General features: G+C 39.2%; 1 protein-coding gene across 2 annotated transcripts; it reads right to left on the bottom strand.

The window, feature by feature from the left end:
- Positions 1-46,125: 46,125 nt before the first annotated feature.
- si:ch211-153b23.7 (TNFAIP3-interacting protein 3) lies at positions 46,126-102,845 on the bottom strand. 2 transcript variants are annotated; one of them, XM_028816017.2, is made up of 8 exons: positions 102,739-102,845; positions 102,084-102,226; positions 78,087-78,249; positions 75,509-75,652; positions 63,688-63,819; positions 60,452-60,709; positions 53,432-53,557; positions 46,126-49,890 (listed from the first exon to the last, which is right to left on the bottom strand). In XM_028816017.2, the coding sequence occupies exons 2-8, from the start codon at positions 102,206-102,208 to the stop codon at positions 49,630-49,632; spliced, it is 1,209 nt and encodes a 402-aa protein (XP_028671850.1). In that variant the 5' UTR covers positions 102,209-102,226; positions 102,739-102,845; the 3' UTR covers positions 46,126-49,629. The 2 variants fall into 2 exon arrangements, with proteins under 2 accessions (XP_028671850.1, XP_028671848.1); XM_028816015.2 differs by lacking the exon at positions 102,739-102,845 and having other exon boundaries at positions 102,084-102,291.
- Between the last annotated feature and the right edge of the window lie 41,334 nt (positions 102,846-144,179).

The raw sequence follows: 144,179 nt of genomic DNA, 5'->3' as shown, positions 1-144,179 counted from the left end.
ACTTCGCAGATTTTCTTATTTCGCGGGTGGCTCTGGAATGCAACCCCCGCGATGGAGGAGGGATTACTGTATGCCTTAATTAAATGACCACAACAGATTTCTCTCTTATAGAATGAAATGTGAAGAATATTCTTTTGTGGTATTGTGTCTTGCATATATTTGGGTAAATTCACACTGCATTCTGTAATCATGTGCTACAGTACTAACCATATTATATTTTTTATTTTCATAAAGAATTGTGGCACAGTAGTACATTTTTTAGCACCACTACATCAAATATACAAAAGATTTGATGCAAATCTTTATCAGTGTGAAGCTTGCACATGTCCTCTGTGTCCATATACACTTTTCTCCAGGTATTTTGTTTTTCTTCCCACAAAGATTAGGTCTGCTAAGTGTGGTTGTTTCCCAGTATAAGGAGACCTTTTATGACCTAACACCCTATCCTTCTATGTCTCCTGTCTTGTACTTGATGCTAACAGTATAAGCTTCAGCTATATTGCAGAGAAAAAAGTGGGTTCAGAAAATTAATACATGAATGGATTTTCGGAAATTTGACCAGTGCATCTCTGCATTTAGGTTGGAAGGGGTAGTGCTTAGCAGCAAATGACACTGTTGTAAAGGAATGAAATAAGTAGTATACTTGCCTCACTAATTTTATATATTGTAATGATGATTCTTTATCTTTCACAAATTATTTTATTTTCATCATCTGTCCATAACTTTGCCCCCTATCCACAAAAAGATGAAATTACTCACAGAAAGTTGAAATTTATAGATATGCAATTACATTCTGTTTTTGGAGTTGAATATTTGATATTGAGATTGGTGATGGTAATTTAATACATTGCAAAAAGCATTGTCTCTCGCTTGCTCCTCCATCCAAGATTTACTGGAGACCATTTCCTTCCTCATTTTCCCTCCAATGCTTCTACTGCCATTCTTGTCTTTCACTGCTTCATGTAGCTCTGTTCCAATGATCTTTTATGTGCCTTGTCCTCTGACCACACATTCACACTGCCTATTCTGCCTCATACTGCTCCACCGGGGGTCAAGAGGCATCACCATCTGCACTCCATTTCCATAACTCAGTCAGCTGATCTAAGCCAGGATCCTACACAAGACTTGCTGGTGGCCATCTTCCCATGTCAACAGGTTTAAGCTGATGACTGGGTCTCACAAGTGTTGTTCCATCATCTTTCTTCCTATCATTCACACACACACATATGCTCTGCACAGCTTCTCAGGATGATTCTACTGCTTCTGGCTGTGTTTTTACCAGGTCCATGGTAGCCCAACCAGAACCCAACTATGCTGACAGTTTTTTCCACAGTGGCATTTAATCAAAGATGACTCTAGCTATGTCCAGACACATTACAGAATTTCCGAGATACAAGTGTAATTTTTGGTATTTGGCTTTAAAACTTGTTAGGACTAAAATCTTAAATTATGTCATTTTATTTTTCACTGTGTCTGTGTGGAATTTCAATGTTTCCTGCCTTTTACCGCAGTCAAGAATAACTCCTAATTTATGGTTGCATCAGAAAAGATTGGCCATTAGTCTTCAAACTAATAATTAACAGAACTTCAAAATGCTATACATATTAGTAATGAAAGCCTAATTACTATGTGAAGGCTTCACATTTTACATCAGATTTATTTTCTATGCAAAGTTATTGAAGGCTCTATTTCATTTTGGTAAATAAAGCAAGATAGAATCACATGGACACTAAGATGTTGTGATCTATTTCTAAGCAATAATAGAAACATCTTCAAATTACTAATAATGCAGTATTCCACCCATCCATCCATCCATTTTCCAACCCGCTGAATCTGAACACAGGGTCACGGGGGTCTGCTGGAGCCAATCCCAGCCAACACAGGGCACAAGGCAGGAATCAATCCCGGGCAGGGTGCCAACCCAACGCAGTAGTGCAGTATTGTTTCTCTGAATTAGAGAAAGAATGTAATGAGATCTATTAAAGTAAACAGTGCTTCTAGTCTTATTGGCAAACAAGAAGATAAATTCAGTGGGCACGACAACTTGAAGGAGACATAGCTTAGATTTTGAATATTAATTTTTTAAAAAGCATCTATCTTTAAGTAATATAATTTCACCTATATGTTTTGTTGAATATTACTCTTGGCTAATGTACTGTTGAATTAGAGGTAATCTTTTTATAGAAAACAAGTTAAGAACAAATAGCTGCTTTCCTTGTGTAAAACCCAAGTTACTGTGGCAACTTGGTGGCAGTAACAATTTCCTTCCCTTTCCACCATTGCTATTTCATACATTCGAAAAATCATATTTCCATTTTTAACAAATTAACAACCTAGTGATTGTGCCCAAGGAAAACTGTCTTTTGCAGTGTTGTTCATACTATCATCATTGTCCAATATGTCACTCTAAGATTTTTCAACACTATTCCTTTTTGTATTGTGCTTTTTACAGATTACAGACTCAGTGCACTGGCACGAATTTACAACTACGATCCAATAACAGTAAAATGTCATACAGCATACAATATTGACACACATGAACTGTTAAAGTACATTTAACACACAGTAAAACCGAGTAATTTCAATTTGATTAACATAAACAAATAATGACAAATTAAGATCCATTGTAAATGGATCAATGAAACATGTTTGATTTTCTGTTTGGTCGCGTTTGAGAGCCGAATGCTAATAAGTGTTCAGCAGGCAGTTCAATGGATAAAATGTAGGAGCTGTGAACCTCATAAACTGAAGAGAAGCTTGTCTGTTTGATGTCTCATATTTTACATACCATAACAAAATAGAAAAAAAGAAATAAAGGGCAAAGATAAACTCACTGCACCTGTTAACGCTCTGGCTCTGTCAAGCGACACGCTATTAGCTATCAGAAAAAGGGGCGAGCATAACTGTGCTGGAAGATTGGAGCTCAGTTGGTAAATGTGACATGGGCCCACGATTTTCAGTTGTGTAATTTGACATGGTGCAACGAAGAGATCAGCGACCACGTTAGGTCTGACATGTCAAAATGTCACGTAATGTAACACAGGCTTTATGCTAAAAAGAGATACAGTATTGTTAAAAGATGGAGATGAGAACAAAGGAAAGAAAATCACAAGTTGACACTGTAACAAGTGCATCTCGTAACATGTGTGGTAAAAGACAGACTGGGGTCAAACATAATCCCAGAGCTGGTGCTGATTCAGGAAAACTAACATTTAGATCCACTAACATAAAAAGATTGCAGGACTATTACTGCCATAACTATAACAGTTATACAAGTTATTCAATAATGCTCTTTTAAACTGATAACACAATTAAGGACATAACGAGAAATATAATCTGTACTAAAAATTATAGCTTAATATCACCTGCATACAAGTCAAAATGAACTTGTTCTAACTATCTACTGCCACTGGGAGACACCAAATGAAACAGTAATGGTCTGCTACGGATTCCTTTAAGACACAATGTTTATTTTCAGAATATGATAATGGAGTACTATCATAATATTTCTGTACATAATGAAATAGATTTGATAAAAATGAAATTAACTTACAATGGCAGTGCCTAAGAGCCCAACATAATTTTCAAACCTGTGTAACAGGATGGTGTGGTCAGTAGTGTCAAAGGCTGTATTTAAAACTAACAATATAATAATATTCCACCATCAAAAGTCAGTAGAAAATAATTGACAGCACCAATCAATTTCGTTCCTGTAGTGTGACCAGACTGGATCTTTATCATGTAAACTGTCATGAAGCCAGACTGAAGCTGTAAGACTGCTACGATTTTAAATAATTTAAAATGAAAAGGTACATTTGAAATCAATCATCAAAGGTAATAAACATACAGAATGGGTTCTGCAAGAAAATGGATTGAGCATATTGCTAGTTTTGTTAGGACACAGTCCAAGCCTCGTTTCTTGTTTCCCAATTTTGTACCCAATGCGGCAAGTAAAAGTGAGCATCAGGTTCTGACTGCCAGGTATGTCAAGTTGTTAAGGAAAAACTGTACCACACATCACTGATTATTACAGGTACTTGTGCAAGGAGATGCAGTTATTTTGTTTCTCAGCTGAAACTCTGAAATCAGTGCTAAAACTGTCTCCTTAAGAGTGATACTGACTTTTGCTCTATTGATCAAGGTTTTTCCAGAATGTATATGAAACCCTTTCTACCTGTGTACTGTTTGTTATAATTATAATTTCACATTTATTAAGATTAATAGCTTAAAATCTTGGAAGCCAACTGTACTGGTTTGAGACCAAATTGAAATGAGATTTGTTTTCTGTTGGCAGAAGGATCCATGCTGTTGGCAGTACTTGAACATTATGAACAATGATCCTGCTTTGAGAGATAATTACTAAGCCTGTTTTTGGAGATCATAGTGGTCTGCATAAGCACTTGAAAATAGAAGATGCATCTTTTCTCTTAGTCATTGTCTAATTGTAGAAATGAACAGGTTACCGAAAAATGTTTTGAAAATCGTTTAGAAGTTGACCATTCTGAATAGAATGCTCCTTCTCTTTCTTTTGTTACAGCTTTTTTAGTGTTTTAGTGCGGTGTTATTGTTGTTGTATTGCCCTCTCAATCTCACTGATCTCTCTCCAAAACTCTGTGGTCATTTGTATTTGAATTGCACAAAGGTCATTGAGAAAAAGAAGTGAAAGATAAGGAAAATATAGCTGGCTCCAAGACATATAGCTGGCTTGTCATTTTCTATATCAATATAATCAAAACTGTATTTATAAATGTAACAACCAGTTATAATTAGTTTAAAATACACCACAAAGCATAGTTAGAAAATGTATATAAAAAACAGAAAAATATTTGTGGGTTTCTTTGATTGATATTTTTAAAATTTAATCACAGCAAACAAGATAATCTGTTAATTGGCACAAATTAATCAGACTACTTCTTCTAAACAACATAGCAAGCAAAATGGAGTTCACAGGACTAATTGTTAAATTTTAGCAGGCAGTGGTCAAGCTGTTAGGTTATATATCAACATTCACGAGGTTCGGAGAAGATTACAAAACTACTCTAAAGACTGTCAACTTTGTTTGTGTCAAGCACTCAAGCACGGGTAATTATATCTCAATATAATGTACGGTGCTGTATAGTATCTCTATAACATGAGGTGGCACAGTAGTGGATAAATAATGTATATAGTTAACAGAATTTCAATCTTCTTAGAAAAAGAAAACATTTTTGATAAATTGGTTTAAATATTGTGTTACTACAGTACAATACCAATGCAAACACTTGCAATGACAATGCAGTATGTGATAGAAGATATACAGTATCAACAATATGAAACAGCCACATGAGGCCCTTTGTGTTTTCTGGGGCAGTATGTTGCATTAACATAAAAAAAAATGCCTAAAGAAAACATTACTGCATGAACACTGGAATTTCATTGTATTTTTGTATAAATTATAATGTCAGAGTTAACCAAATGCTCTAGGTGTGCCTTACTGAACTGACATAACATCAATATATTGTTTTGTTTCTTTATAGTAAATACTGATGAACAAACATCATTGTGTTGGGGGTGCTATGATAACTTGTCTGTTATAACACCAAAGATCAGTTTCACTTTCAGAAGAATTAAGGAATTCATTACAGGAATCTGCAATTCTCAAGGCGCCTTGGAGATTATACACAAACATTCTGATTACCTCTATACAATACAATAACTTGTCACCACAAAGTTTGTCCTTTTTTTAAATAAAGCATCCAATGGCACTTCAACATTAAAACAAAGTTTTCCAAAGGTGTTTGTTTTATATATTGTTTTTTGTGATACACTCAGAAAACCCCAGATAATAAACTATATATTCAAATCAATTTATTTTTATTTTTATCCAGTTTATTTAATCTTATTTTTTTGAGCAATTGCATAAATGTGCAGATATAACACAGCAATAGAAAATTATTAAATCTTATAACATTAACATACATAAAGACTCAGGTTGCACTAAGCACACAGTAAAGCAAAGATATTTCAATTTGATTAATATTCAATTAAAAAATCATACCAATATTAACTCCCTTATAAATGCAACATGGCCAGTTGGCAATGGATGTCAGTAGCACAAAAACTCCAGCCAGCAACATTTCTACTTCTGTGGGGGTCCACACTCAGGAACAATAAAATTTACAGTCCCACTGACCAAAAACTACAGGCATCTCACCCAGTGATGGTCATTTTACTGTATTGTTATGTACATGTTGACCAATGTAGAAAGAAGATAACTTTTTGTCACTGGTCCCAAGATTCCACATAACACTTTTAAGTCCCATTTAGCTGGAATAGTAGCTTAGCAATTCGCCTAAACTGAATGGTACATTTTAATTACATTAACCAAATTGATCTGGTTTTTAATGAGTGCTTGAAGAATTTAATATGTGTAGGTTGATGTTCTGTTATTATTGTGTTTCTTTCCACCACTTTTGCACTTGTTTTTAACATTTATCGTCATGCTTGTGAAGTTTACCACTTCCATTTGGTATCACAACTGGGATAGTTGGTGCCATTTTGTGTGTGTTTTGGATGGTTGCAGCCATTTCCTTTCCGAACAATATGCCCATTGATGGTCACGTGACATATCACCATCACCCAATGATTCCCACCTGCATTAGTGGTGACACGCTATTTTCCATGACCAAGTTTCTGTTCATTCTAAAATAAGTTGTGGTCATTTAGTTCTTTCAAAAATCACTTTAAGGGGTCTGAACTATTCATGTTTATTTTGGGCTTTGGTGTCTGGTTTACAGTATCCATCAATGCTCTGAACTCTTCATCTTGCTGGCTTGTTTGATCATGCTTTTTCTCTGTCATCTTCCAGTCCTTGTGAAAACTTCATTTTTTGTTACCTCCCTGATTGCGCCAGGACACTTTTATTTTTCAATAGATATATAATTGCTAGACCACAATATTTATTTTATTGATGTGATTTACAACGTTTAATATTCTGTTATGCACTCCACTTAACAGTCATATGTCAACTCTCTAAATAAGATTGAGAAACCGTGCAAAAAGTACAGTTTTAGATTCTTATACTTAGGAAGAATAATGCAGCAAGTAAGTAGTGTACTGTATGTTAATGAAGAAGGAATGATGCCTAAGCTGTGGTATTCCATTCATTGTTAACCCAAAAAGGCTACTAATGAATGAGGATCTATGGTAGTCTCAAGGCTGTGTGATAGTTAGGTGAAAATTGTAAACTAATAGAATTTAAATAGATAACATTTCTCAAGAGTAGCAACAAACATCTGTTAGCACAGTAATATGGACATGGAGGAGAAGGTGCTACATATGGTGAAATGGTACGATACTTTAATACTGAAGAAAAGAAGGTGAGGCCTGAGTAGAAATATGCTATGTACCACCACGACTCTAGAGGACAGACAAAATAGAAGTGGACAAGGTTGTACGATCCTTTAGTACAATGAGATTATTTCCTTTTAAAATTTATGCAAACATCAATTTCCATTGGGAAGACCTCTTGCCTGGTTTCCATTCAGAAAATACAGAGCAACCCTTAACCCCATAGATTGCTCTGGGATGGACTGAAAGTGGAACCTGAACCTGGAACCTGAGTAAGTTTATTAGGTAAGCTTTGACTTTTTTGTCACAACCAAGTGAATGTAACAAATATATAAATATAACTCATCTAATTTTAGTCATCAACAGGAAGCAAAAAAATATGGTGAAAAATCACACAGGGTATAACCAAAACAGGTCCTTATGCCAGTTTAAAAATGGGCAATTAATGGTGGTATTATTTTAAGCTTAAAAGGGCTTCACATTGCTATTCTGTGAATGGTAGTGGCCATGTTGTTTAACTGTAGCTAGGCTGGTTGTTCTCACACGATAGTGCACCATGTGATGCCATCACCAATTCACTGTTTAGGACTACAGTGCAGAATGCTCTCTGTCCTTGTCTTGGTATAATTTAAAAGAACCAAACTTCTCTACATGACTTTGAGTTTATTTTTCTTAGGACTCTGTTCTTATTAACTTCTGAATCTCTACTTGAACCATTTAACTTAAGCTCTATTTTTCCCAAAGAACTTATTCGCTAGGTTCATTTGCTTTCTGGTTCCTGACCTCAGCTCATTTTTTGACTCTGAGATTGCCTAGCCCTGTAAAATCTCTGTTTCTTCTCCTGGTTCTTATTATTTTACAGTAATCAAGTGTAGACTTTCATTTGTAACGGACAGCCAGGACTTCTACCTGACTGAGATGCCGTCATAAGGGAAGGACCAGGGGAAAGACCTTACACAGGGCAGTACCTCTCATGGGATGATAGAGGGCAGTCCCCCTGGCTTGCTACGGTGCCATGGGTTTGAAGCATGGAAGCTCAACCCTGTTGGGGCACATTATCACAACCAGGGATCACATGGGGAATGGAGGAGCTCTTCTCTTCAGGATTGCTACCACACCTGGAAGTATGTCCAGAAGGAGATCACGGGACACCAGGAACACTTCTGAGTGTTCTATAAAAGGAGCCACCACACTCTGCACTGGAAGCCAGAGTCGGGAGATGGAGGATGTGGAAACAAAAAAAGATGTAATTGAACAAAATGTATGTGTGTATAGAAAATAGGACAGAGTGATGAAACTTGTTTGTGTTTGGCGTGCGTGACAAAAAGCATGTATACTTTCTAGAAGTTTCTTTTGATGATGTGTGTGACAAGAAAATATACCTTTAGGGTAATGACTTTACAAAAACTGGAAAAGTACAATGAGTCAGGATGCTATTTTTTGCTTACATGGTCAACGATCAGGAGATTAGAAAGGTATAAAAGAACAAGGACATCTGCGCTCGAGGCAGATGAAGTGCGGTGTCCTAGGACTGTGTTTCTCTGACATTTTACCCTTGCTTGGTATGTATTAATAAAAGGTTTTGACTAATTTTAATTTTCTTCTCTGTCTTCAGTCACAAAAAATCGTCCACAGTTTTGGCGCCCGGACGTGGGGCAAGAGACGGCCGGTTGACTCCTCCAGCGAGACCATTTCAGTGATCCGTCTTACCAGCGGACTGCCGTTAACTTGAGATATCCGGCAGCAGAGCATGCAGCTCCGGCAAAAGTTAGGACTGCCCTGTCCTGAAACAGTTCTTGCGTGAGGAGCCCCTGGTCTCCTCTTTGCTACATCCACGGTGACTGAACGGATTTCCAGACAGAGCTTGCACACTTCCAGGCTGGGGTAAGCACCGGGGGATTTCCGAATATTTTTTATTTTCTAAATAACGGGAGGGCGAGTTTCCTGTTGACCGTCTAGTCATACTCATATCTCAACGGGTTGCTTAAGGTGATGGAGACTTGACCCAAGCAGTTTGACGCATACGAAAGGTCTGACGAAAGGATACTGGCCTCACCCATATCCTAGACTCGGCTGGACGTATTGATGTAGTATTCTGCTGAACCGAATCGGACACGAAGTCACCTGAGCTGGAATCCAGGGATGTGAGCGGACAGGCTAACGGGACGAGTAACGGGGGTGGTATGGAAATATAAACCGAAAAGAGCACAGATTACAGGATTGCTGTTAGGACGAAATAAATAAATCTACATACGAAATAAGCAACAAAACCGTGTTCTCCTGGGAACTGGATCAGTTGGATAGTTAGGTGTCTCCCCTTGGAACTAAGAAGGGAACAGTTTAGGTTTAGTGAGTGGCACACTTAATGCCTTGCTGATTCATACGTACAAGGGATTAGGCGAATCAGTATATAGTTGGAAAATTAAATACAGAACCCGGGAGGGCAAGGGAACATAATGGGATCACTAATAAGTAAGCCTGTTAATCGCCGCACAGGGGGATCAAAATCATTAGTGCTGGAGGGATTATTTTCGGAGGATCAACAGACGCCCCGTAAAAATGGGTCTCCTAGAAAATTTATAGAAAAGAAGACAGGTTTAGATTTATCCTATTATTTTTTTCCCCTCCTCAGAACCGACCTCAGACACCTCTATTATCCCCTCCTCTATTCCCCATTCCGACTGTCCCCCCCTGCACTACAACTAGCAGAAGTTTCCCCTGATGAATCCCCAGGCACAGATCACTATGACTCACCCTATACTACACAAACCCCCGTCTCCAAATGCACTCGAAGTCAAACCTCCACTCACAAACCAGCTCCAACTTTTTTCTCCTCTAATCCTTCACTTACTTGCCCTTTAATAGAAGTTCCCAATCCCCATTATAACCCTGCCCATCCAGCTGGACCCCAAAATCCCACAACAGTTATGATAAATCGGAATTGGGACATCCAAGAACTAAAAGATGTCGTGAATGCACTTCCAGATCCAAAGGAAGTAGGAGGACTAAAATTTGTTGAACAACTTGATCAGTTAGATAGCATGTATAAGCCTAATGCTGCTGAATGGACCCAGGTACTTCGTCGAAAGTTTGGGACCACATGGGCCACTGTTAGCAGGGGTGTCCGCAATGACATTCCATGGGTATGGAACCCAGCTTTAACTCGAGGACAGGGGATAGGTGGAGAAGGCGAATTTAACTCACAATGGGAGGCGTTGAGACAAAATATTGCAGAAACATATAAAAAAGGAACGGACTGGTCCCTTATTTCTGCTGCAAAACAAAAGAGAGACGAAACAGTTGATGAATGGGCACATAGGATTCAAGACCTTATGGCTAATCACTCGGGCTTGGGAAATGCTGATGACCGCACCCGAGCTGCAGTTCCACCTTTTGTTTCCGGCTTGCGCCTTGATATACAAAACAAAGTCCGCACTTCCTGTATTGAGTGGGAAAGTGCCACGTTTGATGAAGTCAAACGACATGCTGAACAGGCCGAATCGGACTCTCATGCCAAATTATTGGTAGCACAGATGAACTATTATACCAGGAATGCTCCTGACCAAGGTCGAGGATATGGCTTTAGAGGAAGGGGACGAGGACGAGGAAGAGGACGAGGTGGTTTTAGAGCTCCTCCTGTTGACCACACTAAGAATCCTTTTATTCCCTCTCCCTTTAATTCCAATGCTAATTCCTTCTCTTGCTACGCTTGTGGTGAAACTGGACATTTTCGTCGAGAGTGCCCTTACAAACAGCAACAGCCCCCACCTCCCCTTATTCCACCTGTTTCCTCTGACACCCCTGACTAACAATACTGGCCATAGGACAACACTGGGACCTCCAGCCACTCTTTTCAACTACCTTTGCTCACTCATAATTCAGAGACTGATCCTTTACTGACATTGTTCGTTGATGGCACTGAGACTGTTTTCTTAATCGATACTGGTGCCACTCGCTTGCTGGCAAAGGTCCCTGCTTCAAACGAAAACTGTTACTGTACTTACTGCTTCTGGACAACCTCACCTTCTTCAAGTATCAAAACCTCTTCAAGTCCAGTCACGTCCTGGCGGACATACCTTACTGCATCGTTTTCTTTTGAATCAGCTTTGTTTTTTCTGTTCAACCCCCAAGTTGTTGTGTCAAATTACCCCTTATCCCAAACCCTCTTTTGCAGCATGGACTTTAGATAATTCCCCACACACCATTCTCCTCAAAGCCCTACACTCTTTTTCCCCTTGTTTTTTCCCAATTTACAGGCCCCTGACATTTTACACTGTCCTTACTTCTGGTACTTGCCCCGAAACCCTTCACATCTACTGTGTTTTTATTTTCATCCACAAAGGCAGCTGCTTCTGTTCATCTTACATGCTCACAGCACATATATTATCTTGGCAGCATAGTGCCTCATATTTCCTTAGCTAAATCACACACTGTTAAATGGGGGGAAATAGGACCATGGGTGGAAAAATGCCTTGAAAGAACAGACTGGTTACAAGTTACTCCAGGTATTTTTGATACTCCTGACCATTTAATAACTAAAGTAGTGTTTCAAAGGATAGCCCATTGTGAGCCTCTGGTGATCCACCCGAAATCCTCCTTCCGCCCGCACCGTGCCCAATATCCTTTGTCTCCCCGAAGCAGAGGCTGGCATCTCCGCCGTACATCCCGATCTCGTCAAACGCGGTACCGCCGATGGACATGGACCGTCATGCCTCAGGGATACAGAGAAGCCCTTTGTGTTTCTGGTTAAGCTCTTGCCCAAAAATTTAAACGGCGTTTGGCCGGAAAAACAGTATGTAGATGGAAATCGCGACGGAAGAAAATTGTACAATAGACACCCAGAAATTGTTGCTGTTTCTGTGGGAAAATGGCCATAAAGTTTCTAAGGTTAAGCTGCAGCTAAACAAAACAACAGGTTATGTCTGTTTTAGGTATTCTGGGCTACTGCAGACAGTGGGTTCTAAATTTTACTGAAAGAGCACAGCCGTTGCAACAACTGGCTGAGAAGGCTCTGTAACCTCAAAATTTACTCTTTTATCTGCGCCTGCGCTAGGTTTGCCTGATCATTCTCGTCCATTCACTTTGTTCGTGGACGAAAAGCAGGGATTTATGAATTCAGTACTGACGCAACAACATGGAGATAAACAAAGACCGGTGACTTATTTTTTCTAAAAAACTGGATCCAGTGGCCGCAGCACTTCCTCCGTGTCTTTGTGCTATGGCTGCAACAACAGAAGCTGTATTAGCAAGCACGGATGTAGTTCTCATGAAATTTCTTCTGTCCTTTTCTTTTTTCTTATGTTTGTTTGTCCTGAAGAGTTGAACTTGCTTTTCTTCAGAGTCCATTTGTTTCTGTTTCCTTTGCTGCATTGTTTCCAAATATAGTGTAAATATAGAATAATACTGGGGTGAAGTGTGTTGAAAATGGTTTGGGTGATTTTGTGTGTTATAGAGTGTATTAAAAGGGATCCCTATGAGTATCAGAATGTACTCTGTACTTTGTCAAATGCTACAATTGAAAAATGGAGCGCCCTCAACCAGTTACGCAGTGGTCCAAGGGGACCGCCTGCTGGAAGCAAATCAAATTTCATAAAGCTAAGTGCACAAAACAGCTGAACTCGTAGCACTCACTTAAGCATGTCAGCTGTCCGAAGGGAAGATCGTAACAATTTATACAGATTCCAGGTATGCTTTTGGAGTCTGCCATGATCATGGAACACTATGGAAACTAAGGGAATTTAAGACCAGTCCTGGAGAGCTCTAACTAAAAAACTGAAAAAGATAATTATCGATTTGTGTAATTGGTTTAGCGCAAATGAATTGTCTCCACTTTTGTTTAAGGCTTGTAAATATACAAAAGTATTTTTCCTTTTAAACCCTGATCAAGTTTGAAGGGAAAATGCTCTTTTAATAATATTACATGAGAAGGGAGACAAGTTTTTTGGCGATAAGCGGAATGTGTCTAATTGTGATATGAATGTGTGTGTCTAATTGTGATATGAATGTGTGTGTCTAGTTGTAATATGAATGGAAGTTGTGTATTTTAGGTACTATAAAGGAAGAGCATGGTGACGCAGTGGTCAGCACACTTGATACGAATAAAGGTTCAAGCACGTATGTTTTCCTTGTTAATAATAAGCATGAAGGAAAAGACGCGTTTAAATATATTGCATAGATAACCTTTAAGCACAACTTAAGACCAGTACTGGCAAACCCATCCAACATCAGAAATTGATCGAATCCCTTTTAGAAGTTATAACCAAACCATCGGAGCTAGCGATTGTTAAATGTCAAGCTCACACAGGAAAACAGGATCCTGCTAGCAAAGGGAATGATTTAGCTGACCACTTTGCTAAAGAGGCTGCATATAATAACACACCAATTTCTTTATTCCAACAGAGAAATGACCAGGACCCTGATAATCAAATTATTTCTTTACAGAATGCAGCCACGGATATCGAAAGGAGAAAATGGTCCAAAGAAGGGTCCCTCTCTGATGGAGTCTGGACTCATAAACACACTAACAAACCTTTTCTCCCAATGATTTTCTCTCTAGTCTTGCAGGTTTGCGAACCTCGTTGAAGGAAATCCACCAGCAGGTTGATCAAGCCTGGAGGACCAGTTCCTTTTCCAAGGATTTATCAATTCCTTTGGGCACCTGGATCCTGGTTCGAGATACTCGGAGGAAACACTGGCACCAGCCTAGGTGGAGAGGACCATTCCAAATTCTTCTATCCACACCACACGCCGTGAAAGTTGAAGGACTGCCGGCCTGGATTCACGCCTCACATTGCAAGAGATGGCACCCTTGATTGCTGTGCTACTATGCTTTCCTTTTCCTTTGTCTACTGCCCTGGTCACTTTGACTTTCCCGTTGGGAATTACCACATCAGTGCAGTTTGATTTCTGCTCTATTATCAACTGTGGGACTGGTCGACAAGCCCAGTGGACCGGATCTGACAAATACGTGTGTATGAGGGGAAGTGACTGCGACAACTGGCAATGGGTTTTTGCTAACACTGGAACTGAGGACTGGGGTTATCAACCTTTTGAGGCCCAAAAATACGGTTTGAAAAATCGGTTTTCTATCATAAAAGGACATGCCTCTCATTGTATGTGCTGACAACCATTGTAACTCAGGTATTTATGTATTAGGGGTATATGTATCTGGAACAGACCCTTTAGGGAGATTTCTAATTAAGATTGACGATCCTGTTACTAACACCCCTCATTCTCTGGCACACACACCCATCTCCCCAACTTTTGGTTCAGATTTTTCTCCTGTTAAGATTATGAATATTTCCACCTTTTCATCCATTTTTTCAGTAGAAACTGGTTATGAGGATCAGAATAGATGGTTGCAGTGGGTTCTCTATTCAGCTAAGCAAGTTAATCGTTCTCATTGTTATGCGTGCGCTGCAGCCCGTCCCCATTTAGCTACAGTCCCTTTCCCATTATCTAACATTTCTGACCCCGTGGGGTTGCCCTGCCTTCTGTATTTATTCACTAATCTATCTATTCTTTTTCCCCCCACCCGTCACATGGATACCCCTATGTTTCAAACTCACGAAGGAGCGACATGGGTAGGTGAATTACCATTTTCTTTCTATTCTCAAACTTTTCAGGTTAACTTTTCTCTGAACACCGTTCTGTCTTCCTTTCTTCTCTCCCAAACCACTCCTAGATCAGATATTTGGTGGATGTGTCGTAGGTCCAAATTATTTGCCACTTTTCCCCCTAATTGGTCTGGTACCTGTGCTCCAATCCAATTAGTTATGCCTTTTAGACTTCTATGCCTTTTAGACTTCTATCCTTACCTCCCTCTCCTTACATGGCCCTGGAGTATACATAGATGCTATTGGAGTCCCTAGGGGTGTCCCAGACAGATTTAAAGCTAGGGATCAAGTCGCAGCTGGTTTTGAATCTATCATACCCCAAATTACTATTAATAAGAATGTAGACTGGATTAATTATCTTTATTATAACCAACAACGTTTCCTTAACTTCACCAAAGACGCTATTGAAGACTTGGCAAAATCGTCTAGCCCTGGACATGTTACTTGCAGAAAAGGGAGGTGTCTGTGCTATGTTTGGTGATGCTTGTTGTACATATATTCCAAATAATACCGCGCCAGATGGATCAATAACTCGTGCATTGGCAGGCCTCACTGCTCTCTCTAAAGAACTTTCCACTAATTCTGGCATTACAAATCCCTGGGATCAGTGGTTTGCATCCTCCTTTGGGTCCTGGGGACAATGGATAAGATCTGTTTTCATTTCTTTGGTTGTGACATTTTGTCTCCTCCTCCTGGTTGGTTGTTGTATTATCCCTTTGTTTCGCTATATAATATCTAAGTACTTTACCGCCTCTATGGAAAGGGCATATGTGCTACATGATGAGCGCATGTCTCGTATAGCTTCTTCCATTTTCTCTCCCCTTTCCCTTTCATCAACCATTTCAAAATAGAATTTATAGGCCCACATCATTTTTGTTCAAAAAGGGAGGAGTGTGGAAACAAAAAAAGATGTAATTGAACAAAATGTATGTGTGTATAGAAAATAGGACAGAGTGATGAAACTTGTTTGTGTTTGGCGTGCGTGACAAAAAGCATGTATACTTTCTAGAAGTTTCTTTTGATGATGTGTGTGACAAGAAAATATACCTTTAGGGTAATGACTTTACAAAAACTGGAAAAGTACAATGAGTCAGGATGCTATTTTTTGCTTACATGGTCAACGATCAGGAGATTAGAAAGGTATAAAAGAACAAGGACATCTGCGCTCGAGGCAGATGAAGTGCGGTGTCCTAGGACTGTGTTTCTCTGACATTTTACCCTTGCTTGGTATGTATTAATAAAAGGTTTTGACTAATTTTAATTTTCTTCTCTGTCTTCAGTCACAAAAAATCGTCCACAAGGACAAATTTTGCTGGAAGAGTAGAGGAAGCAGAACGGATAGAGAGAGACACACAGAGAAGGCAAAGTGCCATGTTGGTTATTAGTGCTTACTGAATACTGTATATTGTGCATTAGTGGAAAACTGTTGGAAGGAGTTTCCCACCACTGAATAAAGTCTTGTGTGTATTGCTTGACTTGTGCCAGTGTCTGCTTATGTCAGGTGTTGGAGAGCTGGGGCCCCCAGGTGGTCAGTCTATTCATAGCAAAAACAAAAAAAGGAGTTGAAGGTGAAAATGACAATAGAGTGGCTCCTTCAAACCAGACTCAATGAGATGACAATCTGATCTGTTTCTACTTAAGCTTTTACAGTTACTCAGAAATAGATGCAAACACCTTATGACTACAACCCAATAACATCAGAAATCTAACTTAGTATAATATAACCTACCATGGTATATCAAATTACCAACCTTGGCATAACATAACACGTATGCTTCCCTGGCATCATGAAGTACTAGGCTATCCTACCTGCCAGGGATCAATGGGGGATATCAAACAAATGACAAAAGCATTGCAAAAAAAACCAATGTTTTTTAATAACCTGAAACTAATAGGACAGTCATTGCCAAGACTTCAACTGGAGGAAGTAAAAGAAGTTAGAAGTTTGGAGAACAGGAGGAGAGGAGGGGAATGCTTTTGTGGAGCAGTAAGGTGGGTAGTGGACCAGGCATCTCCATTTGTTGTATTCTTTTTTAGTTTGTATGTTTGTCACTCATTGTGTTTATTTCCACCCTACTCCCTCTTATAGTTTGTTGTTAATGAATTAAATATTAATAATAATAAAAAAAACATGTTTAAAAGCTTTGGCCTTCTAGGTGTACAGTTTGTATTTTTAAATTGCTTGAGAATAGACAAAAATTATTCACAAACAAACTGTTTTTTTCTAAAAAAAAAAAAAGTGCTGTTCTAGACATATGCAATTATTTTAGTTGGGTATGTTTCTTGAATTCATGAAAATAACCCTAACATTAACATAGAACAGCTGAGACCTATTTGAATCTTCAGCTCTCCTACTGTATAATGACTAACAAGATATCTGGGAGTGTTACAGTTTTTACAACTATACATGAAACGTGAGGATATATATATCTTATCTAGATTTCCCAATGTGAGACGATACAGAATTCTATTGCAGGTTGTAGCAAACAATTTGCACAGGTGTCACAACTTTTGTTGATTACTACCCTGATGCAGTGTTCATTATCGCAGAGGACTTTAATCATGTGGATTTAAAAGTAGTGCTCCCCAAACTCCACCAGCACGTAAAGTGTGCTACTAGAGGAGCCAACACGCTAGACAAGGTCTACTCAAACATCGAGCTGGGCTACAGAGCTAAATAGCTTCCACACCTGGCCCAGTCTGTCCACATGTCACTGCTGATGATTCCTGCATACACACCTCTCCGCAAATCTGCTCTTACCACCAAAAGACCCATCACAACCTGGCCTGATGACGCCTCTCTGCAGCTGGAGGACTGCTTCAACAGGACTAACTGGGACATTTTTGAAAGTCCAGACCTGGAACTCTACACTGACAGTGTATTGTGCTACATCAAAACCTGCATTGACACTGTCACAGTGGAGAAACATATCTGTGTCTATCCAAACCAGAAGCCCTGGATGACAAGAGTGGTTCAGCGGCTTCTAAAGGAAAGGAACACTGTCTTTAGGTGTGGTGACAAGGTTCTCTACAGCATGACACAGTCCAACCTGAAGAGAGGTATCAGAAAGGCTAAGGGGGACTACAGGAGAAGGATTGAGGAGCACCTGGACAGCAATAACAGTAGGCAGGTTTGGCAGGGAGTCCTGCACTTCACCAACTACAGGACCAGCCATGGAGCTGCTAAAGGTGATGCCTCAATGGCAGAGGAACTGAACCACTTCTTTGCTCGCTTTGAGATGGAGCTACCAGAGGCAGCAATTACACATGCAGCAGCAACTCACAAGAACATCACCCCCCTCCCTTAGGGTGGAGGAACACGAAGTGAGACGCTCGTTCCAGGCTGCCCCTGGATGTGTGTTGAGGAGCTGTGCAGAGCAGCTGGCTGGGGTCTTTACAAAGATCTTTAACCTGTCACTGTCCCAGGCCTCAATTCCTCCCTGTCTGAAATCCTCCATCTTACTCTCTTTACCAAAAAAATCACCCATAACCTGCTTGAATGACTGTCGGCCAGTAGCACTCACCCCGGTGTTGATGAAGTGTTTTGAGAGACTGCTCCGGAGTCATATTATGTCCTTCATCCCTCCCACCTTTGATGCATACCAATTTGCTTACGGGGCTAACAGGTCTACTGAGGATGCTGTTGCTGCTGCTCTCCATGCTACCTTGTCCCATCTGGAGCTCCAGGGCAGCTACGCACATCTCCTCTTTATTGATTTTAGTTCTGCTTTTAACACCATTATCCCTCACAGATTGGTGGGCAAGCTGCTAGCCCTCCCATATTCCATCAGTATATGGATTAAAGACTTCCTGACAGACCACACACAAAGGGTTAGGGTGGGCCCTCGCATCTCCTCGGTCATCAGCATCAGCACTGGCTCTCCCCAGGAGTGTGTACTGAGCCCCCTGCTCTTCACGCTGTACACACATGATTACGCCCCCTCCCACCACAGTAACACTATTGTCAAATTTGCAGACGACACCACTGTGGTGGGGCTCATCTCTTGTGAGGATGAATCCACCTACAGGGACGAAGTGGAGCGGCTGACAGCATGGTGCACTGACAACAACCTGCTCCTGAACACAAGTAAGACCAAGGAGCTCGTTGTGGACTTCAGGAAAAAGAAAACAGACATCAAACCACTCTACATCGGAGGGGACTGTGTGAAGAGGGTGTCAGACTTCCGCTTCCTGGGAGTCCACATCATGGAAGACCTGTCCTGGGGTGTGAACACAGCTGAGCTGGCAAAGAAGGCTCAGCAAACACTTTATTTCCTGAAAGTCCTCAGGAAAAATAACATCCCCCAAAAACTGCTGGTGTCCTTCTATCGCTGCTCTATCGAGAGTATCCTGTGCTACTGCCTCTGCGTGTGGTTTTCCAGCTGCACAACAGCGCAGAGGAAAACACTTCAGTGGATCGTAAAGACTGCCCAGCAGATCATCGGCTGTTCTTTACCCTCTATGGATGAACTGCACAGCTGTTGCTGCCTCAGGAAGGCAGAAAATATCTTAAAAGACTCCTCACACCCCGCTCATGACATGTTCCAACTGTTGCCATCAGGCAAAAGATATAGGAGCATCAAAACAAAAACTAATAGACTGAAAAACAGTTTCTACCCTGTTGTTATTAGGGCACTGAATGCCACCTAATCACCTCCAAAGCAGCAGTGCAATAGATGACATCTTGTGCAATTGTATTCATGTGCAATTAAGGTCTTATGTTGAATGTTTGTGTTCTACCTTATTTCTTCTTATCCTTTATCCTTTTTTAATTATATTTTATTTATATTTTGACAATGACAATAAAGATATTCTGATTCTGATACTTAAAATCCCTCTGTCTGTCTTAAAGCAGAGCTGGAACAGACTTTAATTGTAACGTATTAGTTGTTCTCTGAAGAAAGACCTTTAGTAATATTCTGAAATTTCTTTTTTTTCAGTGTTTGCTACCTTTTCACCAGTTTAGGTCATTCATTGCAATTCAACTGATAAAATTTGAAGGAATACTGAAAAAACTGAGGTGTTCTAAAACTTCTGACCGCCAGCATACACAACTGTGCATCACTTCTTAGACTGGAAAAGCAAAAAAAAAGAAAGAAACAAAAAACTATTCTTCATAAAAATAATAATGAACTAAATCATAACAAGTGAATATTATAAGAATGTGGGTAAAAAGGATGGATTTTCCTGCATGCTTCATTTAAAGAGTTAAGTTGAACACTATTCTCTATGATGAATCTATTGACAAGTATAGTATATAGCATCTCAAAATATTCAGCATATAATACTGTCATCACTACAACTTTTTTCCATTATAACAACAACGTGAAAATCTCTTGGCTTCTTTCCAAATTAACATGAAGGGACTTGATTAACTGCTCTATTGTTTGTCCTTGTCTAAACCCAAGATCAAAAATGTGTTGTTATTCACAGCCCTGATAAGGACTAATACCTGCTGCACTAGCATTCAAGTGGTTTGCTAAACTACATCTATTATGATTGCTCCTGAGAGAAGAATATAATGGATGCAGGCTGGTCTCAGAGCCACTGCTCAGTGTCTAATGAAAGTAAAATGAAATAAAAATCAGGATCATCAGACAATTTGCGATATCTTTAGGAAAGGACAATGGCCAGTCCTGATCCAACAGGGCTGCAGTGGCTGCAGGATTTGCCCCTGCCAGGTTCTTAACTTGATATCAGTTTTTGTTGTTAACCAAACTTCTTTCTCAATCATTTAATCAAATGGCTCCATTAGCTGTATTAGGAAAGTAATAATAATAATAATAAAAAAAGTGAGATTTTTTTTATCACTGCTTTGAATTTTACACACTGAATTGTATTCATTTTGTACATTTTTAAAAAATGCATTCACTTGCTTATTAATAATTTTAACATCTGTAACCATCCATTCATCCATCCATCCATTATCCACCGCTTATCCGAGGTCCGGCCACCTCCTCCAGCTCCTCTGGGAGGACCCCGAGGCGTTCCCAAGCCAGCCGGGACATATAATCCCTCCAGCGTGTCCTGGGTCTGCCCCATGGCCTTCTTCCAGTGGGACATGCCCGGAACACACCCCCAGGGAGTCGCCCAGGGGGCATCCTGACAAGATGCCCGAACCACCTCAACTGACTCCTCTCAATGCGGAGGAGCAGCGACTCTACTCCGAGTCTCTCCTGGATAACTGAACTCCTCACCCTAGCTCTAAGGGAAAGTCCAGCCACCCTCATTTCGGCCTCTTGTATCTGCGATTTTGCTCTTTCGGTCACTACCCAAAGCTCGTGGCCATAGGTGAGGGTAAGAACATAGATCGACTGGTAAATCGACAGCCTCGCCTTTTTGGCTCAGCTCTCTCTTTACCACGATGGACCGTTGCAGAGCCTGCATTACTGCAGATGCCGCACCGATCTGTCTGTCAACCTTCCGCTCCATTCTTCCCTCACTCGTGAACAAGACCCTGAGATACTTGAACTCCTCCACTTGAGGCAGTAATGTGTTCCCAACCCGGAGAGAGCATTCCACCCTTTTCCGGCTGAGAACCATGGCCTCGGATTTAGAGGTGCTGACTCTCATCCCCGCCGCTTCACACTCAGTTGTGAACCGCTCCAGTGAGAGCTGGAGGTCACTGTCTGATGAAGCCAACAGAACCACGTCATCCGCAAATAGCAGAGATGAAATTCTTGGCCGAAGGCGGGAACTCTGGCGTTCCAACCCTCGGTTGCTGAAACTGGCTCTTGGCACATGGAATGTTACCTCTCTGGCAGGGAAGGAGCCCGAACTGGTGCGTGAGGTTGAGAGGTACCGGCTAGATATAGTTGACTGTTGTTTGCGCTTATGTGCCGAATGATAGTTCGGAGTACCCGGCCTTCTTGGAGTCCCTGGAATAAGCACTGCGAGGTGCAGCTCCTGGGGACTCTATTGTCCTGCTGGGAGACAGTGAAACCTGGAGAGGTGTGATTGGGAGGAACGGCATCCCTGATCTAAACTCGAGTGGTGTTTATTTGTTGGACTTCTGTGCTGGCCATGGATTGTCCATAACGAACACCATGTTTGAGCATAAGGGTGTTCACAAGTGCACTTGGCGCCAGGATACCCGAGGTCACAGCTCGATGATCAACTTTGTAATCGTGTCATCGGATCTGTGACCATATGTCTTGGACACTCGGGTGAAGAGAGGGGCTGAGCTGTCAACGGATCACCACCTGGTGGTAAGTTGGATCAGATGGCAGGAGAGGCTGCCGGACAGACCAGGCAGACCCAAACGTATAATGAGGGTCTGCTGGGAACGTCTGGTGGAGGAACCGGTCAGAAAGATCTTTAACTGCCACCTTCGGCAGAGCTTCAACCTTATTCCGAGGGAGGCGAAAGACATTGAGTCTGAATGGGCCATGTTCCGAGTCTCCATTGTTGAAGCAGCAGAACGGAGCTGTAGCCGCAAGGTTGTTGGTGCCTCGCGTGGCGGCAGTCTACGAACCCGATGGTGAACACCTAAGGTTCGTGAGGCCGTCAAGTTGAAGAAAGAGTCCTACCAGGTCTGGTTGACCAGTGGGACAACAGAAGCAGCTGAGAGGTACCGGCAGGTCAAGCGTGTGGCGGCATTGGCTGTTGCTGAGGCAAAAACCCGGGCATGGGAGGAGTTTGGGGAAGCCATGGAAAACGACTTTCAGTTGGCACCGAGAAGGTTCTGGCAAACCGTCAGGCACCTCAGGAGGGGAAAGCAGTGCTCCACCTACACTGTGTACAGTGGAGATGGGGGCCTGCTGACTTCAACTGCAGACGTTATTGACTGGTGGAAGGAATACTTTGAGGATCTTCTCAATCCCACCAGCATGTCTTCTTTAGAGGAGGCAGAGCTGGAGGACTCCAGGGGGGGCCCGTCCATATCAGGGGCCGAGGTCGCCAAGAGAGTTAAAAAGCTCAGAGGTAGCGGGGCCCCTGGGATGGACAAGGTTCACCCTGGGTTCCTCAAGGCTCTGGATGTTGTGGGGCTGTCCTGGTTGACATGTCTCTGCAACATCGCATGGACATCGGGGGCAGTGCCTCTGGATTGGCAAACCGGGGTGGTGGTCCCCCTTTATAAGAAGGGTGACCAGAGGATTTGCTCCAACTATATGGGGATCACACTCCTCAGCCTCCCCGGTAAGGTCTATTGAGGGGTGATGGAGAAGAAGAGAGTTTAGTCGATGGTCGAATCTCGGATTCAAGAGGAACAATGCAGATTCCGTTCCGACCATGGAACACTGGACCAGCTCTACACCCTAGCCAGGATCCTGGTGAGGGCATGGGAGTTTGCCCAACCAGTCCACATGTGTTTTGTGGATTTGGAGAAGGCATTCAACCGTGTCCCTCGAAGCATCCTGTGGGGTGTGCTCCGAGAGTACGGGGTACAAGACTCGTTGTTACGGGCCATTCAGTCCCTGTACAGGAGGAGCAGGAGCTTGGTCCGCATTGCCAGGAATAAGTCGGACTTGTTTTCTGTTGAGGTTGGACTCCGCCAGGGCTGCCCTTTGTCACCGATTCTGTTCATAAGTTTTATGGACAGAATTTCTAGGTGCAGCCAAGGAGTGGAGGGGGTATGGTTCGGTGACCTCAGAACATCTGTAACAGTTTCTTTTATTTCTTAACCAATAGGCAATTGCCATTGATTCTCAATAAACTTTGTTTTCTCTTGGTAGAGTTCTATTGTACTCTACTTTCCCCTTTTTGTATTATTAATGTATAGCCTTTGTCAGAATGCCTCAAATCCCATAGACTTCCCACTGTTTATAAGGTATTGTACTTTAAAACTTCTCCACACCTTCCCTTCTACATCTATAACCTCAGGCAATTACATAGAGTAAAAGACGAGCAGGAGTTAAGTTATAACTTTAAATAATGTATTATTGATAATATTCATAAAATAATAACAATAAGCAAAGTACATTTGAATATTGGCAACCATACAACCTGTTAAATGTTGATGTGAAGTTCCAGGCAGCACACAGACTTGAAGTTACTTTAAATGTCTCTAGTTAAGTCATCATTTTATGGCTTTCTTCAGGACAGGCCACATGCCTCTCTCAATATGGCTGCTGAGTGGTGGTCTTTTCAATTCATGGTGTGTGAGATGCTCCTTCATCATGATGGTGAGAGAGCGATAAGGAGGGGTAAAGCAATTGAATGTATACATTCTTTGTCCAAATCCTTACACCAATAGGGCATTGTGCTACAGAACAATGATTCAAACCAATCCCAAACAGCCATACTTCAGGCCAATGAGGACACACAATACCTTTCATACTTACCCCCAAAACCATTTGTTGAGCTGATGCTTGCTAGCCAGGTAATTTGGCTTTCTTTGTGGAGGTTGATTGAGAGAGTCTTGCAGAGAATCACTTACCAAACTGGTTTTAGGCACTTCCCCCGACCCTGTCATAAAATTACAAAGAGTAAGTCCTTAAAAGGGGTGGGTGATTTGTGGTTAGACAAATATCAAACCACCGCTGTTCCTATCAATGATATAACTCTATTATTACATAGCTTTGCCTAAGTTAGAAATAAAGACATACAAAATATTTATCAATTTATATACAAAATTTCACACCACAACAACCTTAAACTGATAAATTAAGGGACTGAGATATCCGAGGTTGAATATTTTGATGTTACAGTCACTTTTTTGTAATCAACACTTACTTGCCTCTTGCCCTGTGTAAAGATATGAGAGTAAAAACATCATTGGGGTCATAAGGTGGACACCCTCCTTCCTTGATGTTTTATGGATAGACCCACTCTCTTCAGGGTAACCTAGGTACTGGAGACTATAAGTATGACACCCTATTGGAATCTTTTCTCCTTAGCCATAACCAGTTACACTGTTACTGTTTTGTTAGTCTGCCTTAAATCAGGACCTAACAGCTTGTCAGACAGCTTGTCCTTATTAATAGCCCTGTGGCAGTTGTGGCTACAAATTCTTAGCAGTCAATCTCCATGGGGATCACCTTTGTCTTTCAGCCCTATTGTACTGTTTCTGCTCAAAGATCTCAATATTATACTACAGCATTCCTATATTGTTTTAAATGTGCTATATAAATAAATTGACATTGACATTAATGTGCTTCACCAGCTTCACAGTTTACAGGCATGTTTGCGAGGATAATTATAAGATCAGCTCTGGCCAGTGAAATGTAAGCATCTAACCAGTATCATCCATAATCTTTCAGTCCTGCAATGTATCAAGCTAGTTTAAAGACCTTTTTATAGATTGTTTACTTTGACTTTTCCCTGCCAGTAAAATGGCAGCAGGGAAGGTGAAGCCAGATGCTAGGGCAGGGAACATTGATGATAGTCCTCCTTCCTTCTAGGAATAATGGCATTTGTTGGAGGATAGCGTGTCACCCTTGGTATAAGCTTGTTTTGCAGTTAGTAGCAATGTGCCTTAGTGTTGCTAGTAGCTGGATAAGTGGACAAGTTTGATATTTTCTACGCCACTGATTTAGACCTTTAGGAGTACTCATTGTAGATGGCTCCAAGGATGAAGCTAATTCTGCTTCCTGCCATTTCCCAAATATCCTAAGTGAGTTTTCAATGCTTTAGGTTTTCCCATCTTGTCTACTGACTCTGCCTGGCCTGTAAGATGACCTTTGTGCATCTCTTCCTCCTCCTGGTGATGTACCTCTGTTATTACTAGTGTTTTCCTTTGATTAAGGTTTTTCTATGCCTATAAGTCTGCTTGTTCCTAGGCCAAAGACACTTCTTCTTATCTATACCATACCTGACCAACTATGCCTCCATGCCTCAGGAGTGATTTTGCTTGTTGCACATCTTCAGCCAGGCCCCACTTCTTCCATTTTTGTCATACTGAGACCAGCCATATTGTTGACTTACTGGATCACTTAAGGATTATGTTCAAATTATACATTTGTACTCAATAGTATTTGTACTGTTAAGCTTCAGATGTACAGGTTCAGAGCACCATTTCCATAAGCTGATGTTACAAAGACAACTGGGTATTCCAAGCCATTTCTTTTTATATGCACTGACTACAACATCAGCTTGGGGAACAGCCCACACTGCAAACACCATACTGTATCTTCAATTTGTCAGGAGGTAGGGTTTTGTCTTCGCTTATAAAGACTTTGATGGTTTTTTCTTGGAGTTACTCACTTTGATTTGTGTCCTTGAGGCTTACATCCTACCTCAGCCCCAAGGTTTTGACTGACCACTGCAACACCATTGGAATGGGTATTTCATTAATACTGCAATTTTAGATATGAGTTTTTCTTTAAAAATGGATTGAATGGATTAATTTGAATCCAGCTTTTCCAGTAGTTGCTTAATATATGCAAATAGTTGTGTTTAGGGTGGTCATATCATCCATGTACGCACATATCGGAGGTAGCAGTTCTCCTGTCTTTTAGTGCTTTCTTCCTTCTACCCACCAAGATGTTTTAATGATCAGCTCCATTGCCATAGTGAAGGCTAACAGGAAGATGATACACCCTGCTATTATTCCCATTTCCAAAGACTGACAGCATGTAATATACTGTTGTGTTGTGACACATAACTGTATATCCTGTAAATAATTTTTCAGCAGATTTGTAATGGTTTTTGGCAAGTGGAAGAACTCAATGGTAGTCTAAAGGAGAGAATAAGGTATAGACACAAATACATTGGTCAGGTTGAGGAATAAGACACTCCATGAAATACTCCAAAAGTACTGTATAGTACTGTTGCTACTATCGCTGTATACTAATGTATATAATGTAGAACGAAACAGTGTAAGAGAAATTAAGAGCAGAATCTCTGCTTTTTTGACTTAATTAACCACAAAAATTGTTTGTAGTGAAATCCTGTATACCCCTGACTTATAAAATCATAAACAGCTCACTTAGCATTGAGGAAAACTAATAAAAAATATTCCACCTATGATGCTTAAAATATTATTAAATATTAAGCCAAGGCTTGCAACAGTCACAACAGAATTCAAAGAGCTAATCTACCAGCAACATCTGTTGTATCTTCTGAAATAGCATTACCTGCCTGCAGCTCTAACATACCTGTATATGTCTTAGCATTTAGAAACATTTTGATAAACTCTAAAATATGAGCTGAAATATGAAAAGTAATGTTTGCGGGTTAGTAATCTTTTTAGATTCATTTTTTCTGCTAAATCAGTTTAAAGGCCTCCACATTCTTTTCTTTTGAACCCGTGTGTTAATGGATTCAGATGAGTGCATCAGCTGGCCAGGCATGATAGTAGTCTTTCACGTGCTGTATATCAATCCATCACATATATTTAAACTGATTGTAAGTACTCACAAATGCCTGTCTCCACTCCTCTTCCGATCCTGCCATTTCCTCTTGCTTTTGCTTTAACCTCCAATCCATTCGCCTCTCATCTTTCCTCCATTGTCTCTCCTTCCTATTGCTCTTTTAGTTCTCTGCTCAGGCTTCTTTTTATCGTAGTAGGGATGCAGGTGTGTTGGTGCTGATTACTGTTAACAAGGCAATCAACCGAACTGCACATTTCTACACAAGAATGCATGATCGGCCGATCGCCCCTATAAAAACCTCCCGAGTAGCTGTGCTATGCTACCATGCACACCTGCACCCCCTCTGAAGCAGAGTACTTAATATATTTTCATTTTCTTTTAAAAATTCAAGCCATCATGAACCTCTCCTATCATACATTGTGTCAGGGGGTCAGTACAACTTGATTGTGTACTGAGTGTCTTGGAAGAAACAACAACAGAGATGAGAGAGTGAAGCAGCTCGGAGGAGAGCGTTAATGAATAATAAAATAGTCAAAATAATATTAACCTGCATGTAACAATTAAGTGCAGAAATGAATTCTACATGTTGAAATCCTTCCAAATCATAATGTTATGAACTTTGGAAGTGGTAGAAATCTTCAGTCTACACTTTCAGAAACAAAATCAGACTCTTATGGATGTCTTAGTGTATTGCAGCCTGCCACTTTAGTGTATACGGACATCTAGTTAAGGTGGATTTAACAAATATGTATGCTACAAACAGAAATAATAAAGGTTACTTGCCAGCTGTAGCTATGTGGATTATGTGCCTTTATGATTAAGAATGGAGCTTTTCTCCCATTCCATTCAGAGTTTCTGGGCAGAACAATCTTTGTAAAGGCAGGATCAGAGAAGTTACAATAGAATTTGTGACAAGGAAACAAGTAGCTTTTGCAGTAAGTTTAGCTGAAATAGCTTGGAGCATACAAAACAAAGTTCATGTGTCCTGAAAGGCCGTAAGAGAACTATTAAAAAGGTAGTCATCTTTGAAATAATACTGTACTGTTTCAAACTAAAATACGGAGAACAAAACTATAATGTTAATACTGTTGATGACATTTTGCCTGAGCTTAGTATTAATAATAATAACATATTAATGGAATTGAATTTGCCAAATATTATTCTTTACCGAAACAAATTTCTTACTGCCACGAAAAGAATGTGTAGGTGCTCTGTCAGTAAGATAAATTTAAGATCTTATCAGTCTCATTAGTTGTGTATCAAATGTATTTGAATTCCATTCATCACTTTTAGTCTACTGTAGATGGAAATGTAAGACCATAGCACTTTCCTGACTTAAACAGTCGCTGTTTAATTCTGTTAGATGACACGTTATTTTGAGATTTGAGAGCTGATACAGTATTTAGTTAACACTCTCACAATAGCATAATTTTAACATTTTTATATCTTTCAGGTGGGTGCTCTGAATGATAGTGAAGGGTCTTATATAGCATATTCTTTATTATATTCGGTAGCATCTTTTCTATTGTTCGGATGAAGAGGTTGCCTCAAGTGTCCAGGACTCTTATAATTATTTTTATAAAGTAAATTTCTGTTTTTGCACTATTTCTGTTCAGTGATAACTCAAGTGTTCCCTCTGTTGAGCATAATATATTTCATTTGGAAAAATGTACACACTGCACAGAAATTAGGTTCTGATTTTGACTTTTAAAACTTTTTCCTTTAAAGCTAGTGACAAATTAATTTATGGATGTCATACCCCACACAATTATATGAGACACAACTGAGGAAAAATTTATTTCTTGGTCAATAATAATGGAAAGTGGTTGGAGAAGTAACCACAATGAAGCGTAAAGCTTCTATATTGGTATTATTTAAAAAAAAAATAGCTTGTGGAGGCCAGCAGTTCTTGTGTGAATTCCTAAAAGACAAAATTACCATAAGAACATGTAAAAGGTTTTGTTTATTAAAGTAGTTAATTTATCCTTTCTCAACAATAGCAACAAACTTAGATATGGTAATGTTACATTTCCCATCTCATTCCATTTTCTGAAACTGCTTTTGCTGGCAAGTGTCATGGTGGCGGCAGCCCAGGTTGGTCAGACCAGACTTCCCTGTCCCCAGTTATAGATTCCAGCTGTTCCTGGAGAATTCCCAGGCCTTTCCAAAGCAGCCAAGAAGGTATGTTCCAAAATATACATTCCTCAGTGTCCCAAGGTAAAACAAAAGGTGTTGGTGGGAAGTCTCTGTCCGATGGATGAACCAGAAATAGAATCTACATAGTTCCTTCTCATCCATCCATCCATCCATCCATCCATCCATCCATCCATCCATCCATGCAAGCATGCATGCATGCATGCATGCAGTAAGCACTGTTTAAGTGTAAAATTATGCAAACATTTCCTTATCTTTATTTTTGTATGTTTGAGTGCAAACACTTTAACATCCACATGCTTCCCACCTAACAGTATATATACTAATAAGTTATACTCTGCACCTAAGTTTGAATTTTTTTTTTCTTTTTACTTACATTGATATTTAAATAGCTATGCCCTGTTTCAGAGGTCTTATTTCTCGCATGATGGTGAATCAATATCTGTCTAAATTGCACTCCTAGTATCATATTTCTTGATGGATTAGCACATTATTATAAAATTGTAGTTTTTATTGCTTTGTCCAGTGTTAGCACAGATCTGACAATCATCATTTTTTTGTCATTGCCATATTAAAGAATGCAATGACAAAAGGGCACTGCTGGTTGACTGACAGCAATTTACTATTTATCTTAAAATTTCTCCAGGTTTTGATTTGCCCATTCATTTTGAATGTTGGTCTCAGGTTGGTACTCTGAGAATAAATTCACTTTAATACTAGGTTATGCACAGAAATCTGTCTGAAAGTGAAAACATTAACTGTAGCTCTTGATCTGAAATGTGTACTGACACAATAAAAGGGGCAGAAAGAAATTATTTTTTGTTAAATTGTCATGTTGTAAGACACTAATCTTTGTCAGAAATGGGTCAAGGTCAAAACCTAAAGAAGAACCTGAAACTAAACTTCACCAAAGCCCAAAATTCTAACCAAAGAAGAGTTTACAGTATATCTACAGTTCTTTCAAAGGTACTAACTACATTTGTGAAAATTGTTTTGTTTTTACTCAGAAATCGGGATGATTAATGCCATCTTAAATAATAACAACTCAATAAACTCATGCATTGTTGAGGGCAGTGGCCATCTTTGCCAACAACAATAGACTCACAAAATGAAAAGGCCCATTTTTGAAAATTGAATACAGACTGTAGCATGGTAAACATAAAATATAATGATTAAAAATCAACAAGCACAAAATGAAAATAATAATCCAAAGTAAGACACAAATTGAGAATTTTTTACTCCCAAAAGCATAAATTCCTAACATTACTAGAGATTTCAGAAAACTATGGAAATCATTTTTTTCAAAATTTAATATAGTAGGGTAACGTTTCAGATGTGCAAAATGAAGATGTTTTGAGAAACAGCCAACAACAACAAAACTGTGGCATTGCTTTGTGATAAAATTGAAGGACAGTTCCTTCCACGACTGGCTTTTGGTTCTCGATCAAGTTATATGATGTAGTAGAATTGAAATTTGAAATATACAGTATATTAAAGAAAGAAATCTTGTTCTCAACTAGGACCTTTTTGAGTCAGAAACCAGACAGGATGAAGCTTGTCCATTGCATTGTTTTTTTTCTCTTCAGCAAATGCTTGAACAGGGAGCATTCCTGTTACAGCCACCTACTAAAGGACAGTGCCCTGGGCAGAAGGCAAGCAAGTGGTCGAAGAATAAGAGCAGAGATCTCTCTCTCTCTCTGTGTATGTATGTATGCTTATATATATACAGTATATATATATGAGTCACACAATTGAGTAAGGGCAATTCTGAATCAGACCAGAATGTGGCAGAGTTCAATGACTCTTTTCTTCCGGGAGATTCCACCTGGCCCTCTTGACGTCACTTCCACCTTTTCCCTATTCCCTCAGTTCTGGTTTGGACTCAATTTTGTGCACAGCAGTGCTATCATATACATCAATTTGCAGCCAGGAAACCAAATATACGGGTGGCTGCTCCAAACCTTGCTATGGCTCTTTGTAGAGTTTGTGACAGTATATATACTGAGACTGCATTGCTTTCTGTCACTAATGCTCTTAGATCTGTTCAAGCAGCTTCTCTCAACTTGTCCTTATCCTCTTTAACCTTTCATCAGCTTTCAATACCATTAACCACTCCCTATTTATCCCTTTTCTTGAGAAACCTGGAATTAGTGGTTCAGCTTTAGACTGATTTAAGTCATATAGTACATTTTGGATCAATCCTTTTGTCTCTCCTGGTCTAACTCCTTGTGTTCTTCACAGAAACTTTCTACAAATGTGCCTCATGGATCAGTGTTATGTCCACTTCTCTTGTCTCTCTATATTCATAATTTAGTCAATGTCACAGCATTTCCCTTGAAGTTGTCACCCTTATACAATTCAGGAATCGCGGTGTGACACTGGACTCATAACTTTCATTCATTGAAAATCTATTTTCAACAACCCAGTCATGTCTTTTCTTTCTTAATATTATCCAGAGGATTTCACTCCTCCTCTAATTATGCCGTGCAACTCCATTTTCTGGCATTGTTTCTCTTTCATTTGGGACTATTGCACCTCTATTGGATGGACTTTCTACAGCTGCTATCAAACTTCTCCTGCTCAATTGGTGCTCTCTGCTCCTCATTTCCCTCCTACTGCTCCCCTTTTCATTTTTTTCCACAGGCTTCCTGTTGCTTCAAGGATCCTGTTCAACACACTTATCTTGACCAGAAATCAAATCCAGTGCTTGTTCTCTACTTACTAGTAAGCCCGTGATTCGCTAGCAAATCGGAAATCCAAGAATGGCAGTCATTTTCTGTTCCGTCCAATATCTGGATGGATGACATATCATGGAGGGTGGGTGTGTCTGGGGAAATGTCATTTAACTACATAAGCATATCTGTAATAAAGTGGTCTCGTTTTGTGGAGACGTGATTCCGTTGCCTGTGCTGACACTGACTGCTGGCAGAGTTTTGCACAGCAAGTTCAGTTTACAGGTTGTGGTGTTCGTGTGCCAGCCACTGAGTGTGGGAAGCCGCTGGGTTAGAGTCTGTGACCGTTATGTGATCTATATTACTGGCACAGTGGATTAGAGCAAGTGTAGCTCACAGGTTGTGTTGTTTGGGCACCACGTACTGACTCTGGGAAGCCGCTGCGTTTTGGGAAGCTGCCACATTTAACTCTGGGGCGGGCGCCACGGCGCATTACGTTGTGTTATTTGGGCGCCACCTACTGACTCCAGGAAGCCGCCACGGTTTGGGAAGTCGCTGCGTTTGACTCTGGAGCAGGCGCCAAATCGTTGTGGGACGCCACTGCGTTTGACTCTGGACTCTGGGGCAGGCGCCAAAGTGAATGATCGTTATGTCATCTACATTACTGGCACAGTGGATTAGAGCAAGTCTAGTGTACAGGTGGCGGGCTCGTTGCAGTGCAGCAGTGCGCATGAGTCTGTTGCCTTCGCTGACACCGACTGCTTGAACAAGTTTGTTTTGTTTGGGGGCCACCTACTGACTCTGGGAAGCTGCTGCGTACATATCATGGAAGGTATTTGCGGTGGTGTGGGTGGTCGCGTCCGGGCAGCTGTACAACCCGGTGTGCACACTTTACCCCAGTTGTAGTTCACAGGTCGTAGTCTTGTTTCTGTGTTTTGTTTGGTTTGAGCCGTGACTCCTTTCGCAAGCGCGTTGTAGGCGTGCGCGTAGTCACAGCATGGACCTGTGGGGCTTCCGTCCATACTGTAATACAAACTTCAAATCCTCTCGTTTCGTTTTTTGCTCTGTGGTGGGCGGCAGTGCGCGTGCGCCTCGATGTGCCCAGCGCCCTCGCGTCCGGGCGGCTGTACAACCCGGCGTGCATGCTTTACCCCAGTTGTAGTGCACAGGTTGTAGTCTTGTTTCTGTGTTTTGTTTGGTTTGAGCCGTGACTCCTTTCGCAAGTGTGTTGTAGGCGCGCGCGTTGTCACAGTTGGTTTGAGCCGTGACTCCTTTCGCAAGCGCGTTGTAGGCGCATGCGTTGTCACAGCATGGACCTGTGGGGCTTCCGTCCGTACTGTAATACAACCTTCGAATCCTCTCGTTTCGTTTTTTGCTCTGTGGCGGGCGGCAGTGCACGTGTGCCTCGATGTGCCCAGCACCCTGCGTCCATATCCGGTTTACAACCTTCGGTTAGTAAGATGGATGTCCCTTCAAGAAGTCTCCATTCTTTTTCTGCCTGTCTGCTGACTGTCTCTCCTACTGTCAAATGTGATAAGACTGGAAAATGTTTCTGTTTTTGTTCTATAGCTGTGGAATCATTTCCCTTTATCCATTCAAATTGCACCCACCTTACCTGTGTTAAGAGATCTTTTGAAAGCACAGCTTTTCATAAAATATTTTGGATCTGCTTAGTTCACTCTCACAGGATACCCATTGTTGTATGGAAAGTTTGCAGATGATACCAAGACAGGTGGATTGGCAGATAATCTGGAATCTGTTAAATATTTAAAGAAGTACTTAGACAGCATACAAATTTGGGCAGATTTGTGGCAGGTGAAATTTAATGTTAGCAAATGTAAGGTATTACATATAGGAAGTAAAAATGTTAGGTCTGAATACACAATGGGTGGTCTGAAAGTTAAGTACAACTCATGAGAGGGAATTAGGAGTCATAGTGGACTCAACACTATCAACTGCCAGAAAGTCTTCAGAAGCCATTTAGAAAGCAAACAGAATGATAGTTTATATAGCATGGTGTGCAAAGTACAAGTCCAATGAGGTTCTTCTCAAGCTTTATAACACACAGGTGAGGCCTCATCTGCAGTACTGTGTGCAGTTTTGGTCTCCAGGTTACAAAAAGGACATAGCAGCACTAGAAAAGGTCCAGAGAAGAGCAACTAGGCTGATTCCAGGGGATGAGTTATGAGGAAAGATTAAAAGAACTAAACCTTCCTTCACTCCTTTTTCCCAATCCCAAGGGTCTTTTCTCCTACCAGTAGTCCTTCTCTTTAACTCCCCCATCTGGACTCTCAATTTAGTGGGATCTCTGCACTGAAACAGCTGTAAATCTCTGTACAGTTTAGGTAGAGCATCATCCAGAAACTCGCAATGTTCTTTAACCCTCATCAGTTCTTAGTAGCTCTTGAAGAACTGGGTCCTCAGAACAGCTTCTCAGCTGTATTTACAGTATATCTCTGCATCTTGATGAAATTAGCTACCTGTAGCTACTCCCAAAACAACATTGTATATAATGTTTTTCCTTGGCTTTAAACCATTTTCTAACATCTGTTGACTAAGTGCTCTTGTTTTCCATAGCCTCTATTTTCTCCCTCCCAGCAGAGTCACCAACACCAATGACATCTCCTGGGTTGAACAAAATTGAATATCTTGCAGAAAAAAGCACACTTCCCCTCAGATTGAGATTTAATTCTCTGTGTATCTTTTGTGCCAATGCCCCCTTGGGCACTGCATAAGTTTGACTATCCCAAAGGGCTTCTGCCTTCCAACATTGGCACTTAATTATGGTGCTCTTTCACTAGCAATCACTTCCTAGCCAATCTAAAGTTGCAGCACACAAATCCCAGAAACACTTATAATCCTGCCCTCTCATTTCCTTACCCTCCTTATTTTGCAAATGTGTGGTGCCCACAGTGTATCCAATGCTCTTCCTAAATGGAGAATCAACAGGTAACTATATGGTAAAGTGTTAGGCAGCCCAGGTCCTTCTGAGTCTTAACACTGTTTGTTGCTTCAGCTGAATGGGTTAATGTTTATGTTTTAGCCATTTCAAAACCAAGTTGGGTGTTCTTTTTGTAAATTCACACATGTATTCACACTGAGACTGGTATTGAATCATTTCAGCACTTTCAATTTCATGTCTCTACCAATATGCACCCTTAAATTAAAGGGATTATGGTTCTTCTTTTAAAAATCAGTATGGTCATTATTGAGTTATGCACCTCACTTTCTTCATCCAGGTTGAAATCTTCACAGCTCTAATGCCAAACTCTATTAGATGTGTTTTTTTATCTTGTAGTCAAGAACCTTTAGTTGAGATTGTGCAAGGTGCTTAAAGAAAAAAAAATGATGTTGGTGACACTTCCCATTGAATTATTGAGTGGGTATGTCCATCTGAGTGATAACTGTAACTGGAACATAGCCAACCTTGATTGACAAACCTATCATGAGTTTATGGTCACATGCTGTGTTGATAGGATTGCTACAGTGGTCTCGTTACTGCTACTACATCAGATGGAGAAAGCAGCAAGTGTTGCAACTCATGCTGAAAATTACCCATTTAATAGTTTGAGATAATTGCCATGTGTGACTGGTGACCACACCACAAGGAGCTGGGAGAATAGGTGGGGCACCAGCTGAGCCTGTTTAATTGTAAGGCTCAGAGCCAAACAAACAAAAAGCAAATATAAAGGCAGTTTGGAACACTAGGCACAAGAATTAGATATACTTAGCCTCAGAAGTTAAAGAACAAAAGCAAAAGTCTATCAGTGGGCGCTCTCTCTCTGTTGCCAGTTGGTTCCAGAATGAGCCGCCATCTTCCAAGGACAACACATTTTAATTGAGTCCCAACCAGAAGGGGCGTAGCCTGCTCGGGGCTGAGTTAGGCTTTTTCTTTGCACAGTGTTAGCGACAGCACCCCCAAGGTGGTACCGCTTACCTTGACTGAGCCAGGGGGTTATTCCAGTGCTACATTTCAAAGAAAAATATTGCAACAACAACTTTGTCCTTCAATTTATACTATGACATATGGAATAGCATTCATAATATTCACTTTTTTAATACAGATAGATAGATAGATAGATAGATAGATAGATAGATAGATAGATAGATAGATAGATAGATAGATAGATAGATAGATAGATAGATAGATAGATAGATAGATAGATAGATAGATAGATAGATAGATAGATAGATAGATAGTATTTGGGCTTAAGAGTTCATGAAATTGCCAAACGATGAGAAACTCAAACTCACAAAACAAAATGTCTTTTTTAGTATATCTAATGTGGCTGCATTCTTAGTTATATCATTTAAATATTGAAATTTAAATGATGAATAAAAAATATTGAAATTATCATGTGATATAGGTTTTAATGGCCATGTTCCATGTAGCTAACTTTGTTAATTATAGAAGGTACCAATTCTTGGCAAATGTCTAGCAGAAAGTACACAAAGATGTTTATAGATATGTAACGTACAAGAAAAAAAATGCCACAGTTGAAGACCTTTCAGGATCAAGTATGGTGTGATCCTTTCCTTGAATGTCTTATTGAAGTAGCAGATCACATACTACTTAGACCTTTTAAGCCACCTGCAGAAATAAGGATTAGAAAGAAAGCCAATTGTCATTTTTTTCATATATATGCCATGACATTATTTGTATGTATAGTCTATAATAATAAAGAGTAACCTGTATTAAATAGATTCAATTGAATTCCTCAATAATTAATTGCATTAAACCTCTTTATTATTCTTATTATAGTTCACATTGTTCCCTTTTCAATAGGGAGATAAAAAAGACAAAATGTTTTGTAATTGAGGATCTTCAGTGAAATAGAAACTGTCATTATCAAAATTGATAAGCATGGTCTGGTAGTCATAGCAATGGTTTGCATTCAGATGCTTGTGCTTACTATTAATGTACAAATATTCACTTTGCTTTCCACCACACTTTAGGATTATCCATAATATGCCCATTCCTTGAAAATCTGATGAATGATGAAGCTTGGATTGGGGGGTTTACATCACCAGCAAAATAAAAAACAAAAAACTCTTAATTGATAGCACCAACCCCTAGGAACATACCAACAACTGTAGAATTGAAAAAAAAAAAAAAAAAACTAAAATATTGAATTAGCTGAAGTTCTACTTGCCATGTCAACTTGCAACACCAAATGCCTGACCATTGTGCACACTTGTTTGAATCAAATTTAGTTTTCTTTGCATTTGGTGTGTTTCTGTGTTTTGTAAGCCATGCAGGGAATCTTGAAAAAGCCTTTGATTTGCCAGGAGGTTCACGGTGTATCCCTAAAAGCAGATTTTACCCTAAACAAATGAAAGCGGCTGCTTTCTTTTTGTTTGTTAAATGAACATTTTTTGTTTGCATATAAATGTGTATTCTAGTAATCTGAAGTATGTTCTTTTAGTTAATTTTCACTAGTTGCCAAATGTGCTTCAAGCCTGCCACATTGCTTGGGAATATGCAGTATTTAAAGTATGAATTTCACGGTTTCTGATCAGTGTAATTGAAAAGAAATCCTTTAATTTAAAAGTCAATAACATTTACTTTTTCAATGCACAAATTTAGAACTGTAATGTACTTAGGCATTTATTTGATCTGTTATTGACTGCCACAAAGATTTTCTAGCTTTCTCATATGTCCTTTTCGTGTTATTACAGATTAATTGTTAGATCTTGTTCAGTTGCTGAAAAGACTTCCACTGTCTCTGTTATATGTTCTTCTATTTTACAATTGAATAAAACTTAAAACTTCTCCAGGCTATCACATAATGCAACATGCATCCTATTATCTTCACACTAGAAGTCACAGTTACTAAGTCTGTAGATGTTGTGGCCTTCTATGAGCTCTTTGAGTCATCATAAATGTTCTTGATGATCCTTTCTTGGTGCTGCTTAAGTATCACAAATGCGCAGAAGCATAAGCGTCTCTTAAGTTAATGACAAACACTTTGAATTCACAGAAACAGATAGATCCTCAATTGTAAAATGAGTTTTATTCATACTAGACTTACTCAGCTAAATCTTGATTTCATAAGTGTGCTTCATGGAACATACTGCATCTGCAGCTGCAGCCTGCAGCTATTCACAAATACAAATTCATTCTTTTTTCATTTCTGAAATTTTTAAAAGAAGACAGATAATTCTGTTTAATTTTTGAAGTTGTTATTCTGTGAAGTACAATGTTCTCCTGTTGTCTTTATTTAAATCTCCAGCAGACAGTGTTAGAATTGCAACTGAAGAATGTTACATCCCACAGTGTTTGCTAGGACATTCTAGTACTGTTTCACATCTATAGAGAACACATTTTGCCATTCTGTATATTAACCCATTATTAATTATTAATATATTAATACATTAATCTAAAATATTTTCTTTTATAATTATTCAATTTATCCAAACTTTAATCTCCCCAATGTAATTCAGGGTGGTAAGGAACATAGGTTATCCAGGTAGTATTGGCAGTAAAAGAGACTCCAGTCTAGGAATAGGTGCCATCACAGGACATAATCACTTATAATTATGAAGCCAAAACAGAATTGATATTTAATGTATCTTACATGCCTTTGGGATGTGGGGTGCAACAGCAGAGTATTCAGAGAAAAACTCCATGCAGACCTGATAATGTATAAACTCCACACAGATACTGAACAGACTGTGTTTGAGCCTTAGACTTAATAACCACTGTACCACACTCCTGTCACTTAATTTGAAAATATAAAGTTCACAGTCTATAATAGCTCAGTCAAAATACTGCAAAAGACAATAAGATAAAAGCACAATGACCCAATACGGTAATTGATAGGATAACATATACTTTATGCATTTTCCCTGCGTTAACAATTTTTTCTCTTTAGAGCTTGTTAAATTTTATTTGTATTTTGAAATGTGTATTCAGTTTCACTTTCATTTTCTACTTTTGTTTTTACTTGATACTTGATATTTTATCTTTAAAATGCAGCAATACCATGTTTTTTTTTTTTAGCGAGCACCACCATTTGCAGCAATGCAATGACTTGTGGTTAGGGGTACCAACATGATGCTATTTAAGTTGGCATCACGTGTCTCTCTTTGTCCAAGTTTGTGGATTCTGTGAGGTTTTTTGGAGACCACAAAAATCCCCCAGCTGCACGGTGTGCCGAAACTCTGTCAACGCAAGCAGGGATTCTTTCTGTGTATATTATAGTGGTAGCTCCTATTTGAATAAAGACCTTGACTGTGCCTATTTTGATTGGAATAAAGCTGATTTTCCTGAAGCCTGTGGACTCAGCATCTTCTCATGGGTGAAAAACAGTGACTGACTCATCACATGGTACCAGAAGTGGGGACTTTCACCTTTGGATCCTCAAAAGGCATACGATGTTCCTCTCCCACCTGAGCCAGATGAGACTCCTGCAGGCCTCCTGTCCTTGCCCGTACCCGGGACCGGCAGGTGAAGATGGCTCCCTCAGACGACCAAAGTGTTTCCTTTTCTGTTTTGAATGCAAGGTAATTTCGATGCGCTGGGACAAGAGAGGCTGGGCAGCTATTTTGGTTCCCATTTTGACTGGCTATGCTAAATCTTCCACCCAAAAGGCTTGATGATTACAATGTACTGAAGCAACAGATCCTCCCCCCCTTGGCCAAGGTACGTCAGTTTCGGCTGTGGCAAATTGTTCTGGATCACCCCATTTGGGGACAGATTCAGGACTTGGTAGATCTGATTTAAAGCTGGTTTCGTGGAGACACCTTCAAGATATATTGTGGAAAAGCTCATTATTGACTCGGTCTTGTCAGAGATAAAGGAAGAATTTTATGATGAGATGCTGCCTTTTGTGATGGAAGTGCTGTCTCTCACCTGCACAGTTCATGGACTTCGGTAGTGTGTCATGACATGATCCAGCTGGTTATCTACACAAATACAGACCAGGTTAACATTCGGTGTGTTCATGGAGACGTTAAAGAATATGAGACTATTTTACTCCCTCTGAAATTAAAAGGCAATAACTTTAAAGTTTGGACTGCCATATCAGACACTTCAACCTGGCCTCTTTTAATAGGGAAGAGGAATGCCTTCTTCTTACATGTCCTAGCAACCTGCAGGGCACCTCTCTATGCAGTCAAGAAGGTGGGGCTCGCTGCTGACAAGGTCAGTCAAGGAGCCGATTTAGAAATTGAACATGACTTGTCCAGTGAGGTAGGGGATGACCCCTCATCTGAGTGTCTGGAACAATTGGAGGACTCTTTGCATCAGATGGCCACACCTATAACTTGCATAGGCCAGACAGCAGCTACGGCCCCAGAGGAACAATGGCTGGAGAAGAGCGGGGAGATTCACCAGCCTGGAGGAAGTGGGGACTGATACTCCAACTGTTTACACACCTGCAATGGGCTGACAGCAGCTTAGGCTTTGCATTTCAACAAGCAAATGTCGCAAATGACTCTTACTATATGTAGCGGGAAGGCCCGAATTTCAAAACACCATACTTTTAATTAAGTATGGTTTCTTGTATTGGGTGATTTCCAATTGCATAGGGGAATGGCTGATTGAGCAGTTGGTGGTCACGAGTGGGCACAGAGAGACAGTTTTAAAAATATTTCACACCCATGTCTTGGGGGGGCATCATCTTGGCACATTTAACATTTCAAAATGCCATTATTGACTAAATATGGGCCAAGATATGGAACGACTTTGTAAGTCTTGCCCTGTCATAGACCTGCTAGGGATCCCCATTCACCGATGTCTATTTTGGATGTCCCTTTTCACGGTTGGTTTAGACATTGTTGGCTCACTTCCCAAGTTTAAGAATGGTTATTAGTACATGCTCGTGTTGGCTGATAATGCAACAAGATACCCCGAGGTGGCTGCTCTGCAGAAGGCCAACGCCCAAGCTATTGCAAAGGCTCTATCAGAAATATTCATGTATGTACTGGCATTCCTCACAAGATACTAACTGACCAGGATGCGCCCTTCACTCCTTGCATCATGAAACAGCTGTGTGAGAACCATGCAATTAAACAAATGAACACCACGTTTATCTAATACAGACAAATGGCCTGAATGAACGATTTAACAAGACTTTAAAACTGATGATTCAGAGGGTGGCCAATGATGACCTCCTGGGACACTGTGTTGCCCTTCCTCCTGTTTGCTATTCAGGAGTCCCCCAAAGCATCCACTGGCTTAAATCAATCGAACCGTTATTTGGATGCTGACCACGAGGGCCATTGGATATTATCTGGGAGGAATAGGCGGGAGTTTGCAGTGCAACTAATGGGGTAAAATTTGTTGATTCGGTTGTTTCACTCCAAGAGCAGATCTCTAAATTTTCCTCTATCGCGGTGGAGCATCAACAGCGCAAACAGGAAGCACAAAAATGTAATTATGACAAGAAAAGCAAACTTCACAAATTCAAATAGGATGATCAGGTCCTGGTGTTGATCCTGTCTGACCCACATAAATTTCGGGTGAAGTGACTGGGTCCAGCAGTGGTGGATGAGCGTGTGAATCCCTTAAATTACAAGGTCAGAATACCCGGCCGATGAAAGAAATCTTTTGAAAGTGTGGCACAAACCACACAAGGTGTTTGCCACGTCAGTCTCTCAGACAGCGGTTGCTATTGGTGATGATTTGACCAACACCCAGAAGGTTGAGTTGCTGTCACTGATCGGAAGGAACTCAAATGTGTTTTTGGCCATGCCTAGCCGGACTGAAATTGCTGGACACAAGATCGTCTTCCAGAAGTGATGAGGAATGTGATATGCAAGGAGGTGAGGGAGATGCTTGAACCTGGCTTAAGAAGTGAAAGTAAAAGCAAGTGGCAAAGCACAGTTGTTCTGGTTTGAATCCCAGATGGTTTGGTTTGGTTCTGTACAAATTTTAGACGCTTGAATAAGGTTTCCAAGTTTGATGCGTACCCAATATTGTGTATTGATGACTTGTTGGAGAAAGCCAAGTCAGGCCTCGTATATTTTTACCCTGGATCTCACGTAGATACCCCAGGAGGCATCTAGTTGCAAGAAGACCGCATTTGCCACTTAGGATGGATTGTTCAAATTCAGCAGGTTCCCATTTGGATTCCATGGTGCACCATTGACTTTTTAGAGCTTGATTGATCCGATTCTGAGACCACATTCTGAGTATGCTGGGGCATATCTCGATGATATAGTCATTTTCAATAATGATTGGAGGCTTCATCTTGACTTCCCGCAAGCGGTGCATGACCGATTGAGAAGTATAAATTGGTGATGTTAGAAATGAATTATTTGGGGCAATGGTTTGATTAAACCTCAGTTTTACAAGGTGGAGGGGGTGTTTGCCTATCCTTGTCTGGAAGCAAAGAAGCAGGTTTGTGGTTTCCTAGGGCTTGGTGAGTATTACAGATGATTCATTCCGAATATCACGCATTGGGCTGCCCCTCTCACTGATCTGACGAAGGGCTGTAAAAAACTCACCATTTTTTGGATCGATGATTGTGAGAGGTCCTTCTCTGATTTAAAGGCCATTTTGTCTTCATTCCCAGTTCTTCAGACTTTTATAAGTAGTTAATGCATTAGACGGATGCGAGTGCTTTCAGTTTGATGGTGCTGCTATCTTTTATTGCTATGAAATTATTACCCAGGGAGCATAATTACTTGACCATCGAGAAGGAATTTTTGGCAATTAAGTGGGCGGTGGAGGCCCTCTGCTATTACATGTGGGGCAGATGGTTTACCCTAGTAATGGATCATGCTCCTCTCCATTGGCTGTACTGGCAGAAAGACAGAACTCCCAACTCACTAGGTGATTTAATAGTTTTTAGTCTTTTGCTTTTGATGTTCGCCATCAGTCAGTACATGTCATCGCAGACATCCTCTCGCGTCTGGCCTAGCCTGGCTATGACAGTCGTTTCATTCACCCCGCTCTGAAAAAAGCTGGGGGTTCGCCACAGCTGCAAACCTGGCCCCATTACTGCTTGTTTGCTGTGTCTGTGTGTATTAAACTGGTAGCTCCCATTTGAATAAAGATCATATATGTGCCTGTTTTGATTGGAATAAAGTTGGTTTTCCTGAAGCCTGTGGACTCACCATCTTCTCTAAGGTACAAGACCATGACTCACACGTCACAATGCATTCTAAAAAACGTTTTGCTTTTAGTGTAGATCTTCTGGTTACTTACTTTGTTTAGCTAAGACTCTTGTGTATTGGCTAATACTATAGGTTCTTAAACTATGGGTTGTATTTTGCATGAATTTGTGTTGCAGAGGGTCAAAATTTCTAATAGTATTTAATGGGAAAGGGTTGCATATAGTTTATGGAGTGTCTTGCAATGGGTTGCTGTGAGCAGTTAAAGCAAACAGCATAGCTTCAGTATGACTTGCATCAGCAGTTCTCCAAGGGGTAAGCACCTATCCCCAAAGGATGATGGTTGGCAGTGATTCTGAGTGTCAAAGACACAACTAAGGCAAAATTGAACCACTTAGATACACTAATGTTTGTCTTTCTGGTAATGACCTCTCACTTTGTTTCATCTCTTCTAGTTAATCATTATTTTACATATTACAATTAAATATACAGTGTATAAGTTTTCAAATCAATCCTGAAGAGTGAACAAGTCTTCACCAAGACTTTCATATTTTGCTGTTGCTTATTTTAAGAAAAATAACCAGAACAGTTTCATCTTTTGTGACCTGTTCTCTGACTGTTGTGCTGTGGAACAGGAGATGAAACGGATGCCAGTAGAGAGAATGTGTCCTTTTTTTGATTGTTGAGAAATTTTAATGAGGTTAATTATGATATTTTACAAAAACAATTGTGTAACGTGTGGTTCGTATTAATCAACAAAGCTTGGTTTTCAAATGTGTTATAAACAAGAGAAGATGTTTTGGTTCCATTTACATTACTAAGTTTTGCTCAGACAATGCAATGTTTAGAGCCTGATTCTGCTTTTTTTGCTGTTTAATGCAATCCATTGTTTTTCATAAGGAATGAAAGCAGTTAATTAGTAAGAATTAGGTCGTGTCCCCTTTGATACAACCAATTTTGCACCATCTCCTGTTTGAGAGACAAGACAGCCTTCAATGACAGTATTTTCAGGATATATTTATCAAAAAGTAGTACTAGGGTGCCTGAAGAAGAGGCCTGTGTTGCTTCGAAAGCTTGCATATTGTAATCTTTTTAGTTAGCCAATAAAAGGTGTCATTTTGCTTGGCTTTTCTCAAAAAGTAGTAGAAAAAAATGCAGATAACATCGGACTGATCAATAGGAGTAACAGAATTCAAAGGTTAAGATGACCTCATCCTCAAAAGGAGACTCACTTGCAATTAAGCAGTTCCCCTTTGAGAAAATATTAAGTTCAAATTTTATTAAGTAGATGAGCTTATAAATTGAAAATTATGTTTGAGGGCAAATTAAAACAAATCAATTATATCACAATTTGAATGAGTTACTGTAAATTAAATGGTAATATGTACTTATTTTGATACAGTACTAATAGAATTCTGAATAATTGTAGACTGAGTAATACACAGAACAGTTCCAGCTGGATTTCAGTTATTTTACTTAAGTTTTATCAAAACTATTGCAAATCATGGTGCAAATAAGGGGTGCTGGGGTAGAATATAATGAAGTAACATATGCTTGTAGCTTTTTAGCATGCCATTATGTTTTAGATAAAATGATTAAATGTTGGGTTGTGAAATTTAAATAAAAAGTAATGTGTCTGTAGTTTCCATGAATCCTCCTGTCGTCAGTGTTAGGTACACATACCACTTAAAGAGCACTGGCTAGCAGATCTACGAGTCTGTGGTACCCATTTTTCATGTAGCATAAGAAAATAAACAGAAGATATTTCTGCTCTGCTTTTTTTGAAGCTTGAGCTAAGTTAATAAATTTTAGAATATGTCCTGTGAAATCTCTTGGGCTATGTTGTAATGTGCATCTCATTAAGCTGAGGGAGCTGGGTAAACTCGACACATTTACAGACTCATAGAAAACCTTCACATAAACACCGAAGAACATACCAACTCCTTGCAGTCACTAGAAGGTTTGAGGCATCAACAGTAAGCAAAGTGTTTAGTCAGCTGAGTCCCACTCTCTACAGCAAAGGAAGTCATCCTTGATGAGCACTGTTTCACATTTTCCTCATAAGCACCACCGCCCTGTCTATTGCAGCTTCTGCTAATTTTTCTCTTTCTGTCTCTCCAATATTCACCATGTCTTCAATCTGTTTAACTTCAACATTGTTACATACTGGCTCATATAACTAAGGTTTGCCAATGACAAATGTCGGTTTGGCCCAGCCTTTAGGCATTAGTTAGAGGAGAACTGACTAGAAATATTTGTACATGAAATAACTAAAGAGGAAACCTAAGCTTTAGTGCTGAACATCTGCATGAATGTATAATCGTAGTTGCAACATTCATAAAACTAGCTACTGTACATGAAAATACACACAGGAGGTGAAAAATGATCTGAACAAGACTAAAGTGAAGAGGACTGTCAACATATGCAGAAACTGCTTATAAATGACAGAGAGAAAAATAATGCACAACTGAGGAATACAGAGTATATATACATTTAAATCTCGCTGTCCTTAACGCTTCATTTTTTTGATGTGTAGGAAATATCTAGAGCTGGTTACTACCTTATCAAAATAACTAGGATTTTTCTTAACAACTTAAATTTTGGGTTCTGCATGTCTGTTTTTAGATTGACAAATTACAGGTAAAGGTCTTAACGTTAGAAAATGCTTTAACAGCTTCTTGTAGATGAATAACTGTAAAATAAATTAATGCAGAAATCGGAATGTGACACCTGAAACGTGGATTCTCTCTGAAGCGGACAGAGACAATACTATCGACAGAGATGGTCGACTCTTCTTCAATCCATTCATTTTCTGTATGCATTTTGTTCAGTTTAGTACTGCAGAAGCCTGCACTATTTGGCACAGGTCAGGAGCCATTTGATTTAAAACAAAACTCTTTATAATGGAGCCATCAGTATTTGGATCTTGCACTTTCAAATAGCATTTCACACTAAGTATAAATAATAGACATTGTTTTACTTTATTTGGTTAATGTGTGTGTAAATACTTTACAGTTATACCGGTACACTGCACAAAAAGTATTTTTATATTGGTAACAGTCTTATTTTTCAATACCAAATAACAAAATGATTTCTTAGGTTTAGAGAAATAGAGAAATAAAAAATATCTGTAATGAATCCAATTAAACAAATCTATACAATATACCAGAAGAAATTTAATTTTCCCTTTTTTGCCCATCTGACCTGAGTAGTCAGACTCAAAGTGTTCATCCTGTGCAAATTATAGTAAGAGAGAGCAAAATGACACCATAAGAGAGGAGATACAGACCCTCATTATTATTTCATTTTTCTGTGTTGCATATTTATTTAAATTCTGAATTAAACAGAAACTTTTCTTCATTCAACTTCTGAAACATTCTTCCAATTTAAGACTACTGGAAGAAAAATTATGCTAACTAGTTCTGCACCTGATTTGACCCAACATTGAGGTTTGGGCATTAAGAGAACTGACATGAAAGTATAAAGAGGTCTTGACATTTAAATGACTTTAACATTACAAGGCGTGGGGTTTGCCTAATGAGTAAAGATAAAACAGAGGGCAACCTTTTTTAGTTTAAAATATTTGAACAGGTCATGAGAATAATGTTGGTTTTATCAGAAGATCAGAAACATTTCCTAGAATGCTCTGTAGGGTTAATTATGTAAATTCGTATTTATTATATAGAATTTTAAATCAAATATATTTTGACTAAAAATAACACAGAAAAGATTTCAATAAAGCTAAGAATGACCTATTTTTGTTGTCTTTGGGGAAAGTATTTTGACCTGTTTTTATGTTTGAATATTACTTTAAACTATATTACACGTGAATATACTAAATGCACAAGTCTACTAATAAATAATCAAAATATCCAAAAAACTAGGTATTTTCCCCTTATTTGTGAAATCAAATTTATTAATATTTTGTTTTCTTCTGATCTAAAAAATGAAAGTCGGGAGCATGCAATGATACAGCGCGTTGCTGCACCCACCACACGACGAATCCCCTCAGGATCCCAAACATCATCATAAAATACATAAACCAAAAGAGTACACACATTAGTGTTGAGAGATATAATACATTGTTAATATCTGCTGTTGACTGAGAAAGGAGTTGTAGTTGACACCACAAAAATAATAAGCAATAAAATACACAGCTTATTTTAGAGAATTCACTTGGTGTAAAACTTAAAGTTGAAATATTTGCTGTTACAAAATGGGTTTAAGCTCTTTGTTTTGTCGAATACAAAACTTTTTTTAATTCTTAGATTTTTTCTTAGTCTCGCTATATTTTTATTTAATTTAAAAATGAATTTATTACTTTAATTTTGTCTTAAAAAAAACATTCTATCTGAGGATGATTGAACAGCTATTTTGGGGGAACCCAGTTATATTCTAATTTGAAACTGAATTGCAAACTTTTTTTTTATTTGTGTGGATTAAATGCCTCAAACTGAAATCAAGGATAATCTACATTTACACTTTAATTTACACAGTCATTTCTGAACACCTTAATGATTTTTTTTTTAAGAATTGGAAAATAGCTGGAATATAGGCGCTGGGAAGAAAAGTCTGAAGAGTCATTTAAGTGACCATCATTCTGTGCTGCTTCTCTACACTTCCTGTGGCGAGGACATGGGTGAAAGGCCTTCCTTTATCCCTTTTTGTTCAGAGATACAAAAATATGCATGTTTATTTTTATTTATTGCTTCAGATGAAACAATAAACTTTATAAAGAATTACATATTCATATTTTTTAATGTGCTTTAAGCAGAAATAATAAATTAATTTAAAGAAATATTTCTGGTGAATACAAATTGGCTCCAGTAGGAGTGTGGGTGGAAGTGGACCCTATGATGGGCTGCCATTCTCTCCGGGCCTGTTCTCTACCTCCAGCCCCTGGAACCTTGAATTTGATTAAGCAAATTGGTTGCAAGTGCTTGAATAAAAATAAAACCTCCATGAGTAACTATAAAATGTGTAACTGTTACTATCTAATGTAATCTAATCTAATTGCTATTTTTTTTAAAAGGGTCACAGGGAGGGCAGAGCCTATCCTAGTAAGAGCAGAAGGTTCATCTGCTCTGGGTCAGGTACAAGTTCTCTGCAGGTATAACAGCATAAAAGAAATTTGACAAACAGGAGGAGACCATTCAGTCCATCAAGCCCGTTTGTTTAGCTAATAGCTAAGCCATCCCAATGTCTCATCCAGATTCTACTTAAAAGTTGTCAAGGTTTCTGCTTCAACTTCATGTGTTGGTAGTTTACTCCATATTCTTACGAGTCTTTGCATAAAGAAGTGTTTCCTGGCTTCAGTCTCACATGCGCTTCCCTTTAATTTCCACTGATTTCCACGAGTACTTAATTCTCCATTAAGTTGAAAGACTTCTCCTGGGTCTACTTTACAAATACCTGATGACAATGATCCTGTTATTTCTACTTTTCTTGTGTAAGCAATTAATGTATAGCTTAGATAAATAAAGTATCACATTTTGGTTATTATGGAGTTGGCTAAGTGATGCATTTAAGAAAAAAGCACATCAAATATTTATAGTTCACTTAATTCTATAAGAAACAGCAATGATTTAAACATAAAATATCTTTAGTAATTAGCTTCTATTTTTCTCACTATAAGTGCAGTAGTACTCATTTCTTCTTCAAATATTATGAATTAATTTGCTAGCTTATTTATTTCCTCAACATATTAATTATAATAAAGGGGCAAAGATTGTGTTAATATTTGAAGCAAAATGCAGAAATCAGCCATATTCTGTATGCAATGCCATTTGGCACTCATGCACACACCCACACTTGATTATTAGTATGCAAGTAAGTAAGTAAGTAACTTTGTACATTTTATAATATAATGATAATTTGGAGCCACCTTTACTTTTATAAGTCTCCAGAGACTCTCCTGCGAACACAAGGAGAATGTGCAAACATCTTGCAGTCAGTATGCAGGCCAAGATTCAGGCCTAGCTGCTGTGACCTACAGGGCAGCAATCAGTTAATTTGTGTTAGTTTATCTTATAATACAAATGCTTATCTGTGACCTAGAACATTCTTGGAGACAGCAGGAAGAATTTTTTTGCGATATTAAAAAAAATTCAAACTTTGTCACACTGAGTGTCCAACTGTTTTAAAACAAAGAAACCAGTTAATATAACAACATAGAAGTTGAGTTGTTATCAAGCCAGTGCCAGTATTTCAGGCTTCTTCAGTCTTTACTTTTGTTTGTTGGTTGTTGAACAAAGATCCCTCCTAGCAGGATCATATAACAAACATGTCCATTAAAGCTTATATTTCAAGGTCCATCTGCTTTAGTTGATTTACAAAGAAAGAAATAACTGACTATCTAATTTTGTTCCATTAAATTAACTAAAATAAGCCAAACTGTATTTACTTCCCATTTAACAGGGCTGGTATCAAGAAAAAGAGTCAAAATCACTTTTGTTCTGTTGCAAATAATGCAGTAAAGACTCTGAAATATGCCAAGTCTAGTCCACAGTGGGGTTCATTTTGCCCAAAATATGCAATTACCATTTAATGGTACTCAATAGAAAACTCCTGAGGGGATTCCTGCTTTTGAGTCCTGGAACATTTGCTGACTTTGTGGGAATGATGCTCACAGTGCTTTGTGCAAGTATTGCGCCGGGTTGATCCTTGCCTTTCCCCCTGTTCTTGTTCATTGTTGCATCTGTGAACTAATACTGGATTGTTTGGATTTGCTTTCTTCAACAGCAGACGTTGTAGGATCTGTTTATCAGATCTTTCCTTCTTAAAGTCATCTTCATAGACCTTGAGCTGCAAAAATATAACAGCAGAAGTTTAAAAGCCTGCCTTTATTAGAGAGTACTCAAAGCAGAGAGGTTTATTGATCGTTTAGTAAAAAAAACAAAGGTTCCAATTATAAAAATGAAGGACTAATGACAAAATATAATGATATCAAGCAGTGATGTTTAACAGAGGTTGGAATGTCCTGTTTATACCAGCATTTTCAAAATAATATGAAGTTAGCTTTAGCGGTTCCCAAAGTACTCATTGAGCCATTCTCCCTGCTGATCTATTTACTTCTGCATCAACAAAACAAAGTAATAAATGATGTGAAACAATCTTCTCAGTATGTCAGGATAGCCTATTCAGTAAGGTTTGTTACCATTAATATCATCTAATAAAACATGATTGTCCTTTTTAAGATGTACTAAACTTAAATGTGTTTGTGTGCTTGACTTTACTGAGTGAGAAAATGTGGATGAATTAAACAAAAGCAGTAAATGCAATCTGCAGCTGAATAAACTAAAATAATATTCTCAGCAAATTACAAAACCTAGATGTGTAGCTCTATAATCTCATAGATAAATTCATTGCCAGACTTATAATGTTTTAAAAATCAATTCCTGGCGAAGTATCACTTAAAGCTGATTAGTTTCTTCAGAAAAAAAATAGGAGAGTGAGTTTTAAACATTATTTTGGAATCAATAACTAACAGTTATCTATTTTACTCCAACTCCACAAATGAAAAGCAACATGCAAGTATTATTAAAGAAATTGCTGGATTAAAATCAAATGAATATCCTAATAAAATTGTTTTGCATTGTATCAATCTGCTGAGTAGCTTCTCATAGCTAGAATTATTTTTACTGTATTTCTGTTGCAATGAAATAAATTCTACAGTTAAAGTGGAAAAAATAATTGGTCACTAGAAATAATTATTTTTGTATCAAGCAATATATTCTTTCAAAAGGTCCTCAATTTGTTAATATGATACTGCAAAACAAGTTTTAAATTCCACCACTCATCCCTGCAAACACACATTCTGTATATTAGTGTTGATTTTACTAGTGGTAAATTACACTGATTGTTTAGTTTTACATTATAATTATAATTCTTGGCAAACGTGTAAAGATGAAAGAAATCAGAAGGGAAAATATTTTGTCAGTTTATGTTCATAAGAAGGGAGATGGACATCTGAGCTGCTGTTTGCCATAATAAAACTATTTTGAGTTGTAGTAAATAATGACCAGATTATATGTAATATGCAGACAACATTTTGTTGGGATAATATTACCATACCATACCATATTCTATGACCGCTTAATCCTGAGCAGGGAATGGAGTCTGGAATAGTATTACTTTCGTGGGTAATATCCCCCAAATGCCACCATACCTATAATGAACTTTCCATCCATCCATTATCCAACCTGCTATATCCTAACTACAGGGCCACGGGGGTCTGCTGGAGCCAATCCCAGCCAACACTGGGAGCAAGGCAGGAAACAAACCCCGGGCAGGGCGCCAGCCCACCGCAGATGAACTTTCCTTTTCCATAAAAATTACTTTGCAGCCTTGAGCTTGGGAAAGACACTATATAAATAAAATGTATTATTATTATTATTCATATTATTACTGGATTGGAAGAGGCTTAAAAATTTTGAGCACAAGGCAGAAACCAAACATAAATTGCGTTAACTCCATACCAGTCTATCAAAGGATATTTTTGCATGTGCCTAATAGTGGCTATTCATTATAACAGAAATTGTGTCATTACTTGGGCCAGGTAATGGCAGGTATCCGCACAGACTCATGATCTTGCACAGTTGGCTACAAAGCAGAGCCAGATACTCTTGAGTGCAGGTGGTGGGGTCTAGATGCATCAGGAAGGTAGCTGCTCTACCAGCCAATGAACTTCTGCAGATTCATGACTGCATATGTATGAGGTTGATTAGCATAATCCATTTATGGTTGTTTCAAGGAGGCAATTAGACAGATTTCGAGGCGTTTTCATGTATGCACATTTACAAGACGAATATAATTTCTAAAGATAAATTGTGTAGTTTGTGCATATGCCAGGTTTTAGAAATCTGATTTTTTTTTTTTTTTTGACTAACATATTTCCTGTATTTTGATGTTTGCATATTTTCACACTCAAATGCATGCAACATTTTATAAATGAGACCCCTGTAAAGTAAGAAAGAATGGAGGTATGTGGCAAATTACAAACTTGTTCTTCTCTACTATGTTACTACTTAGAAATGTTTCACCTAACATGCAGTCATGTTTATAAAAGCAAGGAATGTAACTATACAAAGAATGGTTAAATCTGGTCAAATAAAGTCGTCGAAGAGATTTATTATTATTGTAGTTGTCTACAATTTTTGTAGGAAATAGCAACTTGCTTCCTACATTCCTAGTAACCAAAATCAGTAGTTGTCATTGCCTTAGAAGGAAGAAAATGCTTTGATAATTTCAGTTTAACAAACACTGCTGCTTTAATAGACCCAGAACTGGAACTGGCTGTGAGAGGTTTGCACATTCTATATACTTCTGTGTTGGTTCAACTACATCCTAAAGACATGTCCATTAGACTAGCTAGAGACTTTAAAATGGCCCTGTATGAGGATGTATGGCTTTCATGTGCATACAGTAAGTGTACCCTGAGATGGACAGATGTCCTTTCAATGGTTGGTTCCTGCTTTGTAACTCATTCTGCCATTATAGGCCTCTGCTCTGTGATCCTAGATGGATAGAAAACTTTAATGAAACCTATATTAAAATCTACAGTATTTTCACATACTGGAAAACATCAGTTTTGCTATGAACTGAAAAATATAACTCATTTATTTCGGATACTGTAACGTTTGCACTATGTCAAAGAACTGAAAATTTGCTTAGGATGAGACGGATCAAAGAGCATATGCAAAACTCTTCTATAAATGAAGGATATGCATTTTATATATATTGTAGGTCAGGAATAGGAAACGATTATACTTAAGAATCACAGTGGCTTAAAATTGACTTTGCAGCCAATCACTTAATCAGTGCCTTGATTATGTCTATAAATGAACCGCTTTTGATCTGGATCCTTTCCAGTGGTCTTATTAGGTTCTTCTCCCACTATTAACCAATTTTAATAAGAAAAGTAAGTGAGCAGCTTTAGAAATAGCTGACTGAACACATTATGTTATAAAAATCACACCTCCATTTTCTCTGAATTATTAGTCAAAAGAGCAGATTTATAAGCCTAAATTAGCGTTTTACTAAGAGTTGGGTAGCAACAAAAACCTGGAATAATTACTGCCCTCCAGGAAGTTCCACCATGTTACTACAGGCTGTTTGGTAAAGCTGAAACACAGAATAAATGTTGTCTTGTGCATGTGAAGAGAACAAAAAGCATTAATGTTGTTTTGACTTCAAAATTTGTGTGCTACATCCAGGATAAGTCATTCAGTGTATATTAATTAAATGCTAAAATGAAAATTGCTTAATGGCAATTTATTTAATGTTTCTTTTATTTAATGGCAAGTACTTAGACATGATTGTATTTTTACTGAAACCTTTGACCAACCTGTTCTTGTAGTAAAGCCATTTGCTGTCGCATCTCTTCCTCTTTGCGTCTTAGTTTACTGTTTTCCATCTTCATTCGCTCTCGATCTTTGTGCTCTGTCTTATAATCAGCTTCGTAGATCTGTGTCTATGAAAGAAGAATACAGGATTTTTATTGTAACTATAAAGTTGATGTATTCTTGTGATACATAGAGGAGGCCTGATGGCATTTTTAAAATATACATTTAATTAAAGTTTCTGAATTAACTGTGTATGTTTACCTTTTCATATACTGTATATGCTTTTTATTTTAAAAGAAATATACCATTATATACTATATGTAACAGAACAATAAACAGATGTTTGTGTTTGCTGCCCTTGTGATATTCTAATCCAAGTCTTAGCATAAAAGATAACAAGTCAATGTTCTTTCTTTAGGATATTCATATTTCACTGTCAGAGCTGCTATCTCATGGGAACATATTCTAGAAATTCAAATGTATCAAGTCAACTAACTGGTTTTGCCATTTAGAGTGATTTATATTTCTGGTTATATTGATAAACTTATGCATTTGACACTCAATATTACTGTAATGGATTGTTCACAATTACTCTGACACAAGCGCTTGGGCCGTAGCTTAAGATAGGTCTCAATCAAAAAGAAAATTGATTTCCTTATGAAATTCCAGAAATGCTCATCAAAACACATGTAGCCAATGTTACAAATTCACAAATGACCATGCAAATGAAGGTTTCCTCTGTGTGGAATGCATTGCAAAATAAATGAAGTTTAATAAGATATTAAATTGATTTTGCTATACAGGATTACAGAAGATGGTGATGTAAGGAATTCCAAACAGTTACTGAGTTAATCTGCATGCAGGGGGTCAAAATCAATCGGGACAAATCAAGTTACGGTCAGACAAGACTTTATCAGAGTGCTTTAATATTAAGAATAATTAGTTTTTGGTTTTGAAAGTGCCAAAGGTATAGTAATTAGTGTTTCTGTTTGACTTCTGTATTGATGCTTTGTCATACTGACTGGACACTACATGTTCACCATGTCATTTCTGAGATGAACTCGCATCTATTTCAGGTATAAGAAACTCAGTAGTGGCAAACCAAGAACGTGGCCAGGACAAAAGAAATCTTACATAATGGATCTGATTTAAAAAAGCATAGACAGTGGAAGACAAAACAAACACTTGGTGGTCAGGGAATCAGAGGCTTTGTCTAGATAGGGCAAAGGGAGCTCCTGGCTTGCCAGCTTTTTTGCTTTACCTTGAAGTATGAAGATTTATTCAATGATCACACATGTCAAACTGAAAAACGTGGTACTTTTTCCTCAGTTTGCTAACATTTAATTTAAAGGGCAAAAGGGTCCCAAATGAAATCATAAATTTGACAGAAAATGTCTAAGAGCAAGAAAAAAAAAATCAGTGACATTTTTGTTAGACACGCATTCAGTTCACAGTTTAGCTCTTAACTGTGAACACCAAGAAGCATTTTTTTCTACAGTTAATATTTATACAGTCCTACTGTGGTACAGAATTAACATCAAATAGATGTTCATTACTTTGCAAACAAGCTCAGAAACCTTGAAATTAAAAACAAAACAAAACAATGGAAGCTCAAGAATAGCTTTCTTTCAAATGGCAGTTGTATTTTAATCTGAATGGTCAAATTGAATGTGGATTGAATGCCTTAGAGTCTGGAACTAAAGTGAGATGTAACAAAAATGTGTGAAAAAACCAAATGATAGTAACATGGAAAGTACAAAAGGACGACTTTATATTTATTTTGTGAAAGTGTGAGATGTAATAGGTAAACTGTGAAGTTTTACCATTTGACCAGACTAACATCTGAAAATCACTACACAACTCACATACTGTACTGGCATTTTGAAATAAAGATGATTTTCAGAATCTTTGAATTTCAGTTACAGCTAAAATGAAAAGAAGGGTTGTCTATATGAAGTTCATCCTTCATAATTCTGAACTTGATTAGGCGTGCTTGGAAATGAAAAGTTTAGAAATACATAGTATTATTGGAAATTTATGTATACAGTATAATACACTAGCCTTCAGGACATCACATGAAATACAATAATGTGTCTCCTCTAAAACTTTATTTTCTTAGATGTAAAAAATCCCTTCTATATGCAGAAAAAATTCAAATATGTATATATCCACCAAGTATTCTAATGTTTATTTTCTTTCATTGCCAACTTGAGGAGGGGGTCCTTTCAGAACAGGCAGTTTATAACCTTAGGATAAATGAGAAAGGTATATTATGAATATTGCATTATGCATATTTTCAACTATATATTATAGTGTATATCAGGGGTGGGCAATGTTAGTCCTGGAGGGCTGCAGTGGCCACAGGTTTTCATTCCAACCCAATTACTTAATTAGAAACCAATCCTTGCCAATCTCAGACCATATTTAATTTTAGGTCTTGTTAGTTTGCAATGTAAGGTTCTTATATCGTAGATTCCTTCCTTTCCAAGGATGTTGTCTAAATGATTTGAAGCCTAAAATGTGTAATTTTCAGTCTGTCACATTTTTCTATTAAGTTTATTATTAAATCAAACAGTGTATGATGAACACACACAGATGTAAATGGAAACAAGCAAGATGGAGAACTGCTGGCTGCTTTGTCATTTACATTTTATTGCTAATAAGGAGCTATTAAAACACTGAATGCAGCTGTTTAAGACTGAAATAAGCAATTAAGGGTGGGGAACCTTAACAAGTGAGACCACTAAAATGAAGCATCAAAGTGTCAATTAAGCAATAAAATGCTTAATTTAAAATAATTGACTTCTCATTAAGAAACCTGCAGCCACTGCGGCCCTCCAGGACTGACATTGCCCACCCCTGGTGTATATGTGTCTTTGATTTTACTATTCTTTCTTTCTAAGCTTTTCTGCCTTGTCATTAGGAAGAAGAGACAGAAGAACTTCAAAGTGTTTTAAGTAAAACTGGTTTTGCGCTTATCATGAATCAGCTCCACCTTTAGGTCAGGTGCAGCATGCAGGACTGTTCCCACTTAAAAACAAAAGACATTATCATTGTGTTCAGTTTTTCACCTATAAGGCAAAAACACATCACAACAGCACAATACATTTTTGTGGCATTGTCTATGACAGAATGCCAGTTAATCATTTTTTTTTCTGATTGTTGCTATGTGACACTCTACCAATGATGAGAAAAATTTGTTCATCAGAGCTGGCTAACTGCAATAGTTGACAGAAGGGCAGAAAGTGAGAGTTCCTCACAAACTCTACAAAAAGGTGATTGTACAATTATCATTCCAATACTTGTTCTGTAGCGTCAAGCATACTTTAAGCTTGTCCCCCATTTGCTCAGCTTGTGTCAGATCATCTTCTGCTACATGAATACACTTATGGCAGCATTGCTACAATGATTTTACTTTTTGTATTTGGGGGCACTTCGTTATGAAAAGGCACTTGTTATCACGTTGCAATTAGCTGGAGCTATGAAGTCACATAATGGCCTACTCGCCATTAGCTACTGTTATATACTTTGAAACTGCAAAAGGTGTTAATGACAGTTCCTTATAACAGAGTGGTTGCTTACCAGTGTATATACCCACAATCCACTTTAAATTTACTAAACACCCATATCACACTAATTGAAAACTGAAACAATTAACAGCCAATCTGGACAGTAGCAGATTTGTATGAATGCATTACTATTTCCATCATGCCATGTTTAATGGCATTTCTTTAGCCCAGTGGTTCCTGGGATGCAGCTTTTCATCCACGCTAACCTCTGCTATTGACTGGATTCAGGGATAGGCTGGCTATTATTTCCTAATTTATATACTTCGATGTTAATTCTTTGTTTCAAAAATTTTCTAACATTTTCTTGGAATGTAGCCAATATGTATATTACAAGGAGATAATTCAATGGTTTATTTATCTTAATTTTTAAGATTTTCATGAACATCATAATTTTCATCCATTTTTTTCAACTGTTCTGGTTATTTATATTTTTACTAATATAGGTTTGACATTGATGGTACGGCAGTCCTTCAACATTAAGTGTTGTTTGTCTTCATGTCTACTCTCTTTGTCATGAATACTCATTGTTAGGTTACAATTAATGGTGTAGAAAAGGTGAAACTGACAAAAGGGAGTGAAGTTCTTTGGCAAAAATACAAATATTTACAAATTAATTACAAATATAAATCTCACACTACTGTACTTTTTTGAAATTGGAATAAGAGAAAAAAAGACCAGCTAATTAAACACTGTGATCAGTTAGAGATGAAATTTAATCACTAATTTAGAATCTGACTGACACAACAACCTGCAGCACTAAAGTCGAGACTCTCCACTCCAAACTTTGCCATTTGAATTTGCAAATACCCTCTACTGATACCCAACAGGTCTGCAGCATTATTAGCAAATAAACTTTCCTTTTTTGCTTTATGTACAGTGTATTCAAAAATTATTCAACCCTCTTTACTTTTTTCACATTATGCTATGTTGCAGCCTAGCCCTTAAGTCATTAAAAAAAAAAAATTCCATCATTTAAATTATTTTTTCACATCATGCAACATTAAAAATTTCAGGATGGCAAAGTGAAAACAGGATTTTAGAAACTTTCACAAACGTTTTACAAATAAAAAACTGAAATATAACATTGACATAAGTATTCAGACCCTTTGCTATCCATCCATCCATCCATTTTCCAACAGGCTATATCCTAACTACAGGGTCACGGGGGTATGCTGGAGCCAAACCCAGCCAACACAGGGCGCAAGGCAGGAAACAAACCCCGGGCAGGGCGCCAGCCCACCGCAGGACCCTTTGCTATTACACTTGAAATTTGGCTCTGGTGCATTCCATTCTATTGACTATCATTAAGATGTTTCTACACCTTGTTTGAAGTCTACCTGTGGTCAATTCAATTGATTGGACATGAATAAGAAAAGCACACACCTGTCTTCATAAGGTCCATCTGCTGACAATGTTTATCAGAACAAAAGCCAAGCCATGAGGTCAAAGGAATTACCTACACAGCTCAGAGACAGGATTGCGTCAAAGCATGGAACTGAGGAAGGCTACAACAAAAATTCTGCAGCATTGAAGTTTATTAAGATCACACAGTTGCTTTCATAAATCTAAAAATGGAAGAAGTCTAGGAAAACCAAGACTGTTCCTAGAGTTGGCCACCAGGCCAAACTGAGCAGTTGTGGGAGAAAGGCCAAGATAATAAAAGTAACCATGAACACGATGGTCACTCTGGCTGAGCTTCAGAGGATCTGTGCAGAGATGAGAGGAACTTCTAGAAGGATAACCATCTCGGCAACATTCCACTAATCTGGGATTTATGACAGAGTGGCCAGATATAAGCCTCTCCTATCAAAAAACACATGGAAGCCCACCTGGAGTTTGAAAAAAGGTACCTAAAGAACTGTCAGACTGTGAGAAAAAAGATGCTCTGGTTTGACAAAACTAACAGAGTCATGTCTGGAGTTAACCAGGCACAGGTAATCACCCACACAATACCAATCAAACTATGAAGCATGGTGGTGGCAGCATCATGCTGTGGGGTTGTTTTTAAGTAGTAGGGACTTGAAGACTAGTCAGGGTTGAGGGAAAGCTAAACAGAGCAAAGTATAGAGATATCCTTAGCGAAAGCCTACTTTAGAGCACTCTGGGCTGAATGTTCAACTTCCAATAGGACTATGACCCTATGCACAAAGCAAAGACAACACAAGAGTGGCTTAGGGACATCTCTGGAAATGTCTTTAAGGTGCCCAGCCAGATCCCAGACTTGAAACCAAGACCTGAAAATAGCTGTCCATTAATAGCGTCCTGACAAAACGTGGGAGGATCTGCAATAGAAAAATGGTAGAAAATCCCTAAATCCAGTTGTGTGGATCTTGTCTCATCATACCCAAGAAGACACCCGGCTGGAATGAGTGCCAAAGGTGCTTCAGCCATGTACTGAGGAACTGACTTGAACACTTGAGTCAATGTGACATTTAAATTTTTTTTTTTTAATTTTAATGAATTTGCAAATATATCTAAAATCTTGTTTTTGCTGTGTTATTTTGTGTTTGTTTGATATTGGGAAAAAATAAGTTTAAACAATTTTAGTGCAAGGCTGCCACATTAGGGTTAGGGTTAGGCTTAGGGTTAGGGTGTGAAAAAATTAAGTGGTCTGAATACTTTCTGAATTCACTTTGTTATAATAAAGTCTGTAACATAATTATATATTACTAATATTTTTTACTATTTCATATTTCAATACATAACTTAAGGATAATGTAAAATAGCAATCTAAGTGAAATAGCAAGTTTCATTTACCACACAGCGCTAAAGTGAACTAATAAACAGGTACAGAAAATTTTGCTGTAGTGTACTTCATGTATTAATCATATTATCTTAGCATTGAATTGTTATACTGCCTGTTGAGTGTTTTGTGCAATTCTATGTGTCTGACCTGAAAAGCTACATTTCTATTTTTTTTGTCTTCCCACAGAGTGTAAGGAAGTGCAGATTTGTAGCTTTTTTGTCTAACTGTACATACAAGCAACTGCTAAAGGCAGATGGAATTTGATTACAGAGTTTACAAGTTGCACATATTGGATTTACAAAAGGCTTCAATCAGGTAGCCCTTGTCGGTCGAAATGACATTCTGGATTAGAAAGAAAAATATAATTACTGTGCTTGACCATGGGATTTCCGTGTTAGGATTTCAAATTTAATTACTTTGCAATTTGATCCGAGATGAATTTAAATAAAGCATTGTGCATTGTCCATATACCTCTTTTAACTAATCCTTTTATAATAACCAGCTTTCAGTAATGTGATTATTTAAACATGTATTAACCATTGTATCATCTACTGTTCTTTCTTAAATAGGCCAAACATAGCTTCTCCAAGTTAAGATAAATATACTCTAAGGTAAATACTCTGTAAGGAGGGCAAAAGTGTCATTGTAATCACATGTATACAAAAGGAGCAATGTTCATTTTAAAATGTGGACTTGTAAAGATTTACCTGGCACTTCAGGGTTTGTAATTGCTCTTTCAAATCTCGCACCTCCTTATGCACACTGTTCTTGTCCTTGAAGTTCTGATGCAGAGTACTTTCATGCTTGCCACTTCCATGTTTCCGTGGTTCTTGTTCTTGCTCTGTGTTTCCAGGGGATTCAAGACAAGGGGCACAATGAGTGCCTCCCTTTACTGTAGCACAAAGGCTTTCAGAAGAAGATTGCAGTTGTGGTCCTGCCAGTAGTCTATAAACCATCAACTGACTCTGCAATTTAAATGGATGTAATTAATAAACGCAATAAAATTTTCCTTTTTTCTTTTAGTAATATTAATGAAAAGGAATGTTGCATTTATTGTATTTATTTAGTAATACCCAACAAACTGATCCTACATTAGACCAACATAGTAAGTATAACTGATACAATAAGATGAATTAAGACTAAAATTAAAATGAAACTGATTTGTTCTAAAAACCATCTTAAATGAATACTTTACATTGCTTCAGTAACTACTGCTAATATTACTAATACCGATAATAAATTAGCGCTGTTGGTTATATTATTTATTTACACAAAGATGTATTACTCCAGATGATATATCTGAAGCATACATTGATTTTAATACACTTATTTCAAAGTTGTCATAAAACTTTTTGCCAGTGGCCACTGAGGTCTGATGGTCCCAACTCCTTACAGAGCTTTAGAGATAATAACAAAATTGGCAATTCCCTACAAAAGTCTGAAATCAGGAGGTGATTTCGTTCATGTACTTTCTAAGAGAAAACACTGCCACTAAATACATTTTGAAAGTGGCAGAGAGGTGACATTACCTTTTCTATTTACAGTACACTTTTGTGAGTAAAACTATATGGTATTGCAAAAATATGAGTGAATGCCTGATGAGACTTTATAGGAACACTGAACACTGTACATACTGTATGTAAACCACTGGGATGAAATGATCTAGTGGCTCTGAACCATTGTGCCTAATTAAATTACCTCTCACTTGTAATGGAGTCCAAACATAATTGTCTAATGAAAAACAGATATTATTTTTATTGTGTAGCAATTATGAATAACCAATTTAGCGTACACTGCTCAACATGTTCTAATGACGTAGCCTCCAATGTGGCTCGAACCTACCCTTCATATATGTAAGAAAGGGCAAGCTAAGGCTAAGAGCAAATTAAATGGTTTTCAGATGATGTGTTCCACCAGCTGTTACACTTGATTAGGCCTGTTTTGTTCTTCTTATTACTTTTCCTGCGCATCCCCTATCTGCCAAAAAAAAAATTAAAAAACAAATCCAAATCCCAGACTGTCTGAAAAAGAATCCATCAAGTCATTATATATGATTGCCATACTTGGACCAAGTTCATTCAAGAATTCTCCACTGAATTGTGTGTTACCTGTTTCCACCCTGAAAAGGAATGGACTATACTTGAACCAGTTTTACTGGCTTACTGAGTTAGGCTTTGTGCTAAAAATAACACAATTTATGTGCTAAGATTTCTTTTAGATTTTTTTTTTCTGTTAAAGCATTTCAGCAAAGAGATTGTTATCTGGCAGTATTGGCTTATGTCTGGGAATTTCATTTATTATTTTATGTCATTTATTTTAATGATAATCTTTGTCAGTATCTATATTAGGTTTGTAAAATCTAAAATTGGATGGCTCATTAGAAGTACAAAGCACTAAGTAGACCCCTGCCTTGTATTCAGATGTTATCTATTTGTTTTCTAGATTGCTAATAAAAAACAATTGGAAAGGCATATTGTATAGGTAATTGCCAGTAAATGGAAAATTTCAAAATGGTCCTAGAATATTATCCAAAATTATTGTTTTGTTTACATTTCAGGATTTATTTAATATGATAATACACTACTTAAAACAGATAAATGTAATCCTATTCTTCACATTATACAATATGTGATATTTTTCTCCCTCTTCATCTTTTCCTACTTCTATAAGGGGTGAATGTGCTCAATCAACCTTCTCTAAACAGCTTGGTTCTGCATCTCCTCCCCAGTCAAGTTCTTTTCCTTCTGTTCTTCTTTGAATTCATCCATCCACCTATACTTTGGCCTTCCTTGCTTTAACTTCATCTGTATCTCCATTCCCATCACTCTTTTGCCCACATATTTACTGTCTCTCTTCATCACGTGTCCATACCACTTCAACCCACCTTCCTGTAATTTTTCAGATATCTCTGCCATTTTTGTTCTACCTCTGATTTATTATTTCCATCTCAGGCTACTAATGATCCTAGATATTTAAATGTATTCACTTTTTTTCAGTAGCTCTCCCTTCGGGCTAACTTCTAAACCCTGAACATCATTAAGCCTAATATATTCTGTCTTCATTCCATTTATCTTCAGCCCTCTATCTTCCAAAGCCCTTCTCCATTCTTCCAACTTCCTCTCCACTTCCTCTTTTCTGGTGCAACAGAACACAATGTCATCAGCACCCGGGGACTGGTCTTTCGTCCCATGACTCAACATATTCATAACCAGATCAAAGAGGTAAGAACATAAAAAAGATCCCTATTCCTTAATAAAGTATACCGCCTCATTTGTTTCACATTTTGTTGTCTCTGACTTTCAGTCTGTAATAGATTAAATATGGATTTCATTTTCAGTGATTGTACAGTGCTTGGCACACCATGTCAAATCACAGAGACAGTGTCAAAGGTCTCCCAACATTTTACATAAAATGAAAAATGGAAACCAGATTACAAATATACTCATCCCGTTTATAACTAATAGGTTACATTTGTCCAGACAATTGGCCATTTGGGATTCTGACCTTAATCACATTGGAAGTCCATGGCAAGCCTGCATCTTTTAGTAAATTTCCCTCACTTGACACAGATAACAATTTTTCGCAAGAAGGAATGAAAAATTTTCAAAGTTAACAGACTTAATCTAAGAGATTAATAAGCAGCTATACCTGTCAGAGGTTATTTAATAAATTACGGAATCAGGGGGATACAGACTAAAAACAATATTTCAGATTGTTAAAGTTAAATATTTTATTGCTTGCTATCTCTTTTGTTTGTGAAAGCTGATATGAGAAGAAGAATGAAATAGATCAAAATTCCAGACTGTGAGAGTCTTAAAAGAGAAGAAAATTGGTGATGGTTGCTGCTTTTTCAAGATACTGTATCTGGTGGCAATATGTGAATACTTCCAAATAACAAAGAACAAACACACACACAAATAGAGCGACTTTCAGTATACACTACCTCGTCTTCAGACTGGACACAAGGCACTTTGTTTCTGTGAATCTTACTCTCTAGGTATCTCACATACTCTTGAAGGTGTTGGTTCTTTCTGAGTTCTTCAAGTAGTGTTCGTTCAAAATATTCACGCTTTCCCTAAGGAAGAGAAAATGGCAGTGAATCAGTTTAAAAGTAACTCAGACATCAGATAAAAACTTAAAAGTCACTAGTCATGGATCAATGTACATCTACCACTGTGTTTTCAATAGGCCAGATATAAATATTTGTCAGTACTGCAGCCTAAAAAAAATCAATACATTTCAGTAGGGAGAAACAGGAAAAATAACTGATAATGCTTTGTTCCATAGCTTACTGTCACTCACCGTAACAGGTATTGACATGGCTTAAGGCATGAACAGTATGAATTGACTTAAAAATCAGGTGCTCTGTTGCCATATGGATATGATTTCTAAATGTGAAAAAATCTATTTTTTAAATAGTTATCAGCTGTTTCATGTTATTTACCTGACACTTTTCTAGGCTTTTATAAATATCAGATTTTAGTCTTCTATACTTATGCAAACACACATCCAATATATATATATTCATCAGTATCATGGACACTGAAATTGATTAGGTGACTTTAAAAACAGATATGCAGAAGGATTTTAGAAATTAAATATTGTGTGCCAAATGATCAGATTTGGCAGATACTGTGTTATTAGCAGTATTATATAGCAAAACATTGTTAGCACTTTAATGAACAAGCTGCTATGCTTATAGGGTTGGACAAAGTTTCCATTGGCATCAAACTGTCATGATAATCAAAACATTCAGATCATGAAGGGATATTTGATAGCATTTACTAACAACACTGGTCATTAAGTTTTGTCCATGAATAGAAACAGTCAAAACTAGTACAATAATCCTGAACAGTATAAAAATGAATAACTGCTATTGATTGATATCTTAAAATCAGAATAACTTGCCGCCAAGGTCTAGGTTTATATTTGCAAATAAAATTCAATATTATGGAAATGTATAAGTCAAATTCAATGCTATATCATGAATCATACATGCAGTTTTTGGATAGTCATTTTTAACATTTATCCTAGATGCAAAAACAAAAATGAAATATTTCCTCAGCAGTTATTGCATGAACATTTTCTCCAAACTTCCATTTGCAGGATAATATCATGATTAACCTTGTACCTATTCTGACTAACAATTGAATGAGTAGTGATCCCATTTTAAAATGTTGCTCCAAAAATAGGTGTTGTTTTATTTAGCACTGGTTCTGATGCATGCTCAAATATGTATCCTGGTCCAGTGGTCAACCTTAAACCTACTCTAATGCTGATCCTGTGCCTTTATACATAGCAAATTTATTGTGCCTATGCTCTTCTCAGTTTTGTCTACTTGCCTTCTTTTAAATATTGTCATTTTCAGAACTTTCTTCTGATTACCTGTAGACCTATCTATATGTTAATAGAAACACCTATGTGAGGGTCTTATTTATGGATTTCTGCTCAGCTTTAAATACCATTGTTATGGAGTTGCTAATCCAGTTTGGTGTACCCTATGGTGTCTGCCAGTGGATTATGAGTTTCTTGACAGGTAGGAAAAACTATGTGGGACTGGGCCCTTACAGTATATGTTGGATCCAATGTCAGTTAGCATAGGCTCCCCTCCAAGGCTGTGTTCTTTCACCCCTCCTGTTTTCACTTCATACAAATGACTGTAGATCCATGGACAAATCTGTAAAAATCCTAAAGTTTACAGATGACACATCTATGGTGGGTCTCATTTCCAATAATGAGATGTCTTCCTATCAAGGAGAGGTGGTCCGTTAGGTAGAATGGTGTTTTTGTAACAATAGCTCAGTGCTATTAAGACAGTGGAGATCAGTATTGATTTCTGCCAAGACACTAAATGTCCAAATTAATGACCAGACTGTGTCTGTGGTTCAGTCATTTAAATTCCTGGGGACTACTTTCACTAATATATTAAAATGGGACAAGCACATCACCTACATCATCAAGAAAGCTAGGCAGTGATTGTTCTTCCTTTCCAGGTTAAAGAAGCCTGGCATATCAAGGTGTATATTGTTACATTTTTACTCCACCCTCATTGAGAGTATTGTGACCTCCTCCATCACCATTTGGTTTCCTTCTGCCTCCTCTCTTTCTAAGACTCACTTGCAGCAGGTGCTTTGGTCAGCTGAGAAAATCATTGGCTGTTGTTTCCCAACATTAAAACGTCTGTTCATTGCCACAGCGAAAAAGAGAACACAAAAGATTGCATCTGATTTCACCCACTGCAGCAGCCATGTGTTCATTAAATTGCTATCACAGAGGAGATACGGGTCTATTGCAATCCGGACTACATTTCATCTCCACAGCTTCTTTTCTCAAATTATTTATATCCTAAACTAGTCATTTAGCCCATTACAATAACGGGCGCTAGAACAGTAGTGCATAAACATTAGTAGGAACAGTCTATATTAAATGGCAAGGGACTTTGACCTCATTCTTTTTGTTGGTCGTATTTTTCTTTCTTTTAGCCTTTCTTTTGTTGATGTTTACTTGCTGAGCTGACCGTTCTTCGTGGGCTGCCGCCGTGTATTGTATGTCTTTAATTTTCTGTGACAGTAATACTGTCTTGCACGTCCGATGGCTTGAACGTCCGTAATATACCTTTAATTTTCTCTGGTGGTAATACAGGCGTGTGCATCGGTAATATGCCTTTAATTTCCTCTGACAGTAATACTGGCTTGTATGTGGCTGTAATATGCGTCGCTGTATTGTGTACCTTTAATTTCCTCTCGCAGTAATACTGGTTTGTATTTCCGTAAAACGCCTGTAACTTTCTCTGATAGTAATATCGCGCATCACACCGTGCCCCGCGCATGTGCACTTCACCAGAAGACACACACACACGGACACTTGGACGCACAAAGGGATTTTATTAAAGAGGATAAACTTACATAGGGTTATTCCTAATTGTTTTGGCAACATATAAGTGAGAACTGTGCTGTTTGTCTATTCGTAAATACTCCATACTTGCTCGGCTTGCACTATTTAAAATCTACATTATTTTTTATTGTTTTCTAACTGTTTGAGTTAATTAGTGAAATCTGTAAATGTTTTGATCAAGAAATTGTTGTATTCGTATAGTGGTTTCCACAGTGTCAGGTACATGGTGGGTTGTGGTAAATATTGTGTTGTCTTGAGTTGGTTATGTCTTGTATCCCATGTTTTCCACCTAACCATAATAAATTCTGGTATGTTTCACATGCTAGCAATAATGTGATTCTGATTCTGATTCAAATATTTTTTTTAACCTGGGTCAAGCTTTATGTCAAGCAAATGTTTTACAATTTAGCTAGAGAAATGTATTGTGAAATTAAAAGAATGTGTTTCAAACAAACAGCACACTGTTTCCCTGGTATTACCCTTTTGAATCAGACGTACCTGGAAATATGCTAGCCTGTAAACAATGTTTGGCAAGAATGTGGCTCTACACATCTTTCTGATGTTCTTTTTCCTATTGAGTGAAAAAAGGGTCAATATTCTTTGATTCACTTTTACACGCCTGGCTCCACATATGGGCAGATGTCACCTTTTACATGCTGCTGACATTTGCCTCTTTGTAAACACTATAACAAGATGCTTCAAGTGTTCACATACAGATTGCAATTTCTGTAAAGATTTATTGCTTAGGTTTGACCTTTATATCATGTTAAGTCAACATAATTACTGTAAAAGTAACAACATCTGTGTTACAATCAGTACTTTACCACCATAGCATTAAGAAATAATTATGTTTACAATTTATAGAGTAGTCATAAATGCCAATAATTTAGAAGAGCCACTGAAGACCAGCTTTTGGACTTGTAGTAAACTATGACCTAAATGCCTTCATCAGCAAGGTCCTGATTGGAGCCATGTGAATACTGTATTGATCAAGCGTACAGTAAACAAGAACAGTACATGCTGAAAAGATAGCCCATTGCAATAGAATACAATACACATACAAAATGATTGTTTTTCTGCCATTTATTTAAAACAGCTACACTATCCGCATTGTGTTTTAAAGATATTGTTGGCCTTTTAAAAACATCCTGCGGCATAGGCAAGGGAGTTCTGGAGGATAAATATGCCACAGTAAGGGAATTTACCACTTTATCCCTGTCTTGGCACAAATGCTTCTGTAACCAGTCTTGGATATTTCAAATAAAAATCTTGGATTTTCAGTAAACATGGGAATTTACCACTTTATCCCTCTGTAGTTATACATTCTTCCATAAGCACCATTTATTATTAAAAATGAAACATTATGATTTTCAGATGGTCCTCAAATTAAAGTGACAGTTTAGAGTTGCCAGGTATCCTAACAAGAAGAAGAAAGAAGACACCTTCAATGTATTTACATAGACAATGTCGAGCCCCTTCAACCAACACCAATGTGCAGAGTTCACCCAGATGATGTGAAGGTAGCCAATTTTGCACCAGTATGCTCACTATATATTAACTATTATTGGGTGGTGAAGGAGTCAGAGTGATAGTTAGCCACTTAGGGACAGGGGATGATTAGGGGGCTGGAGTGATCAAATCATGGTGGAATATTTACACTGGAGATTGGGAAACACTCTAATCTTTACAAAGCATGTCCAGGGATCTTTTATGACTACAGAGAGTCTGTACCTCTGTTTTAGGCATAATCCAAAGGACAGCACCATTTTTACAGCACAGTGTCCTCATCACTGCACTGGGGTATTGGGATCCACACACAGACTACAGGATAAATGCCCCCTGCTGGCCTCACCAACACCTCTTCCTGCAGCAACCCAAAATGTTCCTAGGAAAACTTGGATTTCCAACATTCAAGTACTGACAGGGCTCAAGCATGCTTAGCTTCAGGTGGATCACCTTTTCTTATTCCTGCTAACACACACATATTTGGGATGTTAGAGGAAAATCAACACATTCACAGGTAGAATGTGCAAATTCTCCAGCACCAGTGCATGGGTCAGGATTCAAACCCCTGGCCTCAGTTTCTCCCACTAATCAAGTGCTTGCCACCAACCTTCCTTCCAACTCTACAGTCAATGAACTTCTATAGCTGCAACAGAATTAACTCTATGGTTCAAGAATGGCACCTATCATTGCAACAGAGATAAGTATAGAGTTTTTCCAAGATACTCCTGGTGTCACTGCAGCCTTGAACCTTCCCATTGGCTTTAAAGAGCCAGTTTTCTTAGGCAGACCCCCGGCTTTCTGCATTTATAGAATGATCCTATTGCATCCTATGGTCCTATTCGATAACTGGTTGCGCTTAGTATACAGAAAAAGCAGCTGCCTTTTGGTGGTGCCTGGCCTTTCATCCTGACATGGCAATATGTATTTTTATTGCCAGTTCCTATTTTTCTCACATAAACAGGGCCTTGAAAAGTTCTTCCCTTGTTATGCATCACCAGTGCATGCCTACAATCTCTTCCCTGTCCACAGAAATTTGTACAGTAATCTATAAATTTTATAATTGTAAAATTTCAAAAAGTGAATTGTTTTAATTCGTACAGTTTGTTTCCCTAGTTTTTCTTTTAATTACACTTTGGACTGTACTCATTATTCAAAAGCTCAACATCAGTGATAAAATGTCAACTAAATAAGGGTGAGCTTTCCACAAAATATCATAACTCTAAAAACGTTGTAATCCCGATTTTAAAAGCAATTATTAAATTATGAGGGCTTCCCAATACTCATCGTAACCATAGTAGTGAGTTGAATTCTTTGTAACCTATCTGTTCCCCAACCGACTTGTTAATCACCAAGTGCTTCTTAAACTGGCCAACTGTAGCAATTGACAGCTGTTATTAGACATAGCACATTAAATTCATATCATGGCAGTTTTTTGAACATTTAGAACAACGGTTGCCAATCTTTTTTGGTCATGGAACCCTTCAGAAGACATTTTTTTTCCACTGAACCCTAACTCTGTCCCTGATTTTTACTAAGCATTGTGAACCCACAACATTCTTCCTTCTTTCATCTACTCCTATTGCCTGAGTGTGTTGCATAACACAGCCATAGTAGGTTTGGAAATAAAGAGAAAATATTTTAAATATAGGCACAAACCTCTATTTTAGTACAAGAAAATATTGGATTTACACCTAATGTGATGAATTAAATTGTTTAATATTTGTACTTAACAATAGTTTTAAAATTGGGCTTTAGGACCATCAGCTGAATACATAAATCTTACTCATTGTTTCTGGTATAAGCATAAGCTGAAAAGCCTGATTTGCAGTGACAGATGGACACAAAGGGGAGCAGATTTTGGACAGCCTTTTTGGCTGCTGACGGGTCTACATCTATCAGTCCTACCAAAGTCATTCAGTGGAACAGCTTCAAATTTTGTTTTTAAAGCAGAGGTACATTGAATTTTAAAGATGTAGTAACTTCATTAAGGTTCCGACTATTTTGTCAAGGTAAGCACAACACATGAGCCACTTCTTGTTGCACAAAAATTCGCCATGTTTGCTAGACACAGAAAGGAAATGCCCTATGAAGGAAATGAGAAGCTCATTGTGCAGCCCCAGAAGCTTGGCCAGGACTTTGCCTCTTGAAAACCATCTAATGTGTGTGAATTAGAAGCAATTGATGTTGACTTTCCATTTCTTTACAAGCCTTGGAAAAATTCATGACTGAAGTGGACGAGACTTTAGATAACTGTCAATTTTTAAAATACTAACATTTATCCTTGAGATAATACAGGAAGATTCACTCGAAAGAGGCCCTGGATATTCTGTAATAACTCTCGCTAGGATGAAGCAATCTGAACGAAACAACGTGAAATTTGCTCCTCAGTATATGCAGCTTCAGAACAATGAGGTAGGCGCCAGACAGCCATCGCAACATTTAACCTACATTTGCAACTTCTGGGTGCATACTGCCCTTACCACTTCACTCAGTCACTCAACTTCTCATCTGGATGGTGGTGTACAGTATTGAGCAGTGCATCTTCATGGTGTGAACCTATTGGGTCACCAATTTGTTTAAGTGATGGCAGAATCAACTGGATGATCGTGAGTTAACGGAAGATTACTTCCAGCAAGATGGAGCAACATGTCACACATCAGCAAGGAGCATGGCTGAAATTGAGTCCTTCTTCGGCAATAGGGTAAATTCAAAGGGGCTTTGGCCACCACGGTCGCTGGATCTGACACCACCAGACTTCTTCCTTTGGGGTATGCTCAAAAGAAAAGTCTATCGAAACAAATCTTGCACTGTGGAAGATTTGAAGGAAACCATCCAACGTGAAATTGCTCCTAACCCCTCAAGACACTTGCCAATACATTCAGGAATATAGAGTGCTGCATCAAAATGTGCCTGGCAGAAAACGGAAACCACATCCAGCATTGCGTGTAATGCAATTGATTACACATACGTCAAGATATATAGCATATTTTTTTGGTTTAGACTGCTTCATCTTAATGGGAGTTACAACAGAATATTTGGGGCCTCTTTCGAGTGAATCTCCCTGTACTCGTAATTATCATGATGAAATTTATTAATGCATGTAATGTACTGTACATGATTACTTTTTGTAGAATTTTGGTAGATACATTAAGTTAATTTAAATAATTCCTCTTGTTAATAATTAAACAGGTACAAGCTGAAAATATTTCTATGTCCGTTAAAGATTTTGAAGAATCTGTGTTATAGCAAGCTTGACTTTGACAGAGATGTTTTCTGTGTTGCAACTAGTTTATGAGAGATGTGGAAAGAACAAAAGAGAAGAGAAGGACAGAACAGAATGATCTGGGGAGAGCTAGTGTGGCAGCCATAAACAAAAATTTCTGTGAGGAATATCTATTGAATTTTGTGTTTTTGTCTCAGGCCACCACCTCACAAAACCCAATATTTGAAGGTTATTTAAATTAAACTTTTGTAGCTGCTACCAACACTTACTCCTTACCTCAGGTTATTTGCAACCACCAATCCCTTTTTACAAGTAATTTAGCAAAGTGGAATGAGTGTACCCATGGTTTATTCATCTCTGGATCAACTCGTCATTTTGTCAGAAGGCAAGAAAGGGTGAGGTTGTTCATGGATGACTATTGGGTGATACATGCACCAAGGTATAAAGTACATGCTAACTGATCTTAATCAGTCGCCGAAGAACAATACATTACAGGACATCTGTGAACCTGAAGCATGATGGAATGCAACATACAAGGATAGCTACTGTATATGTAAAATATGCTTCTGTTGCTATTGTAAATTGCTGAGTGGCTTTCACTTAATCCTCACTATGCCGTATTAGCTGTACATGCAGTGCTGCATAAAATTCCTATAAGAGGGTAAGGGGTTGGAAATGTCAAAATTCCTCAAAATAGTATAGTGGATGTGGGCAGGCCATTGTCACTATTGTTTTTGCATAGAGTATTTTGTTTTGTTCACCAGTTCCTAATTAATAGACTCTGTTTTCATTCCATTGTACTTGAGTTACATACATTTAAGAAATAAACACACTACTGTATATGCTGTTTACAGGAGTGAGGAAAATTTTATTGCACAATGGAACTTTTTTACTTAATGAATGAAGTATTACGAAAAAAATCTCAAATAAATCAAATATTTATACAAGCAATTTACAAATTGCCACCAGGCTGTCCAGGTGGTGTTTGTGTCTAAAAACGAGTAGTCGTGATGTGCAGGTGTTTATACTCCTTAGTGTTTCATTCCAGTGCCTTAATAAACAACAACACTGCACTGTTTGACATTTCTTTTGTATTTGTCTTAAAAATAGTAGGTGTCTGAATGTGTGATGTTTGTGTGCTTTATTTTGATTGGCTATAAAATTATGATGTCACATTTACTTCATATTAATTTTAACAACAACTTTACAGTCCCTTGTAAAGGGAGTAAGGGGTCAGTTAAGTTTGGAGTTTGGGAAACCCATGAAAAAGTAGCTTGTATTTTACATACATTCCTCATAATGTTACTTGTTAATCTCTAGCTTTCATCCAGTTTGGGAAACTCACCCTAGACTAAATAATTTCCAACAGTACTTTAATGAACTTTTAATTAATTCACATGTGTATTTTGATAAAAACATACACTATATTTTCATGATAGTCTTGATGTAGGCTTAATCATCTGTTCGTTAATACTCATTTTTAACAATACCATATAAAAACGGATGTGTCTGCCAAGGTCAGTTTAGTTGTCGAAGCTAAGTGTGAATTTGTATGTCACAGTCCAGCCGATAGACTTGATGAGCAAAATTAGAAGTGGGAGAGTTCTTAGCAGAGTGTAAACATGCATAAAAAATTATTTGCTCTTCATTACTCCAATGCTTTTCATATACCTAAATATAATAACAATATACATTTAGGCATACCTTTTGCTGGGCTTGGGGAAAAGGGATGAAGACAGGCCAGATGTTTTTCAAAAATATTATTTAGGAAAATGTTAATGTAGCATATTTTTTAATAAAGTAGCAAATTCTATAAATGAAATAAATTACAGTATAAATTTGAGTTTTGCCTTTTCAGATCTGTGACAGAAGAGCATTGTTTTTCCTACCTACCGTACATATATTCAAGCACAGAAATCTGCAGAATGAGAAGAGTAACAAGGCAACTAAATAAATCAAAATATGAATTAAAGGCAGAACTAGCTATTCATTTGACCTGATTGAAATTATAAATAGCAGTTGCAGCTGCAGTAAAGAAATGGATTTTCGAATCCTTGACATAGACTGTCCATTGCAATAACTTTATTCATGTCTCAATTTTGGTGGTCCATGAACACTTTCAGAGGACTTATATGCACCTTTCTTTAAACTTCCACAAAATCCATGGGAGTAACACTTCAATATAGTATATTAGACATTCATAATTAGCCTTCATGAGAGTATTTAACTCTCATGAAGCCTAACAGCAAATATTCAGCTATTTGAAGTCAATCAAGTATCTTACACAATTTGTGTTTGAAGTTGGCTATCAGTATTACCTTGCTAAAAATATGTATAAGATATGCATGTGCATATAGTTTTATTTTATGTTTTTAGGTGAATATGTGACTTACAATACAAATACTACCAAAGTATTGCAGCAGTTATAAATATTTCAACTTACAACTACATCACAGTCATCTCAACCACTTGCTTATTTACTCTCCAGCTACTGGCCACACATTGAAAGCTCATAGTTATTACTATTGTAAAAAAGATTCTAAAGGCAGTACTTTTAGGGTTCTTCCTTTATCTCTACATAGATGGACTGATATCCCATATATGGCTGGTTTCTGCATTGGGCCCGATTCTGCTGCTATAGCATTTCATCAAATGATTGGATGAATGGAGATAAGGAACTATATAATTCCTGACAGTTTATACTGGGAAGAAAGCTAAATTCTTTAGTAAGATCTAGATATTTCTACAATCAATCTTGAACTCACTTCTTAATCAAATGTGAAGTGCATTTTTTCTGAATTATATGGCACCTAATTATTAGGTGGTCGTGGTGCTTGTTGACTTTAAATTTTTTTGAACTTATAGTTTACTCATTCTTCACCCAGTAAATACAATTTGTTACAAAGAGCATTCGATTCATCTATAATGGAACAGAAAGAGAGAATATTTTGAAGTACATCACACATATTTACTCACTGCTGCAAAGCTGAAAAATAATGCCAAGCTTTTAAATACTTTTTAACTCTGCATGCTATATAGTAATCTTATGAGCTATACTAAAATAATTCTAAAGCTGCATGCACCATTCCAACTTGCATTCACCTTCTAGTTTTATTACTATACTATCTGTCAGAAATAATTTGTGCAAAATAATATAAATGGCAACAATGTAGTAATTTAGAAAGAATAATAAACTTGTAATGACTTTAACTGTCTCAATATTAGTTCTTAGCATTAATTTAAATCCTAAAACTCTTTGAATTTACATTCACAGAGAAATTAAAGCTATCCGAGTAGGAACAGGCTGAAGTTGGAAGCATTCCTTAAAGGGAATATTTGCTTACAAGCTGAGCTACACATGTAAGACTCTTTGAAATCTAAGTAATCAACATAGATTGCAGCACTAAAATTTGCACTGTACCATGCAATGCATATGTCTCTGTTATGCCATGCCATTTGATATGAGATTCATAAAAGCAGTGTTAATGTTTGTGATGTACCATCTGTTGGAATGAAAAATGCAATGCATTTTATTACTAAAATCTTTTATAATGACAGAATCATAGCAACTGGACTGACAGACAGATGCACTGACAGCTATCCTTTCATTAAGGTGGATCACACGGCATACACACTGACATAGATCATTATCAAACAGGAGCTGCCAATCAAGCTAAAAGTAAGAGGTACACACAATACAAACATGTAGATACCATACCTAAGACAGTGTAGCTAGAAATCGCGCTGTGCTCCACATGCTATGTAGTAACCACTGGAAACTGTGGCATAAACATTACAGAGTGACAGACTTGGCATTTCATTCATAGAATATTCTGAATATGACTCATTTATACTCACACTTTATCACTTTATGCAAACAGTAGTGAGGAAACATGTACTTTAATATCAACTTCCACACTTCAGTACCCAACAGATGTTCAGAAATTCCCTGAGATGCTGTCACATCAGATATAATCGTCATCTGCGCCTGTATTACTATGCATAGTCATTTTCCTAATGTAGTTTACATTGAAATGTATATTTAGGTCAGTGAATGATTTTGGTAGTTATTTCAAGCTTTACCATCACAGAATTCAGTACAAACATCACATGAATAAACATTTGAAGGCCGGTTGTCTACCTGCTCATGTTCCAGTTTCATAAGTAGTTTCTCATTTTGCTGCTTAAGCCCCACCACTTCTTGTTGCAAAGAGCTGACTCTCTGCTGTAATCCCATTGTGGTCCGACGATATATCTGGTCCCACTCCTCATTTAGCTTTAATAACTGTTAAATGCAGAAGGAACAGAGTGAGCAGGAGAATCCAAAATAAATTAAGCTAATTCAAACTGCTTACTTCAACTGAATAATAACTTTTCTCATTATTTTCAAATCCATCAACAATTGTACAAATTTGCATTCTTAGAATGTATGGTTTATTTTTGCACATATTGTGGGAGTTATTGATGTCCAATTGGCTGAACTTAGATCTTCTGTGTACTGTAAAAGACCTCATGACAGGTATTAGCATGGTATATCAAAAATCTTACCAAGTCGGGTCCTAGCTCTCACTGTGTTTTGAAAATGATAAAAAATTAATGTAATGTCCATTCTACCTCTACAAAACCCTAATGTACATGGGAAACTGTAAACTACAATTATACTCTTATTTTTTGTTTTAATGCAGCTTTGCAATGATTTTTAAGGATTGTAAATATTAGCTTACTCTAGAAAACCTAAGAAGTTTATCTAGCCTAGACTCTTACAGTAACATAAATAAATTAACTGTGATAGAGCAATTAGCCCAGCTTTTTATGGTATGTAACTGGATGAATGATACTTTATTCACACTGCTATATTTTTTCCTCCATTTTTTTCACCGAGTTTCATATATCCTTTTACAGTCTTGGAGATGAAGCTTACAAACTTTAAAATTTTACTGTTTGATTTCAAGTTCTTGGATCAGTCCTGGCCTGGACACTGTATTACACATGGATTTCCCTTCCTGAGTATTCTGGCTTTCTTTCCACAACCCAAATTAACCGCTAATACTTAATTGGCATAACGTGTGTGACAATAACCCAAGATGGACTTGCATCCCATCTTGGACTAAATATGGCCAGGGCTTTTCTGGGTTAGATCCTGACTTATGCAAATGGAACAGACTGTGGTCCCCATGTGAAAGAAGTAAATTAAGAAAATTTTAAATTAGACTATCCCCATTTGTGCAATGGTTTATGACCATTTGTATTTCCAATATTATTTCATATACAATAGAGCTACTGCTGCATAGATCTGGTATCCTAGGTTTGAATTCAAGATGATGATCTTTGTCTATGTTTCCTCCAGGTATTCCTGCATCCCAAAAGACAACAATTATAGGCTGAGTGCATGTATAGTCCCTGCAGTGGCCTGGCACCTTTGTTCAGGTTTTTTTTTTTCTATCAGATATATTTGTTATAGACTCTGGTCCAAGCGACTCTGAATTGGAGTTTAAGAACAGTATTTCTTATTTTCAAATTTCTTTCTATACTGTATAACATTTTATTAATTCATTGTTTTTTCTGTCTAATGTATTCTTTTCTGTTTCACATTATTTGAAACAAAATACTCTGCAATAGTTACATTTACTTAGAGCAGAAAATCTTGTGGCATCAATAGATGTAGACCTTTTACCAAATGTAATGCATCCATAACAATTCAAAGGAGTACGGCTCACATCATATATATGGGGCTAACATTGCAAGAATGTAAATGATTCAGATATCCTTTCTTATTTTTTTCTTCTGCATATTCTGCATCATATTCTGTTCATGGGGGTCTGCTGGAGCCAATCCCAGCCAACACAGGGCACAAGGCAGGAACCAATCCCGGGCAGGGTGCCAACCCACCGCAGGACACACACAAACACACCCACACACCAAGCACACACTAGGGCCAATTTAGAATCGCCAATCCACCTAACCTGCATATCTTTGGACTGTGGGAGGAAACTGGAGCACCAGGAGGAAACCCACGCAGACACAGTGAGAACATGCAAATTCCATGCAGGGAGGACCTGGGAAGCGAACCCGGGTCTCCTAACTGCAAGGCAGCAGCGCTACCCACTGTGCCACCGTGCCGCCCCATCATGTACTCATGTTATTTCAAATTGTAAGTCCCCAGGAAAAAAATCATTTTTTTATGGTGATAGAATGAAACATAGGAAAGACACAATACAAAACCTTATATTGGAAAATGCCTGAAACATAAAAATATTCTTAAAGATAATATGAATACGTACAACCCAAAGACTGTTTACTCAGTTAAGCTCATCTGATTAACCGTTAGTCAATTTGTTTCCATTTATCATCTGGATACTTTAAAACCTATTAAGAAATGTATTTACAGATTCCAAAAATATGTGTGTGAAGAAGTGTTGAGCATACAGTACTTCCACTTAATATTCAAGGGGTCTATTGAAAACATTATCCAGCATTTTCTAGATCAATTTTGTCAAGGGTTTTAAGAATTTTGTTGAAGACTAAGCAGGATATGTTCATTTATCATGTCAAATAGGAAATTTTGATTATTTCATGAATGTAAATTTTTTATCTTTTGTGCACGTGTTGTAGTTTTACTACACTGTATGAACATTTCTTTACTACCATGATATCTATCAATCTGGAGAGGAGTAATACAATTACTTTAGCAATATAATTTCTTCTTTATTCCATCCCACCTCTTTATTTACGTTCCTCAGCTCAGTGTTTCTGTTCAAAAGAAGAAGTTTTTCCTCATCATCTGATGTCACTACCATGCTTTCGGATATGAAGGTTATGTTTTCATCACTGCCACTTGAAATCAGCTTCTTACCATCAGGTCTCTCCTCCAAATCTATTTCCCTATAAAATAAAATGCAATATAAAGCATACAAAAGATATATAAGTGTTATATTTAACTAAGCAGGTAATCTGATATATAAAAATTTCTGAACCTATAGTATAATTTTACACAAGCGTGAGATCTTTTCCTTGCTAAACGTGTTGTTTTCTTTTGGTATTTTTCAATTACATGTAACATTTTGATTTCTCTTTATTCTATAAAGCTGTGGCAGGTAGATTTGGTCCATTTCAGTTGGCAAGCTATATTTTTGAAGAATATCTGCATATGTAAGGAAATGTTTTTTATTCAAGCAGCAGATCAGTTTGAGTCAAAGTTTATATAGTTGGGGATGGAAGCAGAAGATTGCATCTTACTTGGTGGTTTTTAGTGTGGTGTTGCTTGGGTGCATAATTATACATGGTGGAGCTCAGTATGAAAATTACACCAGAACAAGAAAAGAAGCTCTCGACAAATTGACTCAAGAAGTGGGTTTTAGTGTTTCTATGTTATAAGAACACAATTGCACTGAATAATTCCTTAGGAATGACAGCTATTTTCCTGCATAGCCCCCCATTTCCAGGGGCTGTAAAGTATTTGGACATTTGACTGACAAGCTGCTCTGTAGCCAGGTGGAAGCAGTTCCCTCATTATTTCATAAACTATTTAGCAGGTAAAAGGTCTGGAATTGATCCCAAGTGTGGAATTTACATTTGGAAGCTGTTACTGTAACCTCTCAATATGAGGTCCAAAGAGCTGTCCATGCAAGTAAAAATAGTCCATCATTAGATTGACAAAAAACAAAATAAACCCTTTAGAGAGACAGTAGAAACACAAGGAGTAGTCAACCATTTGGTACATCCTTAAAAAGAAGGAATTCAGCAACATCAGAAGTCTGGAAAAGCACAGAAGACAACTGTGCTGGATGACTGCAGAATTAAGTCTTTGGTGAAGAAGAAACCCTTCACAACATTAAGCCAAACCATGAACACTTTTCGGGAGGTAGACCAATCATTGCCAAAGTCTACAATCAAGATAAGACTTCATGAAAGTAAAGACAGAGAGTCTACCACAAGGAACAAACCACTGGTAAGCCTCAAACATAGGAAGGACATATTAGACTATGCCAGAATACATTTTTTAAAAGCCTGTCCAGTTCTGGAACAATGTTCTGTGGTCAAAGTAAACTAAGATCAATATATACGAGAATGTTGGGAAGAGATGAGCATGGAGAAGAGAATAAACGGCTCATGATCCAATGAATACCACATCATCTGTGAAACATGGTAGAAGCAGTTTTATGTGACAAGGCTGTGAATGGAAGTCAGTCACAAGCGTTTATTGATGATATGAAGTAGAAGGATAAATTCTGAAGTGTACAGGCCTATACTATCTGTTCAGATTCAGCCAAATGGCAGAAAACTGATAGGATGACTCTTTACAGTACAGATGGACAATTAGCCAAAAAACATACTGCAAAAGCAAACCAAGCAGTTTTCAAAGCAAATAATAATAATAATAATAGCACCCATGCTTAAAGTGCTTAAAATACAAATAGAATAAAAGTGTGTATAAATTCAATACTAAAAGAAATGCCTGAAAAAAATCACACAACTTGTAATATAGCACACACACAAATTATCCTAAGTATCTGGAAAGAGAGGTGAACTGAAAGAAGGAGCAGAATGTTAGGTTAAGTTGAAAGCCATCCTGAACAGATGACTTTTAAGTTGTTTTTTTTTTTAAATAATTAATGGAGTCAGCTGATCTAATTAATTTTGGGAGGTCATTCCAAAGTCTGGGTGCTATACAGCTGAAGGCCCTGTCACCCATAAAGTGCAGTTTAGTGTGGGGCACAACAAGATTGCCATAATCAGAGGACCTTAGTGGGCAAACAGGAGCATAGCGATGGAGAAGGTCACTGAAGTAGAAGGTTCTTCAATGGCCAAGTCAATCAATTGGCCTCAGTCCAATTGGCCATGCATTTCACTTGCTGAAGACAAAACTGAAGACAGAATGTCTAACAAATAAGCAGCAAATGAAGACAACTGCAGTAAAGGCCTGGCAAAGCATCAGTAGAGTGGAAAACACAGCACTGGGAAAACACCATGGGTTCCAGACTTCAGGGAGTCATTAACTACAAAGGATTTTCAACCAAGTATTGAAAATGATTATTATATTTATGATTATGTTAGGCTGTCCAAATACTTTTGAGCCACTGGAAATAGGGGAACCATGAATAAATATGGTTGTCATTCTTAAACAACTCATACAATACATTTGGTATAATAAAGCTGAAAGTATACACTTCAATTGCTTCTTGATTACTTAATTTCAAATCAATTTTGGTGGCTTCTATGGCCAAATTATTAAACTTGTGTCACTGTCCAAGTACTTATGGACTTAACTGTATCTAAAGAAGACACATAGCTGTGGTTTTGCCACAAACTGTGGCCATTCTGTATTTGCTGAGACTACCCTAATTGAAGTTATATCAATAGCTGGTTGCTAATTCAATTTGTACTGCAATTTTTAAATTATTGTGATTTTCTAAGTATTGCTATTCAAAGTTTCCATGTTTTGGGCAATGTTTATTTATTTTATTGCTAAAAAATTAATTTTGCTTAAAGTAATACATCAAAAATTTTATTTTTTAATATACTGTATTATTAATCCAAGTTAGTTTGTAGTGATGGTTAAAAAAAATATTTAATCACGTTTTCATGCATAATGGAGAGAAAAATATTTTTCATATAATAGAAGCCAATACTGACCAATGCTGTGCAATGACAAACAATGTGGAAAACATCCATGGAAGGAAGAACAAACGATGTGGGAAACATCAATTGAAAGAAGAAAAAAATCTCACGTTACTTGTATCGCATAATCTACATGTCAGTTAATCAGTCATATACTCAAAATGTGCAAAACACGTTTTTTTTTTTCAATATATACCTCCAGAGTTAAAATTGCTTATCATAAACAGCAAACCTAAGGGAGTGACATTTTGAATTAAAGTCATTCCCACAAGCTTTAGGTTTCCTGTTTATGATTTGCGCTGATAATTTTGAGTGCAGTATTCAATAAACAATGTTAAACATAACAATAATGGAGACAAACACTCCAATCAATAATTTCATCTCTCAGAAGTAAAGCCCTTAATTAAAATTATACTTAACAAATTATACTTAGCAAATGTAAGGCAACTTGTGCCTCAACATGACCAAGACAAAGAAGATTATCTTCTGGAAGGTCAAGATCAGTCTGCTCCCAGTTCTCACTGACGGTGAAGATATGGAGGTGGAAAGAACATACGAATATCTTGGGGGTGCATCTGAATGACAGGCTTGACTGGAGTACCAAAAAGGGGACATATACAGGAAGTTTGAAGGTTGCTTCTATTTGCGTCAACGCCCATGTGGGTAAAAATGAAGAAACCTGGAGAGGCGTGATTGGGAGGAATGATCTCCTTTATCTAAACTCAAGCAATGTTTTGTTATTGGACTTCTGTGCTAGGCATAGTTTGTCTATAATGAACACAATGTTCAAACATATGGTGGCTCATAAGTGTAGTTGGTGCCAGGGCACTCTAGGCCAAAGATCTATGATCAATTTCATAATTGTATCATCAGATTTGCAACTGTGCTCTGGACACTTGGGTGAAGAGAGGAGGAAGAAGAGCCAGAAGCTGATGAAGGATCAATGGCCAATTCCCTGAGAAAGTCACTGAGGTAGTTCAGCAAGGTCACAGTGGCAAAGCCCAGGACGTGGATGAGATCTGCCCAGAAATGCAGAAAGCTCTGAATATTGTTGAGCTGTCATGGCTGACACACCTTTTCAATGTTGTGTGGTCATCAGGCGCTGTGCCTTTGGAGTGGACTGGAGTGATGGTGGCTCCCATTTTTAAAATGGAGGTCAAGAGGGTGTACTCTAACTTTTAGGGGATCACACTTCTCAGCCTCCCTGGAAAAGCTTATGCCAGGGTACTAGAAGGAAGACTCTGCCCAGTCATGGAATCTCAGATCCAGGAGAAGCAATGTGGATTCTGTCCAGGCTGTGGAACAGTGGACCAGCTCTTTACCCTCATGAGGATTCTGGAGGAAACACAGGAGTATGACCAATCAGTCTACATGTGTTTGTGGACTTAGAGAAGGCGCATGACTGTGTTCCTCGAGGGATTGTGTGGGGGTGCTGGGGCCCCTAATAAAGGCTGTTTGGTCCCTGCATAATCACAGTGAGTGCAGTGTCTGCATACTCGGAAAAACATCAGTACTGTTTAAAGTGGGTGTGGGGCTCCAGAAGGGCTGTGCTTTGTCTCCAATCCCATTTGTGATTTTCATGGACAGGATAAAAAGATGCAGCTGGGGAGGGGAGTGGGTCCAGCCTTAGACTCATGTCACTGCTTTTTGCAGATGATGTGGTCCTGTTGGCTTCATCAAGCTGTGAACTCCAACACTCAATGGCATGGTTTGGGAACAAGTGTGAAGCAGCAGGGATAAGGATTAACACCTCCAAATCTGAGGCCATGGTCCTCAGTAGGAAAAAGGTGGACTGTCCTCTCCAAGTGGGTGAGTTACTGTCTGAAGTGGTGGAAGTTAAGTACCTTTGGGTCTTTTCATGAGTGAGGGGAAATGGGATGGTGATATCGACAGATGGATTGGGGTGGCGATCGCAGTTATGCTGTCACTGTACCGATCACACTGTATTGGTGAAGAAGAAGCTGAGTCAGAAAGTGAACCTCTCAGTTTACTAGTCGATCTACATCTTTACCCTTACCCATGGTTATGAGGTTTGGGTAATGACTAAAAGAGTGAGATCATGGGTACAAGCAGCTGAAATGAGCTTTCTCCACAGGGTGGCTGGGATTTCCCTTCAAGATAGGGTGAGAAATACAGACATCCAGGTGAGTTTCAGAATAGAGCCGGTGACCCTCTGCATTGGCAGGAGCTAACAGGGATGCCTCCTGGATGCCTCCATGTGGAGCTTTTACGGACTTGACCAGCTGGAAGGAGACTCTGTGGAACACCCAGAACTTGCTGGGAGGATTATAACTCCTAGATGGCCTGGGAACGCCTTAGGATCCCACAGTATGAGATGGCAAGTGTGGCTGTGGAAAAGGACTTATGGGCTTCACTGCTAAGCAACCTGCAACCTGGCTTTGGAAAAGTGGTGGAAGATGAATGGATGGATGGATGGAAAAGAAAAATGTAACAAAGTTACTGAACTTTATAACTGAAATGTAATGCCACCCTGACCAGACAGATTTGAATCAGAAGTGCAGTGTTGGTAAGGGAGACAGAGCAGGTAGAAAATACAAGGTCAGTGTGTAGATCTCTGTTGATGTTTGTGACACAATACTTGTTTAAAAGGTAAGTCAGTGGTCAAATGACCCCCCAGTGAAGATGGGTCAAAACCTAGGGAGGACTTAGTCCTTAGTCCAGATTTTTTCTGTCCGTTTACATCAATACTTAACTTCTCCGACTCTTTATCCCTCCACATAACATTTTGTATCAAGAAACCACTTATTTTTAAAGATTGGTGTTTTAAACATTCTGTTCTGGGTATGAATGGTATAACGCATGATTCCAGGATTACTTTGATTTCTACCGGATATGAAAGCACACTCAGTACTGTAAATTAGGGCTGACCATTAAAAACTGACAGTACCTTCAGGAGAGGCACTGTTGACAAGGTTTGTCCCTAAGTATTCAATAGCAGCAATGTTAAATATAGTAGTATTTTTACATTTTGATTGTCCTCCTTTTAAAAAGTGATTACATTTAGCTTTCAGTTTATATAGATATAGAAAATTTTAAACTAAAATAACAGAAAGGTAAAATATTGTCTCTTGTTTTCAAAATAATTTATTAAACACATAAATGCATGAAAACATTAATGCAAACAGTCGTTCTGCTCTAGACTTGAAAACGTGTTGTAAATGTAAGTCTGAATACACATTTTACATACCTTTTAGTTAACTCTACACAATTTTCTGTATTGTGTTGGAAAAGTGATCAGTGCACAGTGCAATTTTTTACTACAGCACAGACAAGCTAACTGACTTTTTTAGGGTTAAAAAGTGACAAACTGTTTAGGAATAGGCCACAGTGCCTTAAACAAACATAAAACATTAACATAATACCAATATACAAATGAATAAATAAAATGATATCAAGCATTTAATCCTCTGCATTAGTGCATTGTTCATCCACTTCAAGCAGATGTAACAGCCAGGAATAATCTTCAATAAGTCACTATTAACTTTGCAAATCATGATGGAAAAATATTTGTCAAGTCCTCGCTTCAAATTTGCTGTATGCATTTCTAGTTGGCAGAGAGTGAATTACAACAACTTTTAAGTCTTGAAATAGATTAGATGGTATTAATGTCAGCAATTCTGACAACAGAATTTAAGGTCTTCTATTTTCTGAGCAGTTAGCATTGCAATAAAAAGAGAAAAAAGTTCTTTATTAATCTAACGAAACACAGTTTTCTTGTTCTGTGTAAACGGCATACAGTTTCCTCATTTTTCAGATTGGAACAAAGAAATAATCCTGTTTAATCTACTTTAAATTCAAAATATGAGACAACAAAATATGACAAATAAAAGTGTTCGGGTTGATAGTTTTATAAAGATCCTGCGCATTTCTCTAAAATTCTAGGAATAGCATATTTACACATAACAGTACTGATGAACTCAGAATTGTCTTTCAAAATCACACGACAGAACGTACTTATGAGAAATACAATTTTTTGTGGTGAACGGCTGCAAGGCTAAAACAGAAAGCTGTTTCTTACCCTTGTTATGATTGTGTAGAATTCACTTGTTCAAAAATAATTCAGTTCAGTAAGATTAATAAGAAATAGGGGAAATCAATATAGTGAGAGTGTCCCCTCCGGCACTCCGATTACTAATCTTTAGAGGAAATGTCTTAGTCACTTGGCATTTCCTGTCACTTTAAAGCATTTATGGATTTTAAAATTCTATCAAATTTGTCACTGACCATTAATCAACTTTGTGATACTAATTAACTTTAAGATTGCTAATTTCCTGTAATGCAAGCTTGTGGCATGACCTTGAAGAATCAAATTTCTTAGTTACTTTATATGACTGCTGGTTATGTGTAATAATAGTAATAATATAAATCACTATAATTTATTGAACACATTCCATACAGACTTGTAGCCCAGATTGCAACAGATACAACAAGGAACTTTACTTAAATGATATAACAGTGCAATTTTGGTAAAGTGTAAGGTTTCAAAAAAAAATCAGAAAGCACTGAGACTTGAAATGACATAAAGTTACAATTCACAGGTAAGACATTGTCGGAAAGCAGAAAAATGTAAGGTAAATGCACTAAAAGCCGCAGATATTCTGATAAAATCAGATCACAAGCTGTCATTTTAAACTCCTGTTTGATCTGGATTCTCTTATATATTGTCGCAGAATCTATAACCGAAGGGCATAAAAGCTGAACACTGTCTCCCAGCTTTCCCTTGGTAGTTCAAAGCAGGACTGCAACAGTGGGCTACTGTTCATGGCTGGACTCACATATATTTCTCATAGTTTCTCAAATGCTTGAATATGAGATGCTTAAAAAGTAAGAAAAGAAAGAGCTGAAATTGCAGGGGTAAGGTGGGAACATTTTTCTGCTTATCTATCTTGCTGTGACTGAAAACGATAACATGCGTAATGTTTTTGTGGCAGACCACAGGAAGACCATTAAATAATTTATTCTGATCATCATAATGGTATGGATTATTTTCTCAGCATATAGTAAAGTCATAAAAGAAATCATCTACCTTGCTGCTTTATTACTTTAATACTGTAGTGTTTTCTTCCAAGATTACGGCAGAGAGAAATAACATCTAAAATTTAATCCAAGTTTAATTGTAAAATCTTTTACAAAAGCTTGTCTTTATGTGCTTTTGGGTCAAAAATAATGATATTAGTATATTCCCTTTCTGATTTAAGCAAACTTCTGAACACCTTTTGTATTATAGAGCTGTTTAGAGTCTGTCTTATATAGTCAATAACTGGTGCAACACAGTGCTTTAGAAAAATAATTACCACTTTGCCTGTCCGTTATTTCTCAAAATGAATGCACCATGTATAACTTTAAATACCTCATGGCCTATTTAATACTTATTTCATAATTAATACTTTGATGACAACCTCAAGTCTGTCTTACAGAACATTTTAGACATTATACATGTTGTGCTGGAGCGAGTCTCATTCAAATCTCCTTTCTCATGGTGACAGAAAAATAACCATGTTGCTTGTTAACTGTCTAATTATGTTGTTTAACTGCTCTGTTTGACTTGGAAATCATCACAAGCAGCCGGCTCATGGGCAAAAAGAAAATAAGTGAACTTTTAAAGATATATAAATCAAAAAATGCATAAAATAGAAGCCTGGTAGGGCATTCTGGCTCAAAATCGCATTGCTAATACTGTAGATCTAATGAAAACAAGAACTTTTCAGGAAAGGGAGTTATTAGAAGCATAGAAGACACAGTGATTGGCATTTTTGATACAATTCAAGTGCACATTTCACACCTAAAAAATAAATCTAATGCATACAGTACACTGCGTTAACTTCCCACACTCCTTTCTGTTTTATTTCACCATACTTCATAATGACTACTTTTTAGTGAAACAATAAAGTATGTATATAATAAATATTACAATGACTGCTTAGAGCAGGGGTTCTCAACGTCGGCCCTGGGGACCCCCTGTGGCTGCGGGTTTTTGCTCCAACCAGCTTCTGTTTTTAATTGGAATCCTGGGCTAATTAAGTGATGTGTTATTTCCCAGATTCTGTGTTTTGGGAACAATATAGAAATTAGAAAACTAAGTTTGCTAAAATGAAAAAAAATTAAAATGTACTAAGCAGTTATATGGGAATTATACCTATTTTTTTCTTTTTAACAATATTTTCATCTTGATGTTCATTGTGTTTTTCCGGGTGTTCTAATTGTTTAGTTAATCCATTGTTTTCTAAGTAGTGGGTCTAACGCTAAAGTAGTTGCAGCATTTCACGATTCAGTGTTGTTTGCCTGGGTGTCTGCTCTGCTCGTTTTTAATTGTCATTATCAAGATACAATGAAGTGAACAAACTGCACAGAGAAAGGGTAAAATATAATGAAAACAACAAAAGGAAATTAAGCAGAAATATTTCTAAATGTCTTATGAATATAAAAATCATGCTGCTGTGCTTTCTTAATGTAGAATAAGATAAGAGAAAAAAAATACCACCTAATTAATTGAGATCAGTGGTATTAGTTGTCTCTAATTATGAAGCTGGTTGAAGCAAAAACCTGAAGCTACAGTGGGCCCCCAGGACCGACCTTGAGAACCCCTGGCTTACAGTAACAAGTCCAAACCTTTCTCAGACATTAGTACATAACAACTAAATTGAAAAATAGAACTTCCATTTTCTTTTTAAAGGAAGGTTAAAGAGGAGAGCACCATTTTACTAATTCAATTTAACTGCAACTCCTGATTAGAACATTAAAACATTTTAGATGAGATTAGGCCATTCAGCCCAACAAAGTTTGCCAGTTATATCCACTTAATTCTTCTAAAATAATATCAAGTCGAGTTTTGAAAGTCCCTAAAGTCCTACTGTCTACCAAACTACTTGGTCGCTTATTCCAGCTGTCTATGGTTCTGTATGTGAAGAAAAACGTCCTAATGTTTGTGCGAAATTTACCCTTAACAAGTTTACAATTGTGTCCTCGTGTTCTTGATTAACTCATTTTAAAGTACCAATAACAATCCCTCTTTCACATCCGATTGTCTACTGTAGCTGCATTATTCTTTAATTGAGGTGTTCAAGTTTAACTACCACACAACCTTGTTAATACTTATGTCATAATTAATACTTTGATGACACCCTCAGGCCTGATTAACATTTACTAAAATGAAAGAGAAATGCTTCCAACAAAATTCATGTCATTTGATTTCACTATTAGTCATTAAGTGATCTGATAAATTTCTTATTAAATGTCTGAAAACTTGGATTTACAGGTCTGTTCTCCTGGAATCTCTTTACTCCTTTCTTGTAAACAAGACCTTCTAAAGTTGTGAGTCTCTTTCTTTGGCTCCAACTTATTTTCAAACTTCATTTGAGATGAAGACATGCATATTATATACATCAGATAATTAATGTACTTCTTCATTCCTTTGTTTATTGATTTTTTTAAATTTTTTGTAAAAAAGACTGTTGACTCAAAGGTGCCATTAATAAATGATTTACTTCTGGATTTCTTTCAAAATAGTAAGCATCAATAGAGCATCTTTTTAAAATTATTTGAGTTAATAAAGTTTCACAATTCTCCATTGTTCTTCTTTAGATCGGACACTTCCCTTCACTTCACTAATGTCTTTTATATATTTTTTTGTGGGTAACAAGAGCCATCTATTTATCTATTTTCTCAAACATTTTTTTCCTGTACAACATTGCACTGAACTGGTGCTCTTTCCAGCAATCACAGATCACGAACCACAAAGCATACGTAAAGAGATGTCAGTCCAACCCTGGGCATACACTCACACTCATTCAGTCATGGACCAATTTATATTTTCTAATCAGCCTAGTATTCATGCCTTTTGGGTATGAAATTTAACAAAAGAGAGATCATGCATTCAGAAAATAATGGAGCTGCAATTGTAGCCTAAATCGTTAGAGCTGTTAGTTGAATGCAACTGTGCCAACTTAGGTAATAACAAGCTTATCTAAAAACCTCATACACTGCATTTCATTAGCCAACATAATAGATAGTACACTACACAGCAATAATTCTGATGGCATCAAGCCTAACGCTAGGATCACCAGCACATCACAGAGCATACTCACACATGCTCCCATCTGACCCAATAAAAGTGGTCAAAGTAACCCAACATATATGTTGGAGAAAACCTGAGTATGTGAAGTCAGTCTATGCAAGCATGAGGAAAATATTCATCCCTGAAGCTGTCAGGCGGCTGTGTGAATAACTGCACAAATTTACTGAAGTCCATATTGATGGACAAAAAAAAAATAAACTAAAAGATGAACCTTTCTTTGCCCATAAAATTTCATTCTTAACCTTGGTCAAAAATAAGGTTCATTATGTAGTAGGTAATGTTGATGGTTAACAAAATTGCAAAAAGATGACAAAATACATTAGCAATATTTTTTCTAGGATGGTGATTGTTTACCATCAGTGTTCTGCAGTTACTTTATTGTTTAGATTGATACATAAATCTATTTTCTTTTGTTCTCATCTTTGAGTACACCTATTGTTCTGTAATTAGAATATCTGGAGTTAAAGTTACAGTACCACATTGTACCTCATTGGTCAGGGCACACTTATCATCCGAGAATGGTGTTGCTGATCAGTAGCAAAAAGATTACTTGCTGCAATGAAAAAAGTCCCTTCATCTTTACTCAAACCACAGAATGTGGCTTTCAAAAAGAAACTAAAGTCTACCCTCTTAAAGCTTTAATTATTCAATGACACTTCATGTTTGTACTGTGGACTTTTTGTATGCATTCTGATTAAACACTTTGTATTTTATTCATTAGTCTCTTCATTTGTGGTTTCACTTATTTTATTATGCTTAACAACTGATGTCTTGTTACTGTACATTGCACTCATATAAAAAGTAACACAGTACTGTTAGCATTTGAATGGATAACCTTAGTGTTTGTATTAAGTCACTCGTGATTTGTAAAGTCACTTTGGGCAAAAGCATCTGGTAAATATGTAAAATATTTTCTGTGCTTGGTTTTGTGGAACTGTGAGCTTTACATATTAGAATTATTGTACTGTGCTATGGAACAGTTAGCTACTGTCTCAGTTAGCTCTAATTCTATCGGTAAATTTTTATTTTACATGATTTCTAGCATCATCACAATATTCTTTACAGAGCAAGCCTATTACAGCTAATACAAAGCAATACTCAAAAAAGCACCTAAAATGATGTAACCTTCAAACGCATCAGCTTGCCCTTAAGTCTCACTGGGTGTCATCCTACTGTACATAATTTCCATTTTCACACAGACAGTCACATGCTTACTATACATGAGCATTATTAACATGCAAGTCTTGTACATGCTTATAACCACAAGTGAATGTTGTTTCAAAATAAAGAGTAACAGAGATCCTCATTCCCTACTGCATAAAAATGCTACTAGAATTGAGTCCAAGTGAATCATTTAATAAGCAGTATTCTTACAATAATAATTAATAACAACCAGAAACATAAACACCCACGGCTAGCCCACTTTGGGAGTGCCCCCACCTTCTTTATTAAATAACCCCAGCTCAAAGTAAAAGTCTTAGTACATCACCTCCAACAATCTCTCCTCATTAGATGGGTCAATCCACGAGAGTACACTGTTATCTAAAATATGGCCTGTTTGTGGCTAGTAAGTCACTTAAGGTGGGTTTAACTCTCTTCCTGTATCCAAAGTGAAGAAAAAAGAAAAATAGTCCCTTAGTGGAAACTTTGTTGCCAGCAAGATAAATATCAAATATGTGTGCTGCCTTATAAAAAAAATCTATTTAATGTTAAAGGTTCAACAGTGCAGATTTGTAGATTGATGTACACAGCCCTAAAACATTAGCCTGCTACTATAACTAGTGACAAGACGGTCCTCACTGGTGTGTGTTAGGTACTGGTATGCTTAAAAGTAATAGCCAAGAAACAATTTAATGTATACATTTTTGCACGCTATTCTGATATTTACATCAGGGATATAAATAACACTAACATAATATTACCAATATTAACCTATCTATCCATTTTATAAACCTATTTAATTAATTTTTTGGGAAGCCTGATGCTTCAGTCTCCTCCAGATTCCTTTGTACTCATAACAAGAAACGTTTGGCATGACGAAAATATTTTACAAAACATGTTCCTCATAAAAATGCGCAAAATACCATATAATGTGTTGTTATCAACAGCTATGTATTCCGAAGGAGCAAGCACAACAAAGGTTTTCCTGGGCGTGACAATATTGGTTTTCCGAATGTTTTGCTGGAACATGGTCAACTCGACTGTGATGTCATTCCCAGCTCTGACAAGCTGACTTTTGAGGTAAATGGAATGAAGCAGATCTCTTCTTACCAGCTGCCATTAAAACACTGATCAAACCATTCCATTCAAAATTCACAACAGAAACAAGTCTTCACTAGCAAGAAAAGTAAGCAGCATTTTAAAAAGACAAGTATGATCAATGTAAATGTTTACTTGTGAGAATCATAAAAACAATGGAAGATTTGAAACAGGTACAGTAGATGCAGTGTATGCCTACATGAGCAGCAACTGTTGCTTTAAAGATCAAGCAGACACATTATTATACCATGAAGTTTTAAACATTGACTTTTAAAGTTAAATTTCTACTCCAACATTCTTATGTAAACTTTTCTTGTTTTATAATGAACATATGATTGATGGTCTTTTCTTAAAGTCAGCTAATAAATAAACTTCACAAAATCTTTTCATGCCAAACTTCTAAGTTGAACGAAGTGGTGCTGAGTTCATACCATAGGGACATTGAAAAAAGAAACTTTCGTCAGCACATGCAAAAAAAAAAAAAAAAAAAAGGAAGGGAAGTTAAATAATTTGCCTGGAGGCCCTTCAGGGACAAGCTTGTTTTACATTCCCATCCAATCCTAAGCCAATTTTAAAGCTCTCTCATTTACGTCTTTTTATGTGGCTTTGACCCTGAAATGAGCTAGTCTCATGAAAAAACGCGAGTGAAGTGTTACTCTTTAGCATACAAGAACGCGCTTGTCCTTCACGAGGCACACAACAACTCTGGCATACATTTTTCTGCACACTTTGTTAAAATTTTAAATATTTTGCATTATGTGTGTATTTTTTAGTCCTTTACACTCTAATCAATCATGGTAGGAGTACTTCAGTGGAATTGAAGCAGCGCAGATTGATTGAACATAAATAAAATGAGTCAATGAAGCCATACATCCTAAACAGTAAATCCAGCATAGTTAATGAGTCTCACATCTGAAGGCAGATACAGAGGGCACCTTGTGGGGTTCCTTTAACCTTCCCTGTGATCATATGGCTTGATTTTTGTTTTCATTTTAATTACTCCAAAACTGTTTTTCAAGAAACAACAAAAAGCAGACTTCTAAACGTATGGGGTAACATCTTACCCACTAAACCTAGAGAAGGTTAAAGCCTATGTATGACCAAAAGTTGGATGAAAATAAAAGCAAAAGCTTAGCAGCAATAGGGAATTGTTTTCAAAGGAACCTAGATTGAATTTTTAGACTTTTTATTATAATGCTCAACAAACCAGTTATTAAACCACTAGCCATGTGCACCCAACTACATTGCGCGTGTTAAAGTTGTCTGTGAAGGACTCCCTGTTTAAACGCAGCTGCCAGTCGTGAACTGGGCCCTTCGTCGCACAGCATTATGATTTTTTATAAGGGAAACAAAATTACAAAACAGAACCCTTGGACATTAATTCGATAGGAACGGCCTACTCGGAATCACTGTCCGAATAGTAATTATGTGGTGGTGGAGGTGCATTTCTGCTTCTCTCCGTTCACAGTCTGTCTCGTTTTCATGACGCTGTCATTTCCTCTCACGATCTTCTCAACCTTTCTCCAATCTCGCAGGTTGCTTTGTGGCAATCCAAAGAGTAAGGAAGAACCAATGCTTCTTTCTTGAACTCCAAACGCCAACTGATAGAAAATCACAGAAGTGTGTCCGACTTATATACTCTGACTGCCGACTCCAAGAAGTGGGTGAACATTCGATTTGGACGAAGTGCTGCCAACGACGGTCGATAGAAACACAAAAAAACACAGTCTCGACAACGAAGCAGGTGTCGACGCCAGATCTAAACACAAAGCACGGTGTCGACGCCAAATCTAAACACAAAGAGTGGTATCGACAGTGTTTGTAAACAAAACTAACAACCAAGGTGTTGTGTATTCAGCCAGTACAAACAGCACGTAGTCTCCTTTAGTTCAATTCTCTTTAATCACCACACTCCAACCTCATCCAACTATCCTCCCCCTCACTTCCTCTCCTCCTCCATCACTACTGCCCTCTACTGAACACAGCAGGAACACCACACAAGGCAGTGTCAGGGGAACATGAATTCGTGGACAAACAAAGATCAAGATCCAAATGAAGATTATACATAAAGATAAAGGCTCCTAAGAACACAATGAGCATTTATGAGTTTTTGGTAGCAACATTTTGACTCAAGACTACTACCTTATATTTATGGGTGTTGTCATCAGAGTATGTAGGGAGATTCCTGAGCAGATCATGGTAATATATTAAGGAGCAAGATTGCTTTCCAAAGAAATACAATGACATAACTAACCAAAACTGAAAAATTCTGAAAACTACCTTTATGCACAACAGCAATATTTCAGTGATATCTGTCATATAAATTTACCACTTCTCAAACCGGAAATGTTTGCACTATGATGTTTTTTATTTGTAGGTAACACACTATAAGCTCAGTTCAAATGAGCAAATCTGTCGTTTTATTTCAATGTTTATTAGTTTAGTTTCACCAGTTTTAAATGAAGACGCCTTCAAGTATCTACAGTATGTGGAAGTCATTATGAATTATTAGTCATCATCAGAAACTTTTAAGGGTTGATAAATCATTAGGAAAACCTGGGAAGAGTCTCCAGTGGAAAAAAAGACTTGCACAGTGCAAAAAAATGGAACTATGAACATCAAATTATGTATCAACATAGAGCTGCCAGTAATAAGTAAAAAAAATACGTAATAACTTGATCTGAATGGGCCAAACTGCAAAAGAAGTGAATAATGAGCCATCAAAAAGGTGTAATATAAAAGCACTAAGCCTTTTAAATTAATATTTAGAAACATATGAATATTTTGTGTTTGAAATATTGTCAGAACAGTCAGAAATTTTTATTAGTAAGAGGAAGAGAAGTAGACAGGAGTTTAAAAATTCATTTTTTTTTTCAAGAAGCTTTAGACAGATCTCTGACAAGAGACTTTCATTATTAACCCATAATACTAAAACTAAGCATATATGTATTTGTAGACAATAAAGAATTACTATATATAAGTTAAAAGTATTATCAAATAAAGTTTCAGTTTGGTCTAATGTGACACCGTGCCAAAAGATGAATGGGTAGATGCTGAACAAATTTTAGATTTCTTAAATTGCCTCTAAGTAACATATAATAGATAGACGGAGAAAAAGGCCAGAACAGACAAAGAAACGATTTTGTGCCCAGATGAAATAAAATAATACTTAGACCAGTGGAAGATGGAAGTGGGAAGCAGTTCCATCTCCCATATGGCCATTGGCAGTGGTCCTCTTGTTGCAGCCGAGTTGGGACACCCACAGGAGTGCTTGGGAGTTGGAGTTAGTTAGTGCAACCCTGTTTGGGTCCCTGGGTGCCGATAGAGGGTGCTGTCAGGGGAAGACCTCTCTACTTTATATATGTATATATGACCTGTAAGTGCTTCCAGAAAGACACAGTCTGGCTTTCCCGGGTCCAGCCTGAAAAGAAGCCTGATATTGAAGAGTCAGAGTCAGGAATACACAACACACACAACAGCAAGCAGCACTCAGCTTGGAGTATGGAAGGAGGAAGAATTTGTTTTGTATTGAAGTTTGTTTATTGATCTTTTGCGCAGATGATTGTTAAAGGGTGTCTTGGGTGAATAAATATCTTTATTTTATCACAGTATCATTTTTGGCATTACTGTGTCTGAGGTGTTGGGGCTCAGTGGTTTCCGCTGCTGGATACAATAGATAGATAGATAGATAGATAGATAGATAGATAGATAGATAGATAGATAGATAGATAGATTAAAGCAGGAATTGTAAATAGTAGGTACACAAATATTTATGTTAAAATATCAAAAACATTTTCAGTAAAATTAGAACTAATTAATAATGACGCTTTCACCCAAACTTTATTATGAATGACATCTATACGGACAGGGGCGGCACGGTGGCGCAGTGGGTAGCGCTGCTGCCTCGCAGTTGGGAGACCTGGAGACCTGGGTTCGCTTCCCGGGTCCTCCCTGCGTGGAGTTTGCATGCTCTCCCCGTGTCTGTGTGGGTTTCCTCAGGGCGCTCCGGTTTCCTCCCACAGTCCAAAGACATGCAGGTTAGGTGGATTGGCGATTCTAAATTGGCCCTAGTGTGTGTTTGTGTGTGTCCTGCAGTGGGTTGGCACCCTGCCTGGGATTGGTTCCTGCCTCGTGCCCTGTGTTGGCTGGGATTGGCTCCAGCAGACCCCCGTGACCCTGTGTTCGGATTCAGCGGGTTGGAAAATGGATGGATGGATCTATACGGACATAAAGTTAAGGTAACAGCTGTTCTTTAGCTGTATTTTTAAGCAAACCTTAAGTACATTAACTGCAGTTACAATTAAAGATGGATAGTCATATTAAAAATAATCCAGTTAAAAAGCAATAAAGAACTATAATTCTTTTCCCCATTTTCACAGCAATTAAATAATAAAATGAATTATTTTCATAAACCAAACATGTCTGCACCCTTTTAAAACATGAAGAACACACCTTTTTTCTTCATATGGTTTGGCATTGTCCTCCATTCTTTGCTTTCTGGACTGATGCCTGACCTTTTCTTTCTGTAAGTAGTTCCTCTTTTGCCTCATATATTTCTTCTCCTGGACCTCTCTTCTCTTACCTTGACTTCTGTCCAGCAGACGTTATTCTGTCTGGGTACCATCCCAAAAACTAATCTTAGAAATCTCCTGACTTGCTCTCTGTAATCATCTGCAAATTCTCTTCCTTAAACCTTATCTTACTTGAACATTTAGCGGCATGGATCAATGGATCACTTGACTCCAATATAGTGAAATGTCAAGCCGCTGTAGTTTTGGTTGGGAGCTGGTTGTCTTGGGATTCCATGTCATGCTACTAATCTTAATTCTCCCCTTTTCTGCTTCCTCTCTCACCTCTGGTGTCTGCCATGCCTCTCTAACTGATCTGCATAAGCATCTGAAGCTTTTAATCTTGTAGGACCCCTTTTACAGTGTGATTAATTGGTGGGCCAATCTGGTGGGGTGGTTGGTGGGTTGTTTTTACCTACTTGTCATTACAGTTTTTTTTGTAATTTGTTGTTTTTGCTGACAAAATTCAAAATAAAAAAAAATCTGATTAAAAAAAACATTTTTGGAGGAAGGGAGTTGCAAATAAAGAATGAAAAGTCTTAGAGCTCATTTTAAAATGTCTTTTCATTTACCTGACTGCACCAACAATGTTCTTTCTTGTCACCTCTGACATGGAAATCACCCATCTATACAACTTTTTAAAAAACATGCGACCAATTCAACTGCAGGCTTGATTAGGATTTGATCAGCTGCCAGATAGTGCTGCTGGATAAAAAGGAAAGTAACAAGAAGAACTGACTTGAAAGGCATTAGTTAACAGAAATGTCAGGTATATAAAAACAAGCCTTCATGTTCTGGCAGCAGTGAGCCAGGTACCTGCCAGAGCATTGATTTTTATTGGTATTCTTGCATTTGAAAAGGTCCATGTGGTGCTATAAATACATTTATTATATTTTAAGTCCTATATAATAAAATATGTTTTTAATACTTAAACATTTCAGTAGGTAATTATTTATAAATAGGATATTTATTTGTTTTTTTTTCCTTTTTATTTAACTTAGTCTGCACACAGATGAATTGTCAGCTACATCACTTAATAGTTTGGTTTTGCCTTTAATTAACCAGTATGGTGAAATTTTCTTTCAAGGTAGGATTAGCTGTATATTTCATGAGGATGACAATCATCTGCCTTCCTTAACAAGACTTACCAGAATCTTTTTGCTAGTGTGTGAATATATTCATTTACAATCAACATTTTGCACAAAGAGTAACGCAGTTTTGCAGTATGCACAGCTGCCGTCTCACAAATCCAGCATCCTAGATTAGATGTACAGTATACCTTGTCATTGTCTTTTAACAGGACAAAAGATTTTAGGAAACATGACCTTGAATTGGACTACAAAGGTCCATGAAGCCTATAGTTGGATGGGTTTTCTTAGGAACCATATAGTTCAGACAATTATTTTAGAATGTCAGAAGAGCCTTTACGTAATGTAACAAAATAAAACTAATAGTTAGTACTGCTGCTTTACATTCTAAAAAGATTATTAATTTAAATCAAATGAAAAAAGTTGCATCTTATCAAGGAACAACTTAAATTGGGTCCACTGCCTGCTACTTTGAACTATTCGGTTCAAAATAAAGCTTTACTTTTTAGTATATCTCTACATAAAACACGAAAAGCGGAGCAAATGTGTATATTAAATTAAACCATCTTACTGGCTATGTATGTCTCATATTTTGGCATAGTATAGATTTTTCTGCCCAATTTTACCAGCAGCAGGAAGTAGTGTATGTCCTTAGTCAAGTTAAAGCTTGTGATCAATTACATGATAGTAGTTCAGTAATCCTGCGGTGGGTTGGTACCTTGCCCGGGATTGTTTCCTGCCTTGTGCCCTGTGTTGGCTGGGATTGGCTCCAGCAGACCCCCGTGACCCTGTGTTCGGATTCAGTGGGTTGGAAAATGGATGGATGGATGGATGGAGTTCAGTAATCTTAGTCTTTAAACATCATTAACTTTTTTTCTGTATATAAACCACTTCACGTGAAACAGAAAAGGAACAATTTGTTCCATGCGTATGTATCATTAAAATAATCTTTATAATAATATGAAAGTAAGTATTCACATTATGTCTTGCAAGAAGAAAATTTACCTAAAGTCCATCAGTTCATCAATCAATGATTTCTTATTTTGGGTCAAGTGCAGCACAAGCAGAAACTAGATCTGGTCATATTAGATAGATAGATAGATAGATAGATAGATAGATAGATAGATAGATAGATAGATAGATAGATAGATAGATAGATAGATAGATAGATAGATAGATAGATAGATAGATAGATAGATAGATAGATAGATAGATAGATAGATAGATAGATAGATAGATAGATAGATAGATATTAGCAGCAGGTAAAAACATTACCACCAAAACAGCAGCTCCATTATATTCTGTTATTTAACAAAAGATAAAATGTCAGATGTGAAATATGCTGCCTCCTGAAGCATTCACACAGTCCCTGAACAGGTTTCTTCCACCTCTAAACTATATGTTAACCTCTGTAGTTTTATTTGCACTCTGTCCTAACAATTGGACTTTTACCTTTTATGTCCTGCAGGATATTAAAGCTCATCTGCTCTTTACAGCATGCTTCTCTTTTTGGCTCTAGTAGTTCCTCTGTGCCTTCTCAGTTATTTTTTCTAATGGACAGCTTAGTCAAATGAGTACCCTCTGGCCTTAGGTAGCTTCATATATCAGGCCATGTTAGTTGGGCTTACAGAATTAAGTGCCAGTGGGCACAGGCAAGAACTACTTGTTAAAAAGTAAAGGTAAAAATGTGAGTTGTACAGCTGAAAAAGTGGAGAAATAGTTAGGCAAATATAGGTTATTAATCCAGGAGGATGTGGCAAGGTGAAGGTTAAAGGGTCAAAAACATAACTTAAAGAAAAATACAAACAAAAGAGTGCCAATTAAATTACCATCCATCCATCCATCCATCCATTCTTTTCTGCTTATCCGAGGTCAGGTCGCGAGGGCAGCAGCTTGAGCAGAGATGCCCAGACTTCCCTCTCCCCAGCCACTTCTTCTAGCACTTCCAGGGGAATCCCAAGGTGTTCCCAGGCCAGCCAAGAGACATAGTCCCTCCAGTGTGTCCTGTGTCTTCCCCTGGGCCTCCTCCCAGTTAGACATGCCCGGAACACCTCACCAGGGAGGCGTCCTGGAGGCATCCTGATCAGATGCCTGAGCCACCTCATCTGACTCCTCTCGATGCAGAGAAGCAGCGGCTCTACTCTGAGCCCCTCCCGGATGACTGAGCTTCTCACCCTATCTTTAAGGGAAAGCCCAGACACCCTGCGGAGGAAACTCATTTCAGCCGCTTGTATTCGCAAGTTAAATTACCATCAAATGATAAATAAGCACACTCTAATTAAAAAAATTGTTCTGTAATGGCACAGCACTGAGTGGTGTGGTTCCTTGTAGACCCCTTGCTTAACAAAGAACCATTCCATTCTGTGATAGGTTCTTTTTCCATGAAGATGATTCCTTGGCCTTTGAAAAGGTTCTTAAATGTAGACATAACAGAAATATTTAATGCCTAGCAGGCTACGTAGGAAGATAGGAGCAGAGCCTGTGTGACTATATGCAGCAAGAGTCCTTTTAAAATTAGCAAACCAATGGTATTTCACAAATCTTTTATCATATTCATGTCATATATGGAGCCTGTTAAGAATCAAAATAAGGATTTGTCCTGGAATCTTCATTTGAAAACCAAAAATGCTCCCCCTATGACATCACTCTGGAGAACCTCTGTGATAGCTTTATTTTTAAGAGTGTACAAAGCTTAGCTAAACATTAAGAAGAATGTAGATCAGACTCATTAACACTGATACTAAGTGAACAGAAGGATTCTGATTAAATATTAATAAAGTATATCATCCTCATAATGCATAATGAGGATAAAGACTGAAAATGAACCTCAGAAAATGGCAAAATAGTGGATGAGCCAAGTAAATACAGGTGAAAGGTACAGAAAAGTGAGCATTGGAAATTACAACATGTGGCCATTAAAGTAAAGTAAGCTTAAAGTAAGTAGTGGTTTTGGAACAAAAGGAAATTGCATGTACATAAAATAAGTTCTTGCTTCTTTTAAAAACTCCCTGTTAGAGATGTGTTTTGGTGTTTTATAAATAAAGAAGCCTGTCTCTTATTAATGTGTATTCTTGCCTTTGGTCTTTCTCTGAGGATATTTCAAAATTCACTTTTTATGATAATATGAATACGTTTTTGAAACAGGAGCTACTTAGTTTTAAAAGAAACTCGGAGTTTGTGATGGATGTCATCAAAATTTCATTCCATCCTTTATCTTAATAGTGTCACTTGTTAACAGAGTTTGTTTGCCCAAATGCCTTGTCCACATCTATAGAAATGGCCATCAACAGAGATGCTGGAGACTTCTAAATGAAATATGTCTTCAAACAGCTTAATTGATCTTGAAGTCAATGCACATTGCATCTCGACAACCAGAAGCATTGCAGGATTTCCCAACTGTTATTTCAGACAATATAACACAATCGGGGGGAAGCTTTTGGTTCTCCTTCAACTCTTTGAAGAAATTAATCTGTGCTTTCAATGTGTTGTGGCTTTATACAATTTACATGTATCTACAGCACATGGTAGACTAAAACGGAGGTAGCTGAGGGCATCCTTTGCAGAATGGATGTCACCTCACTGATTGGTGCTGGTAATATGGTGTAAATACAACCCTGCAGCTAATAATGCTTACCAACCTACTCAGTAGTACAGGGAATACCAACTTTGAGAACTCTACATATCCTAATTAAAAGCATTTTTGCTTCTTCTTGTTTTGGCTGCTCCCATTAGGGATTGCCACAGCAGATCATCTTTTTCCATATCTTCCTATCCTCTGCATCTTGAACTGTTCCACCCATCACCTGCATACATACTCCAGTTTACTGATATATTACGAATCTAAAATAGCAGCCACCTCGTTCAGTGATGTATAGTGAAGATGTAATGATAAGTGAAAACCTGTTAATCAAGAAGGTCAGGAAATGAACACCTCCCAAATATAAATTTCATCCAAAGGCTTAGCATCACACTTTACCCACAAGACACAATCTTACCAATTCATTACTACCTTTAACTAAACGTTTTACTTAATTAAATGTCTTGGTTCTTCATTTAGTCTGTCAATCCCAAAAGCCCAAAAGATATTTTACTGCAACAATGATTAGTGTCTTACAATATATTTGGTGACATGTATTGTCCAAACTTTTTTGTTTGTTCACTCGTTTAATTCTTTCTAACAATATTTTATGTGCAGATGCATAATAATGATTTCACACAAAAGTGATATACTGAAATCCTGCTTTTCTATTTTCCAGGTTCTGTTTACTGGTAAATGCCAACTGTGTGCAAAAAAAACTATTTAAATAATCAGGAGGAGAAATGTTCTATTGACCACTAAATTAAAAATTATAAAGAAAATGAATTAAATAAACAGAACTTTGCACTAACACATGAATTCCAATGTTCTGACAAATGGAGATTATGCAGTACTGAGAAAATCTGGTTTTACACTCTGAAAAATGATTAAGCATTTCAGTTAAGTACAGAATTCATGTAAATTGAGGAAATGGACTCTGATTAATAACTGACTTGGAGAGAAATCTAGCCGTCATGCCATTTTTCTGAAGCAAAGTTTTACAGAAAATAATATATCTTTTGTTGAAAAACAATAATGATGTCTAGAGATACATATTTATTTATATGTTAAGCTTTTTGTGTGATATAAATATTTCAATCATTAATACTCTACTTAAAGTGCAAACGTTTACAATTAATACTGTACTGTCATTAGACAACCAAATGTTTCTCTGATTACTTGCTTTAGAAAATAAAACAACAATCCCACTTTGCAGCAATCAGACATGAAATTTCTACTGCTGTCAGAATACACAAACAATCAAGTGATCAAAATACCAGGACTCCGGGAGCAGTCTGAAAATACCGTGGTCTCCAAAAACTTGTATTTATTTCAGTGTGTAAAGACTAAAGTAGCATGCTGTTCTACTTCTTATTGGTGGGGATTAATTCAGTCCATATAAAACTGAGACAATGACTGCAGTGATTGTGTGATGAGCGTTTAGCATGTTACAGTACAAAACGTCAAAATTGTGGTCTTTAAGTAATAAAGTACAACTAAACTGCGCTTACCCGTCGTTCCCAGGCAGGCTGCCTTCTACACGGCTGTCCGAGTTGACAGGAGGACTGCACGTGGTCTGCTCAGCTGGCTCCGGCGCCGCTTGACAGAAGTCGGAGACGTGCGGACAAGCATCCATCACTCGTAGTCTTCGTTTCTTGATGGTATTATAAGAGTTTAGAAATTAATAACACATACTATGAGCCAAATTAGCAAAGCTGTAGCTAAAATTTGCATATTTCAAAGAGGAAGTTTAAAAGGTCTTATAATCTCAACCGTACGCAGTTTCGAAAAGGAAATGATTCAGTATCAGGTGGCTAACTTGAAGGCCAGAGTCAACTTTTCACTACGCCAGAGAAACTTTGGAAAAACCAAAAACCCCGGAGTAAGAACATAACGTACTTCCGGATAATTAAAGCAAAGCGTATTTACATTATAGTCGTACGCATATTAATGTTTTATATGCAGGCATCGAAAAGCAGGAAATGTATGAGCATAGCAAGTAAATCATTTAAGCTTGAATAATAAACATTTACATTTGAAAGTAGTCGTTTTCAAATCTAGTCACATTCTGTTTTATAATTCCCAAGAAAGCAACATTCTTATTGTACATAATAATAATAATAAGAAGAAGAAGAAGAAGAAGAAGAACGCAAACGATCGGTGTACCTGCTGGATGAATACGAGCAGTTCAATTGCACATGACTTTGCCACAACTATAGCCTATTAATGACGGAACCTCGACTTGCGTTATTTGTTATCTTAACCCTCTAGCGCTTTGCAGATGAGGAAGTTAAGGGAGTATATAAAAAGGCGTTGACAGTATGGGAAATTCCAACGCACAATGGAATTAAAACGAGAAGTGCGTTGAGCGACCCACTCGATCACACAGAAAGTCGTGGACTTTTTGCGGGTGTAGATCGTACACGGTTTTATTGTTTGAAGAGGTCATCTATTTCTGGCATTGTCTCAACCAGTTCACCGGAGGCTGACATTTTTAAATGTCTGCAGTCAAGCTGATGCCCTCATGTTAGTTCTGAGAAAGTGTAAACATAATATACTAACCGCATGCCGACTGGCTAGCTTGCAATTTTAATATTAACAACTTTTTCAAGTAATAGTTTATACATCCCATGTCTACTATTATCTAATAATAGAGATGTTGATCATTTCATGCCACAGAGCAGTGCATTGTATGTTAATCCCACAATTACTTTTCTTTCTACTCGATAAATATTTTTTTAAAAGCATTAGAACTAGTGTCATCAGTAATTAAAAGCAAAACTCAAGCTTGTGTGCTTTCTGAAGTGACTGCATTATTATTATTATTATAATTGAAAAACTGTTTTTAGACTATTGTTTTGCTTATTTCTATAACATTAATCATACATAATCACATTAGAATTAAGTTAAATTGAATAATATTATTAGTAATTACATTTCTCTCTGCTATATACAGTAGCTCCTGGTACCACATCACTGAGGTTCTGGTGCCTGCTCCAACAACATCCTATCCACATTCACACTGAACAAATTTAGACTTAGGAGTTAACCTAACAAACACATATCTTTGGGATGTGTCAGGAAAACCAGAGCAGAAATGAGGAAAACATGGCAAACTCCACACAGGTAGTACCAGGACCAGGACTTCCGGCAGAAAAGGGAGGTAGCAAGGAGCTAGTAATGAGAGAGAAATACACACTATCAATGGCATCACAGAGTGCTATGTCAGTGCAAAAAATTAGACACTGGCATGCAGTAGTGTGTCTTTTGACTGAACTGAGCACCCAGGAAAGGAATACAGAAACACTATCATAAATGGACTACTCAACCCTTAAAAAACTGGTAGGGAGAGTGCTAGCATGGTGTCCATCCATCCATCCATCCTCTTCCGTTTATCCAAGGTCAGGTCGCGGGGGCAGCAGCTTGAGCAGAGATGCCCACACTTCCCTCTCCCCGGCCACTTCTTCTAGCTCTTCCGGGGGAATCCCAAGGTGTTCCCAGGCCAGCCGAGACATAGTCCCTCCAGCGTGTCCTGGGTCTTCTCCGGGGCCTCCTCCCGGTTAGACGTGCCTGGAACACCTCACCAGGGAGGCGTCCAGGAGGCATCCTGATCAGATGCCCGAGCCACCTCATCTGACTCCTCTCGATGCGGTGGAGCAGCGGCTCTACTCTGAGCCCCTCCCGGATGACTGAGCTTCTCACGCTATCTTTAAGGGAAAGCCCAGACACGCTGCGAAGGAAACTCATTTCAGCCGCTTGTATTCACGATCTCATTCTTTCGATCACTACCCATAGCTCATGACCATAGGTGAGGGTAGGAACATAGATCGACTGGTAAATTGAGAGCTTCACCTTGCGGCTCAGCTCCTTTTTCACCATGACAGACCGATGCAGAGCCCGCATTACTGTGGATGCCGCACCGATCCACCTGTCGATCTCACGCTCCATTCTTCCCTCACTCGTGAACAAGATCCTGAGATACTTGAACTCCTCCACTTGGGGCAGGATCTCACTACCAACCCTAAGAGGGCACTCCACCCTTTTACGGCTGAGGACCATGGTCTCAGATTTGGAGGTGCTGATTCCCATCCCAGCCGCTTCACACTCGGCTGCGAACTGATCCAGAGAGAGCTGAAGATCACGGCCTGATGAAGCAAACAGGACAACATCATCTGCAAAAAGCAGTGACCCAGTCCTGAGTCCACCAAACCAGACTCCCTCAACGCCCTGGCTGTGCCTAGAAATTCTGTCCATAAAAGTTATGAACAGAATCGGTGACAAAGGGCAGCCCTGGCGGAGTCCTGCTCTCACTGGAAACGGGTTCGACTTACTGCCGGCAATGCGGACCAAGCTCTGGCACCGATCGTACAAGGACCGAACAGCCCTTATCAGGGGGTCCGGTACCCCATACTCTCGGAGTACCCCCCACAGAATTCCCCAAGGGACACGGTCGAATGCCTTTTCCAAGTCCACAAAACACATGTAGACTGGTTGGGCAAACTCCCATGCACCCTCCAGGACCCTGCTAAGGGTGTAGAGCTGGTCCACTGTTCCGCGACCAGGACGAAAACCACACTGTTCCTCCTGAATCCAAGGCTTGACTATCCGATGGACCCTCCTCTCCAGGACTCCCGAATAGACTTTTCCAGGGAGGCTGAGGAGTGTGATCCCTCTGTAGTTGGAACACACCCTCCGGTCCCCTTTCTTAAAGAGGGGGATCACCACCCCAGTCTGCCAATCCAGAGGCACTGTCCCTGATGTCCATGCGATGTTGCAGAGACATGTCAACCAAGACAGTCGTACAACATCCAGAGCCTTGAGGAACTCCGGGTGTATCTCATCCACCCCCGGGGCCCTGCCACCAAGGAGTTTTTTGACCACCTCGGTGACCTCAGTCCCAGAGATGGGGGAGCCCACCTCTGAGTCCCCAGGCTATGCTTCCTCATTGGAAGGCATGTTAGTGGGATTGAGAAGGTCTTCGAAGTACTCCCCCACCGACCCACAACGTCCCAAGTCAAGGTCAGCAGCGCACCATCCCCACCATATACAGTGTTGACACTGCACTGCTTCCCCTTCCTGAGACGCCGGATGGTGGACCAGAATCTCCTCGAAGCCGTCCGAAAGTCGTTCTCCACGGCCTCCCCAAACTCCTCCCACGCCCGAGCTCAGGCTCCTTCCCCTTCAGAGAGGTGACATTCCACATCCCAAGAGCCAGCTTCTGTAGCCGAGGATCAGACCGCCAAGGTCCCCGCCTTCGGCCACCACCCAACTCACACTGCACCCGACCTCCTTGGCCCCCCCCATAGGTGGTGAGCCCTTGGGAAGGGGGACCCACGTTGCCTCTTCGGGCTGTGCCCGGCCGAGCCCCATGGGTGCAGGCCCGGCCACCAGGCGCTCGCCTTCGAGCCCCACCTCCAGGCCTGGCTCCAGAGGGGGGCCCCGGTGACCCGCGTCCGGGCAAAGGAAAACGCCGTCCAAAGTTTTCATTCATCATAGAAGGTTTGTTTAACCGCTCTTTGTCTCATCCCTCATCTAGGACCAGTTTGCCTTGGGTGGCCCTACCAGGGGCATAAAGCCCCAGACAACAGAGCTCCTAGGATCACTGGGACACGCAAACCCCTCCACCACGATAAGGTGGTGGTTAAAGGAGGGGGCTAGCATGGTGTTTCTTTTGAAATTAAAGTACTCCAGACCTCAGAAGTAATTACAAGGTTTGACTGGAAGTGACTCTGGGAAAAAAATAAAGCTAATCCAATTACAGAGATTCTCAGAACACAGAGTCAGGAAAACACTGGTTGGCACACACTTAAGAGGTGGGAGAAGGCCCAGCCTGTTCTTGGAATGAACAAGGAGCTGAGATATGGGAGGGAAAGGGAGTGTTCATGTGTGATACATTTACAGTAGGTAGACAACTGAGATTGCCACCCAACCAGGCAGAGAGTCATTTAACTTTCAATTAGGAAATCAAAGGAGCTAAATGTTTTGTTGTCTTTTTACTTTGGTACTTTTTATCCTCTTGTTCATTATTCATCCATTATTTTGTTTAATAAATTACCTGTTTTGGAACTTTAGCCTCCTTGGCTTCATTCTGATGTTGAGAATGCTGCTAAAGGAACCAGTCAGTGTATATTGTTACATAGGAATGTGTTGTCTGGGTATGTGCATTTTGAACATCCTTTGCCATGTTTAGGGCTGGTTCTACTTGCATTGTAGCTGATGTTTCTGAGATGGGTACTGAAACACACATCTAGGTACAGGGTTAAGCAGGTGTGATAATGAATTGATAACAATATAAGCTAAGTTCACCTGACAATAAAACAGAATGAAACTGTATCTCCAGTCCAAGGGAAAAGTGTTGGTGACCTCTAATAACTTGCTACCTAGCCTTACCTGGGGCTTAGTACAAAAAAACTATAGTTAAGGCTAGTGTCAGTGGTTTTACAGGGATTACAAAATGTTCAGAACATAGGTAAGCAATTTTGTACTACCAAGCACATGCAATATGTTGGATGTTTTACTACTATTAGTAGTGTTACTTACATTATCATGGCTACAATGAATAGTAATAATAACAACACATTTTTTGAAAGATTATTTCTTGTAAAATGTTGCGAAAACCCAAAACCCATCCTGAAAACATTGGACACAACCTTAGCACATGCTGGTATTTGGCCAGTTGAAGGAAAATTATGGGTGAAGTACCCAAACAAAATGCACTAAGACACAGAAAGTGTACCTTCCACACAAATTCTAAGCCATTGGAAAACAAAGACAGATCTGAGAAGCTGTTACACAGAAACTTCTGATAGTTGTAGTAATAGGTAGTAATAGTAGTAATAGTAGTAGTAGTAGTAATATTAACAAGAAGAAGAATGTAAATTTCTAGAAGCAGTGGTGGTGGCTATGGTTTCATAGAGGTGTAAAGTCCACACAAGAGCATGGAAGTCAGCCTAAACAAATACAATACTAACACCAAAACAACAACAACTTGTCTGGAGTCCACCAAAAGCAGCATAAATGCTTCACTAGTTGACAAGAAAGAATCAACTACCAATTACTGAAGTGACTCCCTGGGCAGCTCTAAACACAAAGTTTCAATAAGTAAGTTGATAGAAAAGTAATCCTTGGATGGCTGGTAAAATCTGAGCTGATGAGGCAGACAGGAAGTCTTCTCATGGTAGGTCAAGATCAGACACTGAATATGTGCTATCATTAAAGGAATATCCTCAAGACAGACATTGAAAGCAAGTGTAGGTTGCATCAACAACTAGAGTAGCACCTCAACCATAGTGTTAATAGGTGCTAAGTGCTAAAAAATGCACACATCAACATAATGAGATATCTGGCTACATAGGCATGTCAATTCTCCAAGACTTTGGCCTGCCAGTGTCTGCTCAATGGTATGATCATAAGCTTGAAGAAGTTGTTCAGACTGTCATGTTAGACATGGCTGTGAGCACTGATCATACAGTCAGAAAGGGATGATGTCTACTCATCAATGTAGGCATTTTAGATGATGTGAATATTTCTGTCAAGGAAACAGATACAAAGACTTTGAGATAAATGTCTTTTACATATGGAACTCAAAGCCTTCTGTTATTCTGGTCATAGTTGGAGCTCTTAGAACCAAGAGACCCTGCCTCCAAAACCAGCCTAACAAATTGCTCTGCAAATCAAATGCTACTTAGGTGCAGTATATTGCCCTCCTTTGAACAGCCCACATACTCCACAAGGTCTTGGCCATCAGACACTAAAGAATCCAGAGCGGGGGTTCCAAGTGCTGTCCTGGGGTCCCACTATGACTGTGGGTTTTCATTCTAACCACTTTCACAAATAAATAGTTCAAAATTTTCTTCTAAATGATCTAATTGTTTAATTAGTTGTTTTCTTCTCTTATTTTGCATTAAAAACATGGGCTAGTGTTTTGCATGTAAACAAAATTCAGAAATGTGCATTTTTGTATTATCTTTAAACGTTAACTTTTTTTTTTACAATGCAGAAACTTGCAAATAACAGCTTGTTTAATAAAGGCAAGATTCCAGTTAAAAGCAGAAGTGATTCAGGCAAATGCTTAAATTAAAGGTTGTCCGCATGACTGAACTTGAGGACCAAAGTTAAGTTAGCACAAAAATCAACGTAATATTGAAGTACCAGCTCTGCTCTAGCGTTCAGTGTCATTTGCACCAGAGTCTGCACTCCTCATCACTAATTGTTCGTATTTGGATACAATTAAGATCAAACTCCACAGAAATAAGGGGATGTTAAATAACAATTGTAACAGAACATTAAGGGTTTAAAACTATGGCGGAGAAGACACATTTCTGAATTTCTTTTAAATGTACTGTAAATATCATACTAGAGAACTTTTCTAAATTCAGAATAAAAAAAAGAAAAAAGGCCAGCTGAACAATTCAATTGATGAAATATAAGAGTGGCCAAGTGCCGTTAGGATAGGGTTCATTAAACCCCACAATCTTAAACTGGGTCTAGTGTGTGTGAAAATTTTACATTATATCTGTATTATGCAGCAAAATAAGCTGCTATTATGTGATGATGATTCAACAATATACCACAAACCAACTGGTTAGTCAGCCAGTCATTAACTAACCCACTTTGTCCTGAACAGGGTGGTGGGGGTCTCCTGGAGCAAATCACAGCTAACACAGAGTGCAAGGCAGGGGACAAACCCTGGACAGGGTGCCAGTCCATCGCAGGACACACACATGCACCAAGCACAAAGGGCCAATTCAGCTAACCTGCATAGTGTTTCACTATAAGCAATAAAATTAATAGTAAGTGTATTATGATGCCAGCAATCAACTCATTCAAACATAAATTGCATTTGCCTGTCTACAGTATGTGTTGTCGTTGGCATTGTCACCCTTGTGCATTCCTGCTTGGCGCTGCCGCGTCTTTACGTCCAGGAGTCAGATTAGACTGGCACGGACTGCGGATGTTTAGAATCACTTGCTTTTAGCGAAGCTACAAACCTTTCCTTTTAGAATGTATAATCTGGTTCAATCTGGTTGAATAATGTACTCGTGCAGGTTTACTCCAAGACACGGCGCTGTCAAAAACAAAACATGCCATTTCGTGAAGATGAGCTTGTGACAGCACTCTGCTTGCGTACTTCCTGTTTACAGGTCTGCGCTTCAAGTTGACACGCTGCCCCCGTCGCCTGCCCGCGCTGTCAGTCCATTCAAAAGTTCCATCCGCACGACTGCAGTCATCGACGGTGGTCGTAATTCTTTCTCTTCCTCCTCCTTTACAACGTTTGTTGTGTCCCTCCCCACTTTCCAACACAGCACACGACCGATCTGGTTTGTCCGGCTTCAGAGCCTCACATGGGGCATTCCTAATTGAGCTGAGGGGAAGTCAGAATGCGATGACTCAGAGTCGGCCCTTCAGGGTAAGGCAGCATCCGTGGGGTTCCGTGTTAGTAAGAAACGTCTTGAGTAAACGGGTCAAGGTGCTACAACTGTGAAATTGTTCAAGCCCGCGCAATGAATACAGTAACATAAGCGTGTTCTGTATGTGTACATTAAATAAATGTGTTAAATTTTTATTTGCATATTTATTTTTATTACATTTTTATTTGCATTTTTATCACTCTTTAATTTATTGTTTTTTATCAGTATGCTGCTGCTGGAGTATGTTAATTTCCCCTTGGGATTAATAAAGTATCTATCTATCTATCTATCTATCTATCTATCTATCTATCTATCTATCTATCTATCTATCTATCTATCTAAATACTCGCGCATGTTGCTCTACAGGAATTTGGATCAAAGGCTTTCCTGTAACTTCCAGGGTAAAATTTAAGTTTAGCAGTTTGTATTTGAACCTTCAAAAGCGCGTTTTCATTTTTTCAATGCTATTCAATGTGATGTGTACATATTTTTTTCAATCCTTAGTTTGCATTTAGCTGTTTTTTTTTAACTGCAGAAATGTTCTGCTTAACCTAGTGGGTTAAAAAATGGATGGATGGGTGGATGAACAGTTTTTCAACATTCAGTGAGATTTGTTTTAGCATTATATTGCATAATTCTCACAGAAAATGTATTCCATTATGCCCTACCAAGTTGTAATGCAATTCTTTAAATTTAATTTGCTTATAAAAGACATTATTTTTAGATCTATTTTCACACCATAACACTAGACAAAAGTAATGTCATGCCATTTTTCAACCCTCTTCATTTAGACAAAGGTCATGGGTAGTGCTGAAGCTATACCAGTTACATAGCACAGGGAGCAAGGCAGGAATAAACCCTGGATAAGGTACAGATCCATCACAGGGCAACCACAAACACACAAATCAAACCCACACTAGGGACAATTTAGCGTTGCCAATTCACATAACCTTTATGTCTTTGGACAGTGAGAGGACACCAGAGTACTCAGAGGAGACCCATGCAGATACGGGAAGAACATGCAAACTCCATGCACACAAACCCTGGTCTCTTTACTGAAATCAAATTCAGAATTCACTTTATTGGCCAGGTACACTAATGTGTACTAGGAATTTGTCTTGATGGCACTGGTGTAGAAAACAAGGACAACACAGAATGCAAAAGATAAATATAAGAAGATAAAATATAAAATGATGAAATAAAGAGTGCAGCACTGCCACTGTCCCTCTCCTGGACAACAGTGTTTTTCAGATATTTTGCTTCCTGAAAAATGTTTGATGATTATGACAGACAACCTCAACCTGAACACAAATATAATTTCAGATTGATTTTATCACACAGGACTGGAGAAACATTACATTAACTTTTAGAATGCGCTTAATCACTTTATGGCACTGACACATTACATTAGCTCAATTGAGTTAAAATATTTTGCTGCTGATATTCATTTGTACTGAGCATCTGATGCCTCTTGTTTCAATGTCTAAAAATATGACAGAAAAAAAAAAAAACTCCAGAAAGCTGGAGAAAAAAAAAAAATCTACAGGGGTTCCGAGGCCATGAGACCACCCAGCCTCCTCTAGGCATTCTACCTACCTAACATAAGTGTTCTCAATCAGTCCTCATGGTTTTCAGGCAAGAATTTGATGATGATGGTCATGTGGACATCTGGCCTTCAGTTCATCAATGTAGGGACTGCATGGTGCTTTGATCAGGTGGTGGTGGAGCATATCACAGAAAACCAGAAAAAGAATAGCAGAGAAAGTAGGGGTTAGTATGGATTGCGGAGCCATGAAAAAAGTGGTAATTAAATGTATATACAGGTTATCAGGGTTACATTAAAAGCAAGGTATAAGAAAGCCATATTAAAATAATGGGTTTTTAGCAGTTTTTTAAAATGCTCCACCGTATTAGCCTGGCGAATTTCTTTCGGTAAGATGTTCCAGAGTTTAGGTGCATAACAGCAGAAGGCTGCCGTAACACTTCTTTTAAGTTTAGCTGTTGGAATTATAAGCAGACACTCATTTGAAGATCTAAGGTTACGATTTGCAGTGTAAGGTGAAAGACATTCTGAAATATAGGATGGAGCGACAGTATTTAAGGCTTTGTAAACCATAAGCAGTATTTTAAAGTCAATTCTAAATGACACAGGTAACCAATGTAGTGACATCAAAACTGGAGATACAGTATGTTCTCGGATTTTCTTTTCCTAGTTAAGATTCTAGCAGCTGCATTCTGCACTAGTTGCAATCGATTTATGTCTTTTTTGGGTAGCCCTGAGAGGAGTGCGTTACAGTAATCTAGCCGACTGAAAACAAAAGTGTGAACTAATTTTTCAGCATCTTGTATCAGTCCTAACTCCATACCTTTTTTAACTTCAGATGACACTTCCACCTACTATTAGGCCAAACCTAAAGTCTACTTCTGTCTTGAAATTCATTGGCTATAAGAGTATGGGGTTCCTTTTACTGTGCCCCCTAAGGTTGTATGATTAGTCATACAGTATCTTTAGTATCAGAGTTTGTAAACTGGAATTCTGAAGCAGTTCATCATAAAAAAAATGCAATATAATATTTTGTTCATGAATTCATTATTTATTATTATAAAATAATTATTTTTGAAATTTAATGTTTTAGTTTGTGGTGGGTTGGCACCCTGCCCGGGATTGGTTCCTGCCTTGTGCCCTGTGTTGGCTGGGATTGGTTCCAGCAGACCCCCGTGACCCTGTGTTCGGATTCAGCGGGTTGGAAAATGGATGGATGGGTGGATGTTTTAGTTTGCGGTGGGTTGGCACCCTGCCCGGGATTGGTTCCTGCCTTGTGCCCTGTGTTGGCTGGGATTGGCTCCAGCAGACCCCCGTGACCCTGTGTTTGGATTCAGCGGGTTGGAAAATGGATGGATGGAATGTTTTAGTCAAGGCATTTTGTAAATCTTTTTTTTCTAAAAACATAATAGAAAACAACTCAATTGGTCAAATGAAGATAGCAGCAACTCAGCACTAGCAAAATATACATTTCTTTGTTGTTTAAGAACTGGAAAGTACAATGACACCTGCTTAAACACATTAAAGAGAAAACTCACCAAGGGCTTTGTAGTAAAAACTAAGCATTTATCTTTATGTGAAATAACAGTTTTATATAGCTGTAAAATTTTTATTATAACCTACAACAAAATCCATTTGGATCTCAGTGGTGTTTGTTATTGTCAGCTCATACAGTAAGCAAAGTATTAATGGCTACCTAACTATAACACATAATACAAATTTTCTTTGTAATAACTGCTATAAAGTTAATTATTCCGCTTGGCCTGCCGGTACCTATTAGCTGCCTCCAGAGTCCCACAGGACAAAAGGGACCGGTAGGACTCCTTCTTCAGCTTGACAGCATCACTCACCACCAGTGTCCACCAACGGGTTCAGGGATTGTCACCACGACAGGCACCGACCACCTTACGGCCACAGTTCTGGTCAGCCGCCTCAACAATAGAGGCACGGAACATGGCCTATTCGAACTCAATGTCCCCCACCTCCCTCGTGACGTGGTCGAAGTTCTGCCGGAGGTGGGAGTTGAACCTACTTCTGACAGGGGGCTCTGCCAGACGTTCCCAGCAGACCCTCACAACACGTTTGGGCCTACCAGGCCTGACCGGCATCCTCCCCCACCAACGAAGCCAACTCACCACCAGGTGGTGATCAGTTGACAGCTCCGCCCCTCTCTTCACCCGAGTGTCCAAGACATGTGGCCGCAACTCCGACGACACGACCAGAGTCGATCATCGAACTGAGGTCTAGGATGTCCTGGTGCCAAGTGCACATATGAACACCCCTATGCTTGAACATGGTGTTCGTTATGGACAATCCGTGATGAGCACAGAAGTCCAATAACAAAACACCACTCAGGTTCAGATCGGGGGGCCATTCCTCCCAATCACGCCCTTCCAGGTCTCACTGTCATTGCCCACGTGAGCATTGAAGTCTCCCAGCAGTACGAGGGAGTCCCCAGAAGGTATGCCCTCTAGCACCCCCTCCAGGGACTCCAAAAAGGGTGGGTATAACGAAATGCTGTTCGGTGCATACGCACAAACAACAGTTAGGACCTGTCCCCCCACCCGAAGGCGGAGGGAGGCTATGCTCTCGTCCACCGGGGTAAACCCCAATGTACAGGCTCCAAGTCGGGGGGCAATAAGTATGCCCACACCCGTTCGGCGCCTCTCACCGGGGGCAACTCCAGAGTGGTACAGAGTCCAGCCCCTCTCAAGGAGATTGGTTCCAGAGTCCAAGCTGTGCATCGAGGTGAGCCCAACTATATCTAGCCGGAACCTCTCAACCTCGTGCACAAGCTCAGGCTCCTTCCCCTTCAGAGAGGTGATGTTACACGTCCCAAGAGCCAGCTTCTGTTGCCGAGGATCGGACAGCCAACGTCCCGCCTTCGGCCACCACCCAACTCACACTGCACCCGACCTCCTTGGCCCCTCCCATAGGTGGTGACCTCATGGGAAGGGGGACCCACGTTACCTCTTCGGGCAGTGCCCGGCCAAGCCCCATGGGTGCAAGCCTGGCCACCAGGCGCTCGCCATCGAGCCCCACCTCCAGGCCTGGCTCCAGAGGGGGGCCCTGGTGACCCGCATCCGGGCGAGGGAAAACGCCATCCAAATTTATTATTCATCATAGGAGGTTATGTTGAACCGCACTTTGTCTCATCCCTCACCTAGGACCAGTTTGCCTTGGGTGACCCTACCAGGGGCATAAAGCCCCGGACAACAGAGCTCCTAGGATCATTGGGACACGCAAACCCCTCTACCACGATAAGGTGGCGGTTCGAGGAGGGGAAGCGGAATGCGGCTTCGGTGGTTGTTGAGGCAAAAACTCGGGTATGGGAGGAGTTTGGAGAGGCCATGGAGAATGACTTTCGGACAGCTTCGAGGAGATTCTGGTCCACCGTCCGGCGTCTCAGGAGGGGGAAGCAGTGCAGTGTCAACACTGTATATGGTGGGGATGGTGCGCTACTGACCTCGACTCGGGACGTTGTGGGTCAGTGGGGGGAGTACTTCGAAGACCTCCTCAATCCCACTAACATGCCTTCCGATGAGGAAGCAGAGCCTGGGGACTCGGAGGTGGGCTCCCCCATCTCTGGGACTGAGGTCACCGAGGTGGTCAAAAAACTCCTTGGTGGCAGGGCCCCGTGGGTGGATGAGATACGCCAGAAGTTCCTCAAGGCTCTGGATGTTGTAGGACTGTCTTGGTTGACACGTCTCTGCAACATCGCATGGACATCAGGGACAGTGCCTCTGGACTGGCAGACCGGGGTGGTGGTCCCCCTCTTTAAGAAAGGGGACCGGAGGGTGTGTTCCAACTACAGAGGGATCGCACTCCTCAGCCTCCCTGGAAAAGTCTATTCGGGGGTTCTGGAGAGGAGGGTCTGTCAGATAGTCGAACCTCGGATTCAGGAGGAACAGTGTGGTTTTCGTCCTGGTCGCGGAACAGTGGACCAGCTCTACACCCTTAGCAGAGTCCTGGAGGGTGCATGGGAGTTCGCCCAACCAGTCTACATGTGTTTTGTGGATTTGGAAAAGGCGTTCGACCGTGTCCCTCGGGGAATCCTGTGGGGGGTGCTCCAGGAGTATAGGGTACCGGACCCCCTGATAAGGGCTGTTCGGTCCCTGTACAACCGGTGTCAGAGCTTGGTCTGCATTGCCGGCAGTAAGTCGAACCCGTTTCCAGTGAGAGTTGGACTCCGCCAGGGCTACCCTTTGTTACCGATTCTGTTCATAACTTTTATGGACAGAATTTCTAGGCGCAGCCAGAGTGTTGAGGGTGTGCGGTTTGGTGGACTCAGGATTGGGTCACTGCTTTTTGCAGATGATGTTGTCCTGTTTGCTTCATCAGGCCGTGATCTTCAGCTCTCTCTGGATCGGTTCGCAGCTGAGTGTGAAGCAGCCTTGATGGGAATCAGCACCTCCAAATCCGAGACCATGGTCCTCAGCTAGAAAAGGGTGGAGTGCCCTCTCAGGGTTGGGAGCGAGATCCTGCCTCAAGTGGAGGAGTTCAGGTATCTCTGGGTCTTGTTCACGAGTGAGGGAAGAATGGAGCGTGAGATCGACAGGCGGATTGGTGCGGCGTCCGCAGTGATGCGGGCTCTGCATCGGTCTGTCATTGTGAAAAAGGAGCTGAGCCGCTGCTCCGCTGCATTGAGAGGAGTCAGATGAGGTGGCTCGGGCATCTGATCAGGATGCCTCCTGGATGCCTCCCTGGTGAGGTGTTCTGGGCACGTCTAACCGGGAGGTGGCCCCGGCGAAGACCCAGGATACGCTGCAGGGACCATGTCTCCCGGCTGACCTGGCAACACCTCAGGATTCTCCGAGAAGAGCTAGAAGAAGTGGCCGGGGAGAGGGAAGTCTGGGTATCTCTGCTCAAGCTGCTGCCCCTGCAACCCGACCTTGGATAAGCGGAAGAGGATGGATGAAGTTAATTATCTAGCATAATCCTACAATAAAACTGAAGTGTGCATATCTTTTAAATGTTAGCTAAATACTGAGCTTGCCATTTTACTTGGGGATTGATTTTTTACTTTGCATTTGTTTGAAAAGTTCTTAAAATGTAAACAAACTTATTTGTCTCATTTATGACTTAACCATATAGTAGCTTTTTTGGCATTAACATTCTGGTAGGGCCATACCAGAATTTTCCTATATGTGTGTAGACTTCTCTAACATAAACATTAATTTAGCTAACTAATAATATTTGTCCCTCTTTGTTAATGACTAGCAAAACATGCAAGATGACATACAAAAACAATCAAAACAATCAAACAATGGGCTGCTGGTGTCTTGTCTGTCTCCATTGGCATCAGATCATTGTGATATCCTCCGACATCATCATAATCTGACAAATTACAGTCATATGGATTTAAAGCTAAGTCAGAACTTTGCAATCACTTGCTGCGCAGGAACTGCATAAAGTAAAGCACCTCAAGTTTAGAATCAAATGCAAAAGTCACAATGACATAAGAAGAATATGAATGCAGACTACACGCAATGCATGACTCGAACAACATACTGTAAGTCCAGTAGCAGTGCTATCTACCATCGATGTGAGGCCATCAAATGATTTTCTACACATAATCTGTTCTTTCTGCACCAAGGTTATACACTTCTATAAAACAGGAGCATCACACTACTGGCTTCTTTTCCACAAAGTCTAAAGAGCTCATACGGCCTTCCTTGGTGGCCTGTTCAAATTAAGTGTGGTTCTCCTCAATGGTGGATAAAAATTAAGATTCAGCATAAAGTCTTGCAAATGATGCATTCCTGATATTGATCACCTTTCTTTATTTTTCATATTGCTGTTGCTACTTTTAAGGGAGCAAATGGGACTGGATTTTTCATACCTCTTTGCTGGCGTGTGCTACACGACTGAGAAAGGCTCCAACTCAGCAGAGCAAACATGGTAAAAACAAACAATGATCCTTAGCCCTCAGTTTTAATAAGAACAATGACCTTCAAGCCTCATTGTTAAACTGGTAAATTCAAGCTGGACATCCAAGGTTATAGAGGACATTTCAGGACAAGGTCTTCCATACCTTCATGTTGCTACAGATTTGCAGCATCCATCTTTATGGCAATTTCACAAACTATAAGAAGCAGCATGATATATGATTAAAATGTGAAAAAATGCTTAGGAAAACAAAGACATTTTAATAAGAAGTAAAATTTCTGAAGGAAGCTTGTTACTTATTTTTTTCAACATCTGTTGGGGCTGTGCCCTACTGGCCCTTAATGCAGAAACACACTGGGTGACATTCATAATTATCATTATGATTCTTGATGTAAGGTTCAAAATTATTTGTAACATGCTGTTATGGATTTTTACTGTTCATAATAACACATGTCTTTCCTAATAATTTTCTCTGGCAAAGGCGAACACAGCCTCATCAGGCATTTAAATTGCCCAAGTGAAAAGGGAATAAAAATGAATGAATGAAATTGTTTTAATGCTGCTGCCTGGATTATTTTCATTGGTTTTACTAGATCAGAATAATCCTAATCAAGCCTAATGCAAAAATGTTCCGATCTGTCGAGTGTGCTATGAACTGTTACATGGAGTGTTCAGTATCAGTCAGAGTTTTCAGTTATTTTTCTGTACCTAAAGATAGAATAAATCAAATTCAAATCCATGTGCATGTTGGTTTGTCCTGCCAATAAGCTAAAGTATTTCATTAAAGAAAAACATTTTCAGAGAATGAAAAGTAGTTAATAATGACAAGTGAGAGAAGAGCAAGCAGCAGAAATACAGAGTCAAGCCCAAAAGTACCAAAAAATGTTAATTATCGATTCGTTAAAACATATCAGCTTTGATAAACTGAACTGCAAGGCATTAAGGTACCTGCAATGTGATAAAAACGAATGATTATTAAAAAAAATAGATTTTATTAAACCCAGTACAGTGAATTAAGGCAGGAGTAATATCATTAAATTAATTAATTAATGGTATACAGCTAAATCAATGCATACAAAATTAGTGTTTTCTTGTACAGCATAGGAATACATTTTAACTCCTTTAACATTGTCATGTTTTTAGCTTTTTATTAGGCTTTAACTGAACAAATTGAATTGCTACTTTTTGTTGTAGTGAGACTTTTTCTTTTTTTCCGTTTGCTGCCATATTCAAAAAGAGTGGATGAAACACATTTGATTATGTAGTCTTGTCTGTCAAATGTGTTCTAGCATCTTATTCATTTCAGTCTTATAGAGAACAGGGGCATATTCTGGCAGCAATTAGTTCAAGGTGGGAACCAACCCCAGAAGAAGTGTCATTTCACAACTGTACACACTACACAACTAGTTACATTGAACCAGTTAAGAGTCTGCAATTAAAGAAACACACATTTACTTGGGTTGCAATAGGGAAATCTAATAAAAACATATGGGAACACATAAACTCCATATAAGCAGTGTGTAGGTTTATGATTTAAATTCAGGGCTTTCGAGCTGTGAGGCAGCTGGGCTTACTTCTGTGCTAGTGTTTAATGCTGTTTGTTCAGTTAGTTAACATGCTTCAGCAAACAGCATTGAAATATTTAACTGCCTTTAATATTTGGCTTATACTTTAAGGCATATCATTGTCAGACTGAGGAGTCTGCATGGCTGTTATGTGAAAAGAATAAAAGTACTAGTAGCCCACTGCTATCTCCTCACAAATAGTATATTTCTCCAGCTTAGCCACCTTCTCATGCTACTGCTATTAACGCTAGAACCAAAACACATTTTTCAATAATGCATCTGCTAAGGCTACACTAAGTGGCATCTGACTGCTTTTGTTCTTGCTAATGGTCCAACGGTTAGCCATTCTGCCCTACCTCCAAAAACTATAGATAGATTAATAAGCTTAAACGAGTGTACAAATTAATCATTTTTGGCACAACGCATATTTTTTCAATTTAAATTTTAGTATACATTTTCAATTAAAAAAAAAAAATGGGTTCAGTATTTATTAGTGAGAAACAAAACACATGAAATAACAAATGTTTTGAAAACTTTTTTGTACAAGTAGTTATAACCAAGCTTGAATATTTCTATGGATATGCAAATAGTTGTGAACAAGAAATGACATGTAGGCTTATTACAAAACAGCAGTCAGCACAGATTCTTGGCACTTTACATGGTTTAAACGGTTTTGTTTTATTTCATGTACAGTGCATCCAGAAAGTATTCACAGCGCATCATTTTTTCCACATTTTGTTATGTTACAGCCTTATTCCAAAATGGATTAAATTCATTTTTTTCCTCAGAATTCTACACACAACACCCCATAATGACAACGTGAAAAAAGTTTACTTGAGGTTTTTGCAAGTTTATTAAAAATAAAAAAACTGAGAAATCACATGTACATAAGTATTCACAGCCTTTGCTCAATACTTTGTCGATGCACCTTTGGCAGCAATTACATCCTCAAGTCCTTTTGAATATGATGCCACAAGCTTGGCACACCTATCCTTGGCCAGTTTCGCCCATTCCTCTTTGCAGCACCTCTCAAGCTCCATCAGGTTGGATGGGAAGCATCGGTGCACAGCCATTTTAAGATCTCTCCAGAGATGTTCAATCGGATTCAAGTCTGGGCTCTGGCTGGGCCACTCAAGAACATTCACAGAGTTGTCCTGAAGCCACTCCATTGATATCTTGGCTGTGTGCTTAGGGTCGTTGTCCTGCTGAAAGATGAACCATCACCCCAGTCTGAGGTCAAGAGCGCTCTGGAGCAGGTTTTCATCCAGGATGTCTCTGTACATTGCTGCAGTCATCTTTCCCTTTATCCTGACTAGTCTCCCAGTCCCTGCCGCTGAAAAACATCCCCACAGCATGATGCTGCCACCATCATGCTTCACTGTAGGGATGGTATTGGCCTGGTGATGAGCGGTGCCTGGTTTCCTCCAAACGTGACGCCTGGCATTCACACTAAAGAGTTCAATCTTTGTCTCATCAGACCAGAGAATTTTCTTTCTCATGGTCTGAGAGTCCTTCAGGTGCCTTTTGGCAAACTCCAGGCGGGCTGCCATGTGCCTTTTACTAAGGAGTGGCTTCCGTCTGGCCACTCTACCATACAGGCCTGATTGGTGGATTGCTGCAGAGATGGTTGTCCTTCTGGAAGGTTCTCTTCTCTCCACAGAGGACTTCTGGAGCTCTGACAGAGTGACCATCGGGTTCTTGGTCACCTCCCTGACTAAGGCCCTTCTCCCCCGATAGCTCAGTTTAGATGGCCGGCCAGCTCTAGGAAGAGTCCTGGTGGTTTTCGAACTTCTTCCACTTACAGATGATGGAGGCCACTGTGCTCATTGGGACCTTCAAAGCAGCAGAAATTTTTCTGTAACTTTCCCCAGATTTGTGCCTCGAAACAATCCTGTCTCGGAGGTCTACAGACAATTCCTTTGACTTCATGCTTGATTTATGCTCTGACATGAACTGACAACTGTGGGACCTTATATAGACAGGTGTGTGCCTTTCCAAATCATGTCCAGTCAACTGAATTTACCACAGGTGGACTCCAATTAAGCTGCAGAAACATCTCAAAGATGATCAGGGGAAACAGGATGCACCTGAGCTCAATTTTGAGCTTCATGGCAAAGGCTGTGAATACTTATGTACATGTGCTTTCTCAATTTTTTTATTTTTAATAAATTTGCAAAAATCTCAAGTAAACTTTTTTCACGTTGTCATTATGGGGTGTTATGCGTAGAATTCTGAGGAAAAAAATGAATTTAATCCATTTTGGAATAAGGCTGTAACATAACAAAATGTGGAAAAAGTGATGTGCTGTGAATACTTTCCGGATGCACTGTATATCTACACACCTTATACTGCTTTGTTCTACCATTAGTGAGAGGTGCCTAATGGAATGCTATGACACAAGATGCTGTCCAAATACGCTTCAGTATTTAATTGTTAAAAGTAAATCAACACTTTTGATCAACTTTTAATAACTAAATTAAAAAGAGTTTAAAAAATTACAGCCATACTTACATATTTTATAGAATAGGTAGGTAATCAGGATGATTGACTAATAATAAAACTGTCCAACAGCAGTCCACACTCATTTTTTCAATCTTAAGCAGCTCCTGCACCAAAAATGGTGGCACTTTCATTCACTTTTGCTTTTTGCCTGTTCTCACCTGTCACTGCCTCTGCAGTTTCAAAGCTGAATGGCAGCTCCCATCTCATTTTGTTTCAGTACAGAGCAGGCATTTTTTAGACAACCAGTTTATTTGCCGTGGAAAAAGATATTTCATCAAAAATAATTGCTCATTGATAGTTTTGTTTTGTCCTTACTGATAATGCATAATGCGTGATGCAATTCTGAATGAACGGTGCCAAGTGTTCAGTATAGAAGGAAAAATGTCTACAAAAAAACTGCCACTCCTTATTCAGGAAAAGATCCCAGTTGCCCCATGGAAGAAAGACTTTCCAAGAGCCGATTCTGGACAAAGGCAGAACCATAAAAACAGTTGCATAAAGTGCGATAGGAGCTTCCACCTGCAGCTAAAGTCGCTTCAGTACACATGTACCTTGTCAGCATGCCCATGTCAATTAAACACAGGAAGCTCTGAAGTCTACTTGTGACTTTACGCTGTAGGAATGTGACAGGTGTCTGGTCACACTCACAGGAAATCTAACTTAGACACCATTAAAATATCCGACTACTCCACCCAGTTTTATTAAGAGACCGGGAACTCTTCAGATTTACAGAAAATAGCACACAGGGTTCTTTAAATTGGGCGGTGAGTAAACACACAATGAAAGACACAACGGTAATTTCAGGAAAAGCAACAGTACCTTCTATTACACAAGACAATAAAGTAAATTAAAAAATAAATGAACATAACAAAAAAATCTAACAATATCGGGTACGAAATTCCTTTTTTTTTAAAAAAGGAAAGCACACAGTCCACACTCTAAAAGTCTGTTAAAAACAAGAATTGGAGGATACAACCTTTAGTGGTGCAGAGTCCATTTTGCACACTGTGTTACCCCAACACTTAATCGTTCAATTGTCCACGGCTGCGTACTGTTCACTGGACACTCATTTCCCAACAGAAGTTTTGTCAAATCGTTGAATGCTTGTCAGCGTCTCTTCGTCGTTCCTGTTTTTCCACTCTGGGCTCCTTGTGTTGCTGTGACCTAGGCACATCTCATTTCTCGTCTGCCAGCTTTGTTTGGGCCTTTCATGTGGCTTCCCTCTCTTGCTGGACCCACAACTGGCGTCTCCTTGTGGAGCTGTCTCTTTCTTCCTGGAAATAAGTGTTGCCGTCCTTCTGCCTCACGTTGTCCCAGCCAGGTACCCTTGTCTGCCTATGAGCCCCTGTGCTCTGTCCGAGTGTCTTAGCAGCGTTCTCAGTGGACCGTCGCTCTTCTGCCTTCTCCTGCCCAGGAGTTTAAATCTCCTTCAGTCCCTGCTGTTGTCAGTCCTGGACAATCGGTTTAAACAAATTTCCTGGGTTTAACAATTAATGAAAACACAATTTAACAAAATGTATTGTTACCAACCATTAATGAGTACAGATCTGCTGATTAGAAACCAATATTGTCAAACATGTTAATTTCCAAGTCAGGTAAATACCTACATCCTGCAGACAGCCATGACAACATCAGTAACGGGATTAACCAGGAAATTTGCCTTTTAACTTCTCACCCCCCAGTCCCAACAATGGGTGCCTAATGGAACCACCCAGTGTACAAAAAAAAGTCCCCTTCTGACAGGAAGATAAGTAAATAAATCAAGGTAAATAGGTAAATAACATTCAAGGCTTTTATATAAGTAACATATAAATGTTTTTTTATATAAAGACCATCACAAAACATAATCACAAACAGGACTATGCACGATACCTTGGAGACCTCTGTAAGCCCTGCTGTTTCATTGAAGGTCATGGTGTGGCAGATTCACTGGCAGGATGATGCACAGCCTCTTGCTGCATCCAAACGGTGCCATCTTTCACCTTTACGCCTGGTGCAGCTGCGTTGTTCTTATGTGTGAGTGGACATTTCTTGCGGGGAGGACTTCTATTCTCTTTCTCCGATGTAGAATCCTCATCTGAGTTCACCTCTCTTATAGCATGTCTTTATTTGAAAACTAACAGTGTCAGATCGGGGGGAGTGTGAATGTCCATCCATCCATCCATTTTCCAACCCGCTGAATCCAAACACAGGGTCACGGGGGTCTGCTGAAGTCAATCCCAGCCAACACAGGGCACAAGGCAGGAGCCAATCCCGGGCAGGGTGCCAACCCACTGCAGGAGCGTGAATGTGACTGAGAGAATAAAAGTGAAAAATGAAACAAAACACTAGCCTTTTCAAGTACCATAAATTTACACTGGGTGTTACAGACTCAAAATAAATCAAAAGTATGTTTTTATTCTATAATAGTAATAATAAATAGCCACTCCCTACTCAAAACAGTTAATGCATGACAGACCTGCCAACTCTCGACTTGGAGACAGCAGTTCTTACCTCTACACCAGCCAAGCAGACATATATGTGTGTGTGTGTTTGTCGTATCCTATCCCAATTTCTTTTACTTTGGTTAAATTCTTGAAAAAAGTGCACTTGTTTTGTTATATCTGTGTCTTTTGTGAAAATGTTTATTTGATACTTGGACTTCAGTCTTCACACATTATACACTTCACGTCAGCATTTTGCCAGTTATTAGTTCTAGTTATGTGTTCAACATTTCTTGCCTCGCATTTGCTGTAATCCTACATTTACCCAGATCATTGTAGACACGGAACACAAATGAAATGTATGCGTTCCAAATAATGATATATTATTTACCCTATAAAATTCAAGGCACCTCACACCTAGATGAACAGATTTGAGCTGGGAGAACTTTGTGTACAACTAAGGTTTTGTAGCTGCCTGCTGCTGGTGGTGATCGACACATTTGCAAAACAAAACATGCCGATGAGGAGTTGCGAGGGAATTTAAGGTGGCCTGGGATTATGTATTTTTTCGTAGGCTTTAGGGATTCTATTGTTAAATATTTGTTGCAAAAAACTGGAAAAAAAATAATTCTTGCAATGAATGTTGGGAAAAGTTCCTTCACACGTGGATAATTATAGCAATACTATTACTTCTATCCATCCATCCATCCATCCATCATCCAACCCTCTGAATCCGAACACAGGGTCACGGGGGTCTGCTGGAGCCAAACCCAGCCAACACAGGGCACAAGGCAGGAACCAATCCCGGGGAGGGTGCCAACCCACTGCAGGACACACACAAACACACACAGACACCAAGCACACACTAGGGCCAATTCAGAATCACCAATCCACCTAACCTGCATGTCTGTGGACGAAACCAGAGCGCCCGGAGGAAACCCACGCAGACACAGGGAGAACATGCAAACTCCACACAGGGAGGACCTGGGAAGCGAACCCAGGTCCCCAGGTCTCCCAACTGCGAGGCAGCAGCACTACCCACTGCGCCACCGTGCCGCCAGCTTTAAATCCATATGACTAATTTGTCAGATTATGATGATGTCGGAGGATATCACAATGATCTGATGCCAATGGAGACAGACAAGACACCAGCAGCCCATTGTTTGATTGTTTTCATTGTTTTTGTATGTCACCTTGCATGTTTTGCTAGTCATTAACAAAGAGGGACAAATATTATTAGTTAGCTAAATTAATTTTTATGTTAGAGAAGTCTACACACATATAGGAAAATTCTCGTATGGCCCTACCAGAATTTTTATGCCAAAAAAGCTACTATATGGTTAAGTCATAAATGAGACAAACAAGTTTGTTTACATTTTAAGGACTTTCAAACAAATGCAAAGTAAAAAATCAATCCCCAAGTAAAATGGCAAACTGAGTATTTAGCTAACATTTAAAAGATATGCACACTTCAGTTTTATTGTAGGATTATGCTAGATAATTAACTTCATCCATCCTCTTCCGCTTATCCGAGGTCGGATCGCGGGGGCAGCAGCTTAAGCAGAGATACCCAGACTTCCCTCTCCCCGGCCACTTCTTCTAGCTCTTCCGGGAGAATCCTGAGGCGTTCCCAGGCCAGCCGGGAGACATAGTCCCTCCAGCGTGTCCTGGGTCTTTGCCGGGGCCTCCTATTTTATGTAAATTCTGAAAAAGATATTTGCCGTGTAATTCATGTAGACTATTTGTCGGGCATGAGGAATCCTACAGGAATTTGCCGGAGCCTATGGAGCATTTCTTTCTCTCCTTAGCCTTATCACCTTGCTTCACCATACAAAAGGCAACATAAATAAATGTCACTACAGGCACTCCACTGTAAGTGACAGACAAGAAATTCACCTTTCTCCAGAATGACAATTCACAGGACAATCATTGACATATTACTGGTGTAGAGCTTAAAGAATATTTCTGGCAAAAGTAGTTTTCTTTTTGACAGGGCCAAAAAAGAAACTCAGACCCAGAGTGAAGAAAGAAAAGAGTTTCCTTTATAAAAAGGCAAGAAAGGTTTTTTGTTTTTTTTTATGGTTCACAAATATTGCTTGTCTAAATATTCAGTGATACACACTGATTCACTAGTGAGAAAAAATTAAAAGTATTGCAAATCCAGTCAATTTTAAAAGGTAAATGTCATTTTGAAATACTATTGATCTTGTTTTTCATGATAGATCTATAATACATTGGTAAGTAGCAATACTATTTAAACTCACTGATCACCATTATTGAGCATATTGTCGTGCAATATGCATATGTGCTAACAGGCTGAACTTGATTAGTGTAAGAATGACTGCAACAAAAGGTAAATTGCATTTTAACAATCTAAACAGACAGATTTTATTTTTTACAACAGTAATATCAAGCTGTTTTTTATTGTGCTGTCTATCTGTAGAAAAATCAAGTATTTGGCAACATTTTATGGATGATACCAATAAAGTAGAGGCAATTAAATAAGATACAGTGGTGTGAAAAACTATTTGCCCCCTTCCTGATTTCTTATTCTTTTGCATGTTTGTCACACAAAATGTTTCTGATCATCAAACACATGTAACCATTAGTCAAATATAACACAAGTAAACACAAAATGCAGTTTTTAAATGATGGTTTTTATTATTTAGGGAGAAAAAAAATCCAAACCTACATGCCCTGTGTGAAAAAGTAATTGCCCCCTTGTTAAAAAATAACCTAACTGTGGTGTATCACACCTGAGTTCAATTTCCGTAGCCACCCCCAGGCCTGATTACTGCCACACCTGTTTCAATCAAGAAATCACTTAAATAGGAGCTGCCTGACACAGAGAAGTAGACCAAAAGCACCTGAAAAGCTAGACATCATGCCAAGATCTAAAGAAATTCAGGAACAAATGAGAACAGAAGTAATTGAGATCTATCAGTCTGGTAAAGGTTATAAAGCCATTTCTAAAGCTTTGGGACTCCAGCGAACCACAGTGAGAGCCATTATCCACAAATGGCAAAAACATGGAACAGTGGTGAACCTTCCCAGGAGTGGCCGGCCGACCAAATTTACCCCAAGAGCGCAGAGACGACTCATCCGAGAGGTCACAAAAGACCCCAGGACAACATCTAAAGAACTGCAGGCCTCACTTGCCTCAATTAAGGTCAGTGTTCACGACTCCACCATAAGAAAGAGACTGGGCAAAAACGGCTTGCATGGCAGATCTCCAAGACACAAACCACTGTTAAGCAAAAAGAACATTAGGGCTCGTCTCAATTTTGCTAAGAAACATCTCAATGATTGCCAAGACTTTTGGGAAAATACCTTGTGGACTGATGAGTCAAAAGTTGAACTTTTTGGAAGGCAAATGTCCCGTTACATCTGGCGTAAAAGGAACACAGCATTTCAGAAAAAGAACATCATACCAACAGTAAAATATGGTGGTGGTAGTGTGATGGTCTGGGGTTGTTTTGCTGCTTCAGGACCTGGAAGGCTTGCTGTGATAGATGGAACCATGAATTCTACTGTCTACCAAAAAATCCTGAAGGAGAATGTCCAGCCATCTGTTCGTCAACTCAAGCTGAAGCGATCTTGGGTGCTGCAACAGGACAATGACCCAAAACACACCAGCAAATCCACCTCTGAATGGCTGAAGAAAAACAAAATGAAGACTTTGGAGTGGCCTAGTCAAAGTCCTGACCTGAATCCAATTGAGATGCTATGGCATGACCTTAAAAAGGCGGTTCATGCTAGAAAACCCTCAAATAAAGCTGAATTACAACAATTTTGCAAAGATGAGTGGGCCAAAATTCCTCCAGAGCGCTGTAAAAGACTCATTGCAAGTTATCGCAAACGCTTGATTGCAGTTATTGCTGCTAAGGGTGGCCCAACCAGTTATTAGGTTCAGGGGGCAATTACTTTTTCACACAGGGCCATGTAGGTTTGGATTTTTTTTTCTCCCTAAATAATAAAAACCACCATTTACAAACTGCATTTTGTGTTTACTTGTGTTATATTTGACTAATGGTTAAATGTGTTTGATGATCAGAAACATTTTGTGTGACAAACATGCAAAAGAATAAGAAATCAGGAAGGGGGCAAATAGTTTTTCACACCACTGTATATCCCAGTATGAGAAGGAAAAAGGAAACAGTGTTTAGAAGTGTTAATTATGGTCAAGGGTTTTTTATTTAGTCATGTTTACATAAGACATTTGCCTTCTTGGCTGGAAATAAGGAAACAACAGATTAAAACCGAAGAAAATAACTAAAGAGAATCTCCAGAAAACAAGATCTTAAAAAATGCTGGAGTCAAAACTGAAATCAAATGAACAAGATGTCTAAATCAAAAACTACACTTACAAGATACTTCTACCCACAGAATAGTCCTTACCCTAGGCAGTTTAGCCCCAACTCAAATGGCAGACTTCTGGCCTTCACAGGCCTAAAAATGGGGCTAAGATCATTAAATATGAAAAATGTCTATAATAATACACAACTCTTGTCTACAAAATCCAAAATAAAGTTCCTGTAATCTTTAAGAATTTAGTATTTAAAAATTCAAAAGTATTGAACAAAACTAAGGCAGACCTAAAAAGCAAACCTTAAAGCAAACAAATCTAAAATCATAAACTAGAGATATACCTTTAAAATGATGTGGGAAATCAAGAAATCCATTAATCAAAGCAAGATCTGTTAATATTGCTAATAATATCAATAGTTAATAATGAATAATATTGTTCATTAACAGGACCTCCTTACACATGAATATGCTACGCAGAATTTCCCACAAGTAAAACATTCATGTTGTATGTCAGTTCTTTCTTTTCCTAGTGACTGAACCTGACTTTTGTTGATGATCATTGGAAAATACAGTTTTACAGGAGAGTGGAATATTTTGAATTCAAACAGGTTTTTAATAGGAATAATAGAAATTTAGGGTATAATTTCATGTTGTAGCACATCCTGTAAAAGTAGTATCAATCAGAATGGAATGTAACTCTTTGATCTGTAATCTTGTACTGTTGCATATTTTTGGAAAGTTTAGATCAAAACCAATATGCTCTGAATCCTGATTTAGTTTAACTTACTACACACACCAATGACTTTTACAGGCTGCACATGTACGTGAGCCATAAAATGAATTGAACATTCTAAGTACTGTACAGAAATAAACAGGTGAAAAGAAATAATATTGTGAACTATGTACAATGTTCCAGTGCTTGAAGTGGAACCATTTTACTAATAGTAACTATGTTTAGTTGGTGTCTTGCTTCTCTTCACCTTTCGTTTCTTACTTTTACATGACATACACTCCCGGTCAAAATTTTAGAGCACCTCAGTTTTTCCCATTTTTCTTCTAATTTAATCACTTGCAATGCAATGAATGATCTAAAATGTCATTGATGTAATGTAATTCCCCTTGGGATTAATAAAGTATCTATCTATCTATCTATCTATCTATCTATCTATCTATCTATCTATCTATCTATCTATCTATCTATCTATCTATCTATCTATCTATCTATCTATCTATCTATCTATCTAATCTCATCACAGCTCTTGCAGTCATCTCTCCAATGTAACACACTACATCCCAGTATGTACATTCTTCGAAATCACCTTAGTCAATGGGTGGGCCTTTCTGGCAGAGTCTTAAATTGATTTGAATCCTACCTGGAAGGTAGAAAATTCTTTGTTAGTTGTGGTAATTATACTTCAAAGACACGTGATATGGTGTTCCATAAGGCTCTATTCTGGGTCCACTGCTCTTTTCGATTTACATGCTTCCATTAGGTCAAATTATCTTGGTGCATAACGCGAGCTACCACAACTATGCTGATGACACACAACTGTATTTATCAATAGCACCTGACAACCCCAACTCTCTTGATTCACTGATACAATGTCTTACTTGTGTTTCTGAATGGATGAGTAGTAATTTACTCAAACTAAATAAGGAGAAAACAGAAATTTTAGTGATTAGCAAAAATGGATATAATGAGGTTATTAGAAATAAACTTGATCCATTAGGATTAAAAGTCAAGACGGAGGTAAAGAATTTAGGGGTAATTATTAACTCTGACCTGAATTTTAAATCACATATGAATCAGATTACTAGGACAGCATTTTTTCACTTAAGAAACAGAGCAAAAGTTAGTCCCCTTATTACTTTGCAAGATGCTGAGAAATTAGTTCACGCTTTTGTTTTCAGTCAACTAGATTACTGTAACACACTCATCTCAGGACTACCCAAAAAAGACATCAATTGATTGCAACTAGTGCAGATTGCAGCTGCCAGAATCTTAACTAGGAAAAGAAAATCCAAGCACATTTCTTCAGTTTTGATGTCACTACATTGGTTACCTGTGTCATTTAGAATTGACTTTAAAATACTGCTTATGGTTTACAAAGCCTTAAATAATTTTATATTTTGGAATGTCTTATACCTTACACTCCAAATCGTAACCTTAGATCTTCAAATGAGTGTCTACTTAGAATTTCAAGAGCTAAACTTAAAAGTAGTGGTGAGGCAGACTTCGGCTATTATGCACCTAAAATCTGGCATAGCTTGCCAATAGGAATTCGGCAGGCTAATACATTGGAGCACTTTAAAACATTGCTTTCTTTTCTGTTCTTTTTTCAGTTTTCTGTGGTAGCGATCTGCACCACCACCACCTAATCAAAGCACTGTAATGTCTCTACAATGATGGATTAAAGGCCAGAAGTCCCCATGACCATCATCATCAAATTCTTCCATGAGAACATTGAATACAATGAGGACTGACTGTGAGGTCATTTATGTTAGGTAGAATGCCTAGAAGGGGCTGGGCGGTCCCGTGGCCTGGAACCCCTGCAGATTTTATTTTTTTCTCCAGCCGTCAGGAGTTTTTTTTTTTTTGTTTTTTCTGTCCTCCTTGGCCGTCAGACCTTAATTTTATTCTATGCTAATTAGTGTTCCCTAATTTTAATTCTGATTAATTTTGTCATTTTTCTCTTTCTTCATCATGTAAAGCACTTTGAGCTATATTATTTGTATGAAAATGTGCTATATAAATAAATGTTGTTGTTGTAGTAGGGACAGCTCTTTATTTAGGCCCTAAGTAAAGCAATTATATTTAATAAAGGCTTAGATTTTGATGCTCTTTGGTCTAGGTTTAGGGGCCATACACATTAGCCCTCCATCACAGTCACAATGATGTGATGTCTGTAGCAGTTCTTGCAAAGTGTTATGACATTATTCAGATATGAGCAAAGCTTTGCTGGTTTAAACATTTTTGAGATCCAGCCATAGAGATCAGAAAAAAAAATGCTGTCACTACTGATAGTTCTCAAGCCATGAATAGATAAATGTAAGGATTTGTCAGACTAACAAGGATGGCCTCCGACTGTGAAATTCCATTACATCAGGAACATCTTTGAAACATGCATAAATTCAAGTATGAACTGTGAAATGTAAATTGTTGAAGAAAATACTATTTTTTGTATTTCCTCAATCTTCTTTGACACACAATCAGTGTAATGGATAATGCATTCAAAGATTTGTTGTAACTTTGTAGTGTAAGAGGGCTATGTTTTGGGCAAGTACTCAAGAGACATTTTACAGCTTTGATTGAAAAGGGTAGCACTACAGTGAGCTAAAGGCTGTGCAATAGCTTGAGAAGCTTAATATTTTTAACAGACATCATAGCACACTTTAATAAGCTTAAATTCTGTATTCATTGTGAGGAATAGGCTGCTATGTGCCTCTATGAAACATTGAACATGTTTACCATTGAAATAGTGACATTCTACTATCTCATACACCTGATAAAGATGTCAACAAATCATTTGATTAAAATTAAAAAGTTTTGGTCACAATTTTTCAGGTAGTTTCTACACTTTAAAGAATATGGACTGATTTGTTTAATTTCTTATCAGCCGATATAAGGTGAGCAGTGTACATTTAATAGTGTTTCAGTGGAGTAATTTGAAAACTGAACTGCAGCTAATCAAAGAACTCAAAGGTTTGTAAGGGGCATACACTACTTCATGCTGCCAGGAAGGTGTGTGTAAATTTTTCAGCTGTTGAACTTTGCTTCCAGAAAAATGTAGCTGAAAAAGTTTGCATATGCAATGCTGTCTACATTAAGTTTTTCATATCTGTGAAAGCACAGATTTCCTCACAGATGTTAATTCTTAGCCACCCTTGATTCTAGCATATAAAAGGCCACTCCAAGACCTGTGTGCAGCATTAAAACATTGAATGTGAGGTATAAATTAACTTATATGTTATTGAGCCTGTTTAGGCACAATGTATGAGATAACACGTACATCAGTATACAGCCACTATAGAAGCAGCACACTTGCTGGCAATCCCTGCTGCCACATCTCAATTACCTACTACATTGGTGCCATTTAGTGGATAGCCATATATTTTCTTTTTGGTAGCAACAGCATGTATAAAATAATATTATAAACAGACACACTGTAGCTATGTCGCCGTGGAAAAGTTATAAAGCCTGTCATGTTTTGAAACAACTACATTTGTTGCACGATAAATACTTATGACAGTGATCAACTATAGCTAAAGGTTTGAAGTGTGCCTCTGTGATCTGTGATGTGTATTCCAAACATATTATTTTATTAAAAATTGGTAATTGAGGCCATAAATAAATACAGTTGAAACATCATAAATCAGCTGACAGAGAGAAACTGACCCTACATGTAAACAACCTGACAAACCTTAGAGCTCACATATGGATGGATGGAAGACATCGCTCCTGCCCATACCTAGTACAATATGCCTTCTGCATTGTCTCTGTCTCTCTCTCTCTCTCTCTCTCTCTCTCAAAGTGGACAGCACTGACTGCAGGGATCCCCAAGTGCATCATATTGTCGCCAGTAGCTTGAATATTGTATTATTTTGAGTGTTAAGCCAATATTAAACAGAAGCGAAGTATATTTTTCCTTTAGTGTTACTTATTATTTCCTCCTTTTAGAATCACCACCAACCACTAGGGAAATATATAATTTTATATATATATATATATATATATATATATATATATATATATATATATATATATATATATATATAAAATTATATGTATATAGTGCATCCGGAAAGTATTCACAGCGCATCACTTTTTCCACATTTTGTTATGTTACAGCCTTATTCCAAAATGGATTAAATTCATTTTTTTCCTCAGAATTTTACACACAACACCTCATAATGACAATGTGAAAAAAGTTTACTTGAGAGTTTTGCAAATTTATTAAAAATAAAAAAATTGAGAAAGCACATGTACATAAGTATTCACAGCCTTTGCCATGAAGCTCAAAATTGAGCTCAGGTGCATCCTGTTTCCCCTGATCATCTTTAAGATGTTTCTGCAGCTTAATTGGAGTCCACCTGTGGTAAATTCAGTTGATTGGACATGATTTGGAAAGGCACACACCTGTCTATATAAGGTCCCACAGTTGACAGTTCATGTCAGAGCATAAATCAAGCATGAAGTCAAAGGAATTGTCTGTAGACCTCCCAGACAGGATTGTTTCAAGGCACAAATCTGGGGAAGGTTACAGAAAAATTTCTGCTGCATTGAAGGTCCCAATGAGCACAGTGGCCTCCATCATCCGTAAGTGGAAGAAGTTCGACACCACCATGACTCTTCCTAGAGCTGGCCAGCCATTTAAACTAAGTGATCGGGAGAGAAGGGCCTTAGTCAGGGAGGTGACCAAGAACCCGATGGCCACTCTGTCAGAGCTCCAGAGGTCCTCTGTGGAGAGAGGAGAATCTTCCAGAAAGACAACTATCTCTGCAACAATCCACCAATCAGGTCTGTATGGTAGAGTGGCCAGACGGAAGCCACTCCTTAGTAAAAGGCACATGGCAGCTCACCTGGAGTTTACCAAAAGGCACCTGAAGGACTCTCAGATCATGAGAAAGAAAATTCTCTGGTCTGATGAGACAAAGATTGAACTCTTTGGTGTGATTGCCAGGCGTCACGTTTGGAGGAAACCAGGCACCGCTCATCACCAGGCCAATACCATCCCTACAGTGAAGCATGATGGTGGCAGCATCATGCTGTGGGGATGTCTTTCAGCGGCAGGGACTGGGAGACGAGTCAGGATAAAGGGAAAGATGACTGCAGCAATGTACAGAGACATCCTGGATATAAACCTGCTCCAGAGCGCTCTTGACCTCAGATTGGGGCGATGGTTCATCTTTTAGCAGGACAACGGCCCTAAGCACACAGCCAAGATATCAAAGGAGTGGCTTCAGGACAACTCTGTGAATGTTCTTGAGTGGCCTAGCCAGAGCCCAGACTTGAATCCGATTGAACATCTCTGGAGAGATCTTAAAATGGCTGTGCACGAACGCTTCCCATCCAACCTGATGGAGCTTGAGAGGTGCTGCAAAGAGGAATGGGCGAAACTGGCCAAGGATAGGTGTGCCAAGCTTGTGGCATCATATTCAAAAAGACATGAGGCTGTAATTGCTGCCAAAGGTGAATCGACAAAGTATTGAGCAAAGGCTGTGAATACTTATTTACATGTGATTTCTCAGTTTTTTTATTTTTAATAAATTTGCAAAAACCTCAAGTAAACTTTTTTCACGTTGTCATTATGGGGTGTTGTGTGTAGAATTCTGAGGAAAAAAATGAATTTAATCCATTTTGAAATAAGGGTGTAACGTAACAAAATGTGGAAAAAGTGATGCGCTGTGAATACTTTCTGGATGCACCACTGTATGTATATATATATGTAACAGGGGGCGCTATTACTCCCTTGACCCCTCTGATCAGACGCCAGACACCAGATAAAAGTCCAATAATTATTTTTATTCGGACAATACAGTGCACAAAGCACCCTCCACTCCACAATACTCTTACACAAATCACAAATATAATCCATATTACTAACCGAGAATGCTACACCGGATGATGGACGCAGGCACATCCGGCCATGGGCCGTAGCTGCAAAAAGACGTACTGCACAGGCGCAAAAAGAGTCCGCGAGAGTCGGCTGAGGAGCCGAGAAAGGCGGACAAAAGAGGGCGAGAGAGGCGGATGAGGGTCCGCGAGAGGCGCAGGCGCAAAAAGAGTCCGCGAGAGTCGGAGAAAGGCGGACAAAAGAGGACGACAAAGGCGGATGAGGGGCCGCGAGAGGCTGACAAGACCACAGAAAAAAGGAGTGAGCACATACAAAAAGGAGTCACAGAAATGAGTCGCAACAAGCACCAAAAAAAGGAAAAGGCACATAAAAAAGTAGTCAAACGCGGGCAAAGCACGAAACACATTGCACACGAAACTAAACACACCAAAAAAAAAGAACAGACGAGCGCACAACAGCAAGGCACGACCACACCCCCCCCACCCTACAGGCACGGGACGGGACGGGACACACACCAAGAGGGGGATTCAACAAGCCCATGGAAGACAAAAAAAAAGAACACAAAACCACCCCACAGACCCTACAAGCAAGGGACGGGACACACACAAAGAGGGGGATTCAAACAAGACACAGGAACACAAAAAGAAAGAAGACGCTCGCGCAACAACAATCCCCCCCACACATCCATAAGAAGTGACACCCAAAGCCACATATTCTAAAGTGAACGTCGACACCTTTACACTAGGCAGCATAGGTGTCGGCATAGGTGTCAGCATAGGTGGATGTCCTTTCAATAAAGCACTATTAACCGTTCAACTGCAGAAAAGGATACATATTAACAGTGAGTGCGATCCTCCTTATTACTTATCCATATTTCGCATGCTGAGAAAGAAACAAGTCATGAATACACGGTCACGGGTACAAAACGATTCGGAAAGGATAACGGGAACAAACACACGAACACGAAAGAAACAAGAAAATAGACGGAGGCGCATAAAACGCGCTTCTGAAACACCGGGAGAAAAAATGTCTCGGATCAAAAAACGCAAAGCACAAGTGACACCGTTACAGAGACGTGCCCAAATGGACAGACACAATGAACGTAGACGCATTCAGCGCGCGTGTCAAAGTGCTGCATCGAAAGAAGCACGATTTCAAACCGAAAGAGCTCGTGTATCAGACATACAAAAAAGGGAGCGAAAAGACAGAATAAATGAACGGAGACGTGTACAACGCGCAAATGAACTGACAGAAAAAAAAAAAGCAAGACGCGAAAAGCACAAAGCTCAAATGACCGACATACAAAAATGGACAAGGCTCGATACAAACAATGCACGCCGTAAACTGAAACGGACTTTGCGCAAAGCGGAGGCGAATAAAAAAAAAGAAAAAAATAGCGCGTCACAAATAATGGACATGCAACAAAAAGGCAATCAAACGCAAAAAGCAAAACATGCCCGTCGCGGACATCAACGCCACACACCTATTAAACGCTTACGCCAAATGGCTGAAAACGCCTTCAATAAGGAATCCACTATTGAGGAAAATTCATTGGGATTAATGAATGTCATTTGCAATCATTGTCATTCACTTAACTTCACAGAAGAAACAACTGGCAATTCACATAATGAATTTACACGTTGTTGTCAAAAAGGTCAGATTAGACTGCCTCCTTTACATTCATATCCTGAATATCTAAAGAAGCTTCTAACTAACGATGTGCCTGAAAGTAAAAACTTTATGAACTACATTAGATCCTACAATAGTTCATTTGCTTTTGCATCTACCGGAGTACATATCAGGCCACCAAAAGGCAATGGCCCATACTGCTTTTGCATATGTGGACAAATATTGCATCGCATTGGAACAGTGCACCCTGAAACAAATCAACAACGCAAATATGCACAAATCTACATCCTAGATCCAGATGAGGCAATCTATCAACGCATGAACCTTCCTGAAAACAAACAATGCACAGAGCTTATAATGAGAAACGTCACTCATGTCATAAACAATCACCCATTAGCTAAGTCTATAAAAATGCTACATGAAGTTAAAAAAGAGGCAAATACAAAAGCAAATGCAGAAGGTATAGCGGCAACTACAATTGCTTTGCTCTTGATAAAGGACAAAGAACAAGATCCAAGACGATACAATCTGCCCGTCGTTAATGAAGCGGCAATTGTCTTTCAAAGTAAAGATGGTGAGCCTCCATTTCACAGAGATATTGTTCTACATTTACGTCCTAATAAAAACAACACACCTACATTCTGAGAGACACAGATCTTTCTAAGCTCTGACAAAGTTGACTCTGATGATGACAATGAACATATAAATTTCCCCTTAGAATATTTGAACACTATTAACCCAGCCGGATTACCACAACACAACCTTGCCCTTAAAAACGGAACAATAATCATGCTATTAAGAAACCTTAACACAAAACAGGGTTTATGCAATGGCACACGGTTAGTCGTCAACACCATGACACGCAATGTTATTCAAGCAACAGTTCTTACAGGATCACATGCTAACAATACTGTTCTCATTCCTAGAATTGACCTTACAAGTTCTGACCTAGAATTACCTTTTACATTGAAACGGCGACAGTTCCCCATTAAATCTGCATTTGCCATGACCATCAACAGATCACAAGGACAAACCATGGACAAGGTTGGCATCTACCTCTCTGAACCCGTTTTTGGACATGGACAACTTTATGTTGCCTTCTCAAGTGATCGACGTTCATCTGACGTTAGAGTTAAAATTATAAATGATCCATGCCAAGGAAGACTCATTCAAGGACAAGACACCATCTTTACTACTAATGTTGTATACAAAGAAATATTCCAATAAAACATTAATATATGCCAAACACTCTATTTGTTATTTCTATGCGCATCATCCAAAGCTGCACACTATTCTATATCTAATTCATACATCTCACTCTTTGTCATGTCCCAACGCCAGGGGTTGGCGAGCGAAGCGAGCAGGGGGCAGAGCCCCCTAGTAACCAATAATCAATCCTCCACTTCCAGATGCATTGCCACCCTTCCTCCCGACTCAGCTCAACCCTGGGATCTCCCACAGTCCTTTATATAGTTCATGACCTGGAAGTGCTTCTGATCCCTCAGTCCATGTGATTCAGCACTTCCGGGTCAGGTGAAAACTCCTCTTCTTCATCCCAGAAGTACGTTATTCCTTCTGTTGCAGTGACTAAGACGTACTTCCGGGATGAAGAACTCCCTGCTGGAACCCTGCTGGAACTCGGGGCACCTCTATGTTGCAGGCAGGGCTCCACCTGGCAGCCTGGGGGTATTGGCCGGGATAAAAGGCCGGCCATGTCCCACAATATATATATGTATATGTATACATATATATATATAATATTATATCTTTCCCTAGTGGTTGGTGGTGATGTATATATACAGGGTGTCCATAAAGTCTGTGTGCAGTTTAAAATAGTTGAAACTATGTAAGTATATGTGATAGAATCTGTAAAAAGGATTAGAAAATTGAAACACTTACATTTTTATTGTTCTTGTTAATTTTCAACATGTCCACCATCATCTATACTAATAAAAGGCAAAGCCTTCACTCACTGACTCACTCATCACTAATTCTCCAACTTCCCATGTAGGTAGAAGGCTGAAATTTGGCAGGCTCATTACAGCTTACTTACAAAAGTTAAGCAGGTTTTATTTCGAAATTCTACACGTAACGGTCATAACGGTCGACAACGTCCGCCACGTTAAACTTTCTTATTTATGGCCCAATCTTCATGAAATTTGGTAGGCGGCTTCCCTGCGCTAACCGAAACCGATGTACATACTTATTTCGGTGGTATGATGCCATTGTCGGCCGCTATATTGAACTTTCCAACAGTCTTTGTTACTTATGGGCCCATCTTCAAGAAATTTGGTACGTGGGTTCCCAACGCTAACTGAATCCTACTTACGTACATATATACATTCATAGCCTGCAGCTCGGTCGCTGTGTGAGGCGACGTTGGGTCCCCCATCCGCACACCTCCCACTTAGTTGGCTGCCTGCCTATATAAGGCCGTCCGTCACTCCGGTCTCTTCATTCCCTTCCTTGCTTCGCCACGGTATTCACGTCTCCCTGCTGATAACTGCAGCCTTTTTATTTAATCCACGGTTTCTCTGCTATTTTATTGTTCGTTTATTACGACTATAGTTATTGTGTAGGTATTTTAGACTTAGTTTACATTGTTCAGGTACCCATTTCCTTTATCGTTCCAACCGTACCCCCATTAACATGTCTATCGAGGTGATCACCATTGATCAAAGAACTGTCACTTACCGAGTGGTTTCCATGACTGGAGATTGTGCCTGCCTTTTCCATTCTCTGTGTTACATATTGCATGGCCATATCAGGCTCACTCTTGATATCCGGAGGAACATTGTGTCTTATGTATTGAATGACTGGGACAGGTTCAAGGTATGGATTGATGACGGTACAGGAGATAATTATACTACACAGGAGCACTATAAGAGTGAAATGCTTAAGCCCTTCACCTATGGTTCTGTATGTGAGTTGATGGCTGCCGCTGAATTGTTCGGTTGTCCAAATGGCCAAATATTTTACACCTTTGGACATCCGCCAATGCCTCTTAAACATCTTAGATTCACAGGTGACGATTTGAGTAGTGGACACTTTGATGTTTATGAATGTTTAAACTCTCAACCCATTTCAATTCAAACGCCTCCAATTTCCAGTAAGGCTCTGCTTCACAGTGACAATTAATAAGTCTCAGTGACAGACCCTACAAAAGGTTGACATTGATTTGAGGCAAGATTGCTTTTCACATGGCCAACTATACCTTGCATGCTCAAGAGTAAGCTCAGCGCACAGCTTGGTCATATTACAACCGGAGGGCCGAACTGACAACGTGGTATACAAAGAGATCCTTAACAAATAATTATTGATATATTTTCCCTCAGTTTAAAAAGGTTTACTTTTCTTCTTAATAAAAATTTTAAAGCAGTACTTCGCTGCTGTGGAACACGGGTATTTTTCTAGTTACTAATACAAGGGGTAATACGATTCTGTAGTTCTCAGAAAACATTTTTAAGCTGATTTTCAGTAATACCAGAAGTCACATCAGTTATCCTAGCTTGCAAGTCTTTTAAAGATCGAGGTTTGGTTGAATAAACATTAGTTTTCACATGTCCCTGTAAAAAGAAATCCAATGGAGACAAATATGGCTAATGTGGAGGCCAAGAAAATGGTCCACCTCTTCCAATCCATCTGTTAGGGAATTTTTCATGTAGAAACTGTCTAACATGCAAAGCAAAGTGACACCATCTTGTTGAAACACTATATTCTCTATCAGTCCTAATTGTTCAAGTTGAGGAATAAAGTAATTTTGCAGCATTTCTAAATAGCTATCACCATTAACAACACGCACCTTCAAAAAAGAATGGCCCTATGACTCAATTTTTTCCCAAAGCACACCACACATTAACTTTGGGAGAATCTCTTTCATTTTCAACAGGCTCACGTGGATTTTCAGTTCCCAAAACGTTAATCCAAAAATTATGGAATGTACAAAGAGTCATAGACAGCTACTTGAACAGAGCCAGCACTGCCAATTTATTCCAGCAGAATAACATGTTTTGTCTTGTCCTTGTGATCTCTCGTGCACCTGAGTTATTGTCAAACACTACATGCTGAGGGGTTCTACAGTCACTAGTGCAAGTTAATGTGACTTGCTGGAGATCAATATGAAGGCTGCTATTTGATCCAAGGGGCAGGGACTGCTGTCTCAAGGAGTTCTTTTGCTGCAAGACAATAAATACACTGCTAAGAACACCAAGGCTTGTCTGGATTCTGCTGGAATCTGAACACTTCAAGGCAGGTAGTGCAAGTGCATTGAGAAGGGTGGAGACTACATTGAGAAATCGCTTTATCATATTTGTTAAGGTTAGCTCCATTTTCTAATAAATCCCATTTTCTAACTTTAGCTTGACTTCCCTTTGTACTTTTATCCAGAAAGCATCTGTCAAACATGCCATTGTCCTTCAAATCGGTGAACACACACATGAAGAAATCAGGTGACTCCCTCCTTAGAAGTCCCCACCAACTTTCTTTTCATTTATTGGCAGTCCTGGCTCTGTCCAAGTAGCTGGCAATGGCACTTTGTACATTTGTATCACAGTGGAGAAACTTTTGAAAGTCACTAATGTAAGGATTTTCAGTACCCAGATTCCATCCATCCATCCATTGTCTCCCGCTTATCCGAGGTCGGGTCGCGGGGGCAGCAGCTTGAACAGAGATGCCCAGACTTCCCTCTCCCCGGCCACTTCTTCTAGCTCTTCCGGGAGAATCCCAAGGCGTTCCCAGGCCAGTCGAGAGACATAGTCCCTCCAGCGTGTCCTGGGTCTTCCCCGGGGCCTCCTCCCGGTTGGACGTGCCCGGAACACCTCACCAGGGAGGCGTCCAGGAGGCATCCTGATCAGATGCCCGAGCCACCTCATCTGACTCCTCTCGATGCGGAGGAGCAGCGGCTCTACTCTGAGCCCCTCCCGGATGACTGAGCTTCTCACCCTATCTTTAAGGGAGAGCCCAGACACCCTGCGGAGGAAACTCATTTCAGCCGCTTGTATTCGCGATCTCGTTCTTTCGGTCACTACCCATAGCTCATGACCATAGGTGAGGGTAGGAACATAGATCGACTGGTAAATTGAGAGCTTCGCCTTGCGGCTCAGCTCCTTTTTCACCACGACAGACCGATGCAATGCCCGCATTACTGCGGATGCCGCACCGATCCGCCTGTCGATCTCACGCTCCATTCTTCCCTCACTCGTGAACAAGACCCCGAGATACTTGAACTCCTCCACTTGGGGCAGGATCTCGCTACCAACCCTGAGAGGGCACTCCACCCTTTTCCGGCTGAGGACCATGGTCTCGGATTTGGAGGTGCTGATTCTCATCCCAGCCGCTTCACACTCGGCTGCGAACCGATCCAGAGAGAGCTGAAGATCACGGCCTGATGAAGCAAACAGGACAACATCATCTGCATAAAGCAGTGACCCAATCCTGAGCCCACCAAACCGGACCCCCTCAACACTCTGGCTGCGCCTAGAAATTCTGTCCATAAAAGTTATGAACAGAATCGGTGACAAAGGGCAGCCCTGGCGGAGTCCAACTCTAACTGGAAACGGGTTCGACTTACTGCCGGCAATGCGGACCAAGCTCTGGCACTGATCGTACAGGGACTGAACAGCCCTTATCAGGGGGGGCCGGTACCCCATACTCTCGGAGTACCCCCCACAGGATTCCCCGAGGGACACGGTCGAATGCCTTTTCTAAGTCCACAAAACACATGTAGACTGGTTGGGCACACTCCCATGCACCCTCCAGGACCCTGCTAAGGGTATAGAGCTGGTCCACTGTTCCGCGACCAGGACGAAAACCACACTGTTCCTCCTGAATCCGAGGCTCGACTATCCGACGGACCCTCCTCTCTAGGACCCCTGAATAGACTTTTCCAGGGAGGCTGAGGAGTGTGATCCCTCTGTAGTTGGAACACACCCTCCGATCCCCCTTCTTAAAGAGGGGGACCACCACCCCGGTCTGCCAATCCAGAGGCACTGTCTCTGATGTCCATGCGATGTTGCAGAGGCGTGTCAGCCAAGACAGTCCTACAACATCCAGAGCCTTGAGGAACTCCGGGCGTATCTCATCCACCCCCGGGGCCCTGCCACCAAGGAGTTTTTTGACCACCTCGGTGACCTCAGTCCCAGAGATGGGGGAGCCCACCTCTGAGTCCCCAGGCTCTGCTTCCTCATTGGAAGGCATGTTAATGGGATTGAGGAGGTCTTCGAAGTATTCCCCCCACCGACCCACAACGTCCCGAGTCGAGGTCAGCAGCGCACCATCCCCACCATATACAGTGTTGACACTGCACTGCTTCCCCTTCCTGAGACACCGGATGGTGGACCAGAATCTCCTCGAAGCCGTCCGAAAGTCATTCTCCATGGCCTCCCCAAACTCCTCCCACGCCCGAGTTTTTGCCTCAGCAACCACCAAAGCCGCATTCCGCTTGGCCTGCCGGTACCTATCAGCTGCCTCCGGGGTCCCACAGGACAAAAGGGTCCTGTAGGACTCCTTCTTCAGCTTGACGGAATCCTTCACCGCCGGTGTCCACCAGCGGGTTCGGGGATTGCCACCACGACAGGCACCGACCACCTTACGGCCACAGCTCCGGTCAGCCGCCTCAACAATAGAGGCACGGAACATGGCCCATTCGGACTCAATGTCCCCCACCTCCCTCGGGATGTGGTCGAAGTTCTGCCGGAGGTGGGAGTTGAAGCTACTTCTGACAGGGGGCTCTGCCAGACATTCCCAGCAGACCCTCACAACACGTTTGGGCCTACCACGCCTGACCGGCATCCTCCCCCACCATCGAAGCCAACTCACCACCAGGTGGTGATCAGTTGACAGCTCCGCCCCTCTCTTCACCCGAGTGTCCAAGACATGTGGCCGCAAGTCCGACGACACGACCACAAAGTCGATCATCGAACTGAGGCCTAGGGTGTCCTGGTGCCAAGTGCACATATGAACACCCCTATGCTTGAACATGGTGTTCGTTATGGACAATCCGTGACGAGCACAGAAGTCCAATAACAAAACACCGCTCGGGTTCAGATCAGGGGGGCCATTCCTCCCAATCACGCCCTTCCAGGTCTCACTGTCATTGCCCACGTGAGTATTGAAGTCTCCCAGCAGAACGAGGGAGTCCCCAGAAGGTATGCCCTCTAGCACCCCCTCCAGGGACTCCAAAAAGGGTGGGTACTCCGAACTGCTGTTCGGTGCATACGCACAAACAACAGTTAGGACCCGTCCCCCCACCCGAAGGCGAAGGGAGGCTACCCTCTCGTCCACCGGGGTAAACCCCAATGTACAGGCTCCAAGTTGGGGGGCAATAACTATACCCACACCTGCTCAGCACCTCTCACCGGGGGCAACTCCAGAGTGGTAGAGAGTCCAGCCCCTCTCAAGGAGATTGGTTCCAGAGTCCAAGCTGTGCATCGAGGTGAGTCCGACTATATCTAGCCGGAACCTCTCAACTTCGCGCACTAGCTCAGGCTCCTTCCCCTTCAGAGAGGTGACATTCCACATCCCAAGAGCCAGTTTCTGTAGCCGAGGATCGGACCGCCAAGGTCCCCGCCTTCGGCCACCACCCAACTCACACTGCACCCGACCTCCTTGGCCCCTCCCATAGGTGGTGAGCCCATGGGAAGGGGGACCCACGTTGCCTCTTCGGGCTGTGCCCGGCCGAGCCCCATGGGTGCAGGCCCGGCCACCAGGCGCTCGCCATCGAGCCCCACCTCCAGGCCTGGCTCCAGAGTGGGGCCCCGGTGACC

The sequence above is a fragment of the Erpetoichthys calabaricus genome, chromosome 12 (genome assembly GCF_900747795.2).
Source record: "Erpetoichthys calabaricus chromosome 12, fErpCal1.3, whole genome shotgun sequence".
NCBI classification, from domain to species: domain Eukaryota; kingdom Metazoa; phylum Chordata; class Cladistia; order Polypteriformes; family Polypteridae; genus Erpetoichthys; species Erpetoichthys calabaricus.
The sequence above is the reverse complement of the archived record's forward strand: the minus strand, read 5'-3'. Positions and strand labels throughout refer to the sequence as shown.

Coding starts and splice junctions, on each gene's coding strand:
- si:ch211-153b23.7 (XM_028816017.2), bottom strand. CDS start 102,208: ATGGATGCTTGTCCGCACGTCTCCGACTTCTGTCAAGCGGCGCCGGAG. Junction 78,250..102,083: donor AGCCTGCCTGGGAACGACGG/GTAAGCGCAGTT, acceptor TTTATTTTATAG/GGAAATAGATTTGGAGGAGA. Junction 49,891..53,431: donor TGGCTTTACTACAAGAACAG/GTTGGTCAAAGG, acceptor ATATTTTTGCAG/CTCAAGGTCTATGAAGATGA.